Source organism: Pelobates fuscus, chromosome 2, assembly GCF_036172605.1.
Source record: "Pelobates fuscus isolate aPelFus1 chromosome 2, aPelFus1.pri, whole genome shotgun sequence".
NCBI lineage: Eukaryota > Metazoa > Chordata > Amphibia > Anura > Pelobatidae > Pelobates > Pelobates fuscus.
The window spans coordinates 78087891-78232069 of NC_086318.1; the positions used below are offsets into that span (position 1 = coordinate 78087891).

General features: G+C 42.3%; 1 protein-coding gene across 1 annotated transcript; it reads right to left on the minus strand.

Annotated features, from left to right (window-relative positions):
• Positions 1-2418: 2418 nt before the first annotated feature.
• On the minus strand, positions 2419-111112 carry RASA2 (RAS p21 protein activator 2). Its single transcript, XM_063442302.1, has 24 exons — positions 110983-111112; positions 86550-86667; positions 75845-75948; positions 61104-61198; positions 55473-55546; positions 52676-52759; positions 51950-52022; positions 40197-40273; positions 38242-38340; positions 36978-37134; positions 36232-36380; positions 36008-36122; positions 34873-34947; positions 33923-34046; positions 25981-26087; positions 25605-25691; positions 25431-25508; positions 23691-23764; positions 23026-23132; positions 21443-21525; positions 20092-20300; positions 17250-17353; positions 7837-8020; positions 2419-6597 (listed from the first exon to the last, which is right to left on the minus strand). Exons 1-24 carry the CDS (start codon positions 111074-111076, stop codon positions 6567-6569), a joined length of 2502 nt encoding a protein of 833 aa, XP_063298372.1. The 5' UTR covers positions 111077-111112; the 3' UTR covers positions 2419-6566.
• Between the last annotated feature and the right edge of the window lie 33067 nt (positions 111113-144179).

The following is a 144179-nucleotide window of genomic DNA, read 5'->3' on the forward strand; positions in this document are numbered from 1 at the left end:
TCAGTTGCATATCCAGTTTTATTTTTTTATGAACAGTTTTGCTTTGTTAGCCCACTATTTTTGCTATAATAAACACAGGTAGGACATCAGGAAGCACAGTAAAGTGTTCTGGGAGTTGTAATTCTATTAACAAAAGTAGACAGCCAGTAAGGGAAGGGCACTCATGTTCCCATGTGGCCATAGCGTTCATGGATTTATGGGATAAGGCCATCACTTGTAGTAGGAAGACATTAGAACATCCTCATACGTTAATGAATTCTTGGGCAGGTGCTTCTAAAATGTTTAAAATCTCATAAAAATATACTTTTATATTTTATAAAGTCAGGCATTTGTATGGCTAAATCTTTAGGTTTTTATCCTCAGAGGTAGAATTCATCTGTTTCCTGCTGTTTTGTTGAAATGGATTAAGAGGAAAGTGAAACAAAAAAATCCCAACTTCCATTCAGTATTCGTGACAGTATAGCATATATTGTATAACCGTATATAATATGCTACAGCGACCCATTTACTTTGCGCACAAATTTCACGTTACCTGCTGGCAGGATTTCTGTTTGTTACCTGGACCTATAGAAGCAAAGACCTGGTGTAACCATCGCTAATATTTCCTTGTAATTGCCTGACACTGGCTTGTCTGATGGTTTCTGCTGGTCTGTTGGCAGTCGTTTCTTTTTTAAGCAATCTGACCTTTAATCCAGGTTAAAAGTTTTTAGTACTGATGCTTTGATAGGCTAAACAGAAGTCAAATATCATGGGAGATGTAATTCTACAAACAGAATAAGGTTTGATGAATCAAATTAAATCACAATGTCAAACACTTTGGTTTCAGTCATTTTATTCAGAAGCCATTTTTAACGCCAAGCCATTAGTTTACAAAAGAGGATGTAAAACATTCTTGGATAAGAAAATAAAACCATTTTAAATAAAAATAAAAAAAACAAAAAATAAAATTTAAAAAGAGAAGAAAAACAAGAAAAGAAAACATTTTCATGATTCCTCAAGGCTAACAAACAATTGTATACTTCACAGCGAGATGAAACAGGGGAGCTTCACAAGAAGACAGCGTGGGAAACCCAACAGACAAACACAGAGGGCAGCACATGGAACCGGCAGCGCAGATCTAATCAGAGAGTAAATAACCATGCACCAAGTTCGTTTAGTCGGGACAGTATTATTTCAACACTTTCAGTTACAAAAAAAAGCCTTTGTTAGGCTAAAACCAGGCTGCCAGCCTCTGCTCTGCCCAGCAATGGAGATCGGAAAATTAAATGAAACGCAACAATACAGCACAGGCAGGTTATTGCATTGTATCCTACTGTGGGTTTATCTAATATCATGCATAAAGCAGTAAATTACCCTGTTTTTTGTTTTTTTAAATAAACCTGATCAATCTGATTAATTGCTGTGAACTTAGAGCATTCCATGAACAAAACGTCTAACCCATGTTCTAATGGTTAAATCTTTCAAATAAAGAAATGTCTTCAAACATTCCTTAAATGTATACATCTGGGGAACATAATAGTCTGCTCTCATCTTACAGCAGTATAATGTCCTTACAATATCCTACGGGAGTTTGCTAGCAAAAATTACACCTCCGTTAAATGCTAACTACATTTGCAGTACATTAATGTATCATTTCTGGATAGTGATTTATAGCTAGATATAAAATTCTATAGGACAGCATTGCTACGTCAGAATATTTTTTTTTTCTGTGTTACTCAATAATAAAGCTGGGGTTGGCTTGACAGTGCTATCCAGCAATGAGTGAAATGCATATGCTCTCCTGTGTTAAATCAACTAATAATGGTCCTGAAAGCAGGGACGATTGGTTAAAGTAGCTGTCACTTAAAGGGATCCTTGAGGATTTTGCAAAAACTATCAAAGTGGACAACCTTGCTTGTTGTGCGGTGGCCTGATGGGGAGACAGCTGCCATTTTCTTTGTTTTGGAAGAAAACCCTTCCTAAGTCCAGCTCGCCTGATGTATGAGAAGTCTTATCACAGCCGTCACTAGAGATGGCTGTGGGAATTGACAAAACTTGGCAGCAGACGCTCTACCTCTTGTCAACTTATAGTGCCTACTTTGACTTACGATATCTCTTGTTTGCATTGGAATTTTAACTAAATTCTAATGAAGTCAAGACGAGTACTACATAAAAATGCTATCTCTGCATTCTCCAGCAGCAGAGACAGATTCAGGGCTCCTTTGAACTTCTGTAGGGTGTAAGAACTTAAGAGTATTAAAAAATGTCTTATAACATCTTACAACCTTCCCAGGACACAAATTAAACACAGTTAGCTGGGAGAGCAAGGAAGCCTAAAGCAGTCTTTGTCTACAAAACACACACGCACACAGGGGGAGATGGAAAATAATACAGTTGCAATGTTCATGTAGCACATTTAAGTGTGTATAGAATATTTTTTAAGTGTGCAAATGAGAGTATTTTTTATATATGTGTTGCTAATGAGGTGCGCCAGAGGCTAATTAAGAGTGCATACACCCACGCACTGACAATATCTGCCTTGAGGTATACACACCTCATTCTTAGAGTGTACCCGCATTTAAATTTGATTCGCAAATTTGCTCATGTTGCCGATTTACGGAACAATACTTTTGTATCCTCTTGAACTAACTTTCTGTCTAAAAAGTTACAAACGTATAACAAAATCTTTCAATAAAAACGAGATTGACAATGGAAGAAAAAGTGTATGAAAATGTTTGTTAGGTATGTTTGTGAGTGTGGTTAATTGAGATTGTGGGAGATGGACTAACTAGAAGTGTGTGACAGAGACGCTTTAAAAGTGCTTAAAGGGACACTACAAAACAGACCATTTCATCTCATTGAAGTGGTCTGGGTGGCGTGTCCCTCTCCCCTTAACCCTGCAAGTGAAAACATTTCTGTTTTAGAGAAACTGAACGTTTACATTGCATGGTTAAGCCTGTCTCTAGTTGCGGTCTACCAGACAGCCACTGGAGGTGCTTCTTGCAGTTCCACGGAGTTTAACTCTCTAAAACAACGCAGGACGTCCTCACGCTTTGCATGTTTTCCTGTGGGAAAGGACTAATGTCCATGCGGCACTTGTCGCGCATGCACATTAGATTCTCCCTTGTGCTGACATCAGAGGCGGTGGAGACTGAGCCAGCTCCGAGATTCCTGGTAAGTGTTTAAAGGGTTATTTAACCTTTTGGTTCATTAATGAGGTGGTGTTCTATTAACCCCCCCTTATTAGTAACACTGCAGTGTTACATCATTTCACTGAGAGCATATGAATTCCACCTATTGTCAGGCATCTCTTGCAAGCCTTGCCCATCAGAATATAAAAAAAAACTCAATGTTACACAGAAATCTGACAATCTGGCAAGTAGATCAGAATTTTGGCTCCCTCCATACTTCTTATCCTGGTGTCTGGATCTCTGTTCTAATCAGAGTGTAAGAAAATGACTTTATAACCTTCCAGGCACTCTAATAACTGAACGAGATGAATGACTGGCTCTTTTAGATGACAATATTATTGCTTAGTCTCCTAAAATGAGTCCTTCGTGGACAAAAATACTGGGAGCAAACATACTCGTCAAAACAACAGAAAGAACTAGCATGACTGCTATGGTGGAGTTATGCCCACTTCCTGGGGTTATTTAGGGAAGGATGTGGAGGGAGATAGTACAAATAAATAAAACAGATTATTTACGGGAAGGGACAAAATATTAAAAGGCAGCACTGCCAAATGAAAAACTAATTCACTGATTGAAGTAGGTGCTCCACATATATTTGTAAGGAGAAATAATTGGGGAAAGGTAATTTGGATGTATTGTAAGCAAGCTGTCTGTAATCTTTACCTAGATCAAGTGTGTGACCAAGTGTAAACTAATGGAGAAGAGACATAAATTCGTACACCTCCAGCTAGACTGTAACTCACTGTACTGATAGGAGATGCTGGAACACCTCGCAGAAAACAGGTTAACCATAATTTAATATTGAGTATACGAGTATAGACGCAAACTAGCTTACTAGACTTAAAATCTCTTCCTACAGTAGCACATAATGTGAATAAGGCAGTACCTGTGTATTAATACTGAATAAAGCATAATTTGTCACACTGAAAGCAAGCCTTAAAAATAAATATTTACAGAAAGATAAGAAGTCCTCTTTGGTCTCAAAGTTTTTAGGTTTTTTTTTTTTCGTTTTTTTGCCAATGTACTTTTTTTTACTTAAAACAATCCAAAACAAAACCAAACAGCAATGATCATGGAACTGATCGTCGAGAAGAGAATTACTAGATACTCTACGTATCTAAAAGGAAAAAAAAAAAAATACTTACATAATCTGTAATAATTCAGATTACTAAAGTGCTCAGAGTGGTCATGAAACAGGCCAAAAGCTCTAATCTATAGCACTATAAGGGCCAGAGGTGTGTGCAAACATTGAGGAACAAGGCCTTACCCTTCCTCTGGCACTCAAATTATGTATTCCTATGATTAATTATACAAAGAGCAGAAGAAAAACATTCTAAACATAATGATTTGCTGACCTACAGAGTCTTTCCAGTTGCTTACTCCAAGGTAGCTAAATTCGATTCATGTGGCAATCTTTATTTTCATTATGTATGACCAACATTGGTTTAAGAGCTGGCTTTAGGTACTCAAAAAAAAAATTTAAAAAAAAAAAGCCCTTCCTGTTCGTTTTTAACAACATTTATACCATTGTCATTGTAACAGGACGCTGAAGCATTTTACATTTTGTTAATTCACTCACACATTAATTTACAAGCCAACATTCTTTTTGCAAATCAACCAAGGTATATAATGGCACGTACAGAGGAGCATGGGCGCCAAGAATTAAGCTTCCTCTTCACAAGCGGGCATATTTTACACTTGTCGTGGCGCATCAACCTCATCCACAGTAAGACTCTTTGTGAACAGGGAGCAAATTTTTTTTTTGGCTGCTGTTGGTCTATCAGATTTAAAACAGCATGGCTGAAACTGGGAACAGTATAGTATTTAGTAGCAGACACAGACAAGAAAACTCAGTGGACAGGCAGCAAGACTTAACAAAAACTAGCATTCAAATACGGGCTAAAGAGACACTCCATCAGCTAAGCCTGCTCTTGCATACAGAAGGTATAACGTTTAAGGTTTTATTCAATAAACTGAATCATAGTGAAATGGAAATCTCATTACAAAATTAAAGGAACACTATAGAGTTAGGAATATAAACATGTATTCCTAACGCTATAGAGAGAAAAGGTTTTACTTACCTTTGTTTCCAGCGCGGAGAAACTTTGTGCTGAAAGACAGCTGCTAGAGGTGTGTTTAACCCGGCAATATAAATATTGCAGTTTCTACAAAAACAATGTTTTACATTGCAGGGTTAAAGCTACAGGGCCAATGCACACAGGCCATTTCATTAAAATCAAGTGGTCTGGGTGCATTTATTGATCCTTTAAAGGCCAAAATAATCAAGCTGGAAAGATTCTCCACTGCAACTATTGTCACAGTTCGATTATTTTATTTCTGCAATTCAGCTTTTACGTTACTACGAATCACGGTTTAATGAATAAAACCATGTTAAAACATCCTGCTGATAATAGAGATGTAATTATCCACAGTTTACATTGTTTGAAATACAGCATGTTAGTGACAGGATATCTGCCCAGGTTTCGTTTAACCTTCTGCAGTTTCTCAACTTTTCAAATATCTCATAGCAGCCTGCTCACTTTCAGACTTGTGCATTCATACTGAGCTCATGAATATATGTTCTGTTAATAAAGAAACACACATATCGCACTCACACACACATTTAGTAAAAAATTACAACAAATCAGTGCAACAAATCTACAGTAGAAAGAAAATAAATAGGCAGAGGGAAAATTATTTGTACCGTTCGAAAAAGTTATGTCCTAATTTCCTGATAAATGTAGCGCTGCTTGAGGTGGTAAAATCTGTTGAAGTTTGACGTTAGTGTGCCTCAATAATCCGCGGATCCACAAACATTCTGGGTAACACACCCCTCTTATATACTGTGTCTCAGTTCGGCTGTTTGGTAAGAGGGGTAGCTGACTGTTACAAATGGCACTGATCATAAAAAGTGCTAACACGAAGTCTCAATGTTGTGATCAACACGTCATATCCAACCCATATTTTAAGGTAGGATGTCCACTAGTGGTACACCCCTGCTTGGAATCCTCAGAACATACTGCACAGTCGGGGTGCTGGATGCACCTTTCTTAAAGATAAGGGAGACAGCTTCACTCTGTCCGAAAATATGGAATGAACCGCACTGCCAGCAGTAACATTGTTGTCAATCTGACAAACCAGGATTCAGTTTTTCTCCTGGCTGCTATAAGATACAAGTGCAGTTTTCTCATGATTCTCAAGTATATATGACTAGACACCAAGCTCGGGAGGTGCCCATCGGGTCTTTATAAGTGCTCCTCAAGGCAGGTTTATAGCATTTTCTGCAGAGTGGTTAAAATAAAAGTAAGGAATCCAGAGTGAGACTGGGTGGGAGACTACCTCCTGCTTCAGTCCTTCATCTGGTCCAGATATAAATTACTCAGTCCAGAATGACTGCTACGATCCTTTGCCCACGATGGGATTTTCCCTGAAATGCAAATCAAGATAAAATGTTACTGCACAATACTCACTGAAACATTATGTCTTACAGAAGGAGTGTGCACAGACATATTTGCAAGCCTTTGTGTATCTGTGAATGCACATTTTGTTTATTTTGTGCCTGTGTGCATCAGAAAATCACACTGTAATGATTAACCCTTACAGTGTGTTTATTTGAACATATACATTTACCTTTGTGCTTGGACGAGCTTATATGTGCATTTGTCTGCATGTGTGTAATAGAAATAGGAGGTAAGTCATAGCATGATAAGTGGTACTGTGTCTTTATATGATTATAAAATGATGTGAGAGGTAGGGGGTGCTTGTAATATGGGGCAAGTCTCTGAGAGATATTATTGTTATGTGTATGACTATATGAATACATCACAGAACATTGCAGCAATAAAAAAAAAAAGGCAATGTGTATTTATTGTAATAAATAAGGCATTTGTGCTATCTACTGCAACACCACAAAATCTGAGGGAGTGGGGTGAAGGGTAGGAAAATAGCAACAGACTGTGATATGCAATCAGAGAAGGGGGTAGTGAAAGGCAATGAGGGGAAGAAAAATAGAAAAATGGTAATGTAGAGTGGGGGGAACAGGGGAGAAAAACAGATCTGGAGAGCATGGAACACTTTAACAACAAGAAGAAGAAAGATAGGGAGACCAGGGCCTGAGAGTGTGAGACCTAAACAAACTAAGGATAAAAGACCAGTGGTATACTAAGGATAAAGAGACCTCAGTTCCAAGAACTTTAAGTGTACGATGACCATACATAATAACAGGATTTAACATCTCAAGAACTACATTACTAGCCAGGTCTTAATAGTTACTCGCCACGGCAAGCCTGCAGGGTTTGTGGCAAGGGTTACATTTTCATTTGCCAGTTGCTAGTGGGAATTTTGAGTTCTGCACAGGGACATTCTAGAAAACTCATTATGAAGGAAACTCACGACTTTTAAAGCGGACATCCAATATAACATTCTCAGAATGGCATCTTTTTACATTTAAACAAACAAAACAAAAATATTAGAACTATGTCTGTTGTCAATGTGAAGGGAATAAAATGTTACGGATCTGGCATTTTTTGGCAGTCAGTTGGTAGGTAATCTATTGCAAAGATGTGATAGAATTTGCAAGGGAAGGACACTTTTTTTCGCACGTTTACTGGTAAAATTGAAGCATTTCTCGGTGCTGTGGTTCATATTTCACTAGCTCTGTACTCACTGGCTGCCATATTTAGCATTGGTTGATCTCTTCTTATGCTTATCATGGGGCTCGTTGAGTTTCTCAACAATATTTTTAATTTGAATAAGGGTCTTAAAGGTTTCCACAGAATCTTCTATTGTGAAGTGGTAATCATTTTGTTCGTTCTGGGGACCCTGGTACACTGCTATTGTTCCACAGGCCTCTGCAAAAACACAAAACACATTTTAGCAATAAATCATTATGGTGCAACACATCACTTACATGAATGACAGCTTTAATAGTATGTCATACACTTAAGGACACAAGCAGTGTTGCCCTTTTTGCTATGTGTGTGTTCAACTGCAATTTGCATTTTTCTAATTTATTGCATCAACACATATTATACATCATTTTGTAAATGACAAAAGGGCTTAAATTTGATGTGACATATCCATATGTAATGTCTCATGTATTATTATTTAAAAGAAAAAAAAGAAAAAGCACTTCAGTTTATTTTTGGTAGTTGCAGGTCACAAAATACATGGAGTAAAATACAATTTCAATGTGGAACGATTTTAGAATTTGGTGTGTTTGACTTGTAATGTCCCTCAATAACTTGTGGTGTGGTCCCCCTTCCCCATGAATAAAGGGTAAAAAAAGTCCTTTAAATACTTATGTTTTTAACTGTGTCTCCTACAACTTTACAGGGATGGGGGAACCTAATGCACATGAGTGGCAAATGCGAGACAGCCGCTAGAAGCAGTCATGAAATTGCAATGTTTTCAGTTGCAGGGTTAAGGGGACAGCGGTAGTACACTTAGTCCACCTCAATGAGATCAAGTGATCTATAGTGTCCCTTTAATTGCCATCATAGAAATTGCCACACAAAAGTTCATATTTATATCACAGAGTATTTTGATAATATTTAGATTTAGCTGGCAAACTTGGCTAAATATTGTAGTAAAATTGTCTTTTTTTTTTTTTAAAACACACATAACAAGGTTTTTGTAGTGTGCATTTTCTAAACTTGATGTGTGCTACTCCTGTACAAAACCCAATATTGTATTCCGCTACATCTTCGAAATACATCATTAGCCCCAATGTATGCCTTTGTCACGGTCTTGTGAAGCTATAGTGCCATAAAAGAGTCTTGACCATATTAGGTTTTACAGTTAGAATTTTGATAGATGGGCTATGTCTCATTTTGGGGAAACAGTTTGACTGTTTAAATTACCAAACAAGGCCTACCATTAGTGAAAGTAGACACTCCAGGGTACCTCATATATTGTATATTGTGCCTTAACATGCTGCCATTTTTTCACCAGTATATGTCAAAGTTTGCAGTAAAAAAAAAAAAAAAATCTTATCAAAATTTGCTCTGCAAACTCTTCTGAATAAAACAATACCCGAATGCATGCCTTTGGCACTATAGTGCGAATTTACAGTGCCCATACAATAGACATTCCTTTTTCAGTTTTTACAGTTAGAATTTTGTTAGAAATATTCTGCATTTTGGGACATTGAAGCAGTTTCACAGTTTAAATCACCCCATTAATGAGTACTATTTGTGAAAGTAGACACCAAGAGGTGTGCCATATGGTATATTTTGAGCCATACTATAGACCCATGTTAGCACCAAATTTTTCCAAGGTTTATGGTAATATTTTAGCTTTACATACGCACTGCAATTTAGTGGTTTATTTTGTCATATGTATTGTAAAATAAAAAAAAATAAAAAAATCATATCACTAAATTGTGGTTAGCTATATCTCTTGAGTACAAAATGACCCCCTTTGCATACTGCCCAGTGCAGTTTTTTTTAAATAATGAATGTGTGTGTCATCTCCTCGGCCCTCTACTGAGCTATGGCTTCATCCTTAATAGCATTATTTGCCACAGGACTACAGTAAGGTAGGGCCAGTCCTAGTGTCTTCAATGCTCACAAACTCCAAGGATTTGGAATTGGAATTTTCCAAATTTAACTGCAACGATAGACTGATTAGTGCACTGCTCATTCCTTTTGTAAAACTGTGTGTCTGCGTTTAGCTCATCATGATTGTTTACCATGGATTTATCTTTACAACATGGGGAGGTGACATGGGAATATCTAGTGTATGAGGACATCTTCTACAGCAGGTATGGTTATTCTAGCATCTGGAAAAGATTTACTCCCCCAGAGGTCCTGCCAGATGTTCCTGGCTGAACTGTAGCTACTACTACTAGCCAAAGACATGCAACTATCTCCAAACATGTTTACAGTCAGTCAGTAAGTCATAGTTTGAAAAGGTCACTCCAGACACCTGGAAAGTTTATTGTATAGTGAAGCTTAATGATAGAAAACTTTTACTACATTTTTCTACATTAATATTTCAAAAATGTTTCAAGTGCAAAATAAATTATGAAAACTTCGGACGCAACAATGTACAGTACATAAATTTATATTTCCAGCTGGACCTACAAGGCCTGCAAGGGAAGCAAGTTATTTTAATTGAGCAGCCGGTGAATGAAGCAGATACACTATGTTCCACTGAAAGCCAGGTAGCACAACTAGTGCCACTGTAAGGTGACGAAAGGAGATAGACGATTTAAACGAAGGAAAAAAGATTGCTAGAATTCGGGACTTCTTGTGAAAGCATGCCCTTTTCTGCTACGAATATTGCCCTCATTAATGCACGTGGGGAGTAAATGCTAGCCCACCTGGTCGGATCACACAGAAGAGCTACAGTAGCTCAAGTTACTGAAAAACATAATGCTGGCCAGGATCGAAAGGTGTTGAAACACACAATGCATCACAGTTTACTGCGTATGCACCTGCATAGCCCATGTTGACACCTGCCGCAGAAAGCACCTTCAAATAGGAATGTGAGCATCAGAACTGGACCATGGAGCAATGGAAGAAGGTTGCGTGGTCTGATGAATCACATTTTATTTTAGAGAAAAAGAAAAGAAGGGGGTTAAGTAGTGGAAAAGACCACTGCCGCTGCCCCAAGGAGGTTACAGGAGGTATAGGGGGCTTGACCCCAAATAACTAGATAAGCAAAGGGAGTGAAACAGGTAATCCACCTGTCAAAAGCAGGTAGAGAATCCAGTCCACTAAATGATACCTCCAAAAATAGTCACATAAATAGGGTAAATAACCTTTAATAAAAGAAAAAATATAAATAAAGAAATATAATAACCCAGAGAAGAGTGTGTAAATTGTGTATAGTGATAGCTGGCACCAATAAAAAACCTGGGCAGGATAGACTAATAGAATACCTATACTGAGCATAAGATAAAGGTGGATGAGTAGTAAAAGTAGTAATAGTCAAAAGACAATCATAGCATAAATCATCAAAAGAAAACTCAGCATACAGGTAGTTGATTAGTATAGTCTTACAAAGAAAAGCAGAGAATGGGATATAATAAGTTCAGCAGTGATTATGGTGCAGTCAGAGAAACAGACGGTAGAGACAAAGGGAGTAGAGGGGGCGTATAGCTGTAGTACTCAGCAGGAGGGTAACTACTTCCCTATAAAGTATATAGTACAAGGTAGAAAGTAAAACCTAATCGTACTGAAAATGAAAGGGGGAGCCGGACCGAAAAAAGAACCTAGTATGCCCTAAACTGACTGTCTAAATCATAACTGCTAAACTGCTGCTTCAAGGCAGCGTAATGAAATCCCTCAGAGCTTAAGTGAAAGTATAAGGCGCAAGGATAGTGTCATAAGAACCCAGGTGGTAAAAAAAAGAATAAAGTAAACGAAAAGTAAACTTAATAAATAAGCATAGTGTCAGCTCGACGCGCATTTCGGCGTGTTAGGTACGCCTTTGTCAAGAGCTACCGGCAAATGGAACAGGGGCCGCTTAAATAGGGGAATATGAACACGCCCCTCCACATGGGAGCTCCAATCGGATCCTTTAATTGCCAATGATTGACAGAATGGTCCCCAGGAGGTCGGGCAAATCCGGAGCAGTGAGTGTGGAAAATTCCCATCTCCGTGTGTAGAATGGAGAGAGGAGAAAAGGAAGGGAGGGGAAAGGAGTCAAAATTGGTCACTGCAAAGCGGTGATAATACCGGGCAGTATGTAGATAAAGGCAAAACAAGTTGCAACCTATACTGAAAAGAATGGTTTTACAATTGGAATGTATTGGAGTATATAAAAATATAAATAAGTTGATATTAATATCAGTTCAGGAAAACAATTGAATCCATTTTAAGTAACATAGTAGCTCCATAAGATCTAGCAACATGTTGCAAGTTCATACAAATAGCTAGATATACAGGAAGTGAAACGTTTATCAGCCATTAAGAGAATGAAGAGTGATGTAAAAAAGAAGATATACATCAAGCAGTGACAAAAAAAGGGACCTTGTGTTCAGATGCTGGATTAAAGGTTATTGGGTTACCATAGAATGAAAACTTGTGAAAAATCACAAAAAGTAGAACGGCCACAGGAGCGAGGTAAATAAATAGTCAAAAAAGGTTGGATATGGGTGTATATAGAAGAGCTGATAACGAGTAAAAAAAATAATAAATGGTAAGAAAATAAATAAATAGGGGAGAAATATTAAATTAATGATAATAATTAGGACAGAAAATTGTAAATGTCAATATATCAAATAAATGGGGAAAAGGAGAAACCTTCATTTAAACCCCTTGGGTTCAGAGTATTTAATTTGTAGATCCATCTACATTCCCTTTGCCGTAAAATGTTGTCGTAATCGCCATGTCTTTGTTCATGTTTGACAAGCTCCAGACCACAAGAGCGGGGTATCCTTAGAAGATCCCCCATGATGTTCCTTTAAATGTCTTGAAATAGGTGTATCAAGACGATTTTTGGGCGATCTAACGTGTTCTTTTATACGTTCTTTGAATTGTCGGCAAGTTTTGCCCACGTACATAAGTTTGCAACTGCAAGTAAGTAGATAAACTACCCCTGTCGAGTTGCAATTAAAGAAGGGAGTGATTTGGAAGGTTTGTTTGCCTTCACTATCACTGACTTCTTTTGAGTCTCTGAGAATGTATTTACAGGCTACACACCTACCGCAGGCATAGGAACCTACAGGGATTTTACGTCCAAGCCATGTGGTGTTAAAAGGTTGTTTCACCACGAAATGGCTAGGTACCAGAATATCACGGAGGTTCTTACCCCTCCGAGCTGTGATGGTGACTTGTGGACCTAAGACCTTCTTAAGGTGAGTATCCTTCAAAAGGATAGGCCAGAACTTTTGAATGGAGTGTTTTACCTCATCCCAACCAGTATCAAACGTACCAATCATCCTAATGGTTTTGGTACTTTGGTATGTTATTGGGGGGTCTGATAGGAGGTCAAATCTGTCAGTTGTCAAAGCTCTGTGATAGGCCCTCTTAAGGCACCTGTTGGGGTAGCCTTTATCTTTGAATTGCTGTCTCAAACTCTTTGCTTTAGTTTGAAAGTCTTTTATGTCTGTGCAGTTACGGCGTAGTCTCAGGTACTGTCCAGTGGGAATACCCTGCTATAAAGGTCTTGGGTGAGAGCTATCCCATTTAAGAAGGGAGTTTAATGCAGAGGGTTTCCTAAATAAGGTGGTCTCGAAATGTCCATCCTTTGAGATGGAGATTGTGAGATCCCAAAAATTCAGCGATGGCCCCCCGAATTCTGCAGTGAATTTCCATAGAATTATGCAGAGATTGTCATCATTAATATTGAGAAGTGACACAAAACTCTCAAACTCATTCTTATTACCCTGCCACACTAGGATGACATCATCAATATATCTGTACCAAAAAATAACCTTGGACAGAAAAGGTAACCGGTGGATAGATGTCTTCAAATTTTCTTCCCACCACCCCAGGTGAAGGTTAGCATAGGAGGGTGCACAAGCAGTGCCCATTGTGGCACCTTGAATCTGGTGGTAGTATTTATTGTGGAACGGAAAATAGTTGTGGGAAAGAATAAATTTCAATAGTTTGAGAGTAAAGGTAGTATGTGCCTGTTGTTCAGGACCTCTTGTGTCGAGAAAATGTTTGACATGTTCAATGCCCCTATGATGTGGGATGGAGGAATACAGGGCCTCAACGTCAAGGCTACATAGATTAGCCATAGGGTCAATATGAAGGTTTGAGAGGAGAGAGGGTGCCTGTTTGGAATCTCTGATATAGGAGGGTAAACGTTCAACGAATGGTCTGAGGATATGATCGATGTAAAGACTACCATTTTACTACTCATCCACCTTTATTTTATGCTCAGTATAGGTATTCTATTAGTCTAGCCTGCCCAGGTTTTTTATTGGTGCCAGCTATCACTATACACAATCTTCTCTGGGTTATTACATCTCTTTATTTATATTTTTTTTTCGGTCCGGCTCCCCCTTTCATTTTCAGTACGATTAGGTTTTACTTTCTACCTTGTACTATATACTTTATAGGGAAGTAGTTACCCTCCTGCTGAGTACTACAGCTATACGCCCCCTCTACTCCCTTTGTCTCTACCGTCTGTTTCTCTGACTGCACCATAATCACTGCTGAACTTATTATATCCCATTCTCTGCTTTTCTTTGTAAGACTATACTAATCAACTACCTGTATGCTGAGTTTTCTTTTGATGATTTATGCTATGATTGTCTTTTGACTATTACTACTTTTACTACTCATCCACCTTTATCTTATGCTCAGTATAGGTATTCTATTAGTCTATCCTGCCCAGGTTTTTTATTGGTGCCAGCTATCACTATACACGATTTACACACTCTTCTCTGGGTTATTATATTTCTTTATTTATATTTTTTCTTTTATTAAAGGTTATTTACCCTATTTATGTGACTATTTTTGGAGGTATCATTTAGTGGACTGGATTCTCTACCTGCTTTTGACAGGTGGATTACCTATTTCACTCCCTTTGCTTATCACATTTTATTTTAGATCAGGTGAATTGCAGGGTGCACGTGCGTTGTTTACCTGGGGAAGAAATGGGAGCAGGATGGACTATGGGAAGAAGGCAGGCCGGCAGAGGCAATGTTATGCTCTGGGTAATATTCTGCAGGGTACCCTTGAGTCCTGGCATTCATTTAGATGTTACTTTGACACATACCACCTACCTAGAGATTGTTGTAGACCACATACACCCACCAAAAGGTAGATGGCTGTGGCCTCTTTCAGCAGGATAATGCATCCTGCCACACTGCAAAAAATGTTTAGGAATGGTTTGAGGAACAAGGTGTTGCCTTTGCCTCCACATTCCCCAGATGTCAATCTGATTGAGCATCTGTGGAACGTGCTGGAACAACTAAGCCAAATCACTGAGGACCCATCTTGCAACATGTTGCTTATGTTTTGGTGCCCGATACCACAGGGGACATGCGCACAGGTCTTGTGGAGGCCATGCCTCAATGCATCAGAGCTGTTTTGGCAGAACAAGGGGGACCTACACAATAATAGGCAGGTGACTTGTGTTGGAAAATGTTGTGGGTGTTCAGTGTATAGTAAGCAACATATCTCAGAACTATAATATAGACCATCTTTTTCAAAGAAATGTGGCACGTTTAAATATAAATAACAAAAGCAAAAAAAAAAAAAAAAAAAGTTACCTGTGCACTATCCCAAATCCCAATGCACATTTAAATAACTGAATATTTCAGTGTCACTCTAATGGCCATTAAAATGTAACCTCACCTGCCCAGCCAATGCAAGCGTGAATATCGTGAATACCATAATAACAAATCACTGGCCTTTTTTTTTTTTTTAACTTAAATTACGATACACACTTATTAACCTGTATTATGGGTGAATGGCAGTTTAAAACATGCTTCAGAAACATTTCCAAATGTTTTACCCCAGAGGGCACAAACAGAAATAATAACACACACACATATATATATATATATATATATATATATATATATATATATATATATATATATATATATATATATATATATATATATATATATAAATTAATAAACAAATAAATACAGTGGACATACAGAGATAAAGAAAAAATTCTGTGAGACTAGACATTTTTTCAAAGAACTGACCTTCCAGAAACATTTACTGTGTCTTAAAGGACCACTATAGTGCCAGAAAATAAAACTAGTTTTCCTGGCACTATTGTGTTAATAGGTCCCCCCCCACCCGGCTCTAGGGGGAGGAAGGGGTTAAAGGCTTACCTTTCTCCAGAGCTGGGCTCCCTCTGTGCTGGGGAGTCTCCTCTCTCTTCCGCCGAATGCACATGCGCGGCAAGAGCCGCGCGCATTCAGTCAGTCCATAGGAAAGCATTCTCAATGCTTTTCTATGGACGCTGGCGTCTTCTCACTGTGAAAATCACAGTGAGAAGCGCGGAAGCGCCTCTAGCGGCTGTCAATGAGACAGCCTCTAGAGGCTGGATTAACCCATATGTAAACATAGCAGTTTCTCTGAAACTGCTATGTTTACAGCAGGCAGGGTTAACTCCCTCATCTTCCTCTAATGATTCTACAAATCACTTTCTTCTAAACAGGAAAATACATTTGGTCTAACTGTTATTTGCATTTTTCTTTGTTCGTAATTTTGTTAGAACTAAGTAAAACAGAACACGAAAAAAAAGTGCTAGAAGGAAACCTACAACGTCTCTTGCATTTGTTTCTAACAGGGAACAGGCTGCTGAAAGAATACCATATTAATGGCATGTGTACTGCTGTTATGGCACTTTCACCGAAATCAATATAACATGCTACAGCACTGCTCACAGAAGTGCTTTCCATTGCCGTCATACAGTGCGTCTCTTATATGTTCAGATGGAACAGCAGTGAGAAATATTATACATACACGCAATAGAACGGTCATTAAAATATTGGGGACCCTATATATATATATATATATATATATATATATTAAGCTATACAATGACAGATAAATACACATGCTCTATTTGGTTTTAGCCACCCCCCTGTCTACCTATTTGGTGCAAGAGTTTGACTTCCTTGGGTCATAGGGTAGATACAGGTTGTTGGCTCTCTTGTGGTTTTCTGTGTGCTGGTAGTAGGTGATATAAAATCAGCTCACAAGAGGACTGAGATACATTATGACTAATATGGTCTGGTAAGGGGCCTAATCGTTGAGATGTCTGTAATAAGGTCCAGTCTGGGAAGATATTTCCAATCCTCAACTGGAACCCATAATGATAAAGTGTCCCAAGTCCTCTGCTTGAGTGGGAAACTTACCAGGTCAATGGCAATGCCTTCTCAATGGTAAACCAGCGTACAAAAATACCTTTACTTGCGATCCATAGCTTAATAGATTTTGTTTGCTCAGTATTAACTTAAGATACCGATCATAAGTTCATTAGACCTGAATCATTTTATACGTTTCAGAGTAATCACAGGTGGTTTAAATGCATTTTTACCAAAACTAGTTTAAAAAAAAGATATATGGTTGTGTAACAAGTTGTCAAATGGCCTTGTTTGTCCTGTTTTACCATAATGTTGCCCCCGATAAAAAAAAATGCTAGCTTTACCTTCCATTTTTTGCAGTTTTGGCATGTTTTTGCTGAATAGAGAATAGATCCTCTCACACTCGCGATCTCCATCTATGTCCAATGCAACATCAGCTGGGACATCTCTGCAATGTAAGGACATGACACATTATTTAAACCAGCTTAATTTTCATTGGGAGGTACTGATGAGTTTGTTACACACTGTACCCAGCACAGAACAGCCTGGGACACAGCTGCTGGGACATCAGTATTATTATGTTCTTGTGTCAGGACGATGATATGAGGCAGAAGGTTATATGCGGACAACGCCAAGTTCACAATCCCAAACTAAAAAACTGTTCAAGTTCAATTTGGTAATATAAATATGATTTACACTCCATGACGCATGTGTATAAATATGTTCCGAAGATGGCCCAAATAATGGGTTTAAAACAATTAAAAGTATGCAAAGTAAATTATGAACATGGAGCAGTGCAAAATTATTAAAACCAAACTAAACACGGCGATGAACTGGACAGTCATTGGTACTAAATAACCTTAAATAACCTTCAGTATTTAAAAGTGGTGATGGTACTTGGTGCCTGTATGTGCAGTGTTTCATTATGAAACTGACATACGGAGATATTTAACCTAGCGGTCAGAGGTGTAACTCCGCCTACTGGCATCGGCCTTATCCAGTCAAGGACGACAGTTCCAGGCTGGCCAATGTCAATTCTGTGCATATTCTTAGCTCTGAGCCAAAGAATGATCTGCAGGATCAGCATCCAGCTTCTGCAGAAGCCTGATGCGAGTCACCTGGCATAACAGGAGGCTCAGTGGCCAGCGAGAAGCAAGTATGAAGCAAGTCATTGTAAAATAATTTGCTCCATTGTTGGGAAACGGTATCAAGGTACTCCTAGCACTATAACCATAATAGCAAGCTGTTGCATTTATGATTATATACAGTACCTTTTTGTACACTGGCTCACCCCTGTTGTAGATGACATTTAAAAAAAAAAAATATTACAAAATACTACATTAAAATGTTGTGGTTTTGTTGTCCATGTAAAATATTTTTTTGAAAGAAGGCCAGTTTGGGCTCTAGATACAGTGCAGTATACCCTATATAAGTAAAAACATTCATTTTTGAGCCTAGACCCTGACCTCCAGTTTGACAAATGGAAACAAACTGTACGAAACAGAAGATGTTTACATCTATCCGTCAGAATGCCTCTAGTGGCAGACAGACAACACTAAAGAAATCTAGTTGTAAATACTATTTTTTGAATCACAATGCTTAATGCTTTTAAGAACAACACATGCATCTTATGACTGCTATGCTTCTCAATAAGCTTTACTGTGCATGCGTCATATTTCCACAATGCTTCTTTAAGTGATGCATTTCATTAGACACAGATCAAGAAGTTTGATGATCCCACAGGAGGAGGGTGAGAAGATATCTGAGCCCTAAAAACGTTTTCCTCTCCCAGCAACATGCTTTAATAGGCTTTGACCACTTCTGTCTATGTGGACCTCTCCTGATCGGTATATACAACTATTTCATATGACTAAAAGCCCTAATTTTGTATACTCTGAGAGTCAGCATGCTGGCAGTGGGTAAAGGTCTCTAGGAAGGAAGGAGCTTGGAAGAAGATCTCATCAGCCCTTCCTATCAGTCAATTCTTCACTAAACAGGTCTAGGATTAAGTACTGATCCATAGCTGGGGAAGGGACCTATCTCCAATCCTCACTAATACACAAATACGTCCCATCTAGGCCCCTACGCTCTGCCAGAGACCTACATCTAACCTCTGTTCGTACTCCTACCTCTGATGCTCACCTTAAAGACTTCTCTAAAAACTTCTCTAGGCCTGCACCGTTCCTATGGAACGCCCTTCTCCTCTCTGTTAGACTTTCACCCAATCTCCACTCCTTCAAAACAATCTTTGAAAACGTACTTCTTTAGGAAAGCATATCAATTAAACTGTGAACAGCTTTCCCTCCCGTCTGTTAGTCCACCCATTGAACAGCTCTATGGAAATTGTTGGCGCTTTATAAATAATAATAATAATCTCCCAATCTATACATTTGCTATGAAATCTACTAGCACAATGTATAGATGGAAATTAATCTAATGTTAAATTAAATAAACTGTCGTATACCATGTGGAAAATATACTAAAAGTAGTCTCGGACTGTAACGGTAACCGAGCCTGTGGCACACAGATGCTGGTCCTCGTCAAGGCTTGGGGTTGGAGAGGCACCAGATCCTTGCACCAAGCTCCTTCGGGCAGTGCAACCATGCTAACCGTGGGAGTCGGCCGAGTCTGGCAGATTACGGATTGCCACCCCCCTGGTCAGCAGCACCTTACCTGACACATAACCAAGCATCACCATTTCTCTCCTTACATTTTTGTTTCATTATTTTGGCGTGTACCTGCCTATTATTACATAGGTATAGTGTACTAATGTTATGCTGTCAGCCTGAGGTTTTCCTTCTTGAAACCAGCATGTTACTTACTGATTATTTAAAAAAACAAAACTGAGGCTCGCTGTATCTGAATGTCATACTTTCCATACTCGTAAATGTTTTACTCTTGACTGTATATGCATTCTCTGCAATGTCTGATTGTTCATATCTTTGCCTCAATAATACAAAAAAAAAAAATATATATCCTAAAAGAATACAAAATAGAGACACAGACTATACTACTACAACAATACTTTGAGAACACGCAGCACTACAGGACTTTCCTCATTGGAGCGCTGGAAATTTAAGGACAATTGGATAGGCAAAATCCAACTGTGAAATCAACTGGGGCAACCTTTAGTTGAAGTCATGTACACTACTTAGATGAGCATCACTTTAATTCTGGTATACTCACATAGTGCATGGACGGCAGCCTGCACTGCTTTCCTGGGTAGCCTTGCAGCAGAGCCAACACCCACTGACATAAGCAGAGGGATGGTACTTGCTGAGTCTCCTTGGATTCCGAAGGCTCACTCTGTTCAATATCTCTATCCACTCACTAGCTTCCACACAATTGCTGGCCTGGATGTACAGTGGCTTTTCAGAAAAAATCAACTGGAACATCTGTGTAAAAAGTAACTGATAACATGCTTTGCAAAGTACAGGTATCAGGAAAAAAGCATGCATACATGGGCAAAGAAAAAAGAAATACAAACATTCGATAGAAATAGATTTTCTTTTAATAATGGATGGGCAGAATTTTTAAACAAAAGCTAAATATGTCAAGATCTGCCTTCTTCATTTAGCCTAAACCTAGAGAAAAAAAAAGTAAAACAATACAAGCTTTTTTTATTTTTTATTTTTAAATCATAGATTTTTTTTGTGTGTTTTTTCTTCTTCTTAATTCATTGGCAATCCAAAAATTAAAGTTTTTAATATATTTTGTTTTTATTTAAAAAAAATAATCTACCCTATTTATTATACACAAAGAATATTCACAAAATCAGATAACAAAACGGGCAGAAAATGCCATTTTACAGAGTAATTCGATTATAACATTGTGGAAAAATTGCCATGTGATTCAATTTAAAGGGACACTATAGTCACCAGAACAACTACAGCTTAATTTACTTGTTCTGGTGAGTATAATCACTGCTTTAAGGCATTTTCATTCTCTGAAAAAACGCAGTGTTTACAATGCCCCTAGGGACACCTCTAAGTGGCCACTCCTCAGATGGCCACTGGAGGTGCTTCCTGGCTCAGTGCTGCACAGTTGGCAGCAGTGCCGCTCAGCGTCTCCATGCTCAATTTTCCTTATAGAGATGCATTGATCCAATGCATCTCTATGAGTAGGTGCTGAGCAAATGTGGCAATTATGATGCCACCAAGGGGGCGGGGCCAACACCGGCGGACCCGTGCAGTGCTGGAAATAGGGTGAGTTTTATTAACTTTTAAAGGGGGCTAATGGGGGGGAAGTCACCTAAATGATGGGTATAGCACTATAGGGTCAGAAATACATGTTTGTGTTCCTGACCCTACAGTGTTCCTTTAACCAAAAAAAATGTATTTCTCTGGTCTACCAAAACAGGGACACAATTCACTCAGAGAAAAAGCAAAATAATGTAGGTCAGATGCAAACATTCCTGTCCATCCCTAATCTTCGTGTGTATATAACCTGATCGGCGTGTACTCTCTACACAATGTCTATACAATATACTGATTATCTCTGTAGCATATATGTATGCAATGCTGAAGCTGTGACTTACGTTATTTTTATTGAAGGCACTTTCATCCAACTTCTCCACCGCCATGATACTTTTGATAGGAATGCTAAATACGGGATTCTTATCTGTCAAAGATGGGATTTTATGAGATTAACAACTACAATACACATCTCCCATTAAGAAATGAATGGCCTAAACAGAATTATAGTAACATTATTTTCCCATGTATTTATTTATTTATTGTTTTAACACAAATATGCTCAGTTTTAAAGCTATTCTTGTGTGACATTGGATGTGAATTCTGGTTGCAGAAGGTTAACCCCCTCGTGACATTCCATGGAACATTTTGGTATGAGCACGGTTAAATCCCTGCTCACACTATGGAGTCCCAGTCCCCTATGTCAGCCCTTGCCGTGCCAGTATCTGTGGGGAATTTTGGCCTCTTTGGCCAAGTTCAATGAGATTAAAGATCTCACTCAATCCAAAGCTTTCCAATCTGAACGCATTGGGAGGCTGGTGCAGAAGTGAAGCAAAACACCGGACTCCGCCAATCAGATGGACTCTTTCAGACCATCTGACTGAAATAACCAAGCTTTACTCTGCTATTTTAGGAGAAGCACATCCAGAGACTCTCAGAGTGACAGGAACTAGAGGCATTTAAGCACAGCACCTAGTATATGGTTATGGTTAGAGGTAAAGTAGGTATCTGGTTACATGTTTGTGTAAGCATAGAGTTAGCAAAAGGGCTGGTATAGTTTGGGGGGGGAGGTGTTAATTACTTCATAAGTCTAAGATCTAAATTAATTTCTGGTAGTTAATGCTAACACGTTTCCAATCAGGACTGCTATGTGAATCTAATATGCGTTCCTTTTTTTTTTAATTGCACTGAATGTGTAAAGATTATTCTAAGCAAAAATGTAAAACAATTTTTTTTTACTTTTTTTTAATTTTTACATGAAATTTAATGTCAGGTATACATATAGGATATTAAAATAATCCCTTTCTGTTATAACAAACTAACACATAATACAACTTGCAGTTTTGTTTCGCTTCAGAACTTGGACAATTGCCCCAGTCCTTAAAAAGTGAATTGACCGCCCGTGTAGTGCAACATGATGGATTGCTGAGGTCAGTCAAAAGGTTAGACAGATTGACTTGTGGTAAAAAGGAGAACAGGATGAGAACTGGTAGTCAATGGTCTAGATAGGACTCCAGAACAGTGCTCAAGGTTAAATAGTCTTAACATTTACACAACAATGACTTAATAATAATGGCTGTTTTCCCTCTATAATTGACCAAAAATAATTACTACTCTTTGCACCTCTTTCTTCTTCCCTCATAATTAGGATTTTGTCCCACTCGACTTGATAAGAACATGTCAGACTGGAATTAACTTTCAATGCAAAGATGTGAACATCTCTCCACCCTTCTCCAATAGCTGCCAGATATATACTCCAAAAAATAAACAAACAAATAAATAAAGTAAAGTAAAATAGAAAAGAATCTGGGGGCTTGTAGTGTTGGTCAGCTAGCCAAAATTAGCAATTCCTTACTAAAACACAACGTCAGGTACTAGCAAATGAAAAGGCTTTATCAATTTCCATTGCTGGGATATGTCCCCTTACCTTTTTGCTTGTGGTAGCTAAACTCTCTGTTTGTCAATGAAAACCATCTCTTTTTGAAATTTTTCTTCCCTATGCGGTTCCGTCCCTGTGCACGCTTATACATGTCCCTGCGAGGAGAGAAGATAGACAGACTAGTACAATATGACTGGTGGCAAAAAGGTAGGGTTACAGTCAAGATTTGGTCAAAACAGGGCTATTCAGTGAAGTGGAAATTAAAAGTGAATTTCAAATGTTTGGTCAAATAAACTGCAAATATTCTCTAACTTAGGTATGATTTCATTTTGGCTATTCTGGCCTAAAATTGAATTTCCAGATTTTCAGTGTAGAGAGAGAGAAAAAAAAAAAAGGATATTTACTTTTGCATGCATTACATATACATTGCGCTAGCAAAACAGGCCTACAGGCTCTAAAGCTTATCTACTGGAAAGAGGGAACATTTCCAAACATTTCATTTCTACATTTGGCTTGTTACAATTCACCACCAGGAGGCGATAAGGCAAGAAAAAAAAGACTTACAGAGTTATGCACTAATGAGAGCCAGTAGCTCTCTGCCTGAGATTTATCAGGCACAAGCATAATAATTTAGTCATTTGTTTTTTTTAATTAATTGCTCTATGAATAAAATCAGACAGAGCTAAAATACTACAAGAATCCCCAAAACGTACCCTTCTTTCAGAATTACTGATTCGCTCACTCCACTTGGCTCTTTGCTTTGAGTCGATGAGATTTCCTCTAGAAACTGTATAAGAAATAAATAAAAAAAAGTTATGTTTAAGAAAGTGGGATATGTAGTACAGCAAAATAGATGTAAGAAAACGTTGATTCTCTTACTAGAAAACTAAAAAGCAACACACATGCCCTCAACTGCTACGTCTTAACAGCGGGCATCTCTTTTACTGAAATAAAATGGAAATGACCCACAATCTCTACCTAATCTCTTACAAACAAGGATTTTGCAGCAAAGTTTACGCTCTCCCTTATCTTTTAATTCTAAAGGGGGCCTACAATGCTTTTTTTTTATATATATGGTGGATAAATGGTTTGATATTTCTCTTGAACTTTCAATTGTCGTATGCTATCACTCTTCGCATTGTTTACAATGTACCCTTTTCATCTGAAAACCATATTAAAAATGTATATATATATATATATATAAAAAAATAACAAATATAAAAAAAGGCAATTACAGCCTCTTTATAGTGTAGAAGCAACACAATATTGCTCAGGTGTGTCATAAATACAGACATTGGGTTTCACATTTGCCTATGGAACTGGGGCACTTCAAAGCCTGGATAGGTACATGCTTACAATGCTTGGCTACAGTAACTCGATAAATATCTCAACCAGTGCGTTAAATATGAATTTTAAACTACAACAGAAGAATAATATCAAATGATTAATACTACCACTGCTGGTTTAATTCAGTATGTTTCTATAATTTATTTGAACATAAAAGCACAAAGAACACATTAACCTTTAATGCTATGTGTCTTGATGGGGCCTGCTTTTAGATAATGGTCTGTCTAATCAACAGAGGGAAGAAATGCATGACTTGCTCCATTGTCCAGGCATTTTCCGTTGTGAATAGCAATTTGTGAAGGATTTGAAGCCAAAGCACTGATCAAGCAATTCCTTAACAGGGAACCTGGATCAGTGGCCATCACAACATCCACGAAGCTTAGCATGTACATGTCCCTATAGCAACCACGAGAAAGGCTAGGACAGGATCAAATCTATGCAATATCTTCTCAGTGCTGACAGCAGGACATCATACCAGACAGGCAAAAGTTCTGCATTACCAAAGGGGGCAGATCTAGCATCCGTGATGGGCTTATCTGGGGAACACAATTCAGTACTACTGAGAACAACAGACCGAAATCAATTTTGTGGATATACATTTTTCAGCATTAACCTTTACATTAAAAAGCATTTCTACAGAATCATGCCAAATTATATTATTCATTCCTCCATGTACACCCCTTGTTTTCCATAATTCAAAGAGGAGGACTCCTGTAAATAACTCACACTGCAAAATATGAAAAAAATAAAAATAAATACTAGAAAGTTCACATGACACAAAGACAACTTGAAGGAATACTAACATTAGTACTGGGTACATTGGGCAATCATCATGCTCTGACAGATTGATGCTTCTCTGTGTCATGTATGAAGGTGACAAATGTAAAGACCTTCGAAAATTGAAGGTATTAAGTAGAAAGGTATAAGACGTGTTTTTTGACAAACAAACATTGCGGTTTCTCGGAATAGGCAATGTTTTTAATCGTTAAAATACAAGGACTGTATCTATGCCCCAAGTCCAGTGGTTTTGGTGTGTAGAGCACCCCTCAAAGGTTATTGTTAATGTTCTGTCCAATGCATGGTGCTAAACAGTAATATCACTGTACCTTTTTTACAGCTACGGTGTAGGTTTCCTCATCGAACATCTTAAAGAAGTCACACATAAATGGTTCCTTGAAGCTAGACTGAGAAATTGGGAAAACACCACATAAAACCCACTGTTCTGCATATGAAAAAAAACACACCAACACATACGCATGCGCACACTTGTGAAAACTTACAGACTTGCTCTTTGACAAACTGCCAACACTCCCCAAGGTCTGGATGGTTTTGGATACAAGAGTCAAAATTCGAGATGTCTGGGCATCCTGAAAAGGAACATTTTTGTGTTAATTAACATTACCCTTTTAAGCTTTCCTAAGTTACTATCATTATTATTATTATTATTATTATTGGTATTAAGTTACTAAGATGAAAACACACGAAAAACTATTATTCTTATGCTAGTAAGAGTAATTCTAGTGTTGTGTGTCACTAAAGTAGCTAGATTCATAAAATTATTGCAAAAAGCTGTCTCCTGTAAACAGAACTAAGAAACTAAGCAAGCCACAAAACTTTACAGTTAATGTGGTCCCGTGATAAGGTGTCATCACTCACCGGGTGGTGGGGTCGGAGGTGGAATGTGTGAGGAGATATGATAGCCACGGCGAAGAATCGCAGAAACACAAAGCTACTCACTGCGGAATACTGCACATGAGGGTCATCTACAGAGGGGAAAAAGGAATACACAGGCATCATACCAAGGTATTATGGAAATAATCCCTTTCAGAGTGAGGAGAGCCGGATATGCTCTGTAATGATTGGTAGGTGTAATTTATAGAACAATGCGGCACTCCAACACTGAAAGATGTAAACAGAATCACAAGAAAACTTTGTTATAGGACTCTGAAATGTCCAGCACATACAGGTGTCTCCTGCACTACTGGCTGTGAAGTTAGAGGAAAAAACAATTAAATGTCCATATTCATACGTTCTCAGGACATCTAATAGTGAATAAAAGATCTTGGGAGCAGGGTTGGTCTGGGACGGGGGGCAAGGAGGCAATTGCCCCCCTGGCCGCCCTAAATCATTTTAAAACCGTCCGCTGCAGGGCCGATCCTAATGCTGCAGCCGCCTGAGCGCTCTCTAAAGAGTCTCAGGTGGCTGCAGCACTGCTTCTCTCCTCACCTCCCCTTCCCTGTAGCGTGGCCAAGCTCTTCTCCGGTCCGCAGTACCCGGCCGGACTGATAGGAAAGTGCACACTCAGTGTGCACTTCCTGTCAGTCCAGCCGGGTACAGGAAACAGAAACTCCTGTACTGCGCTGAGTTTCTGTTTCCTGTACCCGGCCGGACTGACAGGAAGTGCACACTGAGTGTGCACTTTCCTATTAGACCAGCCGGGTATCGCGGACCGGAGAAGAGCTCGGCCACGCTACAGGGAAGGGGAGGTGAGGGGGGGAGTAAGAAGAACAGGGGAGGGGGGGGGGAGTAAGAAGAACAGGGGAGGGGGGGGGAGTAAGAAGAACAGGGGAGGGGGGGAGTAAGAAGAACAGGGGAGGGGGGGGAGTAAGAAGAACAGGGGAGGGGGGGAGTAAGAAGAACAGGGGAGGGGGGGAGTAAGAAGAACAGGGGAGGGGGGGAGTAAGAAGAACAGGGGAGGGGGGGAGTAAGAAGAACAGGGGGGGGAGTAAGAAGAACAGGGGGGGGAGTAAGAAGAACAGGGGAGGGGGGAAGTAAGAAGAACAGGGGAGGGGGGAAGTAAGAAGAACAGGGGAGGGGGGAAGCAAGAAGAACAGGGGAGGGGGAGAGTAAGAAGAACAGGGGAGGGGGAGTAAGAAGAACAGGGGAGGGGGGAGTAAGAAGAACAGGTGAGGGGGGAGTAAGAAGAACAGGGGAGGGGGGAGTAAGAAGAACAGGGGAGGGGGGAGTAAGAAGAACAGGGGAGGGGGGAGTAAGAAGAACAGGGGAGGGGGGAGTAAGAAGAACAGGGGAGGGGGAGTAAGAAGAACAGGGGAGGGGGGAGTAAGAAGAACAGGGGAGGGGGGAGTAAGAAGAACAGGGGAGGAGTAAGAAGAACAGGGGAGGAGTAAGAAGAACAGGGGAGGAGTAAGAAGAACAGGGGAGGAGTAAGAAGAACAGGGGAGGAGTAAGAAGAACAGGGGAGGAGTAAGAAGAACAGGGGAGGAGTAAGAAGAACACAGGGAGGAGGGGGGTAAAAAGAGCACAGGGAGGAGGGGGTAAGAAGAACACAGGGAGGAGGGGGTGAAGCAAGAAGAACACAGGGAGGGGGTAGTAAGGGTGAGGAGAAGGGGAGATGAGGAGAACGGGGGGAGGATGAGAAGAACACAGGGAGGGGGAGGTGGTGAGGAGAACACAGGGAGGGTGGGTGGTGAGGAGGACACAGCGAGGGGGGTGAGGAGATGAGGAGAACACAGGAAGGGTGGAGGTGAGGAGAACACAGGGAGGGGGGAGGTGAGAAGAACAGGGAGGAGGGAGGTAAGGAGAACACAGGGAGGGGGAGGTGAGGAGGACACAGGGAGGGGGAGGTGAGGGGACACAGGGAGGAGGGGGATAAGAAGAACACGGGGGGTGAGGAAAAGGGGAGAAGAGAAGAACACAGGGCGGTGGGAGGTGAGAAGAACACAGGTAGGGGGTGAGTGAGGAGAACACATGGAGGGGGGGGAGTGAGAAGAACACAGGGAGGGTGGGGGGGGGGGGAATGAGAAGAGCACAGAGAGGGTGGGTAAGAGGAGAGACCACTAAGGGGCAGAGGAGAGCTCTAAGGGACAGAAGGGAGAGCTCTATAGGAGCTACTGATTAGCAGAACATCAATATCCGTTATAAAACCAGGAAAAGGTGGGCATGGATGGTGAACTGATTTGGTGGTGCAATGGGCCACTTGACTGGTTTTGCCCCCCAGGCCTAAGGCTGTCAGTCCTCCCCTGCTTGGGAGTCAGTGTAAACAAAATAGCTGCTGGAAACTTTCTATAGATATACACATGCTGTAAACCTAACTAATTGAAGATGTGGTAGTCTATGTGAGGTTTTATTGGCCCATGCTCGTAAACAACAGGAATCAAAAACTGTGCATTCCTACGAGACAGAGATCAAAATTTCAAGTCCTTCACTACTAGCCAGGCCAAGCATCAAATAAAAGTTTTGGTGTATAGATCATGCCCCTGCAGTTTCACTGCTCAATTCTATGCAATTTAGGAGTTAAATCACTTTTGTTTCTGTTTATGCAGCCCTAGTCACACCTCCCCTGGTTGTGCTTACACCACACACACAGGTAGCTCCCATTCATTTTAAGTTGTTGTGGGCTGGAGTGTTCAGTTAAGCTTATGTTGATTTGGTGCCTATATCGTCCCTTTAAGTTACTTGCCACTTCAAGCCTGATTTGCCCATGATACACTCACAGGGATGAATTCCTAGTTGACAATGCTAAATTTTGAGCTGTGCTACAATATACAGACCCACAGCATAGTTGTACAGATCTAACCGGCACAGTCACACATATCAACTAAAAAAATTAAAAAAAAAAAAACAAGCAGAAAAGAATATGTGTTTACTCTTCAATGCACATTTATTTCTTATGTTGTATGTGTATTAACACTGATGTTTATTTATACTGTGCCTATTTGTGCAAGAGTATAGATTGTGGAAGCTAACAAGTCCACAGTCTAGGTTGCTAGTGTGACACAAAAAACTGTGCCAGACAGAAGCTTTACACACGCAGCACACTTGCCAGTTTAATTATTCTCTTTCTCAGTTTTGCTCAACTCTGTTAGCATTAATTTAGGAAGAGAACATGATCGTCTGGAGGACTATTCTTGGTGTGGGGTGGGGGAGGCGTGATGTGATAGCAGAGACAGCTTTCCTGTTCCCATTGCACTCCTACGCGGCATCCTGGCTGATGGCGTGAGACATGACAGAAAACAACACTCTCACATTGTGCTGCCTAAACATGGTCCTTGCCTCGCAACAGACAAGGGAAAGCCATCTCTCCTATGGTGTTCACCTAGAGATGACCTTTATTCCCAATTATCAGTCAGGGACCAAATTGCTAAATTCTCATCTCTCAATGCCAGTAGAACAGTAGTGGGGAGCAGAGGGTAAATAAACTGAAAAGTGTGTGCAATGTATATATATATATATATATATATATATATATATATATATATATATATATATGTGTGTGTGTGTGTGTGCACGTAATGTATATATTTACGTGAGTGACTGACAAGTTTTGTAGATGGTATGTACGTGAATAATTGCATACAGAGGTCTGTCCATGAGTGTTTTCGCACAACTAAACAGGGCTCTCATGACGTCTTGTATCTATGAACTGCATTTTGTCTGTTATACTGTATAACTGTACAGTTCTGCGGAATACGCTACTGCAATAAATAGACTACCAATACAGACTGTGTGCAAGAGTGGCCTGGCTGTTAGTGTGGTGAATTTGGTATGTGTGCGAGTCAGTGGGTCAAGGCAGGGTCAGAGTATGGCATAACAGTGTGTTCAGCCAATAAGAATTGGAAATTTAGACCTGATATATTGTAAATCAAAATTTATATTCATCAAAATCATTTTATTACGAGTATAAACAGAAATGTTTACTTGGTACACAGGCTGTTTTTACAATCAAACATAACTTCTTGTGCTTATAAAACATATAGCTGGTGACAGCAGCAGACACCTGTATTTGCACACAGAGCGTGAAATGGCTGCACTTGGCTGGAATGGAAAAGAATGAATTTTGTATTTTTTTTTGCTTCTTAAGCAAATTAAAAAAATGACATCATTAAATCATGAGTACGGGAAAGATAGAGAGTAAGTGCATGGCTGATGTGCGGTAGAATAACGGCACACAGTACAGACAGAGAATGAGAAATGCTGGAATACAAACTGAATGTTACTGCGCAAAACCTCTTCATTCAGCTGCCTCCTCTGTCCTAAAAGCTCAGTAGCAAGAAGCAGCTAAACAAGAAAAGCAAAGACTCTGAGCAACTGAACACAATGAGATGAGACTCACAATCAATGCATCCCACCCTCCACCATCCACAGCTAGAATATCTGTTCCCAAAGCAGCAGCCCATGCAAGCTACAGCAACCACGGCTTCCAGAGCATTTAGAGTAGGCATGTGCCACGGTGAGCAAAGTGCAAGCTTCCCAAACCCAATTGTAAGGGTTACAAATATCAGATACAGCAAGCATAGGAGAGATTGCAGTGTGTTAGCCAGGTCAAGTACGTGGTCATTTTCAAAGAGTACTGCAGGAATGACAGTGCAGAAGGTAAATAAACTGGATAACCAACATACATAGATTTCTATTTCTGTATTGAAGAGACTATCCAGGCATATTTACTAGCATGAAAAAGTGGGAGAAACTTGCAATAAGTATTGATTTTGAACATAATCAAAACTGTAAAAGTAGGAGAACAAAATGTCCCCCCCTCCCCCCCCCCCCTCTCTTCCCCCTATTAATTTCGTTTTTTTTCCCTTTTAGACACTGTGGTGAATATACAGCAGGATATATACATATGCGTTTTGTTTCCATGTTAAACCTGTATCTGCTTAGGCAAACAAAAATTACTCCTGAATAAACACAACATTATACGGATATACTACATGTGGTGCACTTTATTTAAAGGAACATTTCCAAATTTCCATAACTACTTAAAGGACAACTGTTACTTCAAAACTATTTTTAATATAATAATCCTTTCATCAATTTTTTGAAATCAAATCTATATATATATATTTATTTATTTTTTAAGAAAAATAAAAAACGAGAAGAAAGAAAAAAACAAAAAAAACACCCCTATCTTTGGTATGACAGGATCCTTCAGCCATATACATATATACATACACCTTGTATCGGACAGTTAGTCTCTATGGTTTTTTCCTTGTTTCGTGCATGGAGTGATGATGGGAAGATCATAGAGACTGTCTGTTTTCAAATACTATTTGACCCAATTGCAAGTATGTCGCTGAACGATCCTGTCCTACACTAAAGGTAGGAAATTGGTTTCTCTTATGTACATATACTTCATTTATATTTAAAAGAAACAAAAAAACTTTTCTTTAAAACACTTGATGAAAGGATTATTATATTAAAAAGTAGTTTTGAGTGGACCGTTGTCCTTTAAGCTTGGTACTTCTGCCTCCTGTTCCTCCCAGATCTCGGCCTTGTCTCAGACACTAGAGCTTGGACTTTTTGCCAAATGTTAAGAAGGTGTCAGGACACACCTACCCCCCCATAATAACTTATATGAGCTTAAGCTGTTATGGGGTGGAAGGAACTTTTAATCTCTATAGGAGAAAAGCTGAGCAAACATGCACATTCTGTCATACACATCCCAATGCCCTGCAATTCTCTCATTGGAAGTAACATGGGGGAAAGAACTGGCTGGGACATCCTAGCCATGTGCTGGGTAGAGTGGGCCCAAGAAAGCACATTGTGTGTATCAAATGCCGCCTGGAGTATCCCTTTAGATTTGTCCACAATTTACAGATAACTAGTTTAGGGTTACTTACAAAAGTAAGAATTCAAACTGAATTTCAAATTTTAGGCCATTACAGTAGCCAAACAGAAAGCATAGCTGACTTACAGATTTTTTTTTTCCAGTTTGGTTATTCTGACTTTTAATTTTAATTTCACTTTAATTTCTTACTTTTGTAAACAAGCCTGTATGTCTTTTTTTTAGCGCACCGAAAATTAAATAAGTGATACGATGAATAGCAGAATAACTTACCCCAAAGTGTGAACGAGATTTGCTGATAAGGACGCTGCACATAGCCTGGCTCATTACACAGTAAACTAGCTATTGGTGTTTTTTTTAGGATTATGGCTATTAAAGTGATAATTGTCAGGAATTCAAAGTGAACTTAAAATTTAAATAGACCATTTTCTAAAAACTTATCATCAAAATCTTATTGGCCATCTCAGACTTCGACATGGCATTTATATAAATACACATTATGTGTGTATATTATAATATAATACACACACACAAAATATTTATATCTGTACAATATGTTACAAAAGAGGGCAGTCACTGGACTTGTACATAAGTATTTATAATGTAGCCTTTATTCGCTACATATAAACATAGTGACTTAAACTAGATATTGTTTTAGCCCGCAAGGACTTTTCTCAACATCTGTGTGTCCTTATGAACTGAAATGCCAATATTTTAAGATTTAATTATATATACACCTACTACTTACAAGTCCAGTGAGTGCTCGCTTTTTTTGCAACATACGGCAAAGATACTGGGGAAGGAGGATCTACGCAAGGATATATATTACCTTCGAAACACATTATGCTCTTAATTATACAAGTAACTGCCTAAAGTGCAGCATCAACACAAACCTCTGGGCAAAAATGGCTGCTTTGCCAAAAAATAAATTTAAAAAATTCCAACTGTTCAAGTCAAAGCAACAGTCTTTATTTTTTTTTTTAGTTTTATTCCACCACTCCCCACCTGTGGCAATCAACCACCTCACCGTTCAATGGGAAGCAGTACGAAAAGATTATTCCAAATTACTGGATAGCCCAAGGCATTAGATCTACACGTTCCATCAACAAAAACATTTCAAAAAATTCAGAATGGGCTAGCTCTACGCTATTTCGCAATGGAAAAATTAACTGATTTTATTTCTGGATGCAATCCACATATGAGGAACTTGGACGCAACACAAACATGCCTCAAATATGGGTTTAAAACCACATCTGGTAAACAAGGACACAGTCACAACTGAAATTGTTGTGGACCACTATCTTCCTCAACCTCCCTTTCTGGAGATGCACTTTTCATTTCCCTTTAAATACAGATCATCGAGTGTTTTCATATAATTTCAACCTTAGTTCACCTATTGACACTTCTCATATGTGTTTCTGATTAATGCTATTCTATAATTAGCATTTTTGGTAATCACTCATCCCAAACCCACAAGCCCATAAGTTCCATCTACCCATGCTCCCCACACACACACTACCCTTTCCTCCATCTAAAACTGAAGACACCAAAATGTACTATTTGTATTGGAAAGTGCAGAGGTTACAAAGAACACGGAGTGATCTCAAGTACAGATAAATAGCCCTAAAGAGACACTCCAGGCTGAGGTCGAAATATTGTTTTTTTTAATGCATTATATAGGTAATGCATTAAAAATATACGCAACAATTTATTCTTTTTAAAGTTACTTGCATGTAAAATTCCTTCAATTGCGGACATTTTACTCTGTGCGAGCAGACAGATGCAAAATTCAAGCAAGAAAATCCATGCTGGAAAAATGTGTCCCACTTTTGTCTAGAGATGCGGTTAAGTCTCCAATTCCCCACAGTTCACAAAGGTTCCCCACAAAGGTTTTTCAACAAAAACCTTAATCAATACTTTTCTGATGGTGATTTTGCTTCAATTTATCAGAAACTGACCGGGTTGTCTAGCTTTGTTTTCTAATTACACAAGAGGGAAGATGTTGTCATAGAGCACTGCGTGGCACACTAACTTCCTTAAAATGTGTTCATAGTGAACATATGGAGATAGCCTTACTTGGAAAGTGTCTAACAGCCATGTGTCGAAGGGAAGAAAACATGTCACACATCACAGTGGGGCAGCTCATGCTGGAGTTTACTATGCAAGAGAAGACCTTGTCAACATAGTATCGAAGATTGTCCTGCAAAAGAGACAAAGGCAAAACAATGAGACATGTTCAACAATGTAGCATCATATATACCCTAAATAGATGAAACTTTAGAATCAAGCATGAACGACTTACCAGAGTCAAGCATTCTACTGAGATGAGCAGGGAATACTGGACATGGTGATTCGGTTAACAAGAAAAGAAGCAGGTTTTCTGCATTTATCTTGGCAATAACAAGATTCACAAAATGTGAGTGGAATAAGTGGCTGGCCTACTGAACTGCAATGTGTTCACTTCTAAAAATTAGCCACCTAATCCAGAGGGTGGAGAAAGCTTTCCATACAAAGCCCACCAATCATGTTGCTTGTGCAGTCTGCGGCTTTTGTTGGTGGTATCCACAATAAAAAATAAAATTAAAAAAATTAAAAAAATTTGATTTCAGCTCCTTGATTTAACAGAAGGGATGCCCTAACCACTGTCCGCTATATTTCTGATCGGGTTCTCCCTGGCTACTATTCTTTCCTATAGCTCAAAAATACCCTATGCAAGCAGCCTGAATGATAGGACAACATGCGTGTGCAGGTGTAGGAAAGCTTGGGGATACCTCACTAAATGGATACAACATGCTTCATATTTAAGAACTACTATGTAGCAAGAAATAAAATTACTTTCACCGCACAGTTTCCTGATCCCACCACTTCCCGATCAGCTAGATGGATCTAATGACTGGTGCGAAATTTCATCATCATCTATTTCACAGCAAATGTGGTTGATTCCAAAACGATATATTATACATGTTTTACATTTGGCAGCAGGACATAAAGAAGGCATCACAAGTTGTAAGATACAATACACTTACTTTATGATTGTCCACGTTGTCCCCTTCTTTAAGACGAACAGGGTCAAGTTCACAGGGTTTAGGGGAGTCACAGATCTGAAAGTGTTAACATTAAAGAAAGAAAAAAAAAAAGAACACATTAAAAAACCCAATAGAAAAACAATTAACAAAATAATCCATTCAGCATTAAACACAAAATCAGAGAAATTCTATGGTTTAAAGTGCCGGACATAAAATGTGTAACTTGTGTGTGCATCTGTTTCACACAATTCAGGCTGTATTTTGCCCGTATCCTGACAGAGGTACAGGTAGAAATTAATAAAATTGGATGTTTGCATTTGCTAAACATTTGTCTAGCAAAACATAGCTAAAATGTAAATCTTAATAATTTAGATTAATGTAAAATGAAATAAATCCACATCTCTTTCTTTAACACCTAAAAAAAATTTTTTGTGTTTAAATGATTACTCTGCACATACAGAGTTGAAACCCCTTTGTTGCAGGATGTGTAACTCCACCACCAGCAGCATCACTTGGGAGGCTAATGTCAATTCCGTGCATATATTTCAGCGCGCATAATTTTGTTAATTGGCGGAGAGCAGTCAGTTGCAAAGTCTGCAAAGGCCAGATGTACATCACAGACAACCTTAAAGGAGACCATGCGCCCGGCAGGACAAAACCATAGACTCCTTACAGTAACATGACATAACAGGTAGTTTTCAAACTGTGTCAGGTAAATGATCTCTGCAGCTCTAGCAGTGCCTGCGCTGTATCATATAATAATGGCAGACAAAGGAACACCTGTCTGACTGTTACCCTGGCATTCCATCAAGAGTAGCAGAGAGAAAAACCAAACCGTGACAAGGTTTCTGCAATGTAGTTCAAAAATAAGATTGGCACTCACCAACTCGCTACTACCAGTCTCATAACAATCAATGGGCAACTTTGATGTTTGTTTCATTTCAGGAAGGGCACACTGTAACACTGTGCTAATTCGAATTTAGATGAGACATGCACACCCATTATACATACTACACTTTATGTTCAATATATTTGCATTTTAAGAAATCTGCATTATTTAGTAAATGCTCAAAAAGTATCAACATATCTGAGAGTGTGTTAAAATGTTACATATTTTAAAATGTGCAAGATTTACCTCATCTACAATATGTTTCAGGGTTACTTTTAGATAGTGATCACCCACAAGCTTCATTGTCTCATCCAAGCAGCGGGTAGCTAAAGAGTTCCCTCTGAAGATTGTGTTTGCTTCCCTATGAAAGAATGGAAAGATAAGGAAAGATTGCTTAAAAATGTCAAAAAACATGTCAAATGTCAAAAAACATATTACCAAGTTATGGAATATAATATAGGAAAACATACTGTGTGTCATTCAGATCAAGCTGAGCAATGGCCGACACAAACGGAACCAATTTTTGGTGATGAAGCAGAAGCCGAACGAGAGGCAGAACAGCATCATATTTATCTCGGCAAACTTCTCCCAGGATGAAGGCAGCAGACGCAGAGATGGGCTGAGAATAAATGATGAGAAAGAGAGGGCGATTTTTTTTTTATTCCCTGCTACCATTAAGGCCCGATCAAGTTCACGTGGCACCATAATACAACAAAGGGGGTGGAGCCATCATCGGCAGACCCGCGCGGTGCTGGAAATAAGGTGAGCTTTAAACTTTTATAGGGGGGCTAAGGGGGCAAGCCACCTAAATGGTGGGTTTAGCACTATAGGGTCAGGAATACATGTTTGTGTTCCTGACCCTATAGTGATCCTTTAATATAGCTCATCATAGGTAATCCAAAGAATCTAGCTACCATAAAGAAGTAAGTGGTTTGACAGTTCGATAATCTGCCATAATTAATTCAGTGCCTCATTATTAAACCCTGATGCCTCGTGGAACCCTCACGGCCACTTCTGTTGCATGTGACATTTGCACAATGATCACTAACGTCAGGATCCTGGAGTGAACCAGTAACATGATGGAAGCAGTGAAGTACTTCTATTCCAATACATTGACATCTCTCTCTCTCTAGGAGGCAACAACTGTAAAATAGTGTGGAACCGTAACAGAGTATGTGTTTATATTTCAGTTTGTTGAACTACTAATATTGCATACCTGCACATCAGGCGATTTTATCATCAAGCTTCTTAGAGGTATGTAAAATTCTGAAGATAGCACATAGTCCTCAGTATAACAGATACTTAAACGCAGGGATCCCAAATCATCATACTTTGAGGATTTGTTTCCATTGTCTTTTGGCTGCAGAAGATACCTGAAAGCACACAAATCATAGAATATAGTAATAATTTGAAGTAAGGGAGATCTGAAGGTTTTTGGATCTTCTATATTAGCTTTTTATGGTAGGATTTGAATCTCATTAAAAATATGAATATAAGGGAGACCTGCAGGTTTTTGGATCTGTCATTCTAGCTTTTTATAGTAGGTTTTGAATCTCATTAAAATATGAGAAATAGAAACTAAAGCAGGAGATTTAAAGGGACACTATAGTTGAGAATTGCTTTCCTATGGACTGTTTAAATGCGCGCGGCTCTTGCCGCGCATGTGCATTCCGCTCCACTCAGGAGCTGATGTCGGCGGGGGAGGAGAGGTCACCAGCGCCAAGGGAGCCCGGCGCTGAATTAAAGTAAGTAACTGAATGGGTTTTAACCCCTTCAGCACCAAGGGAGGGGGGGACCTAATGGTCATATAGTGTTAGGAAAATAGGTTTGTTTTCCTGACACTATAGTGATCCTTTAAGAGAAATAGCACCCCTTCTCCCAATCTAAACAAGTCTAGTGTAACTGAGAAAAAAAATATATACTTTATGGCTATTCTGTGTGCCCACTGTAGTCACTATAACCACTTCCAGTCTTTGAGTCCCCAGGCACTGTTGCTCCATTCACTGTTAAAGCATTTTAGAGCAGTTTAACACTAAATAAGGGTCCTTGACCACGCTCAATCGGACCCTTCTGGAGGTGTGGCTAAGACAGAGATTATACACTTCCTTGTAGTCATTCCCTTCATACCTTTAATTGGAGCTCTGATAGGCTTAAAGCAGTCAGCTGACACTCCCAACCAATCACTGATGAGCTGCCCATTACTGCTCAGAGGCTAATACTTCTATGTCTTTAGCCATAAGAGCACAGAAGGAATTTAGCATTAAAACATTAAAAACTGTTTAATGCTACATTATTACATTATTATAACGGGATTCCAGACACTATACACAATTTAATGAGATTAAGCAGATACACTGCCTCAGCTCTTTAAACACAGTAGGGGTTAGTCATATAAATATAAACACAATAGTGGTGGAGAAATAGGGCCCATGACACATCTCACACCGTGTACATGGGTTTATTTATCTATTATCGCTTACCATGCCTTGTGGAATGAGTCGTTCCGTAGAACATTAACGGATATTCTAATTTCACCAAGAAAAGACTGGCCAAGGTTCCCATTGTTCCACAGGTCAACCCTGGAAAAAGAAAAAGACAACACTTTATTAGACGCCACTGCTGGCTGATAATACGGTCTGAAAAGGTTCATTCACAAACATTACCTTACTCCACACATTAAAGTACAAATTTTATAAACAAACTGGTGTACAGACTAGCCACAGACTTGGTGTACAGACCCCAATGCAGTTAGCTAGCAATCAGTTGCTCTGTACCTGTTGAACTATATTGTTTTCATAACGAATATATAAAACTTACTGGGATGTTAGTAGCACAGAATCTGGTGAAATGCAAGTTACAAAAAACAATCCTCAAGCAGTCAACAACAGGGGAAAAATGTAATTTCATTGCCTCTTTTGCTGTAAAATGTTTTGCTGTGCTGACATGGGTAGGCATGCACAACATCCTTTCCAAGTTAAAATCTCCCACGCATCTCTAGAAAAACACATTGCTCAACCTCTACGCTGACGAGGGCAAAGCTCCCATAATCTTGCAAAAGCATTTTTTTTCCCCCAAACACAATCAAGTTGGTAAATACAGAAAGATCAAAACAATCTCTCAGAGATCCTTGTTTCGATACAAGACACCCTGCATCCCAAAGCATCTGTTTAGTCTACCACTATGCAGAAAGCTTTGAACGTCATCATGTGGTTGCACTTGTGTGTTACATGATATTACTAAATACTATGCATTAGGTATCTTGTAAACTTGGGCACAGACAAATCACATGCAGTTAACCTGCCCAGCACTATACATTGAACAAAAAACTTTTGCAGGGAAACAATTAACTCCTCAGCTGCCAGCAAGTCCTGCAATACATAGGGAGCTCTGGATTAAGCAAAATTCTGGGGCACAGATGTAATCGTGTAGCAAACAGCAGGAACATTCCATAGAGTTTTCTGCTGATTGCTCCACTTTTAGATCTATTGCACCATAATTGATTGTTAAGATTTTTTTTTTGATTTTTTTTAAACAACCTCTAGTCAGTTTTACAAAAGAGCTAGGCTAGTGCAGCACGTCAGTTATTGTTTGACTCCAGTTCCTACAATCCTCCGGCAAGGCTGCTGAGAGGTGATGTAAGTTCAACCCAAACACCTGATGATCTGCCGTTACCCAGCCCTTCTTTACTAGCTATTCTATACATATATGGCAGTGAAGGATTCGCGCGCAACAAAGACACACTGCAGACACATGCAGCTACCCCTTCTGCTTACCATCCAGTGCATGTCTGTAAAAACATCAGGCACGTTATAAAAGGGGATAAGATTGAAAAAAGAAAATTATAATAAAACGTTAAGATAAAATTAAAGAGAGATATGTAAAAGAAATAAAAACTATATTGCAAGAAGTGTGAAACCATAAAATGTTATGTGTAGAACAAAACAGACTAAAATGCATATCCACTGGCATTGAATGTGTTAATTAAAACCCACATTAGTCACCAGTGCTTTGTACTACTTTTTTTATTTTTATTTTTTTAAGACTAATCTTGCGACAGTTTTCCAATTATGTGTCACATCTGCAAATTAATAAAGCCTATGTTTTTGAGGAACTTGAAAAGCAGTATAAAAAATATAAACCAGATACTTAGTAAGACTCTGGAACCCACTGCATTTAACAGGCAGTGATTGTGCAATTTAAACTTGCATAAGGAATAAAGTTTTAACACATTGAATTTAATTAGAATCTTAAATACTGTATAAAGGCAGTATTTTTTAACCAATTTGCAACAAAAACAGTCCACCAAGAATGAACAAGACAGACATTATTATGAAAGGCATTATTCTAGAGCGAAAAATTTATTCTACTCATTGTGCAGCATATTTTCACTATGTATCTTTAGGATTTAAGAAGGAACACAAAAAGGCATACAAACCTCACTTCTAGCTTTTCAATATCTTCTTCCTCCACTTGGAATTGGGACTTCTTGGTGTAGCTGCTTGACCGCGTCACCTGAAACATTTTTAACTTTGTGTTATCCAAATTACAGAGACAAGAAAAGCTGTGAAAATGTGTATTGGCAAACAATTTTTACAACTTTAAACTTTGAAAACCCAGTTGATTGCTACAAAACACAGTACATAACATATTTTCACCTTAAAGGATCACTATAGGGTCAGTAACGCAAACATGTATTCCTGACCCTATAGTGCTAAACCCACCATATAGGTGGCTTGTTCACCCTTAGCCCCCCTATAAAAGTTTAAAACTCACCTTATCTTCAGCGACGTGCGTGTCTGCCGGTGCTGGCTCTGCCCCCTTTGTGACATCATCAAAATGGCTGATTTTGAGCCAAATCAATGTTTTCCCATAGGCATGGGCACGGGGCCAAATGCATCTCTATGAGGAAAATTCAGCGTCTCCATGCAGAATGTGGGGACTGAACAGCAGGGCTGCTTACTGTGTAGCACTGAGCCAAGAAGCCCCTCCAGTGGCCATCTAAGGAGTGGCCACTTGGAGGTATCCCTAGGGGCAATGTAAACACTGCCTTTTCTCTAAAAAGGCAGTGTTTACATGAAAATGCCTGAAGGGAGCTATTATACTCACCAGAACAACTATATTAAGCTGTAGTTGTTCTGGTGACTATAGTGTCCCTTTAATATGAGGTTCCAGTTAATGGACCACATTTGATAAATTACTTAAAGGAACACTATAGCGTTAGGAATACCGTTTAGGTGACTCGGGGCCCGTTCCATGGCGAATAAATAGTTAATTAACCATTTATTTGCTTACCTTAATCCAGCACCGGGCTCCCTCGGCACTGGTGACCTCTCCTCCTCCATCGACGTCAGCTTCTGAGTGGAGCCGGATGTGCATGCGCGGCCAGAGGCACGAATGCAGAAATCACAGGTAGCAGGAAATGCACAAAATGGAGTTTTATAGTAATCCACATAAGCTACCTGAAACATATGTTGACTTTTTCTAGACATTTGCCAACTAATCCTACTGAAATCAAATGTTATTTCAAACTTGAGAAAAAGGGGAAAAATACATACCAGGGGACTATTGGGCAATTAAAAAAAAATATCCTAAAATAACGTAAAGGCTCAGATTTTTCAGTCCCGTATAATCACTCCACAGTCTACATGGTAAATACAGTCATCTGCTTTGAGATGGTCTATTCCTTCTTAGAATACCTAACAATAAGTATAGCACATATCAAAAGTGCAATAACTACACTCAACTTGATAAAAGCCAGCCCAGCTTTAATTTGCCCACATAGAGCTATTAAAAATGTATCCTAATATATGCAAGACATCCTGGTTTTCACTCAATTCATAAACACAGAAGTCAAAACATATCAAAGTATTATGCAAAGCGTTCCAAAAGATGGTAAGTCGTAGTGCATTATATATTTTTATTAACGTTTCACAAGGTAAAAACAAAACAAAAAAAACACCCTGTGAAAAATAGGTGTGAGTTCAGTAATAGCCACAATCACATGCTGCTATTTCAACCACTATCTTGATATTTACACGGATTACTTCAGTCTCTGAATACCAAGGCACTTGCTACTTTGCAAAGATCATATGTGGGTAAGGTGATTCACAGTGAGATAAACATCTAAAAGGGTTGTTTACTAAAGTGAGAAATAAACGTGTATTTCACATTTTTGGTCAAAATAGCCAATCTGGAAACATTGAAAATAAATATATTTAGGTTTAGTAGGTTTTGTTTATTGACCCCAAAATTTAAAAAAAAAAGCAATTAAACTTGCCTGTGATTTAGCGCTTAGACAGTCACCGCACTGCTGCGTGATCTGCCAGGACTGATGATGTCAGTCCGATTAGACGTTTTTCATAGAGAAGCAGTGAGGACAAAATGGTGCATGTGCATTAATGCCACAATATGTCAATACAATGTTTCTCTTGGATGTGTATTAGCCGCATTTGGCGTGGTCATGCTGTGGACGATTACACCAATTCAGTCAAGACTTTCGAATTTTCAAGAATCTTAAGGAAGTAGATCTCGTGGCTGTCTGTGAGCCACTAGTGGTGATTTTGCTTTGTTTTTAAAAACAAAATGTAAACATTGCTTCTTGGAAACAGCAATGTTTTACATTATCAAAAAAAAACAAAAAACACAAAAAACAGTATCTAGGCATCAAGACCAGTAAATGAAAAGAGTGCCCCTTTAAGATATCTTTATAGCTTACTTCCCATGTAGTCATTATTTTTTTCATATTAACTTTTATATGGTGAGGGTTTTTTTGTTTTTTACCTTTTTAACTACTTAAATAAAGGATTGATTTTATTTTTAAAGTAATAGTATACGAGCAAAGATCTTTAGGCTGTTTTCTACTAAACAATGATTCCAGAGGATTTGTTCGGTTTTTCCAGTGTATCACTTGAGTGAGCCTTTGGGTAGTCTGGCTTCACTCCTCTGATGATGAGAGAATTGTTTTGTTAAAATTATGTATTGTTGTGGAAGCGGTGAGTTTGTGGATTTAGCCAACAGAACAAACCAATAGTTTCCTTTGTGCATTTTGTAATCACTGTCTAGAATAGGGGTAGGTTTACCTTCGGCACTACAGGTATTATAGGCTGCATCTCCAATAATGCGCTTACAGCCATAATGATGGAAAAAAATCAGGGTAGATGTAGTCCACAACATCAATAATGCTAAAGGTTGCCTACCACTGGCCTAGAATTTGAATTGCAGCTTTATTTGGATTCTATATGCTAGATGTAGCTGTATTAGGTCAATACCAAAGAGTCAACCAAAAAACTATTTTAAATACCTCTATTTCTCACTATATAGTTACTCTACAATCCAGAGCTTTTGCCGCTATTAATATATAAAAAAAAAAATTGTACAAATTTGTACTAGTGTTTGTGTGATAATATAAAAAAGTCCTTAATGACAGCTCAAGAGATAGGGATTACTTTGTGCTCATTCTGCTCACATACTGTTAAAAGAGTGCAAACCAAATTCCCTACAGGCCTTTGCTGCAGGAATCACTGAGATGGACGCACAGCATTCTGTACATGAGGGTTTAGTTTCAACTGTATCTGTATCTTCCCTACCTGCACAGCTAATCAGTCTGCATTCCTCCATAAGGAGATTGAGTCTACTATAACTCACCTCCTCTAACGTGCTCTTTCCAACATGAATCCATAAAGTTGACACCAATAGGGCTCGACCATAGGATTCTATATCACCCATTTACTATATTACCCATTTACTCTCATTTCCAGAGACAATGAGCAAGGTATCAATCACCACCTCCGGTTACTGCCTTTTGCAATGCAATTAACTTACGATGTTCCTACCTGGGGATGTGTTCCCACTGCAGAGCATGCTTTCATGTAAAGGTATTACATGAACTTTAATACTAAAGTTGAGCAACAGTTGTGCTGCCTAGCTTTCGTCAATAACAGATCTGCTTTAAGTCACAAATATTGAAGGCTTCTAGCAAGGTTTATTACCTGCTGTACCACTTGAGGCAGCAGAGGCGGCTCTAGACTTTATGAGGCCTTAGGCGAAACTCAAACATGAGGCCCCACTAACAAAAAAAAGTGTCACATATACACATTAATGCACAGTTTACCTGTGTATGTGCCTGAGAGTGTGTCTGACGGGTGTGAATGTATGTCTCTGTGAGCATGTTTGCATTTTTGTCTGAGACCCTATGTTTTTTGGTGTAGCTGCTTGAAGTGTGTTGTGTGTATAGGAGGGTGATGGTGAGAAGGAGGGGGGGTGATGTGAGAGGGAGGGGGGCTGATGTGAGAGGGAGGGGGGCTGATGTGAGAGGGAGGGGGGCTGATGTGAGAGGGAGGGGGGCTGATGTGAGAGGGAGGGGGGCTGATGTGAGAGGGAGGGGGGCTGATGTGAGAGGGAGGGGGCTGATGTGAGAGGGAGGGGGGCTGATGTGAGAGGGAGGGGGGCTGATGTGAGAGGGAGGGGGGCTGATGTGAGAGGGAGGGGGGCTGATGTGAGAGGGAGGGGGTGATGTGAGAGGGAGGGGGGTGATGTGAGAGGGAGGGGGTGATGTGAGAGGGAGGGGGTGATGTGAGAGGGAGGGGGGTGATGTGAGAGGGAGGGGGGTGATGTGAGAGGGAGGGGGGTGATGTGAGAGGGAGGGGGGTGATGTGAGAGGGAGGGGGGTGATGTGAGAGGGAGGGGGGTGATGTGAGAGGGAGGGGGTGATGTGAGAGGGAGGGGGTGATGTGAGAGGGAGGGGGGTGATGTGAGGGTTGATGGTGAGGGGGGTTGATGGTGAGGGGGGTTGATGCTGAGGGGGGTTGATGCTGAGGGTGGTGAGGGGTGATGCTGAGGGTGGTGAGGGTTGTGGGTGTGATGCTGAGGGTTGTGGGGGTGATGCTGAGGGTGGTGGGGGTGATGCTGAGGGTGGTGGGGGTGATGCTGAGGGTGGTGGGGGTGATGCTGAGGGTGGTGGGTGTGATGCTGAGGGTGGTGGGTGTGATGCTGAGGGTGGTGGGGGATGGTGAGGCTGAGGGTGGGGGTGCTGACGGTGGTGGGGGTGGTGGGGCTGATGCTGAGAGTGGTGTGGGGGGCAGTGAGGCTGAGGGTGGTGTGGGGGGTAGTGAGGATGAGGGTGGTGTGGGGGGTAGTGAGGCTGAGGGTGGTGCGGGGGGTAGTGAGGCTGAGGGTGGTGCGGGGGGTAGTGAGGCTGAGGGTGGTGCGGGGGGTAGTGAGGCTGAGGGTGGTGCAGGGGGTAGTGAGGCTGAGGGTGGTGCGGGGGGTAGTGAGGCTGAGGGTGGTGCGGGGGGTAGTGAGGCTGAGGGTGGTGCGGGGGGTAGTGAGGCTGAGGGTGGTGGGGGGTGGTGGGGCTGAGGGTGGTGTGGGGGTGGTGAGGCTGAGGGTGGTGTGGGGGGTGGTGATGCTGAGGGTGGTGTGTAGTGAGGCTGAGGGTGGTGTGGGGTGTAGTGAGGCTGAGGGTGGTGTGGGGTGTAGTGAGGCTGAGGGTGGTGTGGGGTGTAGTGAGGCTGAGGGTGGTGTGGGGTGTAGTGAGGCTGAGGGTGGTTGGGGGGGTAGTGAGGCTGAGGGTGGTTGGGGGGGTAGTGAGGCTGAGGGTGGTTGGGGGTGGTGATGCTGAGGGTGGTTGGGGGTGGTGATGCTGAGGGTGGTGTGGGGGTAGTGAGGCTGAGGGTTGTGGGGGGGGGGTGAGGCTGAGGGTGGTGTGGGGGGTAGTGAGGCTGAGGGTGGTGTGGGGGGTAGTGAGGCTGAGGGTGGTTGGGGGTGGTGATGCTTAGGGTGGTGTGGGGGGTAGCGAGGCTGAGGGTGGTGTGGGGGTAGTGAGGCTGAGGGTGGTGTGGGGGATGTGAGGCTGAGGGTGGTGGGGGGGATAGTGAGGCTGAGGGTGGTAGGGGGATGAGGCTGAGGGTGGGGTATAGTTAGGCTGAGGGTGGTAGGGGGATGAGGCTGAGGGTGGGGTATAGTTAGGCTGAGGGTGGTGGGGTTAGTGAGGCTGAGGGTGGTTGGAAGGGGAGGCTGAGGGTGGGGGGTAGTGAGGCTGGTGCGGTTAGTGAGGCTGAGGGTGGTGGGGGTAGTGAGGCTGAGGGTGGTGGGGTAGTGAGTCTGAGGGTGGTGGGGTAGTGAGTCTGAGGGTGGTGGGGGTAGTGAGGCTGAGGGTGGTGGGTTAGTGAGGCTGAGGGTGGTGGGTTAGTGAGGCTGAGGGTGGTGGGTTAGTGAGGCTGAGGGTGGTGGGGTTAGTGAGGCTGAGAGTGGTGGGGTTAGTGAGGCTGAGAGTGGTGGGGGTAGTGAGGCTGAGGGTGGTGGGGGTAGTGAGGCTGAGGGTGGTGGGGTTAGTAAGGCTGAGGGTGGTGGGGTAGTGAGGCTGAGGGTGGTGGGGTTAGTAAAGGCTGAGGGTGGTGGGGTAAGTAGAGGCTGAGGGTGGTGGGGTAAGTAGAGGCTGAGGGTGGTGGGGTTGGTGAGGCTGAGGGTGGTGGGGGTTGGTGAGGCTGAGGGGTAGTGAGGCTGAGGGTGGTGGGGGTAGTGAGGCTGAGGGTGGTGGGAAGGTGAGGCTGAGGGTGGGGGGTAGTGAGGGTGGTGGGGGTAGTGAGGCTGAGGGTGGTGGGGGTAGTGAGGCTGAGGGTGGTGGGGTAGTGAGTCTGAGGGTGGTGGGGGTAGTGAGGCTGAGGGTGGTGGGTTAGTGAGGCTGAGGGTGGTGGGTTAGTGAGGCTGAGGGTGGTGGGTTAGTGAGACTGAGGGTGGTGGGGTTAGTAAGGCTGAGGGTGGTGGGGTAGTGAGGCTGAGGGTGGTGGGGTAGTGAGGCTGAGGGTGGTGGGGTTAGTAAAGGCTGAGGGTGGTGGGGTAAGTAGAGGCTGAGGGTGGTGGGGTAAGTAGAGGCTGAGGGTGGTGGGGTAAGTAGAGGCTAAGGGTGGTGGGGTTGGTGAGGCTGAGGGTGGTGGGGGTTGGTGAGGCTGAGGGGTAGTGAGGCTGAGGGTGGTGGGGGTAGTGAGGCTGAGGGGTAGTGAGGCTGAGGGTAAGGCTGAGGGGGGTGAGAGCCTACCTTTCCTGGTGGTCCAGTGTGGGCTCCCTGGTGGTCTGGTGGCCATTGCTGCCTTCCGGTCTGCAGCTCCACAGAGCTGCAGACCATGTAATCTCGCGAGATGTCAGATCGTTGCCGTGGTAACCCGCGGCAACGCTCTGATTGGCCGGTTCTCGCGAGACACATGGTCTGCAGCTCTGCACACTGCGGAGCTGCAGACCGGTGTCTGCGGTGGCCGGGCAGCCAGGAGGGGCCTCGCACCCGGCGGCATACCTGGCAAGCCGCCGGGCCCCCTCCTGGTGTCAGGTCCTCGGTCACTGACCGAGGACCTGACACACTCTGCCAACAGGCGGTTTAGGCGGCCGCGAGGCCCCAGCCAGCGCGAGGCCTTAGGCGGCCGCCTAAACCGCCTAATTAGAGGGCCGCCTCTGTGAGGCAGTATGTATCCAATACAGAGCCAAGCATGTCCAGATTAAAATGTTGAGATTTGTTTGCCTTTATTATATAACAGTGCAGCGTCTTGGCAGGGACGTTAATATAGCAGCAGTTTTAAATGTTGTCGATTGGGTTAAGGTGTACCTGAATATGCAAGACAGCAATGTTTATCAGGCAGGCATGTTGGCCTTATTTCCAGTACACCTGTAATGATTTCCTACTTGATGGCTTTATGTCTTCCCATCTGCCTTCACTATTATACCTTAGTGCTTATCATTGTGTCTGGTGTCACCTTGTTATCAACCTTCCCTTTCTTACACATGCTCTTCACATTATTTTTTTTTGTTCTTGAATAATATAGTCAACATTGGTACATTACCATAGATAACCTAATATAGTCAACCTTGGTACATTACCATAGATAACCTAATATAGTCAACCTTGGTACATTACCATAGATAACCTAATATAGTCAAACTTGGTACATTACCATAGAAAACCTAATTTAGTCAACCTTGGTTCATTACCATAGACAGACTAATATAGTCAACCTTGGTACATTACAATAGTTAACCTAATCTTAGGGATGCACCGAAAAGGAAATTCTAGTCAGAAAAAAAAGAGGGGGGTGACTGCTGACAGTGACTGAGGGAAGGGGTGGCAGAGTGACTGAGGGAAGGGGTGGCAGAGTGACTGAGGGAAGGGGTGGCAGAGTGACTGAGGGAGGGGGTGACAGACTGACTGAGGGAGGTTGGACAGACTGACTGAGGGAGGTTGGACAGACTGACTGAGGGAGGTTGGACAGACTGACTGAGGGAGGTTGGACAGACTGACTGAGGGAGGGGGTGGCAGAGTGACTGAGGGAGGGGGTGACAGACTGACTGAGGGAGGGGGTGACAGACTGACTGAGGGAGGGGGTGACAGACTGACTGAGGGAGGGGGTGACAGACTGACTGAGGGAGGGGGTGACAGACTGACTGAGGGAGGGGGTGACAGACTGACTGAGGGAGGGGGTGACAGACTGACTGAGGGAGGGGGTGACAGACTGACTGAGGGAGGGGGTGACAGACTGACTGAGGGAGGGGGTGACAGACTGACTGAGGGAGGGGGTGACAGACTGACTGAGGGAGGGGGTGACAGACTGACTGAGGGAGGGGGTGACAGACTGACTGAGGGAGGGGGTGACAGACTGACTGAGGGAGGGGGTGACTGGTGACAGTGACTCAGGGAGGGGGTGACAAAGTGACTGAGGGAGGGGGTGACAAAGTGACTGAGGGAGGGGGTGACTGGTGACAGTGCCTGAGGGAGGGGATGACAGAGTGACTAAGGGAAGGTGTGTCCTGGCTTCCTGGTGATCCGATGGGCTTTCTCAAGTCTGCAGCTCCGCTAGGTGTGAGCTGCAGACTGTGCTGTATTTCGCGATATCCAGGAGTCAGAAAGTTGCTGTGGTAACCCACGGCAACGCTCTGATTGGCCAGAGATCGTGAGACACAGCACAGTCTGCAGCACTCACTCGGTAGAGCTGCAGACTGTGCTGGCTCTCTCCCCGGGCAGACCGGAGGGGCCTCGCACCCAGCGGCACACAAGGCAAGCCCCCTACCGATTTTCGGCAGACTTGATCCTTTTGCGACCGAAATGGGTTAGGCTCATTTTAGGCAGCCAAAATTTCAGTGCATCCATACCTAATATAGCCAACCTTGGTACATTACCATAGATAACCTAATATAGTCAACTTTGGTATTACCATTGACAGCATAATATAGTCAATCTTGGTATTACCATAGATAACCAAATATAGTCAACCATGGTACATTACCATAGACAGCCTAATATAGTCAACCTTGGTACATTACCATAGACAGCCTAATATAGTCAACCTTGGTACATTACCATAGACAGCATCATATAGTCAACTCTGGAACATTACCATATAGCATATTTTAGCATTAAATTAACATTGCCATGGAGGTGCTACTATTATAGACTTTAAAATTAAACACTCCAGGCATCATAACAACTTCATAGCAATTAAGTTGTTATGGTGTGAAATGGTCCCAAGCGACATCTTACCTTGAGGAGTTAAACCATTACCAAACAGTGTAACCTGCAAAGGGGCCTGGGCACTGGAAAAGGGTAAGTGTTTGAAGTTTTTAACCCTTTCAACACCCAAGGAGTGGAAAGTGGTGGCAGAAAATAGTTTTATGGCTAAAGGACACTTTTGTATTCCTAACTATAGTGTTGCTCTAAGAATGCTCCAGGGACCTTCTTGCACAATAACAATTTCATTGCAATGAAGATGTTATGGTGCACAGAGTGCCCCTTTAGTCCTGCCTGCTAGAAATTGAATACATCTTACGTATAATGGTCTTGTAGCCCTTTTTACAACTTCTACTTTCTACATCCAACTATTTTTTTTTTTTTTTTTTTAAACCTTGTAGAATACAAAGAGGAGTTTATTTATGTTTTTATATAACAAAATGTATCAAGATTTAAAAAACACACACAAAAAAAACACAAACGTGAAGACCAAGGGTGTAAAATCACATCCCCTGCTAGGTGAAACTGTTCAGCCTGCCTAAACATTCCGTGGCACACTCTGTCAAACGAAAACAAAAAGACCAATGATTACATGGAAAGAATGGATTTTTTTTTTTTTTTAAATAATCAACATGTATACAGGGATTGTGTGCACGCAGAGTTAACTGATTTGGAAATGTAACAGGATACCTGATTTTCAATATATGAAATGGTTTTGTTTTACTACGGTCAACCAATCAGCAGCCCTCAAGTTTCAGATCTTAGAGTCTGACTTGGTAATAAATATAAAAACATTTAAAGGAGTACTATGTTATGTCAAGATTAAATAGAATGGTTATTTTGCAGGAATTGAACAGTAAACACAAGAATGCCATTAATTTCTCCTATGTGCATAGTCTGCTCCCTTATTAGGATTTGGATATAGCTATTCTTGGATTTGAGATGCTAGATATAAGGAAATGGTTATCATTTTACATATTGCACGTGTTATAGACTCTGTGCATATGACTTTCTAATCTATAAACATAAGTAAATAACACTTGAATGCATTTCAGAGTTGAGCGTTCCAGCGTGGCGGCTGCCATCTTTACGTCTTCTTTGGTCAGAAACACCACTTATGGATATAAAGACTATGCAGTTATTGGAGAATCCTGACCTCATGCACAAGAGTCCGAAAACACTCTGAGCCAATTTCATATTTTTAAAATGGGTGTAGTCTTGGCAAATAGGTGTTGCTTCTGGCCAAGGATAGGCTTAAATATGTCTCCTCGCACAAAGCAAGGATAAGTCAAGAGAAGCATTGAAAAGAGGTATTTAATTGTAAGTAACAAGTATAAAATAGCATTTTATTTCAATTAAAAAAAAAATGGTGACCGTTTTTCTTTAAAGGGACACTATAGTCACCAGAACAACTACAGCTTGCTGTATTTGTTCTGGTTTATAGAATCATTCCCTTCAGGCTTTTTTGCAATAAACACTGTCTTTTTAGAGAAAATACAGTGTTTACATTACAGCCTAGTGATAACTTCACTGGCCACTCCTGAGATGGCTACTAGATGTGCTTCTTTGGGCAGTGCTGCACACTGTGCAGTACAGCCATTCAGTGTCTCCACCTTTTGCATGCAGACACTGAACTTTCCTCATAGAGATGCATTAACTTAATTTATATCTATGAGGAGATGCTGATTGGCCAGCACTGTGTTTGACTTTTGCTGGCTCTGCCCCCGATCTGCCTCCTTGTCAGTCTCAACCAATCCTATGGGGAAGCATTGTGATTGGCTCAGACCACCACTTCTGATGAGGTCAGCCAAGTAGGCAGTTTAGGGGCAGATGCAGCAGCTGCAGACTTGAATACATGTAAGATTTTACAATATTTAGAGAGGCAAAGGGGGACCAGAGGGGACTAGATGGTGGTTTTAACACTATAGAGTCAGGAATACATGTTTGTGTTCCTGACCCTATAGTGTTCCTTTATTATTTTAGTAATATGCAAAAAAGTACCCAAAAATGGTTATCTACAATACAAAATATTACAAGAAAACAGTAGCATTGCATTAAAAATGGGGTGAGATATAATGCAATGAAATTAATAGGGGTAATTTCTCTGTTTGTTATATAAGCCCCACCGAGTGTTTTTTCCACTAATTCAGAGGTGTTTTTGTTACATTTTTGTTTTTAGTATTATGCCAATGTATCACTCCTATTAAGCAAACCTTATTTTTCAGACTTCAGAAAAAATGTAAATGGAAATCCACACATTTATCCTGGAACTGGGCAACTCAATCTTGCATCCTGTTACTCATCATTCTAATCGGAGCCCTGGTCTCCCATAGCTAACAGAAGTTGAGAAAACAAATAATTTTCTGATCACCTTCTCATTTGCATAGTAGGACACCTGGACTCAACCAGATTGTGGTGTCCCATGTTAAATCTTGAATATAGATTTTAAAAGAAAAGAGAGCATCACATGAAAGAAAGCATATGTTAAAGGGGATTTTCGATGATTTATCTAATGGAGTAGTTTCAAGAAAAGTGACAGTTACGCTTTAAGGATGATACAGTATCCGTGCAAAACCATGTGTATAACAGATGGACTCTAGCTTCTGGCGCCCGGGGGTTTAATAATTTTTCCTATGGATTACAGAGTATTCTAGATTGGGAAGAACATTTTAGTTAAGACAAAAAGAGGAGGGAAAAGTTACCTCAAAGTAGAATTTCTCGTTGAACTGTGGGTTGCTTGTTTTCTTTTTTACCTTGGTTCGCTTTTGATCATTTCTGAAAGGAAGTTGAAGGTGTAAATAATATACCGTCCAAAGTAAAAAATAAAAAACCATGTGAGGGGATTACAAAAATTTATGGTATGCCTTTTTCAACAATTGCATTTCTGTAACTGGGTAGTACCGTTTATCTAGTAAAATAAAATGTTTACCAATAGGGGGCATCACTCTTCTACTACCACCTATTTATGGCAGGAGTATTTACAACCATTTTAGCTTAAATTAATTCCAGGACTTTTTGGACTCTAACAAGAGTAGGAATTGTAGGAAGTAGGAATTGTACATTGTTCGTACTACAGGTACTGATTTAATAAGCAAACGACTACAAACCTTGGGGATGTAATAAAACAAGTGGAAAGTTACGCTTAATTTCTCTCTGGCCTGTATGCCCCGCTTCCTTCTTTTTTAGCCTTGATTATCTTACCATGGAAGTAGTCATTGTGAAGGAGGACAAAATTTATTTAGGGGGGCATAAAAATATCTTAAAGGTCTGAGAGCCTACTGTCTTAGTGAATTGGCCTTTAAGAGTCAGAAAGTCAGAGGAGAAGCACAACATTTTTTTATAGACACTGTTATAGAGGTATCATTTGATTTTATATCTGATTTTGCATGGAGCATGAATTATAACCGACGTTTGCACATTTAACTTACCTAGATGGGCCAACTAGGGAGACTGTAGCATATGCATCACAGCTTTGCCCATTAACGAGGGGCAACCCTTCACATTCCATAATGCTGAAATGAAATAACTGCACATCAGATTATTAAGAAAGGACATTCTGAATTTTCTTCGCAGATGTATATGTTCTAAACAGATGTTAAACTAGACTATGGTGCCAATAGATATTTATTTTGAATATTCCCACAGCCCAGACCTGGAAAGTATAAAATGTTTTCTCCAAGGATTGTTTTCCTTTTAATCCTATATTAATGATTTGATGTAAGCAAAGGAAGGCTGGATCTACTCAAAAATATCCCCATAAATGGAGTCATACACATATCCCTTAATTCTAACCATGACAAACACAAGTTTGCTTAGGAATGCATAAAATCGATAACGTTGATGCTAAAATAGCCTATTAAAAAGTACAGAGACAGCAAAAAAATTGGCAAGAGAACGTTTTAAAAATTGACCTTCCCTAGACTTAAAATGCCATGATGTGTCTCCCGAGGACTGGCAAAGCCTCACTGGATTTGCTGTTCTACAACTGTTTAGGGCAACATTCTGGTTTAAAGGGTCTCTATGGGCATATGGATTCTATCTTAATAACAGTGATCTGAGGAGTGGCCAGTAGATGTATCCCTAGGGGTCAGAGAAAAGGACGTTTTTGCATGAAAATGCCTGAAGGGAATGATTATAATCACCAGAACAACTACATCAAGCTCTAGTTGTTCTGGTGACTATAGTGTCCCTTTAAGACAAAAGTTACATAACCATATAATAAATAACCATAAAATACACCTTTTTGGATAAGGGAATGTTTATTTTTGGATGTGGCACTTGTCTAGCCTGTGTTACTATGGATAAACACAATAATAAAGTAATGACCCTCTTAAGAAAGGTAAAAGCAATTTGATAAAAAAAAAAAAAAAAATAGTGACTTTATATTCGAGTAATGAGATTTATCTTATTGTGTGCCCACATGGTTTATATTATGAGGACAGAACAAAACATCCTCTGCATGAAAGAACAAAGGAACATATTAAAACAAGTGTCCCACAAGGACTCCATAGTTTAGCAATCCAGAAGGCAATTGAAAATTAGTGAGGTGATAATATTAGAAAATTGGTACAATCAGAAACCATGTGGAATTTTGATTAAAATATTTTGCAAGCTTATTTTTATTTTCAGCTATGGCATTTGTTTATAATTTGAAAGCATTGATGTAAGAATAGTTTTCTAAAAAAGTATCTTAAACCTTTATTAGCATTAATTATGTTATTATAGAACATAATATAATAAAGTTAAAGTAAAAAAAGTGCAATTCTTTATATAGGTTTAATTGCAGGTATGGTTTTTACACAGATAGTGGAAATGTAAGATTTTTTTGATTTTTTTTAAATAGATTTTGATGTCATTTTTTGTTTTAAGAAAATGAAGTTTAGGCAATTTCTACCTTTCCTATGAAAATGATATGTACAGATAATGTGTTTTTTTTCTATATATTTTAACAACTAAGCATGCAGTTATAACTCCGAAAATAGATATAGTTTGTGAATGATTAGCAAAAGCTAGCAGCTCTTTATTTTAAAAGTATTCTGGCTTTCAGTCACTCTTACAGGATATCTTGATGAGATCACTGATAAAGCATTTGATTGATTAAAGGAACAAACAGAAGCGTTATAATTGCAAACATGTATTCCGAGCGCTCTAGTGTTCCCCTACCTATCTAGGCGTTGTCCCCCCACCCCATGAGAGTTTGAAAGGTAAGTACTTTCTTCGCAGTAATGGTCTCACCGTGGCCACTCACCTTGTTGTCTGAGATCATCAAGATCCCATAGGGAAGCTCGGGTGCATGAGCAGCAAATCACTGCACGAATCAAATGCACTCAAGGAGCAGCATTTGATTAAGAACACAATCAGACTCCTTTCTCGCAGGGGCATTAAGAAGAAAGCCACTAGAGGTGTGTTGAACCCTACAGTATAAACACCAAAGTTTTCACAAAACTGCTAAGTGTTACATTGCAGGGTTAAAACTAAAGGGCCACTGCACCCAGACTCCTTTGTTGAGATTCAGTGGTCAGTGATCTGTATTCCACATCACTGTGCCCCAGTGCACAAAGCAAGCACCAATGAGTTTGGTGTAGAAGAACTTGACTTGGCCATACAGCACCCTGACCTCAACCCCATCAAACACCTCTGGGATGAATTGGAACAGAGATTGTGAGCCAAGCCTTCTCGTCCAACATGAGTACCCAACCTCACAAACAATCCACTGGATAAATAGGCAAAAGTCCCCACAGAAAATCTTGTTGAAATCATACCCAGAAGAGTGGAAGCTGTTATTAGCTGCAAAGGGGGGGGGGGGGGGGGGGGGGGGCAACTACATATTAAGGTCTATGTATTTAGAATAACATGTCATAAAAGCCCCTGTTGGTGTAATGGCCAGGTGCCCCAATACTACTGTGTGTGTATATATATATATACACACACATACATATACACACACACACACAAGCACGTTTCCATATAACGTATCCCTTACTTTGACAGAAGTAGTTAACATTAATTGTAAGTATGCTATTCAAGCAGTGTACAGCCGCCTACGCTTCCTCTCTCTGCAATCTTTAAGAGGGGGGGGGGGGGGGGGGGGGGGGGGGGAGGAAGTGTATTGATGGCTTTTCAACATCAACAGTACAGACAGACAGACCTGCAGAGTATCATTAACACCGCAGGCACAATGTACATTCCCCGCATATTCTTTGGACCCTCCTCAGCCATACTTACTGTACCATAAGCTGCTGCACCGATCCATTGTCTGTGATCAGTTCATTTAGCTTAAGCTCCAAGTGGACCTTTCCCTGAAAAGACATAAAAAGAACAGTTTACCCTAATCCATGTCCTTCCAGGTCATTGTGTCACATGTAGTGTTAAACACAAAAACTGCTCAAACATGGACAATTAATTTTTAGCCAAGACAAAAAAATAAAAAAGCCACATGTAACGTCTGTCGAATTAGTGCATCAGCTAATTTTATCCTAGATCCTACTTATCATACAATTAAAAAGTAAAGTTAATGTATCAATGCAGCAATGCTGTCTGTCCAGTCTGTTTTGAGTTACTAGGAATGCTTAGTGAGCCAACAATATACACCTAGAATTTCAGCACAAACCAGTTCCGGGTGCCAAGGCGTTGGGTACAGGGAGTGGCAAGGGCAGTATTTGTTTCCCAGACAAGATACACCTTAATAAATTCATTGACAATTTCTCTGAATTTTTTTTTTAGATGTTACATGCTGTTTCACATTCCAATGAAAGAGCATGTCTTGCAGACGTCAACACTGATGTCATGAGGTAGCAAGGATATTGTGGAACACTTGCAGCGACCCCAATAGATTTCTGCAGTAACCCCTGTGTGTCTGAACACACTCCTAAACCTTAAACTCAACTACACAGCACAAGAGAAACTGTGTGACCTATTCTGATGCAGAGATCTGGCAAGGTACAGCACTATTATGTTGTATACTGTGCTGTCATCACCAGAAATTCTTTGCTAAAAGGATATACATATACAGAGGTGTGGACATGCAAAATAAATAAATGCACGCACTATTCCAAGGGACTAAAGCCACTATCTGCACTGACACACACAATCATTTCAGATTGGAGTACCTGCCAAGAGTGTTGGACATTGACAGGGTTCTCTACTAAACACAATTAAATCCAAACAGAAAACTGAAGAAAAATAAATAAATAAATCTGAATGGTAAAAAAAAAAACAAAGGAAAAGGTTAAGACTAAGTTGGAAAAAAAAATCCAGATATTTTAACTTGTGATTATGCAGAGTTTAGTTAAAACCCCTGTGTCTCAAACTCTGTCCCCTCATAGTACGTGTGTGTGTCCTGGCAGTGTGCAATTTTGTGTGCGTGTGATCTTTGCTGGCTGTGTGCAACATGTTTCTGTGCTTTGTTTCTGTAGGGAGGGCATCTCTTGTCCCTGGTGGTCATATGGGGAAGCATGTGGTCTGCAACTCTGGTGGGTGTAGATCATAGGCATTGCTCCCTCGTGGGCCAGCAAACAGTGAGTAAGAGTGCAGCTGCAATGATTTCCAGCACGTGCTGTGACTCATATGTGAGTGCAGGACTGCAAAGGAAAGATTACCGTATTCTGCACCCCTCGGAGGTACAGACCGCATGCTCCCTGCTCCAGCCATGTCCACCTAGAACTGTAACATTATAAAGATAAGAAAGTGGGAGTTGATAGCAAGTTAAAGGCAGAAAATAATATATATATAGCAAAAGTAATAATAAAAGTACTGTATCATTATGTATTAACAGTGTATAAACTGCTTCAAAAAGGAAAAAAAAAAAAGAAATAAAATAAAATAAAAGTTCCACATCTATTTTAAAATAGATAAACAGGAATAAGCTCATCATTGTTTGAAGGAGAAAAAGTCATAAAAAAGATGAAAGTAACATTGAAAGACATACTTTCAGCTGCTATAATCAAGAAAAAAAATAAAGTCGCCTGATAAGCCATGTGTTTAGTCCACAAAGGAAAGTCAGTTGAGCTATTTACCATTTTTTTTTTTTTATATATCATAGAAGCAAAATTCTGATCGTAGCCAGGGCCAGATTAAGAGCCCAGTGGGCCTGGTGCTGACAATTATGATGGGCCTAATTACAGAATCTTGTCGACCAAAAACACTAAAACACTCCCAAGCGTCATGTATATGATGGAGATGGTGCTGGAGGGAAAGAAAACAGCAGCTATAAGAAAACACATACCCTAATCTCATGCTACAGTGTTAGAGAGACCAAAGTCAGCATTACCTTATAGGAACACTATAGGGTCAGGAACACAAACATGTATTTCTGACCCTATAGTGTTTAGCCCACCATTTAGGTGGATTGCCCCCCCTCCCTCCCCTTAGAAGGAATTAAAACTCACCTTAATTCCAGCACTGCATGGGTCTGCCATCGATAGCCCCGCCCCCTTGGTGACATCATCCAAATTGCCGGATTTTAGCCAATTGGCTGAAATCGGCAAGGGGGTGGGGTCAAAAGCTGTTTTGGCCGATCAACACCTCCTCGTAGAGATGCATTGATTCAATGTATCACTATAAAGAAAATTCAGCGTCCCCAATGCAGAGCGTGGAGACGCTGAATGGCACTGCTGCCTACTGTGCAGCACTGAGCCAGGAAGCACCTCCAGTGGCCATCTGAGGAGTGTCCCTAGGGGAAGTGTTTGCATGAAAATGCCTGAAGGCAGTGATTATACTCACCAGAGCAACTACATTAAGCTGTAGTTGTTCTGGTGACTACAGTGTCCATTTAACTGATTTAATTGTCAGCCACTCCACACAAGTTTTGTTCCCATACATCCCTCTTAAGTTTCCATACCTAAGCAAGAGTATGTGAAAAGTAGTTAGGGTTGCCACCTTTCTTGGAAAAACATGCCGGCCTTACTAAGTTGCATAATTAATTATGTATGGGTGACATCACATGAGAGTGACATAAGAGAAAATGCTGTAAAATCACTAAAAAACTACTTACAGTTTGATTCTGTTGTATAGATGGATTGCTCCCAGTGTCTCACTGTCCCCCAGTGTCTCAAGGTCCCTATGTATCAGTGTCCCCATGTCGCCCAGTGTCCCCTAGTCTCCCAGTGCCCTCATGACTCAGTGTCCCCATGTGTCTATTACCCCAGGTCTCACAGTTCCCCTATGTATCACAGTGTCTCAGTGCCCCATGTCTCCCCTAGTGTCGTACCCCTATGTCTCCCAGTGATCCTGTGCAGCACAGTGTCCCTATGCCCCATGTCTCCCAGTGTCCTCTTGTGTCTCCATGTCGCCCATGTCTCGCTGTGTCCCCTAGTGTGTGTCCCCTTGTCTCTAGGACACTAGGAACACAGAGACACGGGGACACAAACACCAGGGACATAAGACACTAGGAGACTTGGGGACACAGACACTTGGGGACATGGGGACACAGACACCAGGGACACTGGGAGACTAGGGGACGCTGGGAAAATAGGGGACACTTGAATACATGGGGACACAGACACTGGCTGGGAGACATGGGGACATTGAGACACTTGGAGACTTGGGGACAATGGGAGACATGGGGACAATGGGAGACATGGGGACAATGGGAGACATGGGGACAATGGGAGACATGGGGACAATGGGAGACATGGGGACGCAGACACTAGGGACACAGACACTGGTTAGGACACATGGGGACACTGGGAAACTAGGGGACACTTGAAGACATGGGGATACTGAGACACTAGGGACACTGGCTCTGAGAAATGGTGACATTGAGACACTTGGGGACACTAGGAGACATAGGGACACGGAGACACCAGGGACACTTGGAGACCTTGGGACACTGGGAGATTAGGGGCACAGACATCAGGGACACAGACACTAGAGGCGCTGGAAGGATGAGATGGATACACTGTGTACCTAGTGTCTCAGTGTCCCCATATCTCCCAGTGCCCCCATGTCTCCTTGCAGCTCCCCCCCCCCCCCCCCCATCCCTCACTTCCCTGAGCTGTAGACTGTCTCTGCAGGATTGGAGTTGCTGTCTGGACTCTCTGGAGCTGCTCCCCTGCGGATCAGTGAGTAGAGGCAGGGAGGGATATGCTGGAACTTGCTATCCCTGCCTCTCTCCCCTACTGGCCAGTGCTGGTATCGCATTGTAATCTCTGTTTATACTAAGGAAAATACCAGCATGACTGCAATATCGGCACCGGCCATGCAATCTCAAATACTGCTGTGCCAGTAAAATACCGGCCAGGTCGAAACCATAAGAGTAGTGTGTTACATTTTTTTATTTTTTTTTAATATATATATATACATATATATATATATATATATATATATATATATAAAATTTATTATTATTATTTTTTTTTTTTTTTTTTTTTTTTTTAAATCAATGGGCCTATTTTATGGGCATGGGCATGGGCCTGGGCCTGGGCCTGGAGCTGCAGATCCACCAGCCCCTATGTTAATCCGGCCCTGACCGTAGCCTGACTGACTGTCAAATTGGCAAATGCCCATGACGTTTTACACAAACTTTATTTAATGTGGTAGGAAGGTGACATTTCTATTTAGGGCCCAGTGGTCGTGGGCTGTAGTGGATGGTAGGTATACTTACCTGAGCGACAACTGCCATCAGCCACTGGCGTTTCATTTGCCAGGAACCGTGAGAGTGCAACACTGAGGACTACGGAGGGTCCTGTGCGAGGTTTTTTATAGATCATGTCTTATGATGAGCGAGATGATACCGGATTCCCATTGCCTTCACAGGCAACATCAGATGAGAATTGACAAACGTTGACAGCAAAGCTCTGCCTTTACCATAAGACATCTTATGGAACCTTTGGATTGCCTTATTCTAACGCAGTCAGCATGAGGATTTCATAAAGAGTGGCAGTAGTCTGACCTTAAAGGAACACTATAGTCACCTAAATTACTTCAGCTAAATAAAGCAGTTTTAGTGTATAGATCATTCCCCTGCAATTTCACTGCTCAATTCACTGCCATTTAGGAGTTAAATCACGTTGTTTCTGTTTATGCAGCCCTAGCCACACCTCCCCTGGCTATTATTGACAGAGCCTGCATGGGAAAAAAAAACTGGTTTTACTTTCAAACAGATGTAATTTACCTTAAATAATTGTATCTCAATCTCCAAATTGAACTTTGATCACATACAGGAGGCTCTTGCAGGGTCTAGCAAGCTATTAACATAGCAGGGGATAAGAAAATCTTAATTAAACAGAACTTGCAACAAAGAAAGCCTAAATAGGGCTCTCTTTACAGGAAGTGTTTATGGAAGGCTGTGCAAGTCACATGCAGGGAGGTGTGACTAGGATTCATAAACAAAGGGATTTAACTCCTAAATGGCAGAGGATTAAGCAGTGAGGCTGCAGGGGTATGTTCTATACACCAAAACTGCTTCATTAAGCTAAAGTTGTTCGGGTGACTATAGTGTCCCTTTAAATTTGAAATTCACACTTTAGTAAATAACCATATAAATCTTTATAAAATACTCAGATGTGACAGAGCCGCTGTAATTCTTGCACACATAGTGTATAAATCTATAAATATCCCCTATTCATAGAGACCTCTTCCAAGGAAATTGGAAATAAATTGCATTCCCTTATTTAAAAGTACATACCATTCCATCATACAATTTGACTGTACTGAAAAAAAATAAACATTTTATTCTATAAAAGAAGCACAAATCTATTTTTAAAGTTTAATGATATTTTTATTACCAGCAATTATCCCTACTTACAAAAAAAAAAACAACAAAAAAAAGCTAGGAGAAAAACATTAAATATGGCAATGTGGGAAAATATGTGCTTCTTCCACCACATGACAAATGGCACAGATTTAACAGCTTACTTGCACTTCAGAGTTGGAATCAATGGGTTGAAGTGGAAACCAAGGTTCTTCACCGACATATCTGTACAAATCCTCCTTTTTTATGGAAACCTTTCCTGTGAAGGTAAAGAATATTTTTTTTTTTTTAAATATTAATAAATGAATAACAAACAAAAACCCTGAAACACCACGCATTAGTCCTAAGAAACACAGTCTTGGATAGTTTCACAAGATTTAATCAAACAGGGTCACATTTTATTAATGAGACATTTTAATTAAAAAAATTATTAAAAAAAGAAGAAAGACACATACACTCAGACAGATTCTCACACATCAAAATAACCATATAGATGTGAAAGGGAGTCCCGACGCTGTCTACCATACTAGCACACAGATATTGCCTGCACCCTTCGGATGTTTTGATCTTCCTTGGAAGACAAATTCCTTGCATTCATTTATCTAGCCATGACATCCTAGCACCATAGATCTGTCGAGCCATAACTCAAGCCTTGTTCAGGTAAGTACTGCAGACACTTGCATTTAAGTAATAAGTAACGATACACATGGTATTATCAGCAATGAAAACTCTGAACATCAGCACACTGAACAATTAATGCTTAGTGAAAATAATTGAATGAAGTTTCTCTTTTTTGTTGTGTTGGACATTTTGGTTAACCCCTTAATGACACAACTTCTGGAATAAAAGGGAATCATGACGGAATATATCCGTCGTCTGTCCTTAAGGGGCTATAGGCCTCTGAACAAGAATGTCGATAAGAATACAGTGAAGCAGTTTTGTTTTCGATCATGCCCCTGTAGTCTCACAGCTCAATTCTCTGCCATTTAGAAGTTAATTCACATTTGTTTCAGTTTAAGCAGCCCTAGCCATACCGCCCAGACAGTGACTCGCATAGCATGCACTGAGGGGGGGGGGGAGGAGAGGGGGGGGACAGGGTTTAATTTCAAATCAGATCTTACAGCACTGTGTGTTTACTTTAGATGTTCTTATTTCCTGCTCTGTTAATAGCATGCAACAGCCTCCTGTGTATGCTTAAAGTTTGATTAATAAAGCAGGAGATAATAAATGCTAAATTAAACACACTGTGCAACTAGGTAAAGGGAAAAAACAAAAATTCTCATTAAGTGTGTAGTAGGGAAATTGAATTTCAGCCAGGGGAGGTGGCTAACTAACTTTTCAGACTTGATCATTATTACCAACAATGTATTAAAGAAATATGTGCAGCTTTTGTAATAGACCTATAATGGTCCTGATTATAATGGAACTGGAGACTAGTAGAATGATGGTAAATAATACCCGTATGATTCAGGAAGTCGGGTGAGCTATCCAGACTTCTCAGACCTACTGGCAATCGTTTTAGAACAATATCTACAGAGCAATTTAAATTGGCGGCAAAGGCTCTAAACAAAGATTGCATTGCTCAGCAGGAATTGCAATACCAATTGGAATCAGTGAGAACCCTCTCAGATGAAAGATGGAGTTTCACACAGTTCGAAGTACAGTTCAGAAGTATCCTGCTTCCCTCAGGTCTTGGATTTCCACTAGATAATTCTGTGGTCCCTAAGTGGAGGGGAGTAAAGACCAAGCATCATTGGGATGTGTTTCGCAAAGAAAAGAAATGTAGTATATGGTGCTATTACAAGCAACTCATGATGTGCCAAATCAGATGAAGCTACAAAATCCCTCAAATACACACATTTAGATTTTAAAAGTATCCACGTAAAAAAAAAAATTAAAAACAAAGAGCGTACAGACATAACTAAAACATAAGACTTATAGTTAGTTGTCTTCTCTGATAATCTGAAACCATATGTATATCTGTATGACATTCTCAACTCACACGATTCAGAACTAAAACAATGCAGGCTTTTAATGCAAGGGCCTTTTACAGACGTTTTAAATTTTTGGGTATTTTTTTTATTAATTTTTTTTTTTTTTTTTTTACAGGATTCACCACACCTTCCTCACATTAAGACTGGATGACAAAGATGTTTTTTTCTTCTTTGGAGCGCTCCCAAAAAAAGACAACAAATACATATTTAGAATTAACATATAACTTTAAAATATATAGAAATTATTTAGCTTAAAGATCATCACAGATTTACAAGTGCCTTCCAATCTAGCTCCTACATTTCAATATGGATATCACCTCTCACAGTACAGCGACACTGGAGCTCCAAGTCTGATAGGAAAAATATTTTATCAGTGTACAGTTACTGCGCCAAATTAAAATAAACATACATTTCTAAAACTAAATTAAACAAGAACAACCACTATGTTGTGTTTTTTTTAATCATTTAATTTTTTTAAATACAGCAGTTTGGGATACAGCAAAATGCATCTCGGAAGACAGGACAATGATCTATTTTGTGTTTGTTTTAACTATAAGACCAAAATAGCGTTCTGGAAACAAATGGCTTTTCCCCCCAATCTGGATACTTTGCCTTAAAACAGGGCTGTCCAACCTGCGGCCCCCCAGATGTCGCTGAACTACAACTCCCATGATTCCCTGGCTATCTGTTTCATTGAAAGACTCATGGGAGTTGTAGTTCAGCAACATCTGGGGGCCGCAGGTTGGACAGGCCTGCCTTAAAATGTGCAATTCTCTGGTGAATTCCTTACAGTTCACAGAATAGAAAATAACCTTGGCTTTGCTTTACTTTACTTTTACAGCACACATACAGGCACTATGAAATTTCAATCCATATTTACTCAACCATCCTATATTGCATGAACTGCAATAGCTTAATTTTGATTGGCATACGCTTGTACAATACCCATGCGATTTACTACTCCATACACAATGTACGGCACGGTTTAAAAATAAATAAAAAAGGGACATGGCTTTCTCGAGGTTATATCTTTATTATCTATTTACTTCCATTTCTTCCCCCCCCCCCCCCTCGCTTGTGACTAAAGCTATAGAAATATGCATTTTTATTTTTAAAGGATCACTATAGGGTCAGGAACACAAACATGTATTCCTGACCCCTATAGTGTTAACACCACCATCTAGCCCTCCTGGTTCCTCATGCCTCCATAAATATAGTAAAAATCTTACAGTATTCAAGCCTGAAGCTGTAAATCTGCATGGTGTTGGACTCAGAAAAACAAGCAGTCTGCTGACATGTGATAGCCTGATCCAATCCCCATAGGATTGGCTGAGACTGACAACGAGGCAGATCAGGGGCAGAGCCAGCATGATTCAAACACAGCCCTGGCCAATCAGCATCTCCTCATAGAGATGAATTGAATCAATGAATCTCTATGAGGAAAGTTCAGTGTCTGCATGCAGAGGGAGGAGATACTGAATTACAGGGTGCTTGTGCACAGCAGATCTGAGTGGATGGAGGCATATTATGGAGGCATTATTACTATGCATTATTTATATCAATTAATTCACCACCGACGCATTTATTTAACCTTTTATGAATAATAAACTTAATACTACCTCTGTCATTTTGATTATGCATTTCCTCTGCCCTGATTGTGAAAGTTAGAAAGTGTAAAAAATGAAAAAGATAGGACACACTTTCATAAAGTAGTATATAGTGCTTTAGGGCTCTGGAGTGTTCCTTTAAAAAAACAAAGCACTTCAGCTTGCTGAAATGCTTTATCTGTGAAAAGTGTATCCTTTTTCACAGCATAAAAAAGGTGACAATTTCATTACAAATCTGCACATTTATATATGAAACTCATTACACCTCCCCTATTACTTCCTGGCAGTTTATTTCCATGGAGGTGCAGGGAACTGACTACACCACCTGGCTTCCAAATACCTCTCAATGAGAAGTCTCTGATTGGACAGCCATAGAATGTCTGTGTTGGGAAGAAGTGGGGGGGTATATCTAGCAAATCATGTTTATGGTTTTTAATGGGGTGCTCCATTATAGGGATACTTAAGTGCCAGAAATACAAAGCTGTATCCCTGACACTATAGCTCTCTCTCCCCCGACCCCCCCTCCCGCGCCCCTTTATTTACTTACCTGATCACAGTGCTGATGTCCCTTAGCGCTGTGTCATGGCTCCGCCTCCCCCTCTGCCCAACGACGAGCAGGTGCTAATGCCCATGCGCAGCATAAGCCGTGTGCGCATTAGACCTCCCCAAAGGAAAGCATTGAATCAATGCTTTCCTAAGGGGAAAAATCGGACGCTGGATGTCCTCATGCAGAGCGTGAGGACGGCCAGCGTCGAATACCGAACCAAAGCTCCGTTTGGATGCAGGAAGCGCCTGGGACACAGTCACTCGAGGCAGACTTAGTGCTGCAATGTAAGCACTGTAGTTTCTCTGGAACTGCCATGTTTAACATTGCAGCACTAAGGACAATAGAGACACTGTACCCAGACCGCTTCAAATAGCCGAAAGAATGGTATGGCTTATGTAAACAGTTACAGTCCTACTGTGTAACTACCATTTCTACCTTTTAGACTCATCAATTACCTCTATTTAGCAACCACACATTTTTATTTCCTTTGCGGCAATACACCACCAGACTCAATCTAAATTGGGCAGATATCCTACTATCTGTAAATCAACGCCTTGCTTCAGATATCACAGTAAGATCAGAACGACCAAAAGCAGTAACTAACAAACTACGCAAACAGAGAGTAACTAACAAGCTATGTAAGCCTAGGGAGGACTACATTCAGCAAAATGGATTTTGAAGACAACCAGGAACCTTTTTGTCATTTCATGGGAAATTTTACCATCTAAATAAAATTAACTTTTATGGTTTACTGCATAAAAACACTATCCCTGCTCAAGTCTTTTCCTGCTTAAGTCTCTATGCAAAAATATTAACTAGAACTCGGAGGGCACCATGAAAAGAGACTATTTTTTAGCATATAGCATATCCCCAGTACCAAAAATAAGTTACAACCAACCGTGACACCAATTTACACAAAGGATTGTACCAGGAGCCTTCTTATTTGAGTACTGACTAGCTCACAAAAAAGGTGAGTTAGCAATTTTTACCTATATCTTTTTACACTACATATTCAGAACAGTACTACTACTGGATTACTTGCTTACTGTGTTCCCCTCCTCCTTGCCTTCATAAATCTAAGCACTATGACAAAACATAAAAAAAACACAGACTGTAATATCAGAACTAGAGAATATACCACAACCACATCCTTAATTCTATTCAGCAGGGCTCAGAACAAACTGAATCCCCTACAATCCGTCTATCACCTAAGGTGATCAATCTTGTGACACAATAATTCTATTATTTTATTTTAGATCTCTGGATCAATGAATGCAAGCATGTTGCATTTGGCATTAGCTATTGTTTTAACATATTATTCACTGTATTTGCATATGTATTTATTTATTTATTCTGACTGTAGTTGCATCCTGAATACTGTGATAAGGTCACATGTATGCATTGCACAAATTTATCGTAAACTTCGGGGGTTCAGTTACTAAATAGAGAACTTTGAAGATTTGGCAAAATGTAAGCCGAAATAATAACAACCCTATTTACCACCTGAAAGGGTTACTCATTTAAGTGTGAATTGATTGGAATTTAATGTGAATTTGAAATATCACACCAAAATAGCTGAACAAACATAGAGCAAAATGTGTAAACTTACTACGAAACGCATGGAATTCCCAATGGGGTCAATAACCCTACTCGTTTTGTCTTAGTTTCTAACATTGTGAGAGACAAACCCACTTTGTTCAGGTTTAATGTCATTTACAATTTTCCACCTAAAATTTTTATTTGTGCTGGATTAAACTGCACAATCTGTGTTTCGCTGTAGTTCCCATGCACTTTTGAGTAATTTACCATCCAATTCTTCCAATATCAATGAAAAGTATTCTGAAGAGAGCTGGATGCCTTTACTAGTACTATCTGAATGTGAAACATATTATTCTTATAAATACCTCTGAAAAAAATGCTCCAGCTCAGGCCTACTGCAAAACTGTTGGACACTCCATTTGGCTGAATTTCTGACAGTGATGATGCTTAAAACACCCAGGAGGATGATGAAGGGAGCCCAAATCTACTGCACTAGATGTTATTTTGTAATCTCTCCCTACCACATCACCTGTAACAGACTGGATGGGCAGATCAAGAGCAGAAAAGAAGACTTCCAAGCCTAAATTCAGAGGCTCAGCAGGCTGAAATGAAGTGGCATCAGTGCCATACTGGTGGGACATCTGGGCTCAAGACAGAGTATGCAATAGCACAGAGATGCATTATGATTGATAAAAGCACATGCAGAAGGAACAATTTTTTGTTTTGACGTACACACAACAAAATACCGCAGAGGGGGAGAAATGAAACTTAAAATCGCATGGATCTTGACTGAAACCAAATAGAGCACATAGCAAATTATACATCCCCACACACCAGAGAAACCACAGAACTCTACAAACTACTTGAGGATTTGTAAATCAAACCTAGCTGAAGTAGCAAAAAAAAAATATATATATAAAAAAAAAAAATAATAATAATAATAATAATAATAATGAGGGGGCGGAGCCTGACACCATCCTGGAACAGATGCACTCTCCCAGAGCTCCTGCATAACCCACCGCAATCCGACAAAATTGGGGGCATCCCGCATCAATTTTGGCCACACACTCTGCCACAGACTCCGCAGTATCCCACGAATACCGCTGATGCCGTTTTTCCTGACGCCCCGCTCCAAAACTTGACGCCGAGGCGGCAAGGCCTACCGGGCGGGAGGGCAGCAACGGGCCGTAGCTGGAGAACACTGGCCATGGAATATACCAGACCTGGACGATTGCCACCCCTACACACAAAGTTCAGGTGAGATGGGACGCAGGTCTCAAAAACATCTCCCACACCCCCCGAAACCGCAGCGCAACATAGGCCAAATGCTGCAGACACCAGGCGTAGTGCGGACCCCGACCCCCCGCGATGCCTCGCCACTGCCCTCAGAGAAAGGGGAACCACAGGACAGCCCTCCCCTCAGTCCCCAACACCCTGCACACACACGGCTAACAGAAGCCAGCACCCCAGCCTCAAAAAAGATATACAGGCAATGCTGACAGGACCTCAGACAGATGTGGGTAGCAAATCTGGCAGTACTAAAAATAGATGTGCACGCAGTGACTGCACGCACTCAGGCGATTGAGGTGGACGTTAAGGGACTGAGGGAGAGCTTCCAAAATCTGGGGGAGAAGGTACAACAACTACAATCCTCCCAAGTGTCTAGACACGTCGCCATCCTGGACGACAGATGGCGACGCAAAAACGTCACGATCAGAGGGGTACAGGAGTCAGTGCTGCTGGAAGAACTGCCACACTTCATCAGGCGCCTAGTGGCCGCACTCCTACCGACCAGACAAGCCAAAACATTTCAGTTTGACAGAGTGTACAGGATAGCCAAATCCCTGCAAGCACCTAACACAGCTCCGCAAGACATCATACTAAGATGCCAATCAACGTCTGACAAATTGGGGCTAATGGCAGCAATACAAGGAAAGACTCCTTTTGAGTTCGAAGAATGCAGACTCTCCTTTCAGGACATAAGTAGTGCTATGGTGCAAAAGTATGCATCCAATCACTAAGCAACTCCAAATAGCAGGCATTGCCTACAGGTGGTCAACCCCAGGGACCCTCTGGATCACCAAAGATGACAAGCACTACAAGGCCACTGACCATACGGAGGGTGCAAGGGAGGGGATAGGCAGGTGGAGCAATAGTGCCAAGAAGACAGCTTTGTATTCCTGGCACTATAGTATCCCTTTAATGAAGCAGTTTTGGTGTATAGATCACACCCCTTCAGACTTGCTGCTCAATTCTCTGCCATTTAGGAGCTAAATTACTTTGTTTATGCAGCCTTAGTCACACACCCCTAAATGACACCCATACAGTCTTTCTAAACACTTCCTGTAAAGATGCATGTAATGTTTAAAGATCTTTTATTTCTACCGCGTAGGTGGAAAAATGTTGTGGGTGATTAAAGTTCAATTTACAGAGCAGGAGATAAAACTAAAGTGAGTTAACATCTGAATGAAAATAAAACTTTTTTTTTTTCCATACAGGCTGTGTCAGTCACAGCCAGAGCAGGTGTGGCAAGAGCTGCATGGACAGGAACAAAGGTGATTTAACTCCTAAATGGCAGAATATCGAGCGATTAAACTGCAGGGGTATGATCTGTACACCAAACTGGTTCAAAAGTTGATTGTTGTGCATAGTGTCTCTTTAATCTAAATAGCTCATTGTCAATGAGAAGCACATGTGTGGCAAGCACCACGCTCCTCCAATGAAATGCTTTTATGAGAAGCAATGAATCCAAGATTCTCTAGGAAAAGCATCAGAGGACAGGTTTGTTTTACATTGCAGGAGTATAATTATATTGTGAAAGGGACAGACAAGTATCTTTCTCCTGATACAGGTCATCGGCAGCCTACATTGAAGTAAGGGACCAAATAAATATATGTATATATTCAGACAATTTCTATAGTTATTAAGGTTCTCTTTACATTTTCTTTCTCACAGTCTTTCACAATTGTGCTCATCATCTTCTTTTTGATTTGTTCCAATGCGGTGACCATTATCAATCTATATGTAAAACTTCTTTTCAGTGTCTTTAAATGACAATTACATAATGTTATCTTGTGGTTTGTAAAATAATACACATTTCTCACTCAGGACTCCCCTCAGTGGTGCCCACTCATCTTAAACATGTGTCATAGTTAAGAGCAAGAGAAATAGTAAAAGAAGGGGGTGGGGAAAGTCTTCCTTTCTAGCCTTCAACATTCAAAATCTGAATGGACAAGCCCTTTGTAAAAGCCACGATGAGTGTTTTTACTGAAAAGTCTTGCAAATTAAACGTTGACAATACTAGCAATTTGCCCTCCCCCAGTGGGAACATGGGAGAAACAACTTTTATTTCAATCAAGCATAGGTAGTGCACAACACACACACTACTTCTTTAGTCTGGACTGATTAAGGTGAGTGTGTGGTTAAACATAAAAAAACAATTAACGCCTTTATACGGGATGCTGATAATATCCTCTCAACTAAATGCATTACTGATAGACTAATGCATTACTGATAGAGGTATAGCTAGTAATATGATAGAAGCGAAGGAAGAAGCAATTACCTAGATGTTTTGTAAACCCATAATCAAATTCTGATACACACACCACAGTGCCTGATAAATAGTAGACAATACACCAATACAATCAAGGTAGTGGACTGTTTTATTTATACATGTAAAAGAAAGATTTATTTAAAATATGCATGTGTATCTAAACGTATAAGTCATCAAAAGATACATGCCACCAGTACTTGTATGCTTATAATCATGTAACACAACTGGGAAAAAAATAAATCTGTTTTTCTATGTCAATGTTCTACATGATCATACCTTGTATGTAAACGCTTTTATAAAATCAAATAAAAATGATTTTTAAAAAAATCTTATATATATTACAAATATTACTAACTTAAGAAAAGAAAAACCCCAACAGACAATATAATGAAATTATTTGTATGCAAATATTAATTATTTTTTTTTAAATTCTTTATTTTTCCGTGCAGAGAAAATACAATACGGTCCACTATGCCACGACAGCAGAGCCAACCAAGATATACATGCAGTTGTACAGTGTCATGTCACATAAAAGAAATGCACATTTTTCCTTTTTTTTTAAGCTCGCGATTACATTTTAGTTACTTAGCTACCCTGCACATTGCTTGTGATCAGCTTTTTTTCAAGAGAAACTGGAAGCGGGGGGGGGGGGGGGAGGGATTGGTTATTCAGGCTAATGTTTCAGGACGTTTCAATATAGGTTTGCTTTAGATCTAGCTTACATTACGCAAGTGAATAAATTGTAGTTATGCAGACTTATGCTTATATGGAACAATAGCTTAACGTAAGGTGAGTATAGATTCATGTTGCTTTCGTACAGCGCAGCCCTTGCCCTCGCCAAACAGTCCTACTTTTCCTCTCTCATTAGTTCATGCTCCCGCAATCCCAGACGTCTCTTTGACACTTTTAATTCCCTTCTCCGCCCTGCTGTGGCCACCCCCCAAACTAACCTTACAGCTGATAGCTTTGCATATTACTTTACTGACAAGATTGAACAGCTAAGGAAACAATTCTCCCCTCCTTGCCGTTCTCTTTCTCAACCACACATAAATCATGCTTTCCCTACCCTTCAGACTTTCTCCCCAGCTACTGAACAAGAGGTGGCTGCACTTCTCCATTCCTCTCGCCCCACCACTTGCCCACTTGATCCTGTCCCATCTCACCTCATCAGATCTCTCTCCCCTTGTCTTGTGCCTATCCTAACACACATCTTTAACTGCTCTCTCTCTTCTGGCACTGTTCCTGCTGACCTTAAACATGCCACTGTAATACCTATCCTGAAAAAAACATCTCTTGACCCGTCCTCCCCCTCTAACTATCGTCCCATATCCCTGCTCCCTTACTCATCAAAGCTTTTGGAAAGACTTGTCTTTACCCGTGTGTCTCACTTCCTTAATTCCAACTCTCTCCTTGACCCTCTTCAGTCTGGCTTCCGCCCTCTCCACTCTACTGAGACCGCTCTTATCAAAGTGACTAATGACCTAATCTCCACTAAATCCAAAGGTCACTACTCCATATTAATTCTCCTTGACCTCTCTGCTGCCTTTGACACAGTTGATCATGCTCTCCTCCTTCAAACTCTTCAATCACTCGGTCTCTGTGACTCTGTCCTCTCTTGGTTTTCCTCTTATCTATCCCAACGCTTATTCAGTGTCTCTTTTTCTAATGATACCTCCTCCCCTCGTCCTGTCTCGGTTGGAGTTCCCCAAGGCTCTGTCCTTGGTCCCCTTCTATTTTCTCTTTATACTGCCTTTCTTGGAAAACTTATTGCCTCTTTTGGATTCAACTACCACCTGTACGCTGATGACACTCAGATATACCTCTCCTCACCGGACCTCTCCCCGGCCGTCCTGCAACGTGTCACTGCTTGCCTCTCTTCCATCTCTGACTGGATGTTGTCACGCTTTCTCAAACTTAACCTCTCTAAAACTGAACTCCTTGTCTTTCCTCCTCCTAATACTGATCCTCCTCTCTCACTCTCCCTTCAAGTCAGTGATATCCACATGAGTCCATCCCTACAAGCGCGCTGTCTTGGCGTCATACTTGACTCTGGTCTCACCTTTGAGTCTCACATCCAGTTTGTTGCCAAGTCCTGTAGGTTCCAACTCAAAAACATAGCCCGCATCCGCCCCTTTCTTACGCAAGATGCTACCAAGGAGCTTGTCCATGCTCTAGTAATTTCCCGCATGGATTACTGTAACCCTCTCCTGATTGGTCTCCCCAAAAGCCGTACTGCCCCGCTACAGTCTGTAATGAATGCTGCAGCTAGACTGATTTTCCTATCCAGTCGGTCCCCTCACACCTCGCCCCTCTGCCAGTCCTTACATTGGCTCCCTGTATCCTATAGGAGTCAATTCAAAGTGCTAACCCATACATTTAAAGCACTGAACAATTCCAGCCCCTCTTATATCTCTTCACTGATCCAGAGGTATGCCCCTCCTCGTACCCTCCGCTCTGCCCGCGACCACCTCCTGACCGCTGCTCGCACCCGTACGGCCAACTCACGCTTGCAGGACCTCTCACGGGCGGCTCCTCTCCTATGGAATAACTTGCCTACTGCCATCAGACTCTCCCCTAGTCTTCAATCATTTAAGAAGGGCCTTAAATCCCATCTCTTCAGGAAAGCGTATGGCCTCCCAGAGTAATCTCTCCCTTACATACCTGTCTCTTGCTCTCCTATGGGATAGTGCTTTGCTCTCTCCTCCAGCTCTGCTTCACTCCTACTTGATATTTCCTATCCTAATGTTTCTAATACCCCACCTCCTATAGACTGTAAGCTCATTTGAGCAGGGTCCTCTTCAACCTATTATTCCTGTAAGTTTTCTTGAAATTGTCTTATTTATTGTTACATCCCCCCCTCTCAAAATATTGTAAAGCGCTACGGAATCTGTTGGCGCTATATAAATGGCAATAATAATAATAATAATAATAATTTAAATAGGGAGATATACCACCAGGCAGGTTGAGGCTTGCTAAGTTGTGGTCTACGCTAGGGCCTCAATACCATTGCTAACTGCAGCCTCACCTATAGTACCAGTGGTGGACATGTCCGTTTGGTTGTACCCATAGCCAGAGACCATGTCGTTACGGCCATCAGCAACTGGGCCAGTAGCTTCTGCTTTAGTTGTCGTCTGTCGTAAGGAGCTGGGGTACCTGTCAGCTTCTTCGTCAGAGAGGATGGTAAGCAGTGTCCTTTTTTCCGGCATTTAATGAGTCCTCGTAGAACACCTCTGAGTCCTTTACTTTCTTGGGACCCCCTGCAGGTCAGAGTGTCTGCGGATCTCTGTGGAATTTCCTTCCCTGCTGGTACGCGGGTATGCACACAGAGGTTTTAGTGTGGATGGCTGGGGTCACCGCCAGCTCCAACCGGGCACAAAGTGAGAGGCAATGGGAATGCAGTCTGTGCTTAGTTGTGGGGAGAGTCCCTGCAGGTCCCCCAAGCTCCCTTCATAGCCTCCCGGTTGCTGTGTGGGTCGAGGTGTCTAGCTTCACAGACCTTCGCTTTCAGACAAGGATTGTAGCCCTGCATGGTCGGTGGATGAGGATGTTGTCCCTGTGTGTCCTGCCAGCCCCGATCAGTGGTAAGGCATGCATAGTCGGAGGTGATCTCTTTGGCATGGGCAGGTAGATGGAGGCTGTAGGGGTTTCTGCCTGTCTTCGGGCTTGTTCCATGCGCTGCATTGCATTGCCATTTTGGTGCCACCGCGTGGGAGCCTTTCTTCTGCGGCTTCAGGCCGCCCAGGCAACGTGTGCAAGGCGTTAGCCCACCTGATGGGGACCGGGATGACCCACCCGGCCCACAGGGGGGGGGGAAAGGGACCGGGAAGGAGCCAGGTCGACATTAGGAGATCGAGACGGAGAGCAAGGCAGCGGCCGTCCTCCCCACTCCCCGCCCGGGTAGGCCTCCATCTTCGAGCCCCAGAGTCTCTCACCAGGACCCAGAGCCACCCACGGTCGGGTGCTCCAGCTGCACCGGGACACTCCAGAGCTTCGTGCCATGGACCCCCGGGTTGGTACAAGTCGGGTAGGGTGGGTATATACCCCAGTATTTAGTTTTTCCTCAGGAGCCCAAGTGATTTGCAGCCTGTCGGCATGGCTGCCCGGCCCCACCCCCCGCAAATATTAAATATTTTTTAACGGAGGGAAACACCATTAATAACAGAATGGAGGAAAACCATCAAATGTGTAAAAATAAATTCAATTAAAAAATTAAAAAACAAAACAACCCCATATCACCTGGCTTGGAAGAGTAAGCTTTCTTAAAATTAATGTGCTCACACGCTTCCTATACTTGTTACAGACGCTACCGATCTTCGCCCCCCAGACGTTTTTAACTCAGACACGCAGAGCGTTCACAAACTACGTATGGCATAACCGAACAGCCAGAAATAAATACGGAATTTTAACAACACCCAAACCACAGGGTGGCTTGGGACACCCTGATCTAGTCAAATACCATCAAACTATCCACCTACAGTGTATCATCGAATGGTCACTAGCACCACAGGATAAACTTTGGATCGCTATAGAAGCAAGGGTCTTAGCGTTGCCCTTACATACGCTTCCTTGGTAACCCTCAAGACCTACGACTGGGCAAGGAAGGGGTCACCCCACAATAGCTACAACCCGGACCGTCTGGAGGAGGATATCTACTGGACTGGACTGCCATCACCCTGCAGGCTACAACACTTGCTAGCAAATGGTAACATCATCCCACACTCAGAACTGCCTACACTTGAGTCTCGGGACTTGATGAGAAGATTCGGATACCACCAACTGGTCCGTATACTCAAACAAATACCGAATCTGATATCAGCTTCTAGAGCACTTACCACATTTGAGATATTATGCACTCAATCCTCACCCCCAACACATTCTCACTACTGTATCACCCACACCCTCTAATCCCTCAATACCATTTTATTCTTCAACACAGACGGATTGAATGCAACGCACATTATCATGGGCCTCTTGGTTAGTTCTATTTTTATTTTATTTTTTCTCTTCCTAATATTTCCCCCCTTTAGTCCATCTGCCAACGAGCAATCAACTTACTAAACAATTGAGTTAGTAGTAACCAACATACCTTGTTTCAAACTGCACGCTCATATGGATCCACACGCTAACACGTTACATACTATGTGACATATGTTTTCATTAATGTCTCAATACTCTGTGACAATTTTACAATGACTTTTTATCTCTATTGTTTATGAGTTTGTACCAATAAACATTTTCACTGAATGAGAAAAAAAAGAAAAAAAAAACACACACACACACACAATAAAAAAAAAAGTTAGGTTAAACTAAGATAAAAACAAACATCATGCCCTAAGTGCCCAGTAAGTAATAGTCACGGAAGGTACTTCACTGTAGGTTGTAAATACGACAGCATATCATAGTAACTGTGTTGCTTAAGATACTTACTGGACACGTGTCTTGGTGTTACAGACTTACTTGTCACCGAAGTGGTTTTCTTGACATTAGGAATAGGGCATTTCTAATTTCTTTAAAGATTACGGGGGGATCTCAGTGACCAAGTTTATAACCCAGTTTATCTAGTCCACCCTTTCTATCAAATCACAGTTACTAAATGTGCAGTAGAAAGTTTTGTTAAATCAAGAAACTGAAAATCTTCCAGAGAAATCACAAAGTTGCTGCTTACCTATCCGAAGATCTCGCTGTAAAACAGTCTTATCATAGATATAAAAGGAGAGGTTGTGGAACGTTCTTGGAATTTCAAAGTAAAAATCTTCACCATATAAAGGGCTGTGGAAAAATATAAATATATTCAGTTCATATACATTCACACTTGTGTATTTATAAACACATAAAATGACACATCGTATGGAGAAGCATTAAAACACAATAAAACCAAACCCCAAATAAAACCAAACTCTACCAACAATGTATAACCCCCCCTCCCCCACCCCCTAAAAAAAAAAAAAAGTTTCCTGAACCAAATTTATTAACTTACATACCTAATGAAATGAAGATGCGGACCTCCATTCATTTAATTTTCCCATAGGAAAGCATTGGATTGGCTGAGATTGTTAAGAATGCGGGCCGGGAGGCGAGCCAAATACCACTCTGGCCAATCAGTATCTCCTCATAGAGATGCATTTAATTAGTGCATCTCTATGAGGAAAGTTCAGTATCTCCATGCAGAGGGTTGAGACACTGAACGTCACTGAACATTGTGCAGCAATGCCCCAGGAAGCACACTCAGTGGCCATCTCAGGAGTAGCCCCTAGAGGTGTCCCTAGGCCAAGGGTTCACACAATTCATTTTTCTTGTGGAACCCTTTGACATAGTGTATCAACGTCATAAACCATAAGGACTTCATGAAACTGAACTGAACATATTGAACAGAATTAAAGCGTCAATATTTACTAAAGAAGGCCTGATGGGAGAGGCTGTAGACTCCAATTACAACTGAATTGGAAAATTCATACTTGAAAAACTGCATTTTTTTTTCCGCAAGAATACCAAATGTATCCACTTGTCTCACTATTTAGCTGAAATATGTAGCTACAGTATAGCTTGCAACTTGCGACAGAATAAGGGATTTTAATCATTACATAGACTCATTGCAAGTTACACGTGACTCTAGAATCTGCTCCTACTGACTCATTTAGAATCCTTTTTAAGTTTCTATTTTCTATTTATTCTTTTGTCACACTTTTTTCACTATTTTCAATTTATTTATTTTTGTGTATGTATATACAATTTGTGTGATGTATTTCAGATACTAATAAAGATTTTATATTTTATTTCTAGTACTAGCTAATAAAACAACATTTTTAGTGGTGGTAATTGTTTTAAATTTTGGCTCATCGCCACTTCTGTCGTTGGGGACTCTCTCTCAAATCTCTTCTCTATTTTTTTGTTTAAGCTCAAATTGAGTTAGGCCCTTACTATACACCCAGTTCATATTTCGCTATAAGGTAAGAGTTTAGTCTGACATTTGTAGCTTTTTTTCCCTGCAATTCAGCTTTCATTTGGGGGTAGGGAAAAACCAACAACAACTATGTCTGTCTTTTTCAAATATACATTTGGTTTCATTCTGATAACAAAGGACAACATAGATTGAGATTCCCAAAGACCATATCAAAGTCATTATTGAACACGTAGGGATTTCCTGTTTTGCAATCTGTACTAACTGCGATTTTTACATGTTTGCAAAATAGCATCTTCAAATAAAATCAGCCATCTCAATATCTATTCATACATTTCTAAGAAGGTTTTTTTATTGCATCTCAAAGCAGCTGAATATGCATGATCATAAATTATAGAATGCACACCATTTAAAATTATTTTTAATAATTTGGGGGAGCCTAGGTTGTAACATTATAGTGGCCTCAATTAGCTTTCTGGAGTAATCATTTTGGGTAAAAATGTTAGTTTCACACAAATGTGAAAGAGACAATTTAGGCAGGCCTGGCTACCATTAAAGGAACACTAAAGCATTATTAGGAATACAAACTTGCCCCTAGTTATATAGATTCCCCTACACCAGTGTGTCTCATAAAAATAATACCAGCTACTTTGGCGCATGGCCTCCTTCTGTGCGTTCCAATTCAATGCTTCTCTTAGACTAGCATCTGAGAACTGATGCACATGCACAGTGAGCATTGTATGCACATCCAAACTTCCCCATAGAAAACTCAAATCAATGCTTTTCAATGGAGGCTTCTATGTCATGTGACGGAATTTTACTCAGATAGTACAGCAGAGGCTCTGTAAGGTGCCGCATGCGTGTCACTGTTCTCCCCTTTGCGTTCCACTACTTTGCGTAGTGTAGCAATTTGCGGTAAGTGCTGAAAAGTGTCCTGTCCTTACGCGTTTTGTGAGTAATCTCTCACTTCATCAGAGGCCAGACTCTTTTTAGTGGGGCCCTGTTATTTCCAGTAGAGTAGTATCTCTAGCCATACAATTTACTCTAAATCTGAGATTTTTAATCTCAACCACAACCACATAGTACAGCGGAGGCGCCTCTAGTGGGCATCAATGAAACAACCTCTAGAAGTGTGTTTAACCCTTCAAGGTAAACTGCAAAATGGCAAAGTTTTAGCTTGAATGGTTAAATTGACAGGACTGCTGCACACAGGCCACTACACTGAGAAGTGGCCTGAGTGACCTTACTGGTCCTTTAAGCCCTTTCACAACCACGTCTTACATTCCTATAGATAACTATAAAATTTTTAGGAGAGAAGATTTCTCTGATGGCGAGAAAAATAATAATAATAATTTCTGGGGTAGAAAGAGAAATATAGTTTAATTTCAACGTCATCATGCAGCATTTTCCACAAAGAGATAGTTATACATTTGGAAATCCACTTCCTTACTAGCCTGTCTTATCTTTAAATGGGCAAACAAATGAAATCTCTGCAAAGAAAGGTTATGGGCCAATTTACTAATTGGCACCAAGCCTTTTTCAAACCAAAAACTATTCACTTTTAGCGTTGTCCTGGCACTCAAAGCTTGCTCCTTCTTAATTTGTATTCATCACGCCATATAAATACTTGGACACATAATGGAGAACTGAAACCTCCAGCTGAGGGGGTGGGCTTTGGATGCAGGAGAATCATCCTGTTTTGCCAAATCACTTGAGAACTTCTGGACATAAATTAGCGAGACCGTATCCATAGCTTACTTGCACCATAAGCACAAGTAGCAGTAGAGGTCATTATGTTCGGAAGGTGCATTAACAATATCAAAAAGTATTAAACCTTTCAGTAGTTTTCAAATAAAATCATGCTATGTTATAACTGTTGACAAACATGCTAGGAAAACAATAAGTTGCAAAGGGGAACAGAAATCAGAAGACAGAAATATAGACTTACAATCCCTTTTATGTAATGACAAAAATACATTAAAGAGACTCACAGAAAGTCCACATGAACAAATTAAAGGGACACTCTAAGCACAAAAACAACTTTAGCTAAATGACACAGCTTTAGCGTATAGATCATGACCCTGCAGTCTCACTGCTCAATTCTCTGCCATTTAGAAGTTAAAACACTTTGTTTATGCAGCCCTAGCCATGCCTCCCTACAAGTGACCTACAGTCTCCCTACACATTTCCTGCAGAGAGAGATCTAGTTTAAAAGTTCCTTTATTGCACAGTGAAATATTTTTTTTTTTTTTTTTAATTCTTTATTTTAGTTGTGCATATAATTATAACAGACGCTTGTGAGGTACCCCAAAGGCAGTCCTCTAGCGCGTGGTAAACAGTGTAAACATAGGGGTAGACAGTGGATCTAGCACATTTTTAAGGTAAATAAGGTTATGAACAGTATATATTCACGTTGCTTAGGCATTTTAGTACATAACACGAAATAACATCGCTTGTAACTTTCCGGATAGTGGGTTTTTACGTTGTGTCATAAGCTAGTCAAACATAAAATAATTATACGAACCATACATGTTTCGGATATAGTAACACTTTGCTTCTTTGGAGTTTGCACAATATATAATCATTGCAGTAAATCATGCTAGGCTAAGTGTGCGCTCACCACAACAAGTCGTGCATATGATTCTAGGTGTATTGCACCTTTTTATAGTGCAGCACAATTTTATAGGGCAACATGAGGCTTACGTGCGCGCATGAAACAGTGTTAGTAAATCGGTTGTCTGTTGTGATACAGGCTGGTGGGTTAATTGCGCTACACTGGGTAAAAGTACAATAAGATGAAATTGGGTAGCCAGGGAATATAGGCTAGTTCTTCATGTCTAAGCTATAGAACTTATGTAGATAACTCAGAGAGGCTGGCTAGACATGAAGGGTAAAACACGATAATAAAATGTATTTGACTACTCCCCATTCCCCTCTCTAGTGCCAGGGTATTGTCAGTAGCTAATGTGGGTTACGATTGAGACTATACTGGGGAGCAAAATATTTCAACATTTTAGACATGAAGTGAGGGGTAAAGAGGGTTATGTGTCCTCACACCAGTCTCGTTCAGCCCATGCCGGTACGTGGCAAGCAGTCATCAAGGGCGTGCTGGTAATGTGTCAGCAATAAGTCCAGTTGTGGGGGTCTCAGTGGTAGGACCTCTCGTCCACCGGGGCATGCTTTCTTTCTGGGCCATGAGAGGGATCTCCGTCCACTCTCCCGCGTGAGGTAGCGCCTTGCTTGAAAAGAGTGTTTGGAGCCGCTGAGGGATAAGCAGGTCGTGCTTGTTGGTAAGTCCCATTCTGAGGCAGGGGGATGTGAGTATTGGCGCCCACAAACTGTGGCGTTATTTCCCTCCGTGTAGGTCTCCGTTTTCTGCTCCGTCTAGGGGCAGCTTTGGGGGTGCGAGGGGGAGTCCCGCCTATGTGGCGCCGGGTTGCCGGGCGGATCCATGCCTCCACTTCTTTTATCGCCATCCTGTCTTCGGGACGAAAGTTTAGTCCACAGATTGGCATATAGCTTGTCGTAGAGCTACTCTGTGTTCTTGGGCGGTTGGTGGAGCGTGCGGTTCGTCACAGGCTGTGTCTTTCCCTTTAGTCGTGTGGGGGTCAACTCTACCGGGGATCGGCAAGTAGTGTCCGACCATGCAGGCTCGAGTCTGAGTCGCAGGGTTGAGGTGCGCGAGTCCGCCATTTTGGAGGCCCCTGCCCCCGTACTGCTTGTGGAGGCCGCAGGCTTGTTCGGAGAGTGCCGGGTTCTCCGACTGGCGGGGACCGGGATGTCCCCCACCGGTCCATGGGGGGGGGGGGGGGTAGTGTTCCCAGCTTACTTTTGGATGTGTGCGTCTGGCGGGAAAGCGGCCGCCTTTCTCCGCCTCCTCCCTCGGTAGGCCTCAATCCGCTGATGCGGTACCCGGTTGTCCCAGACATCGGATTTGGCATCTTAGGGTTCGGGTCGGCCACCCCGGTCCAGTGAGCACACTTACAGGAGGGTGAGCGCACTTTATCCCGAGTTATTTGATTTTTTTTGTGCTGGTTTTCCAGGAGCTGTTGCAGAGCATGTCCGCACAGTGAATTTTAATTTAGAATTTCTCTCTGTCACAAGCCTGCAGGAGCCTCCTATGTGTGATTAAAGTTAAATTAACAGAACAGGCGATAACATAAAACACTATGCTGTAAGATCTAATTATTATTATTTTATTATTTATATAGCGCCATCAGATTCCGTAGCGCTGTACATTGGGATAATTGTTGAAACCATGTTTTCATGCAGGCTGTGCGAGTCACATGCAGCACAGGTGTGGCTAGGGCTGCATAAACAAAAACAAAAGTGATTTAACTCCTTAGTGACAGAGCCTTGGGCAGTGAGACTGCAGGGGCATGATCTATACACAAACTGCTTTATTAAGTTTTGGTGCTCAGAGGGTCTCTAAGTAAAACCACAAACGTTCTGCAAACAAGTCTCTAACTAAAAATTAAGCAAAATGTATACCCCACAGCCTTAAAAAGACACTATAGACACTATAGGCACCTAGACCACTTCATCTCACTGAAGTGATCTGGGTGCAGTGTACCTATTCCCCTTAGTCCAGCAATGTAAAACATTGCCGTTTTTTAGAAACTGCAATGATTACTTTGCAGGACTAAGACTGCCTCTAGTGACTGCCTCTAGTTGTCTATCAGACAACCACTAGCGGTGCTTCCTCGATTCTAACAGAGTTTGACTCCATTAAAATATGATGGGTGTCCTCATGCTCTACATGAGGACATCCAGCATCAGTGAAAACCTTTATAAGAAAGCAATGAGGAAATGACATCGGAGGAGACGGAGGGACAACGCAGTAAGTGACTAAAGGGATTTCTAACCCTTTATGTGCAGGGAGGGGGGTGGGGGGGGGGGGGGGGACAGAGGGCACTATAGTGTTAGGAATACATATTTATATAGACTCCATTTAAAAGACATCTTTTGACAAACTATAGTCTGCATATTCAGATTCACTAATTGTCAAGGCTTCAACTGGAGGTCCTAATAGTTTTCTTATTTGCTTAAATGGCCCTCTAATAAAGTAACCTTGTTACACCCACCCGGCTGTCAGACAACAGGTTATTTGCTTATTGTTTAGCTCAGGGGAGCTAAACGTAAAAGGACACTGTGGGGGGGGCGGGGCCTGACAGCCGAGCCAAGAGGACGCTCACCGCGACGGCTCCTGCATACTGGGGCAAAAAAGCGAGAATAAAACCCAGAAAAGTTATTAAAACAGCGACGAAAGGCCTCCTGGGGAAAGGAGTAACCGAGCGGCACACAATGATACCCTTTAAGCGACACCTGCATCGGCGCACACCGACCACCCTGGAGAGGCCTACCAGCATGGCTGGCGCGGGAGAGACGGCCGCTCTCCTGCCGCCGGATACGGCTGGAATCCTGCCCTGGAGCCCTCGTTCCCCCCCCTCTGGACCGGCGGGGGTTATCCCGGGCCACCCCCACACGATCCCCACATTAAGAGACGCCCAAGCGACAAGCTTACCGAGTTCGGAGGGCAACAGTGCAACTTCCAAAATGGCGGAAGGCTCACACAACGCAACCCTGTGCACAGCCTGGAAGGCCACAGAGCTACGACTCAACGGCATATTCAGCTCCTTTTGGGAGAAGCTGGAGGCGCTCCAGTGGCCCACAGAGCAGGAGCCCCCACTCGAAAATATCGCACGGGGCATGCCACGGAAAGCCCCAGAGCGTGTCACAGCATATCCACCGCACTACTCCTTCAGGCCGAGCAGACACAGGGGACGAGCCACCTCGAAAGCTGGGGCCTGGAGCCACACTGAGAGCGGGAGCAGCCAAAAAAAACAAGCAACCAAAGCAAGAGGGACAACTACAGTAAAGCGCCAAAAATCATCTCACCCACGCGCAGAGATCCAGCACGGACCCCGGACCGGCGCGGCCCAACGAGCAAGATTGCAAACGCAGAGCTCCAGGGGAACTAAACCGATGGCAGCAGTAGCCCACCCATACCGGCGCTACAACAGCCCACAAACGCACCGACCACAGAGACACTCAAACGGGACTGCACATTGCCCACCAAGCGGGCCGACTTCCCTCTTTGGAACTCCTCACCCCAACGCCTCCGGACCACGGAGAACGAAGCACAGCCCAACGCACTGGGAAACCACCGCAAACCAACAGGGTATAGGTTGAGAGACTCAATACTGGGGCAGCCTCCCAGAAGCTAGGACCGCAGTCTCCAACAGAGAAGCACACACACAATTTTTAAAGGCTCACCACACACAACACCGCAGACTTATCACTGTACATAGGCATACCCCGCGTACACACACACAATAGGCCTCAGCAAGCAACCACATACACCCAAACACCTGGGGATCAGAGGGGGGCAACACTCTTATACAAAACACATAATGAACCTACCGATATGTCTAACTCTAATGCAAATTGGTTTAACCAGAACGTAACTTTTATTATGTCTTGCTTTGCCTACTATTTAGCTTAGCATTCTATAACAACTGTTAATTGATATATAATGATTATCTCCTATATTCCTGTCTAGTATTTACCTCGGAATGGCACACGCAATTCGCTACTTAGTCTAGACAACAATGACTAGCATGAAGTACTCATGAAAAAAAAAAAAAATTGTGCTCGCACTTCCAACGCCATGTCACTGTCTTTAAATGTTTGAAAATGTTATTGTCTGTTCCGCTGTTGTGGCGATGCAAGCTTCTACAGTATATTCTTTGCGCATCAAAAATAAAGAATTAAAAAAAAAAAAAAAAAGGGACACTGTGGTCCCCAAAACAACTACAGCTTATTGCATTTGTTCTAGTGAGTAGAATCATTACCTTCAGGCTTTTTGCAGTACTGTCTTTTCAGTGCAAGGGCAGTGTTTACATTACAGACTAGGGATACCTCCACTGGTTACTGGCTACTAGAGGTGCTTCCTGGGGCAGTGCTTCATAGTGTGCAACACAGACATTCTGTGACTCCACCCCCTGCATGGAGACACTAAACTTTCCTCATAGAGATGCATTGATTCAATGCATCTATGAGGAGATGCTGATTGCCCAGGGCAGTGTTTGGCTTAGAGGCAGATCAGGCGCAGAGCCAGCAACAACAGACCGGAATAAAGGTTAGAGAGCAAAGGGGCTAGATAGAGTTTTTAACACTGAAGGGTCAGGAATACATGTGTGCGTGTTCCTAACCCTATAGTGTTCGTTTAAAAGATTACCTCCAACCACCATGACCACTTCTACTTTTTGAAGTGGTCATGATGGTAAGAGTTTAAATGTGCAGTGTTTCAGCTTTAACCCCTTAAGGACCAAACTTCTGGAATAAAAGGGAATCATGACGTGTCAGACATGTCATGTGTCCTTAAGGGGTTAAACACTGCACATCTAGAGTTATGTGCAACTGTGTGATGTGGGCTAGTTACACCACTGGCACACATGACTAAGGCAGTCTAGAACTCTGTTCAAGCTGTGCATATTTTATGTCTGTCATCAGCACGCACTGCACACTGGCAACATATATTCTGATTTCTCTCCATCCCAACTCCATTCCCCGGCTCTATAATGTCACAAGGAGGCATGTCAAGCAGCCCCGAGAGCTTCACCCAGCGCTGGATTAAGGTAAGTAAAAGCTTATTTCAAAACTTTTTCCAGTGGATTTTAAGGGGGAAATCTAAATGATAATGCCTAATAAGGCATTACTCAAGCAAAAAAAAAAAAAAAAAAGAGGGTTGGAGTACATGACTTGCATACACTTGTCACTGAGCTGCACTGAAAGGTCTGTGATTGGACAGCCACAGAAAGTCAGGGCTGGCTTAGGAGGGCAGTGATTGCACAGACTTCAGCCAAGAGATTTGCAAGCAGTTTTTTGGTAAACTCCAATGAAAAAGATGCACCATTAAATGCACATAAGTTGTGCGTGTGAGTCCCCAACCATCCTTTTCACAATTATCTGAATTAATGGCTTTGCATAGGACCTATCGAAAGAAGAACAGAAAAATTAGACAAAAGGGGAGACAGAAAAGAGAGAAGATGACGCACCAATAAAGGGGAAAAAAAGAGGATTCAGTTACAGGATACTACCCGCCTGAGATAACTTAATTTGCCAAATGTTTCCCGTAGGAGCCATTCTTTCTCAAAGGCCGGGATACTGTGTCTAATCTTGGCAGTGATTTTGTCCATGAGAAAAAGGTCTTATTTTATCCAAGGATGGATCGCCGTTTGCAACCAGGACGAAATCATGGAAGCCTGACCTTAAATTGGTGAGGGCTACACTCTCACTGTCGTTAGTGTTAAACAAAAACAAACCAAAAAAAATCTTTTTTTAAAAAAGCTAATTTTATAAAACATACATATCAATTATTCATACTGGCCCTTTAATGTAAATCATGTGACTTATTTAGGTATTATTAAATTCAGACTAGCTGTACATTGTTAGGAATGCACCACAAAATTACAAATGTAATGCCTATATAGCAGTTGTTCTACTTTCCTCCAAAATTTGCAATTCCCTGGTAAATTAGAGCTTATTCATAGTTTAGTATAGTACAGGCCTCACAGCACTGCAGCTGAATTTATCTCATAGCCTTTTGGATAAAGCATATTTATAGTGTCTTAAATATGCTTTTAATATGACTGCATCTTCGGAAGAGCCTACGTGTGCTCGGATATTTATTTGTTTTTCTGCACATCTCAATGACCTAAGTCAAGTTGTTCTTGATTGCATTAAGTATGGTCTTGTAGTGTTACTAAAGATAACAGTGGTAAAGTTGATTTGGGGAAAGTGTAAATTGGAGAGAACTGACAAGCTGGCCAGAGGTAAAGATTACATTATGCCCTTTCCATCTCCTTTACCTCATTATTACTACTTACATTAGACAAAATACAAAGGTATGCGGTGAAAAAATAATCTGCACTCTGGTGCTACAATCACCCTAGTGGGCCACAATAAACCACTAGAAAGAACACGATTAGTAAAATAGAGAATGGTGGTGAGAGCACTCAAATTGAAAGACAGAAAAAAAATTAGATAATATTACCCACTTGTATGATACACTGACAAAAGGCAATCTTCACATCCAGGGTAGGTTCACTGCAGTTGTACAAGAAATGTCGGCTCATAAATACCTTTTCCTTTAGGGTCTCAGGCTTAACTGCCTCCTCTCTCCCAGCTGTTAACAGAGAGAGGAGGCAGTTAAGCCTGAGACCCTAAAGGAAAAGGTATTTATGAGCCGACATTTCTTGTACAACTGCAGTGAACCTACCCTGGATGTGAAGATTGCCTTTTGTCAGTGTATCATACAAGTGGGTAATATTATCTAATTTTTTTTCTGTCTTTCAATTTGAGTGCTCTCACCACCATTCTCTATTTTACTATTACTACTTACATGTTGGTCTGCCTATGACATAAATACGTAAACCCGAGCCATTAAACGCAAGTACAAAGAACTTACTTTAACGATTTCTCTACCACTTTTGTTTTGAAGATTTCTTCTTGGTCCAAATTCACGGTGCAGAAGCAGTCTCTCATTTTGTTTGGTCCTGGATAAGGCAGTAAATTCTTTGCTGCACCTACAAAAGTTAAAGAAAAAGAGAACAATTAAAACTATAAGAAAAATAAAACAACACTTTTTTTTTTGTCAATATACTAATATAAAGTGTAACTCTGTAGATTCTAAAATAGAATCCAGCTGTTCCTTCAAAACTGTTGACCAGAAACAAAGAAGATTCAGGATATGGCTATATAAATCTACAGAGAAAACATAAAACAAAACATAGTGTGATATTGTTATAAAACACAATATTTCATGCGCAGCAATCTTTGCACTCACAGGATGTAAACGATAAAAGCGCTCTTAGGGTGCCTCTCCCGATGTGATGGGGGCTAGCCGGTATTTCTGATCACCTCTGGATCCTTGTTTCACCAAAAGACATCCACAGGTCAGGGTTCAGTAGTAAAAAATAATTTTTTATTCAAATAAAAAGTGTAGTCACCATTTCAGCATAGGATATAAGTAACAAAAAAGTATATCCTATGCTGAAATGGTGACTACACTTTTTATTTGAATAAAAAAATATTTTTTACTACTGAACCCTGACCTGTGGATGTCTTTTGGTGAAACAAGGATCCAGAGGTGATCAGAAATACCGGCTAGCCCCCCATCACATCGGGAGAGGCACCCTAAGAGCGCTTTTATCGTTTACATCCTGTGAGTGCAAAGATTGCTGCGCATGAAATATTGTGTTTTATAACAATATCACACTATGTTTTGTTTTATGTTTGCTCTGTAGATTTATATAGCCATATCCTGAATCTTCTTTGTTTCTGGTCAACACTATAGATGATATAGGTTGCTTGTTTGGGTAGCGACCTAGGGAGGCTGTCATACATCTTTATAAGCCAAGTACCATTGCTTTTTATATTATAAATTTTCTGTATATTGTTTGAGATATACTTGTGAGCTATTGTTCCTTCAAAACTGGTTGGATTACAGGGCAAAACTTACCAGGAAAGGTTAAAGGAGGAAAGATGAGACAGGGGGGATATGACAAAACATTTACATTTATAAAGGGAATCAACACCGGGAGGAGGGTATATTTAAAAGAAGGAAAACTACCACAACAAGAGGACATAGTTTTAAATTAGAGGGGCAAAGGTTTAAAAATAATATCAGGAAGTATTACTTTACTGAGAGGGTAGTGGATGCATAGAATAGCCTTCCAGCTGAAGAGGTAGAGGTTAACACAGTGATGGAGTTTAAGCATGCGTGGGATAGGCATAAGGCTATCCTAACTATAAGATAAGGCCAGGGACTAATGAAAGTATTTGGAAAATTGGGCAGACTAGATGGGCCGAATGGTTCTTATCTGCCGTCACATTCTATGTTTTCTATCGACTTAGGAAGGATATGTGAAAAAGGTGGAGATATTTTATATCGAACAGTTCTATTAATTTAATAAAACTGTGATCAGACAAAACTGCATATATTAATACACAATATTACTGTGAAAATACCAAAAACACCTGACGCATGATTTTCACTACAGGAAGCAGAAAAGGAAGGAAAGGCTTCTTAGCCTGTGAAAAGGGGGGTTCTGTGGTGTAGAGGTAAGATTTTGAGGAAACCATAAAACCACACAAACGTTACATCAGATTGAGGATTTCATTAACCTCGACAAAGGAGATCACGCAATGTAGAGTTAATTTTTCCCCCAAGTCACAATGGCAGCAAATGCAAAAGATTATGTATTTTTCCAGATTTTAGATATACACACACACACACACACACAGGATTTAAAGGACCACTATAGGCACCTAGACCACTTCAGCTTAATGTTTACATATGGGTCAATCCAGCCTCTAGTGGCTGTCTCATTGACAGCCGCTAGAGGCGCTTCTCACTGTGATTTTCACAGTGAGAAGACGCCAGCGTCCATAGGAAAGCATTGAGAATGCTTTCCTATGGACGGACTGACTGCGCGCGCGCGCAGCTCTTGCCGCGCATGCGCATTCAGCCGATGACGTCGGAAGAGGGAGGAGAGTCCCCAGCGCCGAGTGAGGCCGGCGCTGGAGAAAGGTACGTTTTTAAACCCTTCTTCCCCCTTCAGCTCGGCGGGAGTGGGACACTGAAGGTGGGCACTATAGTTTTCCTGGCACTATAGTGGTCCTTTAACCCTACAATGTAAACACTGCACAAGGACAGGGCCACTGCACCTGGTCTGGTTGACTTTAGTAGTCCTTTGAAATCTATTAAAAGTATGGGTAAAATTACAGTTAACTGATAATCTAAGTATTATTGGGGCGAGAGGGGGGGCAGGGGTAACAATTCTCTCAAAAGAAAAATCATCCCACATACACACAATTAAAAAACTAGCAACCCCAGTAAACTGTGTTATATACACTAATACACTATCAAAGAAAAGCATTCTGAGAAACACAATCAAAATTGGTTTTACCGATATTGCATGCAGATTATGTCACTGTCCAAAAGAGGAATTGTTAAGTATTGCTATTAAAGAAAATGATGTGAGAGATGTCACATCAAACAGTCAGATGTATTTCTTTAATTCTCTGCATCTGTGTCATCTCATTCTTAAGCGGAAACCACAATTCCTCTTCCTCCGTGGTCTTTTACACACAATCTGTGTTGTGCTAGAAACTCCACCTCAATGACAAACTGCAGGATATTATTTTTTTGGGGGCAAGAAAGAAAACTGAAATTGCAGTGTGAACAGTGTTTGCTATCAGAGATGCTGCATATACCAACTTCCTGTGAAGGGAAACACATTTCGCAAGTATCACTGAACATTTAGCCATGTGGTTTGTGAACTGGGGCAGGCTTTTTTTTGTCAATGAAGATGGTCTTGTTCAGATAAAGCATTAAGTGAATTTTGAAAAAAATGAAGCCTTCCGAGTCTGAATCTAATTATTGTTTAGATATATTTTTTTTAATATACTTTATATTCAAAGGTTATCCAGTATGAATCGGGATTAATTATGTAGCATTAGGCTGTATATTCATCCAATATTTACATTTTGGGTAAATCAATTCCATTAATCCATGTTAGTTAAACCTGTTTCTGTAGAGATTACATGCCCCTTTTCACATCAAGAACATAAAAACACAAAAACACCCAAAGTTCAAAAAATGACCTTAATCCCATTGTGATTCTGCAAATGTATACAACGAATGTATGAAAGTATTTGTTCTTCAAATACAAGTAATTAACCTAGTAAACTGGAGATAGTTTGCCTTGCAATAATTTCAATCTATGCATTTTTAATGGCATATAACAGCAAGATTATAGCATCCAGCAAGAAAGTTTTACATTTAAAAAAAAATAAAAATCACAATTTAAAACTACTTTGATATAAAACATTTTAATACAGTACACATCGTTTGTAAAAACATGAAAATTTATTACAGGTGCTTTTTAACATTTATTATATTAAACATTTTCAGTCACAAGGACCAAAACAAGTAAAGAAAAATAAAATTAAAAAAATAAATAAATAAGGATCCTAGCAAACAAACTATGAATTCCAAAGCTAGTGGGGTAAAAATAGAGGTCAAAGTCACGAGTGCATAGGAATGCATTATTTGGGTAAATTGCTACTATCAATTGTTTTTAACTGCTATGTTAGGAACATGAAATGGGACAATAATAGCCAGAACCACTTCAGCACACTGTAGTGATTACAAATTCAAAAAGAAAAGTCCTGTGCTCACTCCCATCACTCCTGGGCGGCAGCAACGACCACAGTACACATCAGCTCCAATATGTAGTTGTTGCTCCCGCCCAGGAGTGATGGGAGTGAGCGCAGGACTTCTCTTTTTGTATTTACTTTTTGTGTCACACAGGTATAATGCTGCTGCCCATCCCATGTGTTCCCTATTAAGGGTTAATAAGTATATAGGGGTGTATATAAAAAAATATCCCTCTCTGTCTCATTAGATATATCTTTGCCAGAAGCTCAAGGAAGCAAGGTGAAGGGTCAGAGTAGGACCTGTCTAGGGGGGTCTGCCTTGACGTTGGCAGGCGGGCATTCTCTCCAGTGGCCATTGGAGTAACGAAATGACCTCCATTTGTTTAAATATACATAGGGATTAAGGAGAGAGCGCAGGTAACTTTTTTTTCTTTGGTTTTTACACTGTAGTGATTATAATGCTAGGAGTCTCCTGGCACCGTTCGCCTGTAAGAGTAAAACCATTTATTTTTTATTTTTATTTTAGCAGTGCATAAGATAAGTACAACCAGGCTCGAGGTACCCCCAACGGCAATCCTCTAGCGTCAATTCAAGCTTTACATTTGGGGTGATAGCTTGGACACACACAATTTTATATTCTAGTAATCAACCGTTAATAACACAGTGAACATGAGCAGTTTATCAGAATATTGTCGAAGGAGTGACACTGCGCAGCCTAGAACACATAACGCGAGATACAATAGACTAAGCACAGGCTTATACAGAGCTATTATTGCTACGTAGATTGCTATCCTGACATGGTGTTTCACAGCTATGTAATGCTTGGTCCAAATGGAAGTAAGTATGGCAGCTGAGAGTTTACGGTTATAGTATCATGGTGGGAATGGTACTGCAGTTATTTAAACTGTAATAAGGAAACTTGTTTATGCAGGGTATGTCAGGGACATTTTGCTTCATGTACAGGCATGCAAGGGTTAAAGAGTGAACCTTTAAAGGAGTTTAAAGCGGGTTAAGCTTAATCGTAGACATGTCAGCTAAGGCAGTGTAAGACAAAGTTATAATGATATGTTCGTCAAAATATACATATCTAGTGCTCTGTGAAGTAAAGTAAAACATTTAACCATGAAATTGCCTATGAATGTCAGAAGGACACCTTATGATGTGGTTACCGCAAGCTTAACATGTGTTATGAGCGTCCCTGTGGGCTGCTTAGCTGATGCCCTGCGATAGGGGACTGCAGAGGCGTAATTGCCTGAGTCCAGCTAGTGTCATGTGAGGGACCCACCAGTACCGGGTTCTTGATATCAGGTCCGCAATTCCGTTACACCGGATGTCAGCGAGTGGAGTACGGGAAAGCGCTGGCCTTCTCAACTGCGCTTCGGGATCTTTTGTGTCCACTGTCAACTGCACTTCAGCGCCTCCGTGGGTGCTTTGCTCTCCTCCGGCAGGTGTGTGTGGCTCTCATCCCAGGAGGGCTGTCAGTCATATATTTTGTCGGTTCGGCTGTAGCTTTGCCCGGTTGGGGCCCCTCTGGCTGCGCCTTAGGCTTGCGCCATTCAGGGTGTAGGGTTCTGGCTGGTTCTCTTGCCGCGGGTGCTGTGGACCCATTGCCGGCCCGTGATGGCGTTGGCGGCTGGTGTCGTTTTTCCAGATGGTCCCAGAATCGCCCACATATGGCGTCAAACCTCGTCTGGAAGGCTGCAGCCCAGTCGTTGGGGTGGTGGTGCAGTCAGCCATCTTAGTAAGGCCTTGTGTCTCCGCCTGTCAGCTTTGCGACCTGAAGCAGGTTGTGGGTGAGTGCTCACGCTTTGGGGGTGACAGGGATGACCCCCACCGGTCCGGGGGGGGGGAGGAGGTGGGGGGGGGTAGGGGAGGACGTGGACCCTGGCATAGAAACTCAGTCGGGTCGTGGCGGCAGAAGAGCAGCCGTCTCCACTGCACTCACCATGTTTGTAGGCCTCATACTCCTATCAGGCAAATGTTGCTCCAAATGGCTCTTAAGTGGTATCAATTTGTGCAGCTGAATGTCGCCTCTTGTTTGGTGACTGTCTCGTATCGATAAATTGCTGTTTGGGCAGTGAATGTTTACTTTAAATCGCTGCCTACAGCAGAAGCTGTTGAGGTTTTCTTCCTCTCATCTCTGCGGTCAGGCCCCGCCCCGTAAAACCATTATTTAATTAACACATACACATACCTCAATCTCTGGGATCTTGCAGTCCAACTACAATCCCAATTCCTTCCACATAGAATCAAAGCCAAGTTATTTAGTGAGGATGGGTAAATTCAGAATTTGTGATATTAGATTGTAGGTGTTCCAGAGTGTCAAACCATTCAAATACACTTTTTATTATTAGCCAGGGACAAGGCCAAGGGATTTCAGGCATCCAAGTGCAGTGATATTTATGATGCTTGGACTGCCTTTATCAAAGTGAACATTTCCCCATATTGCCTCCTCTCTTTCAATGTAACTTTTGCATTAACTTTCCATTTCCAAGTAAGTGCGCAGTGCACAGGGCACACTGTTGAAATAAGACAGTATTTACTCAAGCATTACTCACTGTATAGCCATTATGTTATACGAAGGCACAAATGAACATAATGTTATCAGGATTCCTAGGAATAAATCAGTGAGGCAAGCCATAGAAAGGTGGGGATGGCATAGGGAAGAAACTTAGATGGTAATAAAAACAAGGGTGGGGGAGTTAAAACGTAGGTGTCAATGGAACAAAAAAAAAAAAAAAAAGAAACAAAGAGGAAGGGTAGGATGTATATTGATTGCTAATTACAACAATAGAACAGACTAAACATGTTGCTGTCTATTGGGGTGCAAATTAGGAACAAACACAAACATGATCAGTCACTGAATTTCTTATTGATGCCATTTAGCTTTAACAATAGAGTTCAATCTATAATTTTCTGATTTAACATACCATTTGTCTTAACTGAGCACTATATTTAGTATAACACTTCAACTAAATAACTTGCTATAGTACTTACAGTAGTTCATGCCTCCCATCTCCCAACCCCCCTAGTGCACAGTGCTCCCTGCATGTCCTGCCCTCAGTAGGCTTGATTTTTTTTTGGCAGGCATGCATACACCTTTCTGTGTGAGTTGGTACCACTTTGCCAAAGTTAGGGACACAATTGACCAGTCTAGTTACCCCCACATGTCTCAGGATGCCAATGCCATATAGAACAATATATTTTGTGGCAAGTAGCTTTGGCCTGAATTGTAGCATAGTTCTTCAAACTGTAAGTCCTGCAGATTTGTATTCCTAATGCTGTAGTGTCCCTTTAATCTTAAAAATGATGTCTGCAGGGCACTGACCACGATCTGGTGAAAGAAAGCCCTGCTGTCCATGGAAGAGTTGGTAAAGCTTCAATGCACAATTCTACAGCTTCTTATTCCATCTGAGATGGAAATCCAGGACAATTCAAAGTTAACATTGTACTTATCTCAATGCCTAGTGCAAGGTTCCTTTTGTCTTTTTTTGTTCTATTCTAGAACGGATTTGCTAACTTACACTTGTAGCAAAAAGACTGATCCTAAACAAAAAAAAAATACATATCTCCTTAATTCGCGTTCATATAACGTAATGCAAACTGATTTCCCCAAAGGTATCCTCAAACATGCCTAAAGAGGTATTTTTTGATGAAATTAACTTATTCCAAAATGCCTGCCTTGGAGTATGTTGTACACATCAGGATACAGCATGAAGGTGTTTCGGGTGTTCGTCACAACAATAAAACCAACTCCACAAAACTCTGATGTGGTCTAAATAGTCTTTTCTAACATCTCGGAAAAAATGAAACCATTTTCTTTTTAAAAAAAAAAAACATTCACACAAATAATCACAAACTTATTTCTGCAACCAATATTGCAACTAATATTAGCAAAACAACACATGTATAAAAACGACACCAGCATTGCCTACTATGAAACATAGCCAAAACAAAATAAAGAAATATATATGGCACTACAGATTGGCGAAAGGGATTTAAAATAAAAAAAATTTGCACATCCTATTAAGCCTGCATGAAAAATTACAGTTCAATTTTAACACATAGTAACAAACTAACAAGAGCTCTCTGACAAGGGATGTTTCATGTTACAAACAAATCAGGTTTATTACTAGAATACGGGCTTTGTATGCAAATATGCCCTTAGATAAAACAAAGCTACACTGTTACTAAGGACTGCATTTGAAGCAGATGAAATAATATTCTGATAACTGGTGGTGAGACATGTCTTGAGAAATGGTCTACCTCCTATTTAAAAGAACACAGCACTACTGGCTTGGGCAGACATGAAAAGGCAGCGCGCAACAGGTATCTCTCTTATTGAGTACCTCTTGACTCCCAAACACCACAGACCAGTGATACCTGCCCTATTCCATACTACTACACTTATGTTGCGTACATGGGACACTACTCCAAAACCATGCCCTAGGGCAACTGTTTCTTTCAGCGGCTCCCCTACTATCCCTAAAGACACTAGCCCCCTGGTTGCAACTTCGCAAATGGCAAGAGGTAGGAATCACCTACATCTCCCAATTACTAACGGACAATGCAATCACCGCGTTTACAAATCTCGTGACCCAATTCAACCTCCCCACGCGTTACATATTTATGTACATACAAATAAAGGGCCTACTCGTCTCACACCTAGCTACACTTGCACACCCTTGACGGGATGTACCACTTCAACTACAAATATTCATAGATAGATGCTGGATGTGCCCCCTGAATCCCAAAATACTAACTGTAATAATAACATCATAAATAATAACATAATAATAATGGGTTACTGGGTAACTTCCCTACCCCCTAAGAGATATTCTTTTCAAGAAAAATGGGAGAGAGCCTGTGGCACAACCTTTTCAGAGGAAGACTGGCTAGAATCTCTGAATGCCCTGAGGGGAGTGACCCAGTGCCATCACCACGTTGAAACACATCGCAAATTAGTATATAATTTGCACTTAACCCCTGCTCGCCTACACAGAATATACCCCTCCGTACCCCGTTGAGATAATTGGAGTGGATTATTTCCCTAGGGCCCAGTGGAGCTGCTGTGATCCTGTAATCTTCCTGCTCTGTACCCTTGCACGCCATTTAGCGGTGCCAGCGCTGAAGTCACATCATATTCCACCTCCCGATATCACAGCAGGGTGTGCAAGTTAGCAGAGCAAGAAGAGCAGGAAGAGTACAGGTCCTTCACCGCCCATCTCCATTCTGCAGTCTACCGTTTCATGGGGACCCTAAGGCGAGTATGCCTCAGAAGGTAATTAAGTTCCATAGAAGGTAAGTGGAAAAAAAATGCCATTTATGAAATTACAGAACGCAAGGAAAATGTTCAAACAAAGTCTAATTGTAAACAACAGGTTCACTCTAACATGTTGAATTTTAGGTTATTTACATCCATACACAATATAGGAATTGCTGCCTTCTTCACACAGCTGGTCCATTTATTTTTAAAGGACAACTGTCTGCTCAGCTGTTTCCTGGACAGGTGTGTTATTACATCATTACTTCTTACATTCTAGATGTAATATTTGCATGTTTTGTTTGCTGATGTTGTATCTCAGCAAGAGTAAAAAGCAAATAACTGCCAATGCCAGTAAGCTAAGCCACGATGTGGTTGAAATAGACAAAAGAATAAAAAATAAAAAATGAATCTGTCACATTCCACACATTTGGAGTTAAACAAAAAAATAAAAAAAAAATAAAACACACAACAACTCTGTGATAGAGTTAAAGGGACACTATAGTCACCAGAACAACTACAGCTTATTGAATTTGTTCTGGTGATCCAATCATTACCTTCAGGCTTTTTGCTGTAAACACTGTGTTTTCAGATAAAATGCAGTGTTTACATTACAACCTAGTGATAACTTCACTGGCCACCCCTCAGATGTCTGTTAGAGATCCTTCCTGGGTCATGGCTGCCTAAAATGCATCCAGACATCCAGTATCTCCTCCCTCTGCATGCAGACACTGAGCTTTCCTCATTGAGATTCACAGATTCAATTAATCTCTATGAGGAGATGCTGATTGGCCAGGGCTGTGTTTTAATCGTGCTGGCTCTGTCCCTGATCTTCCTCCTTGTCAGTCTCAGCCAATCCTATGGGGAAGCACTGTGATTGGATCAGGCTACCACTTCTGATGATGTCAGCACACTGCTTGTTTTTTTTAGGCAAACAGCATGCAGAGTTACAGCTTCTAGCTTGAATACAGTAAGATTTTGCTATATTTATGGAGGCATGAGGGGTTCAGGGAGGCTAGATTGTGGTTTTAACACTATAGGATCAGGAATACATGTTTGTCCCTAGCGGGTATAGACACGTCTATCTTTACACCTCATTCTGTACGGGGTGCTATGGCCTCGAAGGCATCTACAGTTGGTTGCCGTCTGGAGGACATCATGCGCGCAGCGGACTGGTCCCGAGAATCGACCTTCAGGGACTTCTATTTCAGACCAATTGAACACATCGCATCTCAGGTGATAGCACAGCTTTGAACTTGCATAATATGAGCCTCCTTGTCTTTAATAAAATTCCCAGATTTTACTAGTAACATGATGTAAAGTAATGATTTTATTAAAGACACGGAGGCGAGTATTATTCCCTCCCACCCTCCCGGTGTGGTTTTGGGATAAGAGATGCTTCGATGCTATTCAGGTATGTTTTTTCAAATAGGTCTGTATTTATATCATGTATTTTATCGTATTTTGGTTGTTTTTGGACGTTTTATGCTGGTTCCTAATTTTTATATATTTTCTATTTCAGAAACCAGTCTTTTTATGTAAGACTCTTCACGGTTATGTTTGGTAAGTCTACAGTTTTGAGTTTGGAAATTACCATATTTTTCTATCTTTTTTAGCTTGAAGTTATCGCATTGTTTCCCGTTTCCTGTTTGGATCAAGTGGGACATCGTTCATCTTACCTGGTCTTCGGTTTCGCAAGAAAGAGGGAGACACAGGACTTATATAGCTACTTCCTCTATTATGTGATTGGCTGCCTGTTGTGCCTGTACAGTTTTTTCTTTCATTTTTGATAATATTTATATTCCTCTATCTTTGCTGCTGAGGAAATAAAGAAAGAGTTATGCATAATACTCGCCTCCGTGTCTTTAATAAAATCATGACTTTACGTCATGTTACTAGTAAAATCTGGGAATTCTAAGTCAATGCTCTCCTACCAGGACGGCCTAATGCACACTTGCCACGCATTAGGTTCCCCCATCAGCTGACTTCCTTTAAGAAATAGGGGTTCTGGGTTCCCATGCTTGTTTTTTCTACCATTCAAATTGATGTTTGTGGGGAAAATTAGTGATAACTAGATAAGAGTGTTTTTAAATTTGTACTTTTCTACATCCAGAGCAAAAGATCATGCTTAATCAAAAACCACAAGGGAAGATTTGTCAAAGTAAAGACGTGCTATTCTGTGGCAAAAATAAGCAATCCATATTTCTTCTCACCATTTAGTACTTGCAACCAAATTAGCACCCGTTCTACCTGATAAATCTCCCCTATGGTGCCTTATTTGCAGGGCTTTCCATCAGATACATAGAGAATAGTTTAAAAAAAAAAAAAGTTAGGGGCCTACCAGTGTTAATTTTGTAGACGGACAATTTTAATCAAATAAGTCTTTTGAGATTTAGTCGACTAAAACTAGACTAAAATTAAATGGCTATGACTTGACTAAAATTAAATGGCTCTGACTAAAACTAAATTGTTCTGGAGATTGCCATGACAATTATTGTATCCAACATGCTTGATACTGTTGTTGTGGCATGGCAAGTGTTTCTGTTCTATGTATTCTCATGCACAACTAAAATAAAGAATAAAAACATTAAATAATTGATAACCAACAAAGCTGTGTGTTACTAGTTTACATTAACAATATTGACTAAAAAAAAAAAAAATTATTGTGAAGAGTTTATGGTTTGTCTGGAATTACCAGCTCGTACAACTGGAAATGAAATCTTAAAAAAACCTTAAACGGATATACACAAAACAGTAACTTGATTTGGACGAATTGTGTTGGTTGGTGCAGCTGCAATGACAGGATGAAAATCTGGACTTGCAAGCTTATTGAAGAAAGTAGTAGGTGAAGATTTACAAATAACCCATTGTATTATTCGTAAGGAAATGCTTACTTCAAAAACGGATGAGTTTAGAACTTCATGACACGCTATCAACTGCTGTGAAAGTTCTAAACTTTATCAAAAGCCAGGTCCTTCGTTATCACAATTCCATGTGAGAAAAATTGAATCACTTCACAAAAAGCTGTGGTTGGCTTTCTTGAGGACAAGGACGAGTGTTTTAAGTAGACTTTATGAGCTCAGAGGAGAAGTATATATATTTTTTAAATTAGTAAAATCGTATTTGACTGATAATTTTCAAGATACTAAATGGTTGGTAAAACCAGCCTGTCTGATATTTTCCAGTTGATAAATTAACTAAATCTTAGTCTTCAGAAACCATCAAAAAACTTTAAGGACTTGGAAAATAAAATGGAGTCCTTCAAAAGAAAACTAAAACTATGGAGGAAAAGAACACAAGACGAATGTTTTGATAAGTTCCCTTTGTTTTCAGAATTCACATCCGACACAGAAGACTGAAACACACATGTAGTGTTTTCATGTGTCAAGCTTTACATCAAACGTTCTTCAAACACATTTTGAAGGATATATTCCAAAGAGCTCTGTTGTTAGAACAGGAAACTTGTGGTAATTGATCCATTATTTTTGCGACCAATAAACTATATGAAAAAATATTTAGTTCTTATCTCAATATCCACATATGTTCCTTGTTATGTTGCAAAGAATAACATCTTGTATTACTGAATATAGGCCAATTCCTTCATTGGTCAATATGTAAAAAGATTTTCATTTAGTCACTAAGCTGTTAAATGTGTAGGGGTGGTCCGCAACTTAAATGTGATTTGTGAATGTGGTCTTCTCGTGTTTGATATTGGGAACCACTTCACTAGGGGACGCAAAACCTAAGCAGCATAATAACTCCCACAATATACTGAGATCGAATAAATCCTCAGTGGGGAGGTATATGCTAGAGGTAAAGAGACATACTCATCCCAATTGAAGTGGCTACACTAAAGGATACTTAAAGGATACTTATAGGCTCAGTGTACATAGTATGTTACACGGAGCCTATAAGTATCCTTTAGTGTAGCCACTTCAATTGGGATGAGTATGTCTCTTTACCTCTAGCATATACCTCCCCACTGAGGATTTATTCGATCTCAGTATAATGTGGGAGTTATTATGCTGCTTGGGTTTTATGAGCGTCCTTTATTGTAGCCACTGCTTGGTGTGCACCTATTTAGGCAATCTACATACCGTCAGCTTAAGCCTTTCCCTTAGCTCCCTGAGCTACTTATTTATCCTCTTTCCCTTTTTTGAGTGGGTTTATTATTCATTTTTGTATTACTTTTGTTCCTTTTATACTGTTCATGGTCTTGTATACCGATTAACCCCTTAAGGACACATGACATGTGTGACATGTCATCATTCCCTTTTATTCCAGAAGTTTGGTCCTTAAGGAGGTTAAACATTTTTTATTTTAAAGTGACATACGATTCAGTTTCCTATCTCACAAGTGTTCTCTAGACGTCCTGTCTTAGGTTTACACTTTCTCTCTTTCTTTTTGTCAACATGGCACAACAGCAAACCTGCCAAGAGACTTCATGGCAGAGTGGCCAGAAGAAAGCCATTACTTTCAGCAAAAAACAAAATGGCATGTTTTGAGTTTGCGAAAAGGCATGTAGGAGACTCCCAAAATGTATGGAGGAAGGTGCTCTGGTCTGATGAGACTAAAATTTAACTTTTTGGCCATCAAAGAAAACGCTATGTTTGGCGCAAACCCAACACATCACATCACCAAAAGAACACCATCCCCACATTGAAACATGGTGGTGGCAGCAGCATCATGCTGTGGGGATGTTTTTCAGAAGCCAGGACTGGGAAACTGGTCAGAGTTGAGGGAAAGATGGATGGTGCTAAATAAGGGATATTCTCGAGCAAAACCTGTACCACTCTGTGCGTGATTTGAGGCTAGGATGGAGGTTCACCTTCCAGCAGGACAATGACCCCAAACACACTGCTAAAGCAACACTTGAGTGGTTTAAGGGGAAAACATGTAAATGTGTTGGAATGGCCTAGTCAAAGCCCAGACCTCAATCCAATAGAAAATCTGTGGTCAGACTTAAAGATTGCTGTTCACAAGCGCAAACCATCCAACTTGAAGGAGTTGGAGCAGTTTTGCAGGGAGGAATGGGCAAAAAAATCCCAGGGGGTAAGATGTGGCAAGCTCATAGAGACTTATCCAAAGCGACTTGGAGCTGTGATTGCTGCAAAAGGTGGCTCTACAAAGTATTGACTTTAGGGGGGTGAATAGTTATGCACATTAACTTTTTTTGTTATATTGTCCTATTTGTTGTTTGCTTCACAAAAATTAAATGATGCAAATCCTCAAACAATCCACGTTAATTCCAGGTTGTGAGGCAACAAAACACGAAAAATGGCGGGGGGGGGGGGGAGATACTTGCAAGGCACTGTAACTGGACAGGTGACCATAGATGCCGGGGGCGGGGCCGGACCGCCATGCCGAGCGGACAAGCTACCCAGTTTGAGCCCCTAAAAATTGGGAAAATACCTACCCAACCACCAGCAGCTGTTCCACAGTATAGAAGGCGACCCTGGTACCGGGGAGAGGCTTGCCGTGAGGTTTTAGTCCCTCGGTGAGGCGATCCCTGTCAGCAAAGATGGAGACCGCTCGGGCGGTGAGCTGGGCAGACGGCCGCTGCCCAGCTATCCTGCCCACCAGAGGTACGGCAGATCCGAGGAGCTAGGCGGGTCCGGCCCTGTACCCCCCCCCTCTGGGCCGGCAGGGGTGATCCCGGTCCCCACCCTGTGACCCACCGGAGTGCCATGAACTTCCCGAGGCTCCGCTCTCAAAATGGCGGAGACTGCGTGGCAGGCGACTCTGCCGGACGCATCCCCCTCCTACCACACAGGCGGACTGCAGACCCTGAACGAGCAGGAACCGGAAAATGATTACCGAGGTACCACTAGACAGGGAGGTACAACACACACAATGTCAGAGGGTACAGATCGCAACATGGAACAATGCTTAAAGGACCTGACTTACCCTAATGAGCTGCTAATCTCACCACAGAGGGGCAGAAACACGCTACCTGAATACTTAAAGTCATCATACTGGGACTCTCCCCCTGTACAAGGCAGACATCACGCTGGATAACACATACCCCTGGGTGGAAGGTTGTCTCCCTGCACGGACACCTACTGGGACTGCATTTACCACCAAAATTGACAAGCGGCTCAACTCCCTATGGCAGACCCCACTGCGAATGGACGGATCGCCCGGCCTCCCGGCAAGAACGCATGACAGGCTGCACTGGCCCAACATGGGGTGGACACTAATATTATATTGCTTTAAACATTAGATTCCGTTAAGCTTGTTGCCTATTATTATTTTATCTTATGTCAGTAAGCCCATCTGTATATACATATGCATTTGTGATCTCCCCTGACACGTCAGACTAAAGCTTAGAATAGCATAACTTAGTGTGCAAACTACTTATAAGCGACACCCTTGAGAGTAGCGTTCAGCACTGTGTATTGTTTAGACAGACAGATATTGTATAGAATGTATAGTTCACACTTAAACCAAGCTAAACGTAACCAGAATATTGTTTGACACTAATGCGATGATATGCAATAGAAACGCTAATCCTAAACTACTGCTACCAAACGAAGATGTAACTCGTTATACCTAATGCGACTAACCAACGTATACCTAACCTGCCTTATTAACATAAAAATGTGTACGATCCATCTAAATGCTACATAACTGTTCACTAATATGTATGTTCAAAATTGTTGGAAAATGCTGTTGTGGCATTGCCGACAAGCGGATGTCAATCCTACACTGCAAAAATAAAGAATTTAAAAAAAAAAAAAAAAAAGAAGGAAATGCCCCACAAATTACTTTGTTGGAACACTATAGGCCCCCAGATCCCTTAATCCTAATGAAGTGATCTGGGTGCCTTATCCACCCCGGTGTGGCCCTGGAAGTGAAAACACTGCTGTTATGCAGAAGGGCAATGTTTTCATTGCAGGGATTAAAAATACACTATAGCGTTCTTGTTTGTGCCCCCGTTGTTGAAAGGGTTTTTTATAAAAAATACTAAAACTTTTAACACTTACCTGCCTCTCCTCCCCCACCAAAGTCGCAAATGGGGGCAGAGAGGCAGGTAAATGTTAAAAGTTTTTTTTGTTCAGCGAGCACCACGCACATCTTAGGTCTTCCCCCTAAAAAAGAATTGAATCAATACTTTCCTATGGGGGATTTGAAGACACTGGATATCCTCATGCAAAGACTAAAACTGTACGAAGCAGCTTTAGTGGATGTCTGGTAGAAATGGATATTACAACTAACACTACTTAACGAGAAACTTTCGTTGCTAGAACCACTACAGCAAAATATTGGTTCTGGGGCAAAGATCATGTCCCTGCTATGTAATGCAAACAATGTCTTACCGAGACAAGGCAGTGTCTACATTGCCACCGCTAGAGGCTGACAACTACAAGAGTGACTTCTTGAACGAGGTCCTGCAAACATTGCAGGACCAACATTTAGCGTCTCCACACTCGGGATGGAGACACTGAATGCTTGCTATACCGATGCTTCAAGTTAATGAATCTCTAAGAGCAGATGCAGATTTTTTTATGGGGAAGCATTGAATTGGCTAAGATCATCAGGAGTGGGTCGAGTGTGGTGAGACCGACACATTGGTGAATAGACGGCAAGTAAAAATTTACTTACTTCTGTGGGGTCCCACTCTAATAAAAGGTTGCATTTCTAATGCTAGAGAGTGTTCCTTTAACCCCTTAAGGACACATGACACGTGTGACATGTCATGATTCCATTTTATTCCAGAAGTTTGGTCCTTAAGGGGTTAAAAAAAAAAAACACGCACTAAAGGCAACAACTAAATGTAATTTTTTTATGTCTGCCATATTAAAAGGAACAATATAGCATTAGGAATAAAAACATGTATTCCTAACAATATAGAAGGAGAGGAGACACACTAAACGTCTGTCCGTTGCGTATGACTGTTCGAAGCTTGGTTGTGGATTAAATGAGGTAGATTCATTGTATATTGCAAGCATATTATAAGCAAAGCAGCCTTTATTGGCAGAACATACCCAGACATGCAGTAGACAGACATAGTAGTAGTAATAAATTCCAAGATGGTCAACTGAATCTGTCATAGGGAGACAAAATATTAGGATTACTGCTGAGCACAGCTAATCCTGACATTGTCTTAATTAGCTGCACAAGTGCAGCCCTACCGGTAAAACGTCTCTTCGTTTTCTTAGAGAATTGGTGCAGTATGCAACAGCTAAGGATGCACACATGGTTCTATGGTCAATTTTACTGGGTTTTTAAATACCTACACAGGAAACCAACAATTTGACAAAAAAACAACAATCCTGTGCATGCATTCAACCTTCCAAACCCAGAATACATGACAACACCATTTACACCAGCTTGCACGGCTAGACAAGGGAGAGGGAAGCTGTACCCGGCATGCAACACCCCACAGAGATGTTGAGGTGGCAAATAACCGCCTTAACATATCTGTGGGGTCTTGCCCTGAAGCACAACCATGTGCTTTTACCTTCTGTTCAGAACAAAAAAACAGAAACATGAGATCTCTTTTATACTGTCACCATTAGGGACATGCTGATACTAGGGAAGTCTTGGTTGTTTTCTGTTTATATTTTGTGTGGAGGAGGGGTTAGGTGAGGTGCTGTCTATTGTATATTTAAAAATGTCCTGTAAATCCTTCCTGCACTTCCTGTCCTACCCAGGAGAACATCTGCAAAACCCTCTTGTTAATCTCTTCCTGGTTTCACTACACAGCAGTCAGAGCAAATACGGATATCCCAAAAGTCTGTAATTTACATTTCCTATAAGGGCTGAGCATCATAAGAAATGCAATTCATAGGCATCTGGTGTCCCAAGATAAACCATCACTGTATCAGAAGACTGTCTAGCACCTGCTGAGTAATAATATACAAAAGACTTGGTCAATCATCAGTCAAGTTCCACATAGTGATTTGAAAGGAAAAGGAGGAGAGCTTAAAGGACCACTATAGGCACCCAGACCACTTCAGCTTAATGAAGTGGTCTGGGTGCCAGGTCCATCTAGGGTTAACCCTGCCTGCTGTAAACATAGCAGTTTCAGAGAAACTGCTATGTTTACAATAGGGTTAATCCAGCCTCTAGTGGCTGTCTCATTGATTTTCACAGTGAGAAGACGCCAGTGTCCATAGGAAAGCATTGAGAAATGCTTTCCTATGGACTGACTGAATGCTCGCGCGGCTCTTGCCGCGCATGCGCATTCAGGCAATGACGTCGGAAGAGGGAGGAGAGTCCCCAGCGCCGAGAGAACCCAGCGCTGGAGAAAGGTAAGTGTTTAATCCCTTCCTCCCCCTAGAGCGGGAGGGGGACCCTGAGGGTGGGGGTACCTATTAGCACTATAGTGCCAGGAAAACGAGTGTTTTCCTGGCACTATAGTGGGCCATTAAGCACAGAAGCGAATTCCAGTTTTACAGCAAGACAGGAGGCTTCATATATAGTTCAGTCCTTGCTTACCGACACCTCCAGCAGCAAAGAAACAGTTAACACAACAGAAAATAACCAATAAACAGAAGGATGGACATATAAAACCCCCAACAGTATCCTCCCACTTTCTCTTTCATTGCTGCCTCTAGGTGAGTATTTCAGCGAGCTCCATTCATTTACTGTGGGTTTTTGTTTTGTGTTTTTTTGTTATAGAGATTGCTCTTTTGTTATCTGCTGTTTATTATTTGTGGGACTGACTGTGGTGTACTACTAGTTTGTTTCTCCTCGACTCTCCATAGTGATCGCGTTGGGCCTGACTGAACTCTGAGGTAGTGATACTTTCCTGTGGTCTCCTGCCCCTCTCTTTTGTGTACCTCTGCCGCTTCCACTTTTATTCCTACCAGCACGCACCAGGCCATGGCGTCTCCGCAAGTGCCGCTGCAGCTATTTTGGATTTTGCATGTCAATACTCTCACGTGGTGTGTGTGCTTTGGCGCTTCTTAGAGTCTCCATGCTTACCACTGCTGCATGTAAGCTATGTACCTAGCCTCCCTGCTTGCTCCTCTTGCCTTCACAGGGTTGGTTTACAGGATACTGTGGACCTCAGGCTTCTAGGCCCTGGGTGTGTGCTTCTGTCCCTACTGGGATCTGGTTGGGACTAGGTCTCCTCTAGGTGAGCTTGTGACCCTGCTGGGTGGGGGACCTCCACCTGTGCCTACTGGTTGAGCCCTGTTTTTTGTTTTTTTTCTTAACCTAAATTCCAGATTCTCTTTGCTTCAGCTGTGGTCTGTGGGCAAGGCAGAATGTCTTAGGAAGTGGTCTTGACGACACATAAGGGTCTAAAAGCATGGCTATGCTGTTCTCTGGAAGACTCACTTCCCAACGCTCTGACTGCTCTCTATGGTGGTTCTCAGTCCTCTCTCGCAGGGGTACTCCAAAGTCCCAGACGTCGTGGCTCAGAGGATTCCAAACACTCCCTTGAGGCGAGCTCCTTCAATAAAACTCCCTGGATGGGCCATAGTGCCTTCCAACATGGCTACGTTTAGCTCCTCATAGCTCTCCCGTGAACCCCTGCTTCCCTCTGATGGTGAAGATATGATGTAGTGGATTTATACTATGCCAGACGTGGATTCCCAAGGTTTCAAGGAGTCTTCTGAACATACCAACTACTGCAATGTGATAGAGGCGGCGGTGAGTGACTCCCACTCAGTTTGGTCTGTACCAACTCCAGTGGAGATGACCCCACGAAAATCTTGGATCCCAGTGGCCCAAGCAACCCCATTTGTTAAAATGGGCCCTGCCAGGCCATGTTACTGAATTCCTACTCTGTTTGCTCAGACACTCTCTGAATAAGGAAGGGAGGAATAAACTATACACCAAATGCCCTAGGCCTACAGTACTGGATAAGGTGGCCCTTACACCAGAGTTTGATCCGGTCCTCATGACCTTCATAAATAAGTTGGGCAAGGACCCTCGCAAGACTTTGGAGCAAGGTTTCTTGTCTACCAGGACAAGCTATTGGATGTCTGACTAAAATACTCCTGATTGCAGGAGTGCGCCACCAGTATAACTGTCTTCTTGGGCACCGGTCCCGGTTATCTGAATCCTACACTACATCTGCCACACGCTACCAGCACCATTCCCTGTTGCCCCAAGGATCCTACAGTGTACGTGACTTCTCCTGTACTCAGGTTAAGTCTACCTCAGGTAGGAGTCGTTCCCTATTTCCCCACATATTGTGGTGGTCAAATTGTTCCACCTTTTTGAGCTCTCCCAAGAATCTTACTCTGCAAGGGCGATTTTTTCTCCCATCTCGATTTAAAAACTAAACATTCCGGATGACAGACTTTTTTTCCATTTCGGTGGAGCAGCCAACTGTGGCAGCTTACTGGTCTTCCCTTCAGCCTTAGTTCAGGTCGCTGGTGCTTTACCAAATGGAAAAAGCCTTTCATGGTGTCTCTACGAGCACAATATTCTTCTGATGGCTCAAGATCTGGATTCCCTACACAGACACAGAGTGCAGACAGTGAGACTCCTTCAAGATCTCGAATTTGTCATCAACTTGGACAAGTGCCATAGCACCGTCATAGTCAATTCAATTCTTACGTTTTGCAGTGGATTCCATTCAGACAGTTCTGAAGCTACAAGCTTCCCAAGTTTCAGCAATTCGCAAGGACATGAGGTCTGTGCTCCGCAGACCCTGGGTCACACTTAGAGATCTAGATCAGATGATAGGCCTCTTGTTTCAGAAAGAAGACCAATAAGATGAAACAGTCTATTCTAATCTTAACCCCTGCACCACAAAGCACTTTTTGATCGAAAAAAATATTAGCATAACATGTATTTGGTTCAATGGATGCATGATTTGCATATAAATATATAAACAGAGCAATTTTGTGTATATATTGCTTCACAGACAAATGTAAAAATTGTGTAAATTTATATATTTTTCACTTATTTATCCAGCCTTTATAAATAAAATAAAAAAATGAATAATAATAATAATTATATGTGGGAAATTAACATGTTAGACCGTATACAGTGTTTTTTATTTGCAATATTTCACACAGGGTCTGAAATGTTAGTATAAAATAAAAAATATTATATTCTCACATATAGTAGATGCGACAAAAACAATTAAAAAAGGTCAAATACATTGCTTATAGGTATTTATAAGGGCAATGAAACTATTAGAAGCAGTACAGCTTACTAAAAATGGTAGCAGAATATGCATTTTAGCATAATGCCCACATACAGGAAGTACATTTAATTCATATATTTCTAAAATATGGTATTTGAAAATGCTATAGCAATCTCTGAGCGGCTAATGAAATGCTGACATTGAAATGGTAGAGTCCATTCACTCCCCCACCCTGACCGTAGTAATGATATGACCCATTGAAACCTCCTGTACTTTTTGAAAGCAGGGGGTGATCTTACAATTTCAGCAAATTTACAGGCATTATATCAGTGACTAATGGTTCCGTGAAGAGAAATTTACTGTGAATGAGGTTTTATGGATTAGATTTTATTCTGCAAAATACATGAATATGGAAAGGTTAACTTGATTTCAATAGAGATCAGTTACATATATATATATATATATATATATATATATATATATATACTTTGCGTAGGACTGTGTGTATATATATTACACACATATACACACACACACAAAAACTGGTGTAGTTCCCTAAACATATAATTTTGCTTTTATAACCAATCTCGGGTTAAATATGCAAAATAAAACTGTTGCGAAAGTAAATAACATCCTGAAGATGAATGTGACTTCACATGCAAAATTTGCACTACAGTATTTAGCCAATCAAGCACATTATCTTAAAGTAGAAATAGGAACATTTATTCAGCATATCTTGAGATTAGCATGTAGTGTGTTGGAAGGTGACTTTGCAAATGAGGCAATAAAATGTTATCCTCATGCACACACTTCCTAGTATAGCACTATGTACTACAACCACTTCTGGACTCTCCCAAATATTAGGGGCATTGATACGGGATAACTGCAATTCCCTAATTTACAATGTATGTGTTAATAGGTAGTTTGAAATAATATGCACTTGTCTGATTATGCAAGTTACAATAGACGGAAGTAAAAGTCTGAATTAATTCCAAGCTTTACAAAAGATCAATTAAGTAAGACAGATCTACTGCTATCGGTAAGAAACGCTGCACATCCAGAGATTAACGTCTCTGCTGCCAGAGATGTAACTCTGATAGCCACATTAAGAGTTATTGGCCAGAAGGGAACAAGAGTACCAGACTGCCCATCCTAAGTAGAGATACTTGGGAGGTATGCAATATCCCCATGTATGTAAAATCCTGTGCAAAATGTGTCGAAAGGCAGTGATGCCAGCAGAGGGTCGGTGCTGAGGGTAGATTATGGCTTTGATGACGAAAAAAGAAGTTTAAACTTTTTTTGTGCACAGAAAAGGTTACTCCAACATAATCAGTGTTATTTGAAAACACTGATATTTGGTTGGAGTAAGCCTTTAAGTGCATGCATAATTTTTTTTTTTTTTACAAATCTGACACTATAGAAAATTTTCAAATATTCAGATATGAAATCCTTGTACTCAAAATTGGTGACTACATCCAAGTGATGAAAAGATAACAATCTTCATTAGAATTCCAAGCTAACCAGTAAATAAATGGCAGGTAGAAAAATATAATACAAAATCTATTGACTGGGTAGGGGAATGGGGGGGGGGGGGGGGGCGCAGTGGGGGACATGCCCTAGAGTTTGCATTATGTTTTTATGTTTTTTTTTCCCCCCATTAGTAAACTTGTAATTATATTAAAGAAGAAGATTTCATTATTTCCATCATTTATTATTATTATTGGCATTTATATAGCGCCAACAGATTCCGTTGCGCTTCACAATATTTTTAGGACAATTACCAAAAAACCTACAGGAACGATAGGTTGAAGGGGACCCTGCTCAAACGAGCTTACAGACTATGGTTGGATGTAGTCTCTAATTTTAAGGTTAAGGATTTCCTATATGAATATATGAACCATCAGAAGGAGCCCTCCTGTTTGCACCGTTGAGATAATCAGCAGAACAGAAAGTACAACTAAGATGGCTATTGACTAAAGTGAGAATTCAAAATGAATTTCAAATTAAAAGCCGAAAAAAAAGCCAAAATGGAAGTATATGGGACATGGAGTATTTTTCCAGTTAAGCTATTTTGACTTAAATTTAAAATTGGCTTGGAATTCTCACTAGATAGCCCTGTAAAATTGGTCCATACATGCGAAATGTATTTATAGAATACAAAGATAAAATTGCTAGGGTAGCAATGAACATTCTTTTTGTTTTTTATGCAAACCAAAAAAAAAAGGTAACGTGACAAGATAAATATCTAACATATAAACATATATATATACACACACACACACACACACACACATTATACACACGACAACAAAACTTACACTATCATAATGCCATAAAATCTATATCAAAATGCCTAAAATAAAAGCAACACTGTATTCATTATTTTCGTATATAAGAAGGAATGCAAGTTTTCTTATTTCGCCTTATTTAGTGATAAGAATTTGGGTTTGGAATTTTTGTGTATTTATTATTTTTTTTATTATTATTTTTTTTTTTTTTTTTTTAATACAACATGCAAATGTGGGAGCAAAGTTCTGAAAGTGAAGCAATCACTATGGAAACCAAAAGAACTTCACTGCTAATTCTTCCACATTTAAAACTCTGCCCTACAAATGTTCTGTATCAATAACGCGATAAAATGCTGATTCTCAAATATAACCTACGCAAAGGAATAAAACAAATCTGTACAGAAATGGCAACAGCGGTTTACAAAATGTAAAGAAACACGACTGAGGAGCAGGCCCCTAACATACATGTACAAAATAAAGAAATTGGCTTTGTATACTAAAATGATTATAAAATATAAACAGTAACTGAGGAATGTACATATAACAACACACCAACTTTATCTGTCTATCGATATGTGCCTTAGGATATCCAGATTTCCAAAAAAAGAAAAACCAAAACAAAACCCTGAGTTCTAAAATTAATGAAGAACATTCTACAAGTTCTTTTCATCAGAACATTCATTAGCACTAGTTCTTCTAAGCCAAACTTGTCTCAATTATAAAGTATTACTTGTTTGCCCACAGAGCAGCCCTATGTAAGTTGTGGTTTTTATAAATGACATGAATAAATAAATGAAATAGTATTACATTTTAAACAAACAATAAGACAGTGACACATTGTGGCAAGCTCACTGAGAATGGCCAAAACTTAATGGGAGCTTTTAACTATTAATTTAGTTTGTAATGTTAAATAGATGTAGTGAATTAATGTAAATACACCCAGTCACCCAGAAGTAACTCAGACAGACACTGGAATAACATGACATACAGTGTGTATGGGGCTCAGTGCTCACTCATTGATCACACAGCACCATGCCCTATCCCACACCAGACACAGGTAGCCCTCACTCACATATCTTGCCCCGCAAACTCTGCAGGACCCGCACGGGGGCCGCGAGCGGATCCCCGGCCTCTCCTCCGCCTCCTGCCCGCTGCTCTCCTGCCATGTCCGGCGGCGGCAGTGTCTCTGGCTCTGCCTCTGCCAATGCCTCTTCCGCCGGCAAGAACTACTTTGCGTAGGACTGTGTGTGTGTGAATATGTGTGACACAAACTGAGGAAACTCGCCGCGCGGAGTGATTCGGCGCAAACCCAAACACTCTTTGATGACACGGCGTTCGTCACTTGGGTAGGCGGGGTCAGGTGACTTGAGCGTGTGGGTCCTTTGGCTGCTCTGGTCCCCACCGCTGCCAGGGCTAGGGGTAGATTCCACAGCGCTTGTCAAAACTACAATTCCCGTGATGCTTTGCCGGCCTTAAAGTGCTAGTTTTCAGCCCAAACTTGTATTACTGTAACAGTGTCCGTGAAAGGGCGTTTCTGTGTGTGAGAGTATATGTGTGTATATATACATACAGAGAGAGAGTGTGTCTATATAATATAATATAGACTCACTCTCTATATATATATACACACACAGACACTAAATACTCTCTTTCTATATATATATACATACACACTCTCTATTTAAACACACTCTCTCTCACTCTGTGTATGTATAGAGAGAGAGAAAAGAAAGGACAACTCTGGGATGATTTTCTATAAATGTATACACAAAATCAACGTTTCAATGCATCTGGGTTTTAATCAAGACTCATTTCTTTAGTTTATGTACGTTGGCGCTGGGAAGCACCCATTTAATCCCATTTAATTTTTTTTTTTAAAGTTCGTTTTGGTGAGCGCCAAAACTGAGACATGGACATATATATATATATATTAAGGCAATTTGGATTTATGGGAGGTGCTGGTTTGCTACCCCTAGCCTACTTAACCCCCTTTAGGACCAAACTTCTGGAATAAAAGGGAATCATGACATGTCACACGTGTCATGTGTCCTTAAGGGGTTAAGGCACTCCCCTTACCTTGCTCCTTACCGTTCGAGGTCAGCGTTGAATGAGGATCCACTTCCGGGTTCTCTCAGACGCCATCTTGGTTTCCTTACCCACGAGTTTCTCTGCGGCAAGCTGTGTCCAGGAATCCTCTTGCAGGCCTTTTCCCTCCGTCCAGCTTCTTACCCGGGTCTTCGTCGTAGATCGCGTCCCAGGGACTCCTAAACCGTAAGTCAGACCTACCTGTCACGCCAGGATTGGTTCCCATGGCGCACGGTACAGCACGGGTCCTCGCTTTACGGTTTTCTCGCATTACATAGCCTTTCTCGTGGCTTAATTTCGTACAAATTGTTCAGCTAAATCATGCGTATTAGACAAGCGATCATTTTGCACAAACTGTTTTCCCTTGCTTCATTTAAACGATTATCATTTCGGTTGTGTTTTCCGTTCTGCACTTATTCATGTTACATGTTTAAGCTATTCATGCTAACTTCTGGTTCCCTTCATACTAGATTCAGTTGTTCTGCTATGTATTCACATAGATCTGTTTTGTGAGTTACAATTCATCATTTCATGTATATACATTTGGTTAAATAGTTGCTTGTTTGAATAGACAGACCATTTTCATTGCTATTTTAAGGTATCACTTATTACATCCAGGGCATGATACCAGCTAACATTTCTGTATGGATCACTGGACTCCCACGCTTACAGGAGTTTTCATAAATTATCCATTTCATTACAATTAAATCAGCCTACGTTACAGGCCTCGTTTCTTTGTTGTTAACCATGACACATAAGGCTTTAATTCCTTTTCATGCATACTCGGGTTGAATCACACGTACTGATCCAACCAATCATACGTTTCCTCCACAGTAATATACATATATATATATATATATATATAACTTACATTTTATGTTTCCCTTACACACCATTATTATATAACACATATGTTGTTGGTACATAGGCCATGGCCTCTCTCAGATGTCTTATTAAATCCATGACAACATTTCTGAGTAACACATCTTTTCCCATGGTATCAACATTTTATTTTTGTCAGGGTACCTGAGGCCTCTACCTCTAAGGGAGGTAGAGACTTGGTGGTTTATCCGTCCAGGCGAGCTGTTTCCTCCGTTCCTCGCGGTTCATCCAGCCACTTAAACACCGGCCGCGAGGAATCCACATCCTTTTCTAGCAGGACGCTCAATACGTGACGTCATGACGCTATCACGAGCGACCTGTCACTCAAGTGTCCGATATCCAATCGGCACTTGTCAGAGGCGTGCTTACCATCCGGAGCCAGGGTATTTAAGCTTACTTCTCTCTTCAGCTCATTGCCCTGTCGTGGTTCTAGCTTGTCTAGTCACTCAGTGCTCTGGTATTCTGGTTTACTCTATTTGGTTTTGACTCGGCTTGTTGTACTACCCTGCTTCTCTGTTCTCCCTTGACCCGGCTTGTCTCTCGCTTATCTGTCTTCCCGTTCCCTCGACCTCGGCTTGTCTCTGACTATTCTCTATTACTCTCGGTACGTTAGTCCGGCCATTCTAAGGCCCGGTATACGTACCTTTCCACTCTTTGTACTCTGCGTGTTGGATCCCTGTCCCGATCCTGACAATTTTCAATCATACGCCAGCAAACCATAAAACATTGCTGCTATAAGTCTGTTTTCTTTCCAACAATCCACACTCATCATACTACTCTCTTTTACCCATTTCAGGTTGTCAAGCTTATATATATTTGCTCCACATGTTTTTTTTCCTGTGAATTTGTCATACTACCAGGTACGTACACCTGCTCATATGGTATTCTACCATACATCTCATTTCGTCCCCCTAGGTTATAGTGCTGGCAATAGGGTCACAGGCTTCCCAATAGGTATTTACCCCGTCTTGGCAGTCGCCATCAGTTAGTGGTCCCGCGAGGCCAACACTCCGCCTCAAACGTTTCAGAGGCAAACACCCATCGGGCCACATGTTAGCTAGCCGCCTCGCATGTTGCATAGAGAGGGCCTCACCTGTCACTCCCTTCCCCTGTTTTCTGTCTTACAGTCACCGAGAGGCCGAAAACTCCTGCCACTACGACGAGTGGCCTCAATAACCCCTCGCGCCAACGCATAGATAGAGCCTCTCAAGCCGCTTGGCAATTAGCAGGGCCTCATCTGTCACCAAACAAGTATAATGTTTTCGCCATCCGGCCTAGCTAGCCTGCCAGTACAATTTGGTGGTTTCATACACTAATTAATTGTTTTGTTTATAGTATGTCTCAGGAAGGGGTAGAGGATTTCTCCCTGCCTAGCACCCCGGCTAGAGCTGTCACTCCCACACAAGGAGGAGAGCTAGCTAGTCCAGCATTGATCAGATCCTGGACGATCCCGCGGATAACCACGGAATTTTCAAACTGCTACGCACATCTACAAATAACATGGATGCCGGGGAAGGACCTAGCCAGTCCAACCCAGGAGACATACATGCCATGTTCTCCTCAGTCATGGCGTCCATGAGCAAGGTCAACTCCAGGCTGGAGAAACTTGAGTCGGTCACCACGGCCCTTACTCTAGCAGGGCCACCCGCTGCTGCTTCACAAGCACCAACCGACTTGCCAATAGTTGCTCCAGCCATCACCCTGGATGACCATGAAGTTAGCCCGGCTCATATACCTGAGCACATAAAAAGGGATATCCTGGAAGGTAAAGACGTCAACCTGGCTTCCCTCTTGATTGCCTCCCAGGATATTGTTGAGAATAAGACGTTTGCTTATGATGATGTATCTGTTGTTGTCAGATCTAGGGATGCCCGCCTAAACAGGAAACAGACTATCCCTGAATTTGTACTAGCCTTTGGTATTTACAGGGATGTCATCTGTACGGTCTATCCCAACAGAAGAGAGGAGTTTGATCTCTATATGCACAAGCTGGTAGACCTGGGCAACAAATATGGTGGTTCAGCCTTCTATGACTACCATAGGTCTTTTTCTGCAAAAGTGTCTGGAGCCTTCTCCCATTACGGAACACGATCCAACTGGGGAAGGATTGATACCTTCATTTTTTGCAGACACTTTGCAGGTCTAAGAACACCGGCTTGTGCATACTGCTCCTCCACAGCCCATACTATAAACTTTGTCCCAACACGGCGGACGAACATGCCTCCACGCAAGGAGCTAGTTCCTCTGGGGCTCCAGAGAAGTTGTCAAGAGACAAACTGGGACGCCCAATAAAGTTTCTGGGCAAGTCCCAGATATGAAATAATTTCAATGTTGGGTCTTGTAATTACAGTGGATGTAGACTATTACATGTCTGTTCAAAATGTTTTAGGGCACATGCAAAGACCATGTGTCCAAATAAAATGTATTCCAAGCCTTACCTAACGTCCATTAATATGCCAATATTCACTGCATTTATGTCTCAGCACACATCTAGACACCTAGTAGACTTTATTATCTCTGATTTAACAGAAGGCTTCCATACAGGTATCCTACACATACCAGCCGGAACTCTGGAATGCCCTAATCTACAATCCGCCCAACACAACCCCACAGCGGTTGACACCCTCATAGCCCAAGAAGTGGCTGAGGGCTTCGTATTGGGACCTTTCAAAACTCCTCCATTCATAGAATGGCGCACTAACCCCATTGGTATTGTCACAGGGAAATCTTCCCAAAAACAGAGACTCATCATTGACTTATCGGCACCCCACTCATCGGCCAACCCCAGTCTTAATTCCCTCATACCCTCTGAGGAATTCTCCCTGCAATACACCACCATAGATCACACCATTACCGCTATCATACAAGCAGGGGTTGGAGCCTGGCTCAGTAAGACCGACATTACTAACGCCTTTAAATTACTACCAATCCACCCCACACTGTGGCACCTGCATGGCATCAAGTGGTCCGGGAACTACTATTTTTTTCTCCCGGTTAACTTTTGGGTCCAAAAGTAGCCCAGCTATTTTCAACACATTTGCCGAAGCATTATGCTGGTTACTATTGAACATAGCCAGATGCCCTACGGTATTACATTACCTGGACGATTTCCTACTGGTCGAGGAGAATACTTCCCCCTCCTACTAGTCTCAAAGCTACCACTCAGCTATTTGAGCAACTAGGTGTACCTATCTCCCCTAAGAAAACAGAGGGGCCAGACACGGTTATCACTTTTCTGGGTATCCAATTGGACTCCGCCACAATGCAAGCGAGCCTACCACACGATAAGATAGAGAATATTCTCACTTACATAAACAGCTACCTTCTGCTCGGTACTTGCAACCGCAAAGAGCTACAGTCCCTGCTGGGATCACTACATTTTGCTATGCGCATCATACCTCAAGGCCGCTCCTTTATATCACGACTATTGCATCTTTTCCCACTTTTCCTACATGACACGCATAGGTTGTCCTTAGATACCCAAGCTACGGCAGATCTAAACATGTGGAAGAGATTTTTATCCACTTGGAATGGTAAAAGTATGTTCCTCCCTCAATTGACTGACTCATTTCCTACCATTTGGTCAGATGCGGCATCTACCACTGGTTTTGCAGCAATTTTTGGGAACGAATGGCTTTGGGGCAACTGGCCTTCAGCAGTTCAGGATTTGGAAGGTTTTTCCACTACCTCCATGGGCGTAGGAACCCCAAAAAATCTGGGGGGGATAGCATTTTTACTCGCCGGGTATATTCTTATTCCGTAAACTAGGAGTTGTTTATCCCATTGTACAGCGCTACGGAATTTGCAGTCGCTATATAAATGATTAAATAATAACATTAAAGGGTCACTACAGGGAAGGGGTTTTACTTACCCGGATACAGCGCCGGGATCCTCCTGATTAGAACCACCCCTACCCTTCCCATGAATATTAGAACCACCCCTACCCCTTCCATGCACAAAAGAACCCCACCTACCCCTTCCACGCATATTAGTACCCCCCTAACCCCTTCCATGCATATTAGTACTCCCCTAACCCCTTCCAATAATTTTTCTACCTCCTCCCATCTATATTAGTAGCCCCCCAAACCCTTCCAATTATTTTTCTACCTACCCCTCTCCCCCTATCCTTATTAGTAGCCCCCCTAACCCTTTCCAATTATTTTTCTGCCATTTTAACTAACGCCAGTGCTGGAGTGCCGCCGTGTTTACATTAAAAGGCCTGCAGGGACAGGCTATAGACACCAGAACCACTACATTAAGCTGCAGTGGTTCTGGGGACTATAGTGTTTCTTTAATGTGAGGTAAATTAGAGATTAGTGCCATGAATAATATGCTAGATTGCCTACTTACAACCAGATGAGGATGATGATGGGCTCTAGCTGCAGTCTGGCTCCACTGGTCTTGTGTAGAACAGGCTCTTTGGAGGCTGTTTGTAACTGTGGTCACAAAAATCAATGTTCTGCGAGAACGAGAAGCAGCTCCATTTTTGGGGGGCCCTTTACACAGCTCAAGGTCTGGGTCCCAGGGTCCACCTTCATGTTCCACCAATGAGTTTGTTCACAGGTGGTGGAGTGTGTAAGGAATGCATTGTGTGAATCTGTGTTTGTATGTGTAAGGGCTGCAAGGTGTGTTTCTGTGTATGTACGGGATGCAGTGTGTGCGTCTGTAAGGGGTGCATTGAGTGTGTGTACAGGGTGCATTGAGTGTGTGTAAGGGTTGCGTGATTGTGTGTGCACGGGGTGCATTAAGTGTGTGTAAGGAATGCATTGTGTGTTTCTGTGTGTGTAAGGGTTGCATGATTGTGTGTGTGTGTGATGGATGTCAATCTCTCTCCCTCCCTTGGCACTCTCTTTCTCCCCCTCCCTCCCTCTCTTCCTCCCTCCCTCCCTTGTCACTCTTTCTCCCCCTCCCTCCCTCCCTTGTCACTCTTTCTCCCCCTCCCTCCCTTGTCACTCTTTCTCCCCCTCCCTCCCTTGTCACTCTTTCTCCCCCTCCCTCCCTCGTCACTCTCTTTCTCCCCCTCCCTCCCTCCCTCGTCACTCTCTTTCTCCCCCTCCCTCCCTCCCTCCCTCGTCACTCTTTCTCCCCCTCCCTCCCTCCCTCGTCACTCTTTCTCCCCCTCCCTCCCTCGTCACTCTTTCTCCCCCTCCGTCCCTCGTCACTCTTTCTCCCCCTCCGTCCCTCGTCACTCTTTCTCCCCCTCCGTCCCTCGTCACTCTTTCTCCCCCTCCCTCCCTCGTCACTCTTTCTCCCCCTCCCTCCCTCGTCACTCTTTCTCCCCCTCCCTCCCTCCCTCGTCACTCTTTCTCCCCCTCCCTCCCTCGTCACTCTTTCTCCCCCTCCCTCCCTCCCTTGTCACTCTTTCTCCCCCTCCCTCCCTTGTCACTTTATTTCTCCCCCTCCCTCCCTTGTCACTTTCTTTCTCCCCCTCCCTCGTCACTTTCTTTCTTCCCCTCCCTCCCTCCCTCCCTTGTCACTTTCTTTCTCCCCCTCCATTGTCACTCTCTTTCTCCCCCTCCCTCCCTTGTCACTCTCTTTCTCCCCCTCCCTCCCTTGTCACTCTCTTTCTCCCCCTCCCTCCCTTGTCACTCTCTTTCTCCCCCTCCCTCCCTTGTCACTCTCTTTCTCCCCCCCTCCCTCCCTTGTCACTCTCTTTCTCCCCCCCTCCCTCCCTTGTCACTCTCTTTCTCCCCCTCCCTCCCTCGTCACTCTCTTTCTCCCCCTCCCTCCCTCGTCACTCTTTCTCCCCCTCCCTCCCTCGTCACTCTTTCTCCCCCTCCCTCCTTCGTCACTCTTTCTCCCCCTCCCTCCCTTGTCACTTTCTTTCTCCCCCTCCCTCCCTTGTCACTTTCTTTCTCCCCCTCCCTCCCTTGTCACTTTCTTTCTTCCCCTCCCTCCCTCCCTTGTCACTTTCTTTCTCCCCCTCCCTTGTCACTCTTTCTCCCCCTCCATTGTCACTCTCTTTCTCCCCCTCCCTCCCTTGTCACTCTCTTTCTCCCCCCCTCCCTCCCTTGTCACTCTCTTTCTCCCCCCCTCCCTCCCTTGTCACTCTCTTTCTCCCCCTCCCTCCCTTGTCACTCTCTTTCTCCCCCTCCCTTGTCACTCTCTCTCCCCCTCCATTGTCACTCTCTTTCTCCCCCTCCCTCCATTGTCACTCTCTTTCTCCCCCTCCCTCCCTTGTCACTTTATTTCTCCCCCTCCCTCCCTTGTCACTTTCTTTCTCCCCCTCCCTCGTCACTTTCTTTCTTCCCCTCCCTCCCTCCCTCCCTTGTCACTTTCTTTCTCCCCCTCCATTGTCACTCTCTTTCTCCCCCTCCCTCCATTGTCACTCTCTTTCTCCCCCTCCCTCCCTTGTCACTCTCTTTCTCCCCCCCTCCCTCCCTTGTCACTCTCTTTCTCCCCCTCCCTCCCTTGTCACTCTCTTTCTCCCCCTCCCTCCCTTGTCACTCTCTTTCTCCCCCTCCCTCCCTTGTCACTCTCTTTCTCCCCCTCCCTCCCTTGTCACTCTCTTTCTCCCCCTCCCTCCCTTGTCACTCTCTTTCTCCCCCTCCCTTGTCACTCTCTTTCTCCCCCTCCCTTGTCACTCTCTTTCTCCCCTCCCTCCCTCCCTTGTCACTCTCTTTCTCCCCCTCCCTCCCTTGTCACTCTTTCTCCCCCTCCCTCCCTCCCGTGTCACTCTCTTTTTTTCTCCCCCCCCTCCCTCCCTTGTCACTCTCTTTTTTTTTTCTCCCTCCCCCTCCCTCCCTTGTCACTCTCTTTTTTTTTCTCCCTCCCCCCTCCCTCCCTTGTCACTCTCTTTTTTTTTTCTCCCTCCCCCCTCCCTCCCTTGTCACTCTCTTTTTTTTCTCCCCCTCCCTCCTCTCTTCCTCCCCCCTCCCCTACCTCTGTTGTAGCGTGGCCGAGCCCTGTATGGTCCGGGGGTACAGGGAGCTTTTGTTTCCTGTACCCGGCCGGACTAACAGGAAGTGCACACTCAGTGTGCACTTCCTGTTAGTCCGGCCGGGTACAGGAGACAAATGCTCCCTGTACCCGCGGACCATACAGGGCTCGGCCACGCTACAGTGAGGGAGTGACAGGAGGGAGCGCTGAGCGCTTCCCTCCTGTCAGCCCCTCTCCTCATGCTGTGCCCGGGCGGTGCGCCCTCATGGACACACCAGCCCGGGCAAAGCTGCAGCCGCCTGAGGCTCTCTGCAGAGAGCTCGGCCGGCTGCAGCATGAGGGGGGGCGGCGGAGCTGGGGGGGGGATTTCCCCATAACCTGTCCCCCCCGCATGATTTGCTGGGGGGGATGCGTCCCTCCCATCCCCCCCGGTTCCTATGCCCATGACTACCTCAGCTCTTTTTGAGATCTATCCCATCGTGGCGGCTGCCGTAGCATGGGGTCATTTATGGGCTAATATGCCAGTGTGTTGTTACTCAGAAAACCAGGCAACCTGTCACATCATCAACAAAGGTTGTTCCAAATCCCTTACGATCATGAGATTTCTGAGGAAACTCACTTGGTTGGCAGCTTGTCATAATTTTTTCCTATGTTGTTTCCATGTTCCAGGTGTATGTAACACAGCTGCTGACAATTTGTCTCGCTTTAAATTTCAGGCCTTTCATCAAGCACTCCCGTCAGCGGCGCCCACAGCCACCATCACTCCAACATTTCAACAACTCATACTGGACTAGAAACCATCATGCAGCATAGCAGGACATTGTCCCAATTGGCACTTTCAAACAATACACGCAAAATATACAACAGAGCTTTCACACTATTCAAAAGATTCCTTCTGGAACATAACATCATGCAACCATTTGTTATGACATCTTTTTGGGGGTTTGCTTCCTTTTGCCACCTTAAACTTAAAATGTCATATAACACCATCAAACTCTATCTCACTGGCATTCAACACCACATGCTAATCTTACACCCTAATAACAACAGTTTCATGGACTCTCACCAAATTAAGACCATACTCAGAGGTATTCAGAAATCAGAACCCACACATACAGCCCAGAGGCTACCCATAGATAACCATATCTTTAAAGCATTGTCTAACCTGCTTGATTTAAAACCGTTTGACACCAATACAAACTCTATCATCAAAACAGCAATATACATAGCGTTCTATGGATTTCTAAGACCGAGAGAATCCACTACAACCTCCACGACCCAAACTACTCCTTTCCTCCTCTATTGCCACTTGACAAGACATGGATCATTACATCCTGACTTTACCTCACTCCAAAACCAGTCAGCACACACCCGTAAACATTCCATACTATCCCACGCACAACAGATGGTGTCCCGTCAGGGTTCTTGATGCCTACATACAGCATCATAACTTACTGCCCTCACAACCATTACTACAGCTACAAGGTTCAGTACTCACCACTACAACCTTCATGACCTACGTCAGGTCCTTGCTCACACAACTGGGCCTCAACGCAGCCAACTACTCAGGGCACTCCTTTCGTATAGGAGCCGCGTCCACAGCCTCCAGTGTCAACATCCCTACTCATGCTATCAAAACACTAGGGCACTGGAAGTCATCTGCTTACTCACGGTACATACCGAACCCAGTACAAGAATTAAGGGATGCTTTCAGAAACCTGTCTGGTTGATAAAATGTATATGTATTGGTTGTCTGTAATAAATGTGATTACTTAATTTTTGCCCTCTTCTTTCTCAGGCCTACCTCATCGTCGGTTCTGGCACACCACAACCGACTTGCTCTTTTTATTATCCTACATTTTTTTATGGTATTTCACACTGTACTATCATAAGCACCTAACATATATATATTCTCTCTCTCTCTCTCTCTCTCTCTCTCTCTCTCTCTCTCTCTCTCTCTCTCTCTCTCCTTAAAGGACCACTATAGTGCCCTGAGGGTGCCCCCATCCTCAGGGCCCCCCTCCCCAGGGGTGTATCCTGGTTTTGTGCTGCCCTAGGCAGGACAAAACTCAGGCGCCCCCTCACCCCCACCCCTCCCCCCCCCCGCCACCCCCACCCAACCCTTCCCCCGCCTTCTAAATATACACACACTGACAGATACGCATCCATTAGCTAACTGTTAGCTAATGGATGCGTATCTGTCAGTGTGTGTGTGTGAGTGTGTGAGTGTGTCTGTGTGTGAGTGTGTCTGTTAGTGAGTGTGAGTGTGTCTGTTAGTGAGTGTGTGAGTGTGTCTGTTAGCTGCTAACAGACACACTCACACACTCACTAACAGACACACTCACACACACACTAACAGACACACACACACTCTAACAGACACACTCTCACACACACACTCTAACAGACAAGCAGACACACTCACACTCACTAACAGACACACACTAACAGACACACTCACACACACTAACAGACACACTCACACACACTAACAGACACACTCACACACACTAACAGACACACACTCACACTCACTAACAGACACACACAGTCAGACACACTCACACACACTAACAGACACACACACACTAACAGACACACTCACTCACATTAACTCATTGTTTTTTTTTATTTACCCCCCCCAGCCTCCTTACCTTTGGGAATGCTGGGGGGGTTCTCCCTCTCCCTGGGGTCTAGTGGGGCTGCCGGTCGGGCTGCTGGGCTGGTTGCTGGGCGGGCGGCTGGCGAGGGAGCACTTCCTCTGAGCTGTCTGCTCAGCTCCCTCGCGCGCCGCAGAGTGAGGCTGGGAGGCGGAGCCGGAATATGACGTCATATTCCGGCTCCCAGCCTCACTCTGCGGCGCGCGAGGGAGCTGAGCAGACAGCTCAGAGGAAGTGCTCCCTCGCCAGCCGCCCGCCCAGCAACCAGCCCAGCAGCCACCAGCCCAGGATGTCTGTTAGCCGCAAGGCTAACAAGGCATTTGCCCTGGGCGTTTGGGGGCGGCTTTTTTTGCCGCCCCCTGGAAAATGCCGCCCAAGGCAAATGCCTTGTTTGCCTCGCGGCAAATACACCCCTGCCCCTCCCGCTGGGCTCTAGGGGGAGGAAGGGGTTAAAGCATTGTCCAGCGCCGGGCGGGGGACTCTCCTCCGCCTCCTCCTCCTCCTCGGCTGAATGCGCATGCGCGGCATGAACCGCGCGCGCATTCAGCCAGTCTCATGGGAAAGCATTCACAATGCTTTCCTATGGACGCTTACTGAAAATCACAGTGAGAAGCGCAGTAGCGCCTCTAGTGGCTGTAAGTGAGACAGCCACTTGAGGCTGGATTAACCCATTTATAAACATAGCAGTTTCTCTGAAACTGCTATGTTTATAGAAAAAAGGGTTAAACCTAGCTGGACCTGGCACCCAGACCATTTCATTAAGCTGAAGTGGTCTGGGTGCCTATAGGGGTCCTTTAACCCCTTGAGGACGCAGGACGGTTCAGGACCGTCATCGGCATTTTTGCGTTGCCGACCGACGACGGTCCTGAACCGTCCTAAATTTAAAATGTACTTACCCGATCGCCGTCGTTCCCCCGGCGGCGATCGGCGGTGCTCCCGTTGTGGGGAGACTGCCTGCAGCCCAGACAGTCTCCCCATGGCGGATTAGGACCCCTGGGGCCATGTGATCGCCCAACAGGGCGACCACATGGTCACAATAGGTGTCCTAGACTCTGCCTGCAGGGGGACTGTCTGTGCTGACAGGCAGTCTCCCTGCCAGTGTAAAATCAAAAAAAAATTTAAAGTTATAGTTAATAAAAAAAAATATTATTATATATGTGTATATATATGATATATAGACATATATTATACCTATATAATATATGTCTATATATCATATATATAATGTCATGCTAAGTGTATTTTTATATTAATATGTACATATATTAATATAAAAATACACTTATAATTAATTTGCACACGTGTATATATATAATATATATAATAACTAAATATATTGTATATATATATTATTATAAAATACGAATAATAAATAATTTAAATTAAATTAAAAAAATTAAAAATAATAATAAAAAATTGAAAAAAATTATATATCTATACGAAATTTTATTCTAACTGTATTTTGATATTAATATATATATTTATATCAAAATACACTTAGAATGAAATTGTATATATATCTATGTATATTTAAATAAATAAAAAGAATGCAAACTATTCATATGTCGATATACAAAATTACATAAATAATTATATAAATATACACGTAGACTTCAAATATATAAATATGCATATATATTTAAATTCTACGTGCGTATTTAGGTAATATTTTTACATAATTAAGTTATTTTATTGATTGCAATTTAAGGGACCTGCCTGCCAACCCAGGCCGAAAGACCAGAGAATTTAATTTGCTATCACTGTATTTTACCCTGTAACGTTCTACGACACCCTAAAACATGTACATGGGGGGTACTGTTTTACTCGGGAGACTTCGCTGAACACAAATATTAGTGATTCAAAACAGTAAAACATATCACAGCGATGATATTGTCAGTGAAAGTGACTTTTTTTTGCATTTTTCACACACAAACAGCACTTTTACTGATGATATAATTGTTGTGATACATTTTCCAGTTTTGAAACACTAATATTTGTGTTCAGCAAAGTCTCCTGAGTAGAACAGGACCCCCATGTACAGGTTTTATAGCGTTTTTGAAAGTTACAGGGTCAAATATATAGGTCAAATATTTTTACATTGAAAATGGCCAGGTTGGTTACGTTGCCTTTGAGAGCATATGGTAGCCCAGGAATGAGAATTACCCCCATGATGGCATACCATTTGCAAAAGAAGACAACCCAAGGTATTGCAAATGGGGTAAGTCCAGTCGTTTTTAGTAACCACTTAGTCACAAACACTGGCCAAAATTAGCGTTCAATTTAGTTTTTTACTTTTTTCACACACAAACAAATATGAACGCTAACTTTGGCCAGTGTTTGCGACTAAGTGGCTACTAAAAAAGTCTGGACATACCCCATATTGAATACCCTGGGTTGTCTACTTTTAAAAAAACATGTACATGTGGGGTGTTATTTAGCAATTTATGACAGATAACAGTGTTACAATGTCACTATTGATACATTTTAAAAATGTATGTTTTGAAACCGCAATATCCTACTTGTACTTATAGCCCTATAACATGCAAAAAAAAAGCAAAAAGCATGTAAACACTGGGTATTTTTGAACTCAGGACAACATTTTGAATCTATTTAGCAGTTTTTTTCATTCGCTTTTGTAGATGAGTAAAAGATTTTTCACATAAAATTCAAAAAACGTGTATTTTTTTCAATTTTTCATCATATTTTTTCATTTTTTTTTAATTAAATTAGATGAGATTATATAAATAATGGTATGTAAAGAAAGCCCCTTTTGTCCTGAAAAAAACAATATATAATTTGTATGGGAACAGTAAATGAGAGAGCGGAAAATTACAGCTAAACACAAACACCACAAAAGTGTCAAAAAGATGCCTGGTCGCAAATGTACAACATCGCAAAAAAAGTCCAGTCCTTAAGGGGTTAATGTGTATATCCATAAACACACACTGCTTAATATCTACATCTATACACACACACTGCCTAATACCTACATCCACACACACATACTGCTTAATACACACATACTGCCTAATACACACATACTGCTTAATGCGTACATCCATAAACACACACTGCTTAATATCTACATAAACACACATACTGCCTTATACCTACATCCATACACACATAATGTCTAATATATGTATCACACATACACACATACTGCTTAAAGGACCACTATAGTGCCCTGAGGGTGCCCCCATCCTCAGGGCCCCCCTCCCGCCAGGCTCTAGGGGGAGGAAGGGGTTAAACTTACCTCTTTCTCCAGCGCCGGGCGGGGGACTCTCCTTCTCCTCCTCCTCCTCGGCTGAATGCGCATGTGCGGCATGAGCCGCGCGCGCATTCAGCCAGTCTCATAGGAAAGCATTCACAATGCTTTCCTATGGACGCTGGCGTCTTCTCACTGTGAAAATCACATCCAATCACATGGGAGACCACATACAGGGTTATTCACTGAAGTAAATTTAAAGTAAATTTTAAATTTAAGGCCAAAGTAGCTAGGCTGAAAGCATAGCTGACTTAGATACTCTTTACCAATTGACTATTCTAACCTGCAATCTGAAATTCACTTTGAATTTTCACTTAGTGGATAACCCTGACAGAGAGCATATTTCTTGATATGTCTATAAAATCCCTTTATAACTATGGGCTGGGTACACAGTGTATCATATTATGGTGTGTACAAAGAGGAAAAACACTGTCTAAACATGAAATACTCATTTTTAAAATTAGCATTTTTGTTCTAATGGTAACAATGTGTATATATAGAGACAGTCATGTTTCTGTCTTTAAAAGATAAAAAGCCAATCCAAAACTCACGCAAAAATAAATTGAGGCCTAAACAATGAACAGGATGGCTATTTGGCCCTGCATCATTATATACCTGGGGACACCTAGTACACCTGACTGGCCATTGGGCACACCAGGCAAATGAAAATGGCCGCAATGGCCATGGGCTGAGGCCGGCAGGGGAGATCACAGGACCTCCCTAGCTGGTCCATGCAGGGCCCGCGCTTTCTGAGTGCCGGCCTGCAGTATTCCATGACGGGCCAGTGGGAAGATCAAAGATCTTCCTCACCGTCCCACTTGCACAGACATGCAGCTGGGGAGGGAGAGAGGGCTCAGTGGATCTCTATCTTGCATCTCTGCCGGGTTCCTCTTGCGAGATCCGGAGCGTTGTCATGGCAACACAACCCTGATCTCGCAAGAGTGAACGCTAGCCTTTCAGACTAGAGTTCACTCACCACTAGAACCACCAGGGATGGCAGCACGGGGATATAATGCCTCACACACATCAGTCTCACACACATCACACTCACACACAACACTCTCACACACAACACTCTCACACACAACACTCTCACACACATCACTCTCACACACATCACCCTCACACACAACACCCTCACACACAACACCCTCACACACAACACCCTCACACACAACACCCTCACACACAACACCCTCACACACAACACCCTCACACACAACACCCTCACACACAACACCCTCACACACAACACCCTCACACACAGCTCTCTCACACACAGCTCTCTCACACACAGCTCTCTCACACACAACACCCTCATACACAATACTCTCTCACACACAGGGCCGGCCTTAGGGGTGTGCGAGCTGTGCGTCCACACAGGGCGCCATGGGAGCAGGGGGTACCATGCGGCTGACACAGCTCACAATGCTTTCCTACATGTCTGGCTGGGATTAACAAAAAAAAAAAAACAAGATTTGCAGCGGGGGCGGAGATTCCCTTGCTGCAGAGGTGGGGCTAAACTGACAGCAGGGGCCGAGCTAAAAGTGCCAGTCTAACTGCTGCAGGGGAAGCAGGAAGGAGTCCTTGCTTCCCCAACAACCAGTCTCCAGGAGCGCAGCATAAACAGCACAAACACACGCCGCGTGTATATGTGTGAGGAACTGACTCTGCTGGGTTTCGAACCCTGGTTTACATGCTGCTAAACCTCTTCCTTACCACTACACCAGCCTGCCTTTTGCAAATGTACCTGAGATCTGGTAACCTTGACTCTATAAGCATTGGTATCAGTGACAAGTCTCTTCAGCTGTGTCTGGTCATGTGTCTGGTTCTTGGCCTATAAAAGCCACTTCCTGTCTCTCTACCTTTGCCAGATTATTTTGGTTCCTGTACTCTCTAATCAAGCTTGTTCCTGTTTCTCCTACCTGTTGCTGATTTTGGACCGTTTTGACTTTGCTGCTTCTCCTTCCCACTGACCTCGGCTTGCCTCACTACGATTATCATCTCTCTGTTCCAGTCTCCCATCTCTGCTTAAGACCAGAAGGCCACTCAAGGCTCAGGGGCTCAACCACCTGGGTAACGAGTGGCTACCTCTGGCAGAAAACATTGCTGATCTGGCTACTGGACTCCAACACTTTGTAACATCAATATCATTACAGAATAATCTGCCCCATTCATGGAGACCGTCGGATCAGATTCTGCATTGGCCCAGCAGGTTGCTTATAATGCAAGAACTATGCAGACCCAGGCACAGACCATTCAAGTGCTGCAAGATCAGGTAGCTGAACTGCAAAATGAAGTTCGATCAATGCATAGTGAGCTTACCAGCTACAGGGCACATGATGTTGCGGCTGCTGCTGCTACTACTGTTACACCTGCACAAGATGCCCGCTTGCCTCTACCAGAAAAATTTGGAGGAGACCGCAAAAAATTTAGGGGTTTCCTAAATCAATGCCGTTTGCATTTCATGATGTTACCTAACCGTTTCCCATCTGAAAGAGAGAAGGTGGGATTTATTTTCTCCCTATTCAAAGATGAAGCCCTGGCTTGGGGCTCCACTTTTCTGGAACAGGACAGTCCAGTCTTGGGAAATTTAAAAGACTTTCTTGAGGCCATGTGCCTAGTTTTTGATGACCCCAATCGCTGTGCTACAGCAGAAGCCACTCTCCTTCATTTACATCAAGGCAGGCGCTCTGTGGCTGAATATGCTGCTGAATTCAGACAGTGGGTTGCTGATACTACTTGGAACCAATCAGCCCAGAGGTTCCACTTCAGAAGGGGTCTCTCAGAAGCTGTAAAAGATGAGCTAGCTCGTGTTGATCTTCCTGTTGAGTTTGATGCATTTGTGCGGTTGGCTATCCGTATTGATTGGAGACTTTCAGAAAGAAGATTGGAAAGACAGGGCTCTTTTAAACCAAGTGCTACTCCTACTTTCTATTCAAGAATTTCTACTCCGACCCCACAAACACCTACAGACTCTGAACCTGAGGCTATGCAGGTAGATCTAATAAGAGGGTCATTATCCAATGAAGAAAAACAGTGGCGACGCACTCACAATTTATGCCTGTATTGTGGTAGTGCAGGGCATTATGCCATCAATTGCCCTAGCAAGTCTAAAAGAACAATAGCTATGACTGCTGAGGGTGCACAGATTCAACACCAATCCCAGATTTCAGACCAACTGGATTCTGTCACACAACCCTTGTTTTCTCTGGCTCAGGGTGAAGAGGGTATGATGACTCAACATCCTCATTTGGTGGTGCCTATCACTTTGCAATATGGTGAGAATAAAATTTCAACTACAGCTATGATAGATTCTGGAGCAGGCGGAAACTTTATGGATATTAAATTTGCAGCAGGAAATAAAATTCAGTCTATCCCTAAATCTTCACCTGTGTTAATGGAAACAGTAGACGGTTCTCCACTTACGTCAGGCCCGGTTACACATGAGACTGTGCCCTTAAAATTGATTCTGGAAGTGAATCACCATGAGTCTATATCTTTCCATCTAATTTCCTCAACACAGTTTCCAGTGATTTTGGGTATACCCTGGCTTGCTCTGCATAACCCACAGATTGATTGGAAGACTAGAACTTTGTCCTTTCCTTCAGAACACTGCTTAATGAATTGTCAACCCTCTAAGGCAACACCTGTTGCCACAACAATTAATGAAATGGTTGATACAAACTTAACTAAGCTTCCTCTACAATATCGGGATTTTGCAGATGTCTGTGATAAGAAGAATGCTGATCAGCTTCCACCTCACAGGCCTTATGATTGCCCCATAGAGCTGCTACCTGGAGCTGCTATCCCATTTGGCCGTATATACTCCATTTCTGAGCCTGAATTGAAAGCACTTTGTGAATACATACAAGAAAATCTTGCCAAAGGCTTTATTCGACCATCTACTTCTCCAGCAGGAGCTCCTATATTCTTTGTAGAAAAGAAAGATGGCAGTCTACGGCCATGTGTCGATTACAGGGACATTAATAAAATCACTGTTAAAAACCGCTATTCCTTGCCTCTCATTCCTGAACTTCTGGAGAGACTTCGTTCAGCTAAAATATTTACGAAGCTTGATCTACGGGGGGCATATAATCTGGTTCGCATAAGACCAAATGATGAATGGAAAACAGCTTTCAGAACCAGGTACGGACATTACGAATATCTAGTAATGCCATTTGGGCTTTGTAATGCCCCTGCAACTTTTCAGCATCTAATCAATGATGTACTACGGGATCTCCTGGATCAGTTTGTTGTGGCATATTTGGATGATATCCTGATATTTTCTGATAATCTTGAAAATCACAGAAAACAGGTCTGCATTGTTCTTGAGCGCCTTCGTACCCACCACCTATACATTAAACTGGAAAAATGTGAGTTTGAACAAACAGAAATTCAATTCCTGGGATATGTAATAACTCCTAAAGGTTTAAGTATGGACGCAAGTAAAATTAAAGCTGTGCTGGACTGGCCCATCCCCAAGAATTAAAAAGATATTCAGAGATTTGTGGGGTTTGCCAATTTTTACAGGCGTTTCATTAAGAATTTCTCTGCCGTTATTACACCGATCACTGAACTTACACGTAAAGGGACTCCTTTTCAGTGGTCCAATAAGGCTGACACTGCATTTTCCAGATTAAAGACTCTGTTTACATCTGCCCCTATCCTGGTACCTCCTCAGCCAGAATTGCCATTTACTGTAGAGGTAGATGCTTCTGATTCAGCTGTTGGGGCTATACTGTCTCAAAGGACTGGACCTAAGATGTTGTTACATCCATGTGTCTTCTATTCCCGCCAGATGTTACCAGCAGAAAGAAATTATGACATAGGGAATAAAGAACTTTTGGCTATAAAAGCTGCCTTTGCCGAATGGAGACATCTCTTGGAGGGAGCCACCCATCCAATTACTGTCCTCACAGATCACAAAAATCTGGAATGTATTCAATCAGCTAAGAGACTGTCAGCCAGAAAAGCACGCTGGTCCCTATTTTTCTCAAGGTTTAATTTTTTGATTTCATACCGCCCTGGTTCCAGAAATGGCAAGGCAGATGCCTTGTCTAGGATAGCTGACCCCCTCCATACTACAGTAACCAAAGCCACCATCTTGCCCGAGAGTAGATTTTTAGGAGTTACCTTTCCTTCTGATCTAATGTCTCGCATTAAAAAGGGCTACGCTGATGATCCAGTTTTCCGTGATCCTCCTCGTGATCTTCATATGACCATGCTTAATGGATTTTGGATTTTTCAACAACGTCTGTTTGTTCCAGAATCAGTGCGACTGGACGTTTTACGTCTCTACCATGACTCAAAACCAGCAGGTCATCCAGGAATCCGAAAGACACAAGAACTACTTACCCGATCCTTTTGGTGGCCTAAATATTACGAGGATGTTAAGAAGTATGTGTCCTCTTGTGATGTATGTGCCAGACATAAGACTCCTCGCTCATCCCCTGTTGGCATGCTTCAGCCTCTTCCTATTCCTCATCGTCCCTGGGGATCTATATCCATGGACTTTATTGTGGAACTACCCCCCTCTATGGAACACACTACCATTATTGTTGTTGTGGACCGGTTAACTAAGATGAGTCATTTCATACCAGCTCGTGGTCTCCCTTCAGCTAAACAGACTGCTGACCTAGTTATTCGGGAAATATTTCGCTTGCATGGAGTGCCTGATGAAGTAATTTCTGACAGGGGAGTGCAGTTTACATCTCATTTTTGGAAATATTTTTGTTCTATTCTAGGTATTAATGTAAATCTGTTGTCAGCTTTTCATCCACAAAGTAATGGACAGACTGAGCGAACCAACCAGACGTTAGAACAATATTTGCGGTGCTATATTAGTTACCTGCAGGATGACTGGCTGGATTTTCTACCCACGGCGGAATTTGCCTATAACAATGCCCAACACTGCTCCACTTCTCTGAGCCCATTTTTTGCTAATTATGGTTACCATCCAACCTTTCTAGTGAGTCTCCCAATTACTACTTCCATTCCTGCAGTCACTGACCGGCTAACCACCTTACGAGATTCCCAAGAACTGTTGAAGAAGACTCTTTCGGAGGCTCAGGAATGTTACAAAAGAGCTGCTGATAGGCATAGAAAGGAGGCCCCAGTTTATCATGTTGGTGACAAGGTTTGGTTGTCAACAAAGAATCTTAAGCTTAGCATTCCTTCTCATAAATTGGGTCAAAAGTTCATGGGACCTTTTGAGATCATCGCTCAGATCAATGCTGTCACCTTCCGTCTGCAACTTCCAGATTCCATGAAAATACATCCGGTGTTTCACGTTGCACTGCTTAAACCTTTTCATAAAAATACTTTCCCTGGTCGAGCCCTGCCTGCCCCACCACCAGTCCTCGTGGATGGTGAAGATGAATACGAGGTGGAAAAAATTCTTGACTCCAGGATATTCCGCAACAAGCTTCAATATTTGGTTCTTTGGAAAGGCTATGGTGAAGAGGATAGATCATGGGAACCAGTGGACAATATTCATGCTCCTGATCTTCTTCAGTCTTTCCATGCACCGTACCCTGCTAAACCAGGAAATAGGGCATCCAGAGGCTGCGCCTGTAGAGGTGGGAGTAATGTGAGGAACTGACTCTGCTGGGTTTCGAACCCTGGTTTACATGCTGCTAAACCTCTTCCTTACCACTACACCAGCCTGCCTTTTGCAAATGTACCTGAGATCTGGTAACCTTGACTCTATAAGCATTGGTATCAGTGACAAGTCTCTTCAGCTGTGTCTGGTCATGTGTCTGGTTCTTGGCCTATAAAAGCCACTTCCTGTCTCTCTACCTTTGCCAGATTATTTTGGTTCCTGTACTCTCTAATCAAGCTTGTTCCTGTTTCTCCTACCTGTTGCTGATTTTGGACCGTTTTGACTTTGCTGCTTCTCCTTCCCACTGACCTCGGCTTGCCTCACTACGATTATCATCTCTCTGTTCCAGTCTCCCATCTCTGCTTAAGACCAGAAGGCCACTCAAGGCTCAGGGGCTCAACCACCTGGGTAACGAGTGGCTACCTCTGGCAGAAAACATTGCTGATCTGGCTACTGGACTCCAACACTTTGTAACATCAATATCATTACAATATGTATGTATGTATGTATGTATGTGTGTGTGTGTGTGTATATATATATATATATATATATATATATATATATATATATATATATATATATATAATTTGTGTGAAGGGCTCATGATAGTACAGAAGACACAAACACTGATAAGTGTGGGATGGTATTAAAAGAGCAAGTCGGTTGTGGTGTGCCGGAACCAACGATGAGGTAGGCCTGTAAATAAAGAGGGCCCACCAAGAAGAAATGTAAGAAAAGGAGTTAATGAGGAATGGGTGGGAGGGTGATGCAGCGCTGACCTCGAACGGTATGGAGCCAGGTAAGGGGTGTCCCTTAAGTAGGGAGAAGGTGAGTCATACGCCCCTCCCACAATTACAGGCCAAAAGGCCTTAATACTTGTGTGAAGGGCTCATGATAGTACAGAAGATACAAACACTGATAAGTGTAGGATGGTATTAAAAGAGCAAGTTGGTTGTGGTGTGCCGGAACCGACGATGAGGTAGGCCTGGAAATAAAGAGGGCAAAAATAGAAAATCAAATTTATTACGAAACCAGCAATATACATACTTTAACCAGACATGTCCTGAAAGGCATTTCTAACTTCCTGCACCGGGTTAGGTATGTATCTAGAATATGCAGAATATTTCCAGCGCCCTAGTGACTTGATAACATGTACCGGAATGTTTGCACTGGATGCTGTGGAGGCCGCTCCTATGCGGAATGAGTGGCCGGAATAGTTAGCTGATTTTAGGCCTAGTTGTGTAAGTAAGGACCTGACGTGAGTCATAAAGGTAGTGGTAGTGAGTACCGAACCTTGTAGACAGAAAAGTGGTTGAGACGGTGATGCTTTGATATGCTGGGTATATGTGTCCTGTAATGTGACGGGGCACCACTTGTTGTGGGTAGGATAGTATGTAACCTCTACTGGAGGTGCGTGTTGATTGGTTTTGGAGTGATGCAGAGCCAAGATATAATAATCCATGTGTTTTGTTAAGTGTGAATGAAGCAGGATGTGAGTGGACTGTGTTGTGTTGATGGCGGTAAATTCTCTTGGTCTTAAAAACCCATAAAAAGCAACATATATAGTGTTTTTTATAACAAGATTTGTGTTGTTGGCAAAGGGTTTTAAATCTAGTAGGCTGGATAAATCTTTAAAAATATTGAAGTCTATGGGTAGCCTTTGTGCCGTACGTGGGGGTTCGGATCTCTGAATACCCCTAAGGTTGTTCTTGATCTGGTAGGAGGACATGAAACTTGAATTGTTTGGTTGTAATGTTAGCATGTGATGATGTACGCCTGTCAGATATAGCTTGATTGTGTTGTATGATAGTTTGCGTTTGAGGTGGCAAAAAGAAGCAAAACCCAACAAGGATGTCATGATGAAAGGTTGTGTACCGACAGGAATCTTTTAAATAAAAGGAAAGCCCTGTCATAAGTTCTCCCGGTATTGGTGGACAGTGCTAATTGTGACAATGTCCTGCTATGTTGCATGATAGCGTCTAGTCCATTACTAGCTGGTGGAAAGGTGGAGTGGTCGTGGCTGTGCGTGCAGCTGACGGAAGTATTTGCCGAAAAGCCTGGAAATTAAAACGAAACAAGTTGTCAGCAGCCGTGTTACATACACCTGGGACATGAACACAAAACAAGAAGAAATTATTACACGCAGCCAGCCAAGTGAGTTTCCTCAAGAACCTCATAATGGTCAGTGATTTTGATCGGCCTTTGTTTATGATGTGGCAGGTTGCTTGGTTGTCTGAGTAACAACGTACTGACGAACCTGCCCATAGATGCCCCCATGTCATGGCAGCTGCCACAATGGTATATATCTCAAATAGAGCTGAGGTAGTGGAAAAACCCTCCAGGTCCTGAACCTCTGAAGGCCAGCTGCCCCAAAGCCATTCGTTCCTGTAAATTGCTGCAAAACCTGTGGTAGACGCTGCGTCTGACCAAATGGTAGGTGAGGAGTCAGACAATTTAGGGAGGAACATGCTTTTCCTATTCCAGGTGGTTAAAAAGTTTCTCCACATAAGTAGGTCTGCCGTGGCTTGGGTATCCAGGGGTAACCTGTGTGCATCATGTCTAAAAAGTGGGAACATGTATAGGAGCCGTGAGATGAAAGCCCGGCCTTGAGGTATGATGCGCATGGCAAAATTCAGTGACCCAAGTAGAGACTGCAATTCTTTGCGGTTGCAAGTACCGAGGTGTATGTAGAGGTTAATGTTGGTAAGAATGTTCTCTATCTGGGTGCGTGGCAGGCTGGCTTGCATGGTGGCTGAGTCTAGTATGATCCCCATAAAGGTGATGACTGTATCTGGTCCTTCAGTTTTGGTGGGGAAGACTGGAACGCCCACCTGTTTAAAAAGACTGATGGTTTCTATGAGGCTACTGGGAGGGGAAATATTCTCTTTGACCAGTAAGAAATCATCCGTATCACTGTAGGGCATCTGGCTACATTTAATAATAACCAGCATAGTGTTTCGGCGAATACGTCGAAAATGGCCGGACTACTTTTTGAACCAAACGTTAAGCGTGAGAAAAAGTAGTAGTGCCCGGCCCACTTAATGCCATGCAGGTGCCATAGTGTAGGGTGGATAGGCAATAATTTGAAGGCATTTGTTATGTCAGTCTTGCTGAGCCATGCTCCGACCCCTGCCTGCATGATAGCCGTAATGGTGTGATCTATGGTGGAGTATTGAAGTGAAAATTCCTCAGAGGGGATAAGGGAGTTCAGACTAGGTGTGGCTGAGGTGTGAGGTGCAGACAGATCGATGATAAGTCTTTGTTTGTGGGAAGATTTCCCCGTGACAATACCGATGGGATTTGTCCTCCATGTGGTAAAAGGAGGGGACTGAAAGGGTCCCAAAAGGAAACCCTCTGCCACTTATTTGGCTATGAGTGTGCTAACCGCTGTAGGGTTTTGTTGTGCAGATTGTAAATTTGGACATTCCAGGATTCCTGAAGGCATGTGTATGAGACCAGTATGGAATCCTTGTGATAGACCAGTGATGATGAAGTCTACCAAATGTCTAGATGGATGTTGTGACAGTAATGTTGTGAGTACAGAAATATTTATCTCAGTTAAGTATTGCTTAGGGTACATTTTATTCGGACACATGGTTTTAGCATGTGCCCTAAAACATTTTGAACAAATGTGTAATAACCGACATCCACTGTAATTACATGCACCGACATTGAAATTATTATTACATATTTGGGATTTCCCCAAAAACTTGATAGGTCGACCCAGTTTGTCTTTGGGTGTTTTCTCTGCCGAACCAGCGGAACTAGTGCCCTGCGAGGGAATAGGTTCGTTTGCAGTTCGTTTGCAGTGGTAGAACAAAAATTAGCAGTATGAGCCATGGAGGAACAGTATGCACAGGCCGGTGCTCTTAGACCTGCAAAGTGCCTGCAGAAAATGATCGTATCAATCTTGCTCCAATTGGACCTTGTCCCATACTGTGAGAAGGCGCCAGACACTTTGGCAGAAAAGGATCTATGGTAGTCGTAGAAAGCTGACCCACCATATTTGTTGCCCAGGTCCACCAGCCTGTGCATATATAAGTCAAACTCCTCACGTCTGTGGGGATATACAGTACAGATAACATCACGATAAATGCCAAAAGCCAATACAAATTCTGGAATAGTTAGCTTCCTATTTAATCGTGCATCCCTAGATTTGACCACCACAGAAATATTGTCATAAGCGTATGTCTTATGTTCCACGATATCCTGGGAGGCAATTAGCAGTGAGGCCAGATTGACATCTTTACCTTCCAGGATATCTTTTTTGAGGTGCTCAGGTATCATATGGGCAGGGTAAACCTCTTGGTCATCCGAGGTGATGGCTGAAGAAACTGCTTGCAACTCAACCAGTGCTGGAGGGGTTGCTGTGGCCGGTCCAGCCATAGTGAGGGCTGTAGTGACCGCTTCAAGTTTCTCCAGCCTAGAATTGACCTTGCTCATAGATGCCATGAGAGATGAGAGCATGCCATGTATGTCTCCTGGGTTAGACTGGCTAGTCCCTTCCCCCACGTCCATGTTATTGGTTGAGGTGTGCAGTAGCTTGTAAAGTTCCGCTTTCCTTGCTGTTGCAGGAAAAGGGATTTGTCGTCTCCTGAGTTCGCTAGTTATGCGAGGGATAGTCCATGACCTGAAAGATGCTGGACTAGCCGTATCTTCTTCCTGTGATGGGGTGTTTGCTCTAGCCGGAGTGCTTGGGATGGAGAATTCCTCTAACCCTTCTTGAGACATACTAGATGACAAAATATATGGTTAGCGTTGAAAACCCCAGGGAATGTACTGGCAGGCTAATTATGCCGGAGAAGGCGAAAAATTAATCTTGTTCTTTGGTGACAGGTGAGGCCCTGCTAGTTGCCAAGTGGCTATGAGAGGCTCTGTCTATGCGTTGGCGCGTGGGGATATTGAGGCCACCCGACGTAGTGGCAGGAGTTCATAGGCCTCTCGGTGACAATAAAAGAAAAACAGGGAAAGGGAGTGACAGGTGGCGCCCTCTCTATAATTTGCGAGGCGGCTAACTCACGTGTGGCCCGGGGGGCATTACCTCCGTAACGTTGAGGCGGGGTGTTGGCCTCGCAGACCGCTAAATGATAGGCAGAATGCCCAGAGGGGAGATACCTATTTGGGCCTATAACCCCTAAAATTTGCCAGTACTCTATGTCCTATGTAGAGATGGAACCGTATGTGCTATATGGCGTGAGCAGGCTTAACGTACCTGGTAGTATGTATGAGTTTTTTGAGAAGCGACAGGTATAGAAACCTGGAAAACCTAAAGGGATAGAAACAAGATATGATAGTGTGAGAGTTGGATCCTATGATACCAATGTAGACTAGTTATGCTGTGGTGAGTTTCTATCAGTATATATGGAGGGGGGAAATTTTATGACCCGTAGTGACCTGACTGGTCATGTTTATGTGGTATGCCCTGGTAACAAGGTTTTGGGGTTTGTATAATTTGTCTCTATGTGTGACAAGATTAATGTGTATGATTTGGTAATGCTAGTGTTTGTAGTATTGTATGGTGCAGGTTATTAGATGAATTTAAACAGTACAGTCTATCTTAGGCCGTGATGTAAGCCACAAAAGAGATGTGTATGAGGTAGAAAATACGTGAACAGGGGGGCGGGGCCTGACCGCCGGTGGGATCAGACGTGCTCTGTCTGAGCTCCCGCTTCAGGGCCTGAAGAATCGGAGCCAACTAGGAGCCAAAGGCAACCACAGGTCCATACTGGTGCCCACCGGGACCCCCAACTGATGGGGCACACGGGGATACCTCTCATGACCCTGATTGGCGCCCAAGTAACCCGACGAGGCCCGAAGCTCTCCCGGGTCTCCGGCCGGCGTCTTGCCTCCCCCCCCCCCCCTCTGGACCAGGGGGGTGATCCTGGGCCCGCCAACTTGCAACAACACCGACACGACGGGCTGTGATAGCGATCCAAAAATCGAAGGCCGCAAACAAGATGGCGGAGATCTAAGCCGATGCACCCAAGTAAGCGAAAAGGCGGAGACACACACCCCACACTGGTGGCAGGCTGCCAAGGGCTAAGAAGGAACCGGCAAGTACCTGTGCAGAACTCGGGTCAAGCTACACGGCGGCGGAAAAGCAGAGACCACGCTGAGCGTTTTCGGGTAATGGTACAAGCCAGCTACGGAGGCCGACACCAACACACACACGTGCACCTACTAAAAGTGTCCTCAAGAGACAAAGACCCAGCGACGGAGACCAGCACGCCAACCATCTTCAAGCACCGTGGAAATGCTGCGACAGCCCGCAAACACAAAGGTCACATGGATACAGCATGGCAGAAGGGATCCAGCACCTGCACGAGGAACCATAAAGGGACGGTTACTCTACCACTTGCCTGCCCACACTCACCAAGACTGCATTTATGCTTTTGCAGCTTGACTGCCACTGCACTCCACTTTACCTCATGGGTGAGCTTCATAGTACCCAGCAACTGATTCCCATCTGGCTGGAGAGGGATTAAACCTGGGGTGGAAAAACCCACAGAGGACTAAGCATTATGATAACGCCTTTATTAAGAGCCTGACGACTCTACAATACTATTTGTTTTAGCTGGCATGCATATAGCAAAGATATCATTAGTACACCTAACATACCTTAAAACGTAACTTTAACAAGCCTGTGGTTATCTTTTTACTGTGCTTCATAACTAATGAGTGTGTACTTAGCTTGAAACACAGCTGCGCTCACTGTTTTTAGAACGCTCATAATCATCCTGAGCCTAGCTATTTTACCACGTAAGGGTGTACCTGTCCTAAATATATTCTAATCGATATTCTAGCTCAAACCTGTACACCCTCCACAGCAATAACCGTTATAGCTTTAATCTGTTATCAGTGTAACTTGTTATTCAGCGGTTCTTGAGATATCATTTGTTCTAGTATACATAAATATAAAATTGTGCAAGTTTCACCATGTACCTATGTGTTACACTTGACTGAAATGCATTGAAGGAATGCCGTTGGGGTACCTTCATATGTGAATGTTATATGAGCATGCACTGCAAAAATATACAATAAAAAAAAAAAAAGAAAATACGTGAACAATTTTCCAACACTGAAAAAGCGGGACGTATGAGTGGTTGAATCAAGACGTGTGAATCAACCCGAAAGTATGTGAGAATTGAGACCGTGTTCTTGTGTACTCGGTATGTCGTTTGAGTACACCAAGAAAGGTCAGAATTTATACGTGCCGTGTGTACATGGTGTGATAGAAACGTAATTTTCTAAATGATTTAGACATAATTTATAACATAAGTACTAAGAGAAATCTATAAATAATGTAATTAGCTTATCTAAGCCAACTCCATATATGTAAACATGAAGAAATTGCAATATAGCTAAAATTCAATATATCTAATAGACTGATACATGAAAAAAAGCGTGTGGCCGTAAAGTAAGGCCGTTTAAAAGCGCGACGCCGAGGGAATGATCCAGGCGCCGGACTTACAATTTTGAAGTCCTGTGGACTTAATCTGCGACGAAGACCGGGTTTGTGAGTGGCTGGACGGGCGGAAAACCTGTAAGGAATCCTGGACACAGCTACACCAGACGAAAACCGCGGGTTTTTGAAAAAGCAAGATGGCGCCGTACGTGAACCGGAAGTGGATTCTCATGCAGCGCTAACCTCGAACGGTATGGAGCTAGGTAAGGGGTGTCCCTTAAGTAGGGAGAAGGTGAGTCATACGCCCGTCCCACAATTACAGGCCAAAAGGCCTTAATACATATATATATACACGCACACACATACATACACTGCTGTGTGTGAGGGTGACGTGTGTTTGTGAGGGTGCTATTAGTGTGCTGTTTGTAAGGGTGCTGTTTGTTTGTGAGTGTGCTGTTAGTGTGCTGTGTGTGAGGGTGCTGTTTGTGTGCTGTGTGTGTGCTGTGTGTGGGTGTCGTGTGTTTGTGAGGGTGCTATTAGTGTGCTGTTTGTGACGGTGCTGTTTGTTTGTGAGTGTGTTGTGTTTGTGAGGGTGCTGTTATTGTGCTGTGTGTGAGGGTGCTATTTGTTTGTAACGGTACTGTGTGTGTGTGTGTGTGTGTGTTTGTGAGGGTGCTGTGTGTTTGAGGGTGCTGTATGTGTGTAGGTGCGGTTTGTGTGCTGTGTGTGTGAGGTTGCTGTATTTGTGAGGGTGCTGTGTGTGTGTTTGTTTGTGAGGGTGCTGTGTGTTTGAGGGTGCTGTATGTGTGTAGGTGCTGTATGTGTGTGCTGTATGTTTGGGTGATTTTCGGGGTGGAGGTGGGGGCAGATTAGTTAATATCCCCCCCTCCCTTCTTACCTTATGTAGGGAGGGGGGACCATGCTGCTGCCATCCCTGGTGGTCCAGTGGAGAGTGAACTCTAGCCTGCAGGGCTAGAGTTCACTCTTGCGAGATCTGAGCATTGCCGCGGGAGGAACCCGGCGGAGCTGCTGGCTGGAGCTCCTGCGTGTGTGTGGCTGTCTGCCTGTGTGTGTGTGTCTGTCTATTTGTGTGACTGCCTGTGTGTGTGTCTGTGTTTATGACTGTGTGTGTGTGTGTGTTTGTGTTTGTGTCTGTCTGTCATGTGTTAGACACACACAGGCAGGCAGTCAATGTGACTGTCTGCCTGTGTGTGTGTGTGTGTGTGTTTGTGTCTGTCTGTCATGTGTTTGACTGCCTGTGTGTGTGGCTGTTTGTGTGTATGACTGTCTGCCTTTTGTGTGTGTGTGTGTTTGACTGTTTGCCTGTGTGTGTCTTTGTGACTGTCTGTGTGTATGACTGCCTGTGTGTGTGTGTGTGTGGCTGTCTGCTTGTGTGTGTGTGTGTGTGTGTGGCTGTCTGCCTGTGTGTGTGTGACTGTATGTGTGTGGCTGTCTGCCTGTGTGTGTGTGACTGTATGTGTGTGGCTGTCTGCCTGTGTGTGTAAGATTGTGTGTGTGTGTGTGACTGTCTGCCTGTAATTGTGTGTGTGTGTGTGTGTGTGTGTGTGACTGTCTGCCTGTAATTGTGTGTGTGACTATCTGACTGTGTGCATGTGGTGGATTTGACAGTGTATATGTATAACTGTGTGCATCTGACTGTGTGACTGTGTGTACATAACTCTGCAAAAATATACACCTGCATTCACACATAGGCCTAAATGCATATATTTATCTGAATTAAATACCCATCACACACAGCCAATAAACCCAGCACAAATATCACATACAACCAATACACGCATATCACACACATTTAATACACCCATTACAAATATCACACACCCAGTCATCACACCTATCACATACACAGACAACCCAACATTACATCATATTATAGTGAGATGTATTACAGTGGAGCTCTCATATATAAAATGTACATCACACTGTGTTTTATAGTTGGGGAGCTCGGTGATACACTAATAGACTCATTACTTAGCGTTGTATTGTTGTGCATTGTATGATCTTGTCACGGAGCTCCACATTACTGGGAGTTGTGTTGTTGTGGAGCTCTGTGATAAAGGAGAGGCAGCACATTACTACAAATTTTTATTCCAAATAGGTCAAGGTAAATAAGTGTACTCCAGAGCTCCAAAGCAAAACCACTCACAGTATTATGTGACATACTTAGTATGCTCCTCTGTAATGTAGGGGGGGGGGGGGGCAGTCTGGCACTACTGGCCTGCACTTCTGTTGGCTGCAAACCATAAGTAGCTGTCTTCCTAGCTCTTGATAATCAGAGCGCCGCCACAGATTACCACAGGACACTGCAAGTCCCCCTGAGCTTGCAAGACAGTTACGCATGGTCTCCCAACTAGGTAAAAACAGGAAAGGAGGAATGGATATTTTTTTTTTAATTCTTTACTTGTGCATAAGATTACATTCACTTTTGCAACGCCACAACAGCGAGTGCGAGCAATTACATAGCTAAGATGTTGCACATTTTATATTTTGATGAGATAGACTAGTAACATGTAGGTTTGTTGAAGAGAATATGTACACATGGTAAAGCAGGTTAATGATAACATCGTCTGGTTAACCTATGTGTGCTTGAAAGTTGAGTATGATAGAGGTTTTAGAATAACCAATTGATACTTGATGTGTGGCATGCTAAGCGGTTACGTTTGCGCTGTTGGTGTATGTGCCATAAAGTATACCCCACTATGCTTGTAGTGGGCTGTTCCGAAAGTTAGAAGGCTGAGAAGGCAGTGTATTGTGCCGTGATGGGATGTGGTTTCCTCGTTGTAGCCGTGTAAGTGGGTGTGTGGCTTGTGAAGTATCTGGTTGCTGGGTGTGAGTTACGCCCGTCTGTCCACAGTTTGGGGGTATGCATTGTCTGGCATCCGCTTAGGGCAGGGGGGGTAATTGATCGGGTGGGTGGCAGAGGCGTGAGTGTGTTACATGTGGATATCTGGCATCATCCGTATGTGTGGTAGTGAGGAGAGGCTAAGAAGTGTAACATTAAGCAAAACAGGCTAATTAGGCTAAATAAGCAAACAAATTTACCATAACATAAACAATCGTGTGGTCATGGCAAGTGACCACTATTTGTGGTTTGGTCAGACAGTCCCGGCCATTCATTTTTCATGAATTTTATGTTTCTGGGAGCTGTCACGGTGGGTTGTCGGCAGGGGAGCCGTGTCCGAGTCGTCGCGGGACAAAAGTTTTCGCCTTTTCAGGAACCCACCTGTGTCGTGGCTTGGTGGTCTCGGGGTGTGCCGTGGGGTGCATGGCTTCCTGAGGCAGGCCCAGCTTGGGTAATAAGTCCTGTGCTCCTTGCAGGTCATAAACCTCGTGGGTGGTCTCGCCCTTTGTTACCAGCAGGGAACGGTTGGGGTGCCGTCTGTATGTTATGCCTTGTTGTTGAAGGAGCATAGTGATTGGCTTAAACGATCTCCTCCATGCCAAGGTACTGCCAGACAAGTCCGTGAAAAAGGTGAGTGACATGGATTTAAAAGAGTATTGGGCATGGTTTCTTGCTGCCGCCATAGTTGCCGCTCTGTCCTCCCTCCGCTGAAAGCGGATTATGGTGTCTCTGGAGGCCGCTGTTGGGGCTTTGGCCGGTTTGGGGACTCTGTGGATGCCGTCTAGGCTTATGGCTTTAGCTTGCCGTGGTGGTAGCAGCGCTGCCAGGAGTCGTCGCACAAAGTGCGGTAATTCCTCCGCCGGCATGTCGTCTGGTATTCCTCGTACCTTTAAGTTGGCCGCTCAGCGTGCGTCCTCCAGTACGGCAAACCGCCGCTCAAAAACCTCTGTTTTGCTCTGTAGACTCCTTAACTCTTGTTGCATGGAGGTAATATGGGCCGCTGCGGTGGCTGAGGTGTCTTCCAGGTTGCCCAGTCTCCCGGTTATGCACTGGAGGTCCGTGCGGAGGCCCACCATTTCCGTCTGGAGCATGGTCTGCAGGCCTGTCAGCAGCGCCTTGAGCACCGCTGTTGTCACGGGTGCATTATCGGGGTCCAGAGACTTGGTAGTTATTACCGGTTGGCCAGGGGGGTTATGTGCGTCCTCCCCCTGGGAGAAGTCGTCCGACAGGTCGAGTAAGTTTCTGGGAAGTCGGCCATCTTGGGCCCGGTCGCTGCCTGCCTCCACATGGCTCCAATATCGAGGCCAAGTCTGGGCTGTTCAGGCTTTTGTTTCTTATTTTTGCGTCCCATCTCGGCTCCTCTGTTGTGGCTTAGGTTTGTGGCCATTTTAATCTGTTTTTTTCAGGTTAAATTAGGGTATTTTTAGCTTGACTCGCTGGAGCTGCAGTGCCATGCGACCTCCTGGATATTTGTTTTTTAATCATTATTAATTTAATAAATCCCCTATACAATCAATACACACACACACTATACATGGATGAGGGGGCACTGTGAAGATTTTTTGCACAGGGTGCCTAAAGGCTTAAGACTCACACATTACCCTCACACACACTTTACCCTCA

Bases quoted from the DNA above. Each gene is read 5' to 3' on its own strand.
- RASA2 (XM_063442302.1), bottom strand. From the start codon at position 111,076: ATGGCAGGAGAGCAGCGGGCAGGAGGCGGAGGAGAGGCCGGGGATCCG. The intron at 86,668-110,982 runs GTGAGTGAGGGC...TAACTTTTGTAG, and splicing joins GAGTTTGCGGGGCAAGATAT to GTGCAGCAAAGAATTTACTG. The intron at 34,047-34,872 runs GTAAGTGTATTG...TCTCTTTTGCAG, and splicing joins ACAACGTGGACAATCATAAA to GACAATCTTCGATACTATGT.